The following is a 107667-nucleotide window of genomic DNA, read 5'->3' on the forward strand; positions in this document are numbered from 1 at the left end:
TGGAAAACACATTTGGGCTGCAGATAGAATAATATGTTTAATGTGAATAGTGACAGGTGGCACAGTATAACTTTGTCTGCAAGGCTGAGCCATACCATCCTCGTCAATCGCCCCCGAGTTCAACATTTTTGATCCTTCCTTAATGTTACATGGTGAATACAGATTTCAGTAATTACATGTTCATCTTCGAGAATCGTGTGGTTATGAACCAACATCTCTACAAACTCGTTTTGAGGCCGGTTGCGACTAAATGAATAGCGACCTCCATAACATCTCTTTATGGAAAATTATTTACTGGCTGACAACCATCTAAAAAGCAATTTAGCAGTGTGTTTCAAATGACTAGACAGTTCCACATATGAAGCTGATAAATAAAACCATTACGAGAGAAGCAAGCGATTTTTGCATATTATAAACACTCACAACATCAAATGTCAAGAAGATACAATAATCTGGCAGACTCAGTATTTTAATGAAAAAGTCAGATGAAACCAAAATTGCCATTGGGTAAAAATCTTTGATACCTAATGAAAATTGATAGCTAAATCAGTAAGAACGCCTGTAAGATTCAACGTTTGTGGAGCGGAAAGTCAGTACGAAATGCCATAGCTAGTTAAAGCCCTTTAGCATTTCCAGTGTAGAGACAAACAAATCCCCAGAATAAATCGTTCTATTAGTCTTCGACATTTGATGTTAACTGCACTAGTTTTCCTGGATAAACCTAACTTGAAGCGCTCGGTCATGCATCTACACCTGATCACTAGTGGGTACTCCGTGCTACGCATCTCCTACAACCGTTAGCCAGCTTAGATTAAACGCTTCTCAACCTATTGATAGCCTCTCGAATATATCTTCAAACCTCTTCACTTCCGACTTCTCATCCGACTGGGTTGCCATATTCGATTACGAAGATGTTACTGGTGAAGGTGTTGTCAAACTTCTAATACCTTTGGCGTCTTTACAAACATATACACAACTCCCGAACGAACATAACGTCAAGCTATCTGGGTTTTTCCGGGAATGAGGGGTGGGAAGAAATGTTAACGTCCAAGCCCAAAAACAAAATTCCGTCACAAAACGACACCAACTACAAAGGAAGGATAAATTACGATACGAAGTGTGAGTATTTTGTCTATATACGTCGCCAGTGAATAAAAGTATTCCCACGAACTCACTCACCTCAAGTAAACGATTGTAAACCTGCTTAAATAGTGAATAATATTTGTACCATGACTACAAGTACGAATAACAGAGGTATAGGCATTAATTCAACGATTGGCAATTAGTTTGTAGTCCCCATATCTAACGACGGGATCATAAGAAAGCCAGAAATGACACGAGATTAAGAGCCCCAGAGTAATTTGTACAACATCACATGCTTAGTAACGCCTAATATATTTCGTGAAGAGGCATTGGCTGCTTATCAGCATTCTCCATTGAACTCTGTCCTGAGCAATAATTTCCAGTTGTTCTTCATTCCTTTAACATCTGCTCTCTATTCGCGGCTCAGTGTGCAATTTGGCCTTCTTCTTTTCCGTTTCCCTTCAGGGTTCCAAGTTAATGCTTGCCTCATGATGCAGTCTGATGACTTCCGTAATATATGTCCTATCCACCTTCAGCATCTTTTCCTAATTTCCTCCTCAACTGGAAGTTGGTTTGTTCTCTCTCACGGTAGACTTTTGCTGATGGTATTCAACCAACGGACATTCAGTATCTTGCGTAGACAATTGTTTACAAATACCTGTGCTTCTTCGATGATGGTCGCGGTAGTTCTCCAAATTCCAGCTCCTTACAATAGAACTGTCTTGATGTTCATATTGAAGATTCTGACTCCGATGTTAGCTGATAGTTGTTTTGGGTTCCATAAGTTCTTCAATTGTAGAAATGATGTCCTTGCTTTGCCAATCCTCTCGTTTACGTCTGCATCGGGTTTTCCTTGTTTATAGATGGTGCTGTCCAAGTACATGAAAGTTTCCACCTCCTCCAGGGCTTCTCCATCAAGTGTGATTAGATTGGTGTTCTTTGTTTTGTATTTGAGGATCTTGTCTTTTCCCCTGTGTATATTGAGACTTACTGATGCAGAGCCTGATACTACACTGGCTGCCTTTTCCTGTATTTGTTGGTGTTTATGGGCTAGAAGACCTAGGTCATCTGTGAAGTTCAAATCGTCTAGCTACATGCAAGCTTTCTTTTGTATTCCATTCTTCCCTCTCCGATGTGTAGGTCTTCATAATCCAGTCAACCACCGGAAGAAAGAGGAAGCGTGAGGGTAACCAGTCTTGTCTGACTCCGGTCCTCACTTGGAATGCGTTTATCAGATGTTCTCCATGCACCACTTTAAAGTGTAGTCTGTCTTATGAATTCCGGATGATAGTGACTATTTTGTCAGGTACAACAGTGTCAAAGTTTCCATAAGGTCCTCCTGTCCACAGTGTCTAACGTCCTCTCATAGTCAATGAAGTTGGTGTATAGTGAGGAGTTCCATTCAACTGATTGTTCAACGATGATCCGTAGTACCGCAATTTGGTCTGTTCACCACCAGCCTCGACTATGAAATGTGGAATTTCAGACAATCAGGTGCCGACCTTACTGTATGCACTAGATGAAAACAATGGAAAAAGCAGTGAATAGGTGAAGGTCACGGTGATAAATTCATATGGGAATTCAAACATTAGCCTTAAGTTATCTCTCATTAACTGAGGACTGTTACGTCGTTGCAATTCGTCACACGTTTAATCAATCGTAACCTAACAGCTTACTGGCCAATGACCAGTGGTTTTGGATCTGTTGAACCCGAATAATAATCACGCGATTGAAATAGTAAAAATAGTTATCAATTACAAAAATGATGTGAGTTCATTATATCTATCTTTCATCAGTCTACTGCTTTTAAATGTATTCTATTAACTTACCATTAATTTCATCTTGTTATTCATTGCCTTATCTAGGACTTCGATATTCCCATACTTTTCTGTCTAATTCGATAAACACTGGTCCACCGTTCCACGTTCGTGAATGTTTATATTTTGCTTGAAAACCCATACTTCATACTACAGCAATTTACAGTACTGCATCGACGCTTAAATCACAGTTTACAAATTATAACTGTCCGCTGGAATTAAAACATAAAGCTTGTGGAATTGACGTCTTCCAATGAAATGTGAAACATGGAACTTTAAATGAAACGGTATATACTCACCCTTAATGAGAATAATAACACAATAGAGGGAGTTATGGTCATATACCATGAAACACTGATTGTAAGGATGATGACTTCAATCCGGCCACATTTGTTGGGTAGAACACCGTACTTATTTCAAGGTATTTTCACATTTCATTAAATCATTTTCAGCGCACCCACGGAACTTCTTATTGGGCCAGATATGGAAACCCCACGTACGAGTTAGCCAGGATAACAGTTCATGCTAACGGTTTTCCAATTGTCACTTCATAACAACCGAAACCTTACTAAACGGTTCAGTCACACACGAGTAAATCTTCATGAAACTTCATGTGAACCGCCATCCGTTTATCAATCCTTCCTTTATTAAATTGGCTGAGCATTTTCTCTATGAATAAACAATTATCATAAACCTGATTGTATCCTGTTGATTGTTGTCGTAATATAATATTCATACTACTATCAACACACCTGTATTCCCACTATCAACTTGTACTTTTATCTATTATGCTTGGTGACGTATTCTATTTCGTTGTGATTAATGACTCAAATAGCCTTGATTGGTCTAACATTTTCGTATAAATATTCATGTATATTAGAGTAAAGCCTGATAACGATCTAATTGAAAACAATTGTTCGCTTACATGTGCTTTAATTTTCACGATGGGTATCTTTAGTATTCTGAGATGACAAAACTAGTGAAAACTTTGGAAAACCAAAAACCAGGAAATGAGTTTACTTTCGACTCAAAACGGCACGTGCATAATTTTTCCAATATCAAACTAGATGCAATACGGCTAGAAGCTTTATCTCTGGGGCCTAAATTCTTTGATAGTGGACATAGAATTAACCAATTAGACACTGACGTACAGTTTGAGAAATTATTTTCTTGAACAACTGACTTGATTCCTACCTAATTAGAGGATCTCGCTAGGTTTAAGACCACTTTAGTTGATAGCTGCCAACAACACAAGAATAGTAAGGGCACCACTAATCACCTACCAACTAAGCAGCACCGTGAATCTTTGATGAGACTAAGAACGGAGGAAACCTTGACCAAAACCAAACCTGATAGGGGAAGAGGTATAGTTATGATGAACAAAAAGGATTACATTGAAAAAATGGAAGCAATGCTTAGTGATACTAGCAAATTTCAAAAAGCTACCAGTAATTATGATATCAATAAAAAAGTTGAAAAACAACTGGCAAATTCTCTTAAAGATCTGAAGAAAAAGGGAATTATTACGTCAGAGATTCATGATTTCATTAAGTCGACCGGATTTTATACACGACGACTGTACGGTTTGCTTAAAGTTCATAAACCAGGTCTTCTGGATATGTACATTTCTCCTTACTACAAAATTGCAAATTGGCTGGTGCGAATCCTAGAGCCTTTGCACAAATCAGTTGTTAGAATGAATGTAAAAGATGTTTTCGAATTCACTTCCAAAGTGGAAAATATGAATGTTAGTATGAAAAATATGTTATCACTGGATGTAGTATCGTTGTTTACCAACGTACCACTTATCGAAACTATTGAGTTTATATGCGAGCAAATATCAGAAAAGCAAATCAACATTGGCTTGCCTGAAGATTGTCTGAAGGAATTTCTCTTAAGATGTACGACGAATGTCCATTTTGTCTTCAACAATTCTTATTATAGACAAATAGACGGAATAGCCATGGGGTCACCTTTGGGCCCGATTCTAGCTGATCTCTTCCTAGCAAAGCTAGAAAATGGACCAATTAGTGAGGCCATTAAGAAGCTCGATCTATACTGCCGCTACATCGACGACACATTCATTGTCGTAGATCAGAACACCAGTAGGGATAAACTGATAGAACAGTTCAACAGTGTACATCCAGCGGTTAGTTTCACTGTTGAAGGCGAGTGTGACAGTAAGCTGAATTTCCTTGACGTCACAACAAGCAGGCGAAGTGATGGCTCGTTAAGTAGAAGTGTGTATAGAAAAAATCCCTCAGCCTGCCAATATACTCACTTCTATAGCTGTACACCTACTCAATATAAGAGAAATTTGGTTAGATGCCTCATTAGTAGAGATCTGTTCGGTAGATAATTTAAGTCAGGAATTGGAATTTATCAATAACTCACTGAAAGAGATCAGCTACCCTAGTGCGTTCATTAAGAAGTTCATGTATGATACAAGGAAGAAGTCTGAGATTCCAACTGTTCGAAAGAAATCTTTATACATGTAACTACAATTCAACTGGAGTGCGGCTAGTGATACTCTGAAAGATAGGTTAAAGAAAGTTATTAGTAGGACATTCTACGCAGCCTATCTTGCATTGACTTTCTCGAGTCGACCAGTGATGTCTACTCAAACGAAGGGTAAGTTACCTGAGTTGGCCTCCTCTATGTGCATTTATAAGTTCAGCTGCTCCTGTGGAGATAGCTATATCGGGCGTACTACTAGGCAACTTAACCAACGAATAAGTGAACATCTACCAGCATGGTTTGGGAAGGGCCAAATAAAAACAATAAACAGTTCTATCTTGGCACATCTAATTGATAGTGGTCATATTGTAGATAAATTGAAATCATTTCAAGTGATCTATCGTATACCTCCATCATTTCCCAACGGAGTTTGTTCCCGTCTCCTTCATATAGCAGAAGTCATAGGAATCTGTACATTCCACCCCAATTTGTGTACAGAAGAAATTCGTAACCCCCCTATCCCTTCCATGGCCAGACATAATTTAACAAATGACATTATTATTATTTGTAAATTCTATTTTTATTATCTTAATTTTGTTATCATTTGTTCGTAATTTTCTACCTCTTTCCGTTTTTATTCTTCACTATCTAATTACTTACATACTTCTTATTACGTAATGATTTTAATGTTTTGTGGTTACTATTCTAGTCTATTCACCCACGTTTGACCTCCTATTTCCTATGTTTAACTATTGATAAGACTTTTGTTATCGTAATTTAATATTCTTACCACTATCAATACACCTGTCTTCCCACTATCAACTTGTACTTTTATCTATTAAGCTCGGTGACGTATTCTATTTCACTGTGATTATGGACTCAAATAGACTTGATTGGTCTAACATTTTCGTATAAATATTCATGTATATTAGAGTAAAGCCTGATAACGATCTAATTGAAAACAATTGTTCGCTTACATGTGTTTTAATTTTCACAATGGGAATCTTTGATATTCTAAAATGATGTTTATCTGCAGCTAGAGATATATATTGTGTTGGTTGGTCGATTTCAAATAATATCGAATAAATTACTCGTTTAAACATGAAACTTTTTATAAAGTTTACTACAGTAACGTTTATTTTTGTTCGTATTTTGTCCATCGACTACTGTTTAGTCCTGGTGTTCTTTACGTCACCAGTCGACCATCAACCAAAACTGAGTAGCAGTTTCTCTTTACAGTTAACGTGTGACCGCAAGATGAGTCGTTTGAACACATCTAATATGAGGAATTAAAGAAGACAAATGCAGTGAAGCATACAGAAGTCTGAGTGAAATGGTTTCAGATTATAAAACTAAGAATTTCATTACATTCGTTAGCATAGGAATAATTAGTGAGGCTTTACTGAATTATTATGCTAACTGACGGAGCATATGGAAATGCTAAACATGTGAAGCTTCAGATGTGTTTAGCATGAAAAATAGTGCACATTCCCCCTATAGGGTATAGGGTACTATCTGAACACTATAACTTTACTGTTTTTTCATATGGCCACCATTGCTTTTCGGGATAGGAGTTGAGTTAAAAGATAACGTGTGGTGTGCGGTTTCTCGACAAAATATAGGTGTCTCAACACAGCTTTGACAGTAATAATCTAGTCCATTCATGTTACCACCTATATTCGAGCACCCAATAGCTTCTTAGACTTCAGAAAACTTGGGAGGTCTTCATTAGTAAAAAAAGTCAAGTTTGTCGTTTTCAAATCAGTGTACTTGTGAGAAGCTAAATTGTCAACACTACAGAAAGCTAAGAACAATAGTGTACAACTTGTCGTTTCTATTCGGCTGCTTCATAAATTTGTTCATTCTTAGCAACTTACCTACTCACTTACGCCTCTTACCCCTCTTGAAGGATCACAGGCCACCCACCAGCATTCTCTATCCAACTCTATATTGCGCAATCTTTTCCAGTTGATATTCATCTTAGCAAGAAAAATAATATAACGGGGAGCAAAGAGAAGGAGACCAAAAACTGCTGAGATAAGTCTTGTATAACGTTCCATACATACTTATTTTACACCCTTCCTTATACGAAATCCAAATTCGTTCCTTTGAACCGCATAGTTCTGTCGAATCTGTTTTCTTTGTAGTGTACTGTTTTATCATGTATGTATGTTCCTTTAAATACATCATCGCTTCAGTATTTAGAAACTAGTCAGCATGTGTCGATTATTATATCCAATGCAGGGTTTGTGCCATCATATACCATATTGTTTTTTTATGATAACTGTTTCTTGTATCTGTACTCCGTATCAAAATAGGTGAGGGTTCCGAAGCAATGAATGGCGTGCTTAGTTCTTTGAAATAAATCAGAAAACATCGCTGACGAATCATGATAATTGTGATATGTAACACATTCAATACTATCTAGCTACAAAAACACGGGATTATGAAGATTGTCTTGTTTAAAATAGTTTACTTTTTCAGTAGTGCAAAACTCATCAAGGTTATCCGTAGTCCCCTTCAAGGTCAACGTACTGGTATGATTTGTCGTTTCCCTCTTATCAGTTTTTAACTTACCACGGAGTGCCGTTTTTGACCGGGCATCTTATAACCAGTTGGTATTTAAATATCTCAATGACATTGCTTTTTATTTAGTGTTGTAGTTTAGAATCTCCTTGTCTCATGGCTGCAGCCATGAGAAAATAGTGGGACTTTGCCATTTTTGTCTACCTGACTTTTCAGTGTCTCTGAATTTTCGATGGAGTGTCTGCTTTTCACCTTAATATACGGCTAACCATTTGCCTCTATCCTACATTTACGTCAAATAGCCTTCTACTCACTTGAACTTTTGCGAAGTCCACTCACAATCATGTGCTCAGTTCAAATGTTTCCTATGTTTGCCTTCAATTTCCCATAGGACAAACGTTTAGTCACCAGGTTAAGTTTTTAAAATTTGTACCCGGGTGAAGACACCGATTTACAGAAAGTGAGATCATAGTTTACAAAGAGGTTAATAACAGTCCGACATTTGCCATACATCTTTTTTAAGTGCAAAGTGTGTTTGTATTTAACCAAGACCGTTGAACAACGTCAGAGTTACCAGTTGACATTACTTACCATGAATGTGTCTTAGTTTTCAACCCAATATGGAGTCAGTCTTCAGTAATAAGGATAGGAGGTCTATTGACCTATTTTAATCTTTGAAGTTTGTTACACTGTGGAGGTCCGACTTCGTCTTGAATATATCAACAGAAGGTGCTGATATTACGTGTTCTGGCAGAGAATTCCAGTAATTCACTACTCGGTGCGAGAAACGAAACTCCAGACGTAGACGATTTGATCTCGGTTTTTGGACTTTCTTCGAATGTCCTCTCAAATGGTCAGCCCTTAGATGGGAGGAAAAGATAGGTTAATGTTAGTACCAAGGTCATCGTTCAGGATACGATATGCTAATATTAGATCACCCCGTATTCGCCGGTAAGATAACGGAAATAAGTTGAGGTGTCTCAGTCTGTCTTCATAAGATAGGCCTTTTACCATTTTTGTCCCGCGGCGTTGGACTCGTTCCAACATATCCGCCTCATATTTGAAACAAGGACTCGCTGCTTGAATCCCATATTCCAAATGTGGCCGTACGAAAGTTGGGTATAATAATCTAAACATTTCCTCATCCAGTAACCGGAAAGATCTACGAATAGATCATAATATCCTATAGCTTTTTGTTGCAGCAGCCTTACAGTGACTGGCTGTTTTGAGATTATTACTTAGTATGACTCCTAAATCTTTATAGTTTCTTACTTTGGGCAACAATAGTCCACATATTGTGTAGTAATACGAATCATCGTAGTTATTTAATTGCATCACTACACTTTTGCTAGGATCTATTTCTGGTGACCACCCGTTCATCCATGCCACTAATGAGTTAAGATCTTCTTGTAATATTGTTCTGTCTGACATGCTGTATATATGGGTCTCCGAATCTTTATGTCATCGGCGAAGAGTAGGACGGATGACTTAGCTATAGTTGGTAATCCATTTACATAAAGTACAAAGAGAAGACCTAGGATTGTGTCTTGGGGGACTCTACTTTTTGCTGGTCCCCACGATGAGAGAGCTCCATTTACTCTTACCCTTTGTCTCCTGTCATGAAGAAAGTCACTTATCCAGTCTATGAATTCCAAAACTTTCCAGTTTTAATTTAAGACCAGAATGGGAAACCTTATCAAAGGCTTTACTTAGATCTATGAAAATCACATCTACAGGAATATTGCGATCTTTTGCCTCAGCCCAATCTTCTCTTGCAATGAGAAGATTTGTCAAACATGATAGGCCTTTCCGAAAACCATGTTGTTCTTTGGGCAAAAGATCATGTCCTTCCACGTAGTTTATAACAGCCATCCTAATAATTTTTTCCATCAGTTTTACAACTGCGCTAGTTAAGCTGACAGGTCGATAGTAACTAACTAAATTTCTACTCCCAGCCTTATACACCGGACTGACTATCGCGTCTTTCCAGTCTCTGGGCGATTTGGACTGCCACAGAGACATAACAAACAGTATCGCTGAAGGTTCAGCAATTTTATCTGATAGGGCTTTCATAATCCTAGGATGAATATCATCAGGACCACCGGACTTATCAGGTTTGAGATGCTGAAGTAGTCTTAAGACAGTATCTTTCTCAATAACTACAGGGTCCATCAACAAGACGCCACAATCACAATGAACAGGTGGTCGTTCCTCATTATGAGTAGAAAAAACTTTACTCCGATAAAGCTTCGGCTTTTTCGGTATCATTTCTTGCCAAAATTAACGGATTTTCTTGTACCAAAAGTAATGGGATTCCATACACACTATCACTACCCAATCTCCCTACTTTGGGGAAGCCCATTGAACTTTAGGGAAAACCTCTAAATTTCCCCCAAAATAGAGATATTGGGTACGTACGCTTATTCTTCCTCAACGTGTTTCATGGAAGTGAGAAAATAGATGGTGGTTTGTTGGAAAATTGATATTGAAATAAAAACATTTCTAAAAATACCGGTTAGGCTCCATTGCTACACCGATTTCAGTATTCAGAATCTTAGTAACCGTCTTGTGAATTCTGAAATTTAACAAAAACAAACTTTTATAATAATTTTACTTCCATTTTTTCGTAACCAACAACTAGCAGCATAAAGTGTTCGTTTACACTAAACAACGCCTATAGAGAAGCAATCAAGGGTTATTATCTAGTTGTAACATATATTATCTTTCTTCCCTTCATTACGCTTCTGGAGTTTGTCTCTCACGTCATAAAAACGACCTTACATTGCGATGTCGAGATTTTGCAGGGTATTTTTCTGTGGCACTTGACAATAAACATCATAATGCTAGTGCTCCGAATGATTAAAAATAAAAATGTACACTTTCCGTATGTCGCCATAAAACTTGCGCCTCCGAAACGCCCTTGTAGATGTAGCATCAAGTAGCGTACAGTGGCTAACAACTCCAAGTTTAATGACGTAGCTCATGGAGGTTTTTGAGTAACCATCCATTATTCGCATCACCATGACCATCTGAATTGTAAAGTAGTAATCTAATCAGTCAGTCACAACGTAGAACTTCGTACGTACATCAGTTCAAGTTGCCATAGCACATTAACAAAGAGATGCAGTTGTCGATTCAAATACCATAGTAGCAGAAGTAGTAAGAGTATAAACAGTAATCTGAAAGAGCCGCCAAATGCCCTGGTACGGTCAAGGATGTGGAGAGGCCGCTCTCCCTCTCGAAATGCTCTCATATGGCCACGCGTACATAACCACTGTCAGGAAAGTCCTACTCACTCCCTTCTCGTGGCGGGGGTGTTGTTTACGAAAGTGAGAGGACGAAAAGCGAATGTCCGGCGCTTTAACCGGGTTGGTGGACACAGAAAGTCTACATAGGGGAGTTGGAAAATCCTGATTCCAAACCAATGGTGCACATGGGCTCCAGTATCCTGAGGGAACAAATGGCGTATGAATCAATCGTTGGTCATCGGCTACCATGGGACTGCATCTCCTTACGATGATCCACTGCCTTTGTGGATCAGACCTTTAAGTCAAAGGTTCTGGGTGTGGCCCCCTAAGAAAACCATCTGTTTCAGTTTGGGCACCTGGGCAGTATCGCAGCCCTCACACAAATCAAATGAGAATTATACGGCGCATATGTATCTGGTGCTTCCTTGTACTTATGTGTGTGTTCAAATAAATAAATATAAACGGAATAATATATTGATCAACTTCAATAATTATCGACAAAGCAGTCACCATTTTATTGTTAAATAATATTGAGTTCATCAGTACGATGAAAGGCTTTCAAACTCAATCAACTAGCTTCATACGGAATACATCAATACAAATGGAGGTGCACTGAAATTTAACCAGAGGAATTCGCTATATATTAATGTATTAACCTTAAGGTTGTTTTCTTTCTAAATGCAGCAGCAACAGTCGGGTTCTGAATGCTGTACTTATGGATCCAATACCCACAACACCCCTTTCAAATAATATATCTCCCCTTGGTTCGCTCGAAACTGAACCATTCTTCACCGTTGTCGTCTTGACCATTTTGGACGTAGTCTCACTAGTCCTAAAGGTGTTATCTCTGTCCTTTCTAGTTTGTCGTTCGGGGGCTGTAGTTGACTGGGTGTGTCTATTAGTGTTTTTAGTATCCAGTTGCTTGTCGTGGTATGTTCTGGCCTACACATGTCTTCGTAATTGATTGGGTTTGGAGTCCGTTTGTCTTTTCCAACCTCCTTATACATTACCTGGTCAAGTCTTCTTGTCACACATCTCTATCCATGTGTCATGCCTCGATCTGTAATGTTGGGAAAACACAGGAGATCCTATTCCAAATTCTGACACTCTTAGTTTTGATGTGTTCGCATAGCTAATTCTTTTCAGCAGTATGTGATGCGTTTTCAATCTACGACCCGTGAGGATTCCTGCTGGCGATTTCTGATTCAGTAGTGCATCGTTTGGTGATGAGCGCCTTCCTTTGATTTTAACAACGTTGTTTTGAGGGTGTCCACAAGTCGCTCTGCCTTTTCATTTGACCGAGGATGGTATGGCGGTAAGCAGTTTCGTGTAATGGATTACCGTTGGTAAAATTACTGAAATGGAGGAGGTAAGCTGTTGTCCGTTATCTAACCCTTATTGTTCGGTACTGTTTCAGGAAAAATCCTTAGTGCCCAGAGAGTCCTTGTTATTGCTAGGGGTTGTTATTTGTTAAGTCTAATCATAATCGAAGCACGATACCTACTAATGATTGAAGTGGGGATTCACATGAGCCACACAATAATAATGAAGCCAGTAGTAGTTATCATTGATTTTTGTGAGGTATGGAATACTGCTCAGACGCCCAAACCTAAGCAGATGGTTATCTTGGGGGCTACACGCGAGCCATTGTCCTAAAAGGCTTATTCACAAGGTAGTGGAGCAACGTTGGGAAATGCAGTCCCATGGTAACCGGTAACCAAAAATAGGTTCGTACGTCATTTGTTCCCTCAGGATCCTGTAGCCCATATACACCATTGGTTTGGGATCAGGGTTTTCCAACTCTACTAGGTGGAACCTCCATATCCACCAGCCCAGTTAAGGTGCAGGACATTCGCTTTTCGTCCTCTCACTTTCGTAAACAACACCCCGCCGCTAGAAGGTAGTTAAAGTGGATGTAAATTCAACCTTCGTTGAAGCAAGTATTTACTGCAGCAACCAAGCGACTTGTGGGCGAACAAATTCTTATGTATCCTGCTAACTTTGTAGATATGTACGTGGAGAAGGGTGCTCAACTACATAACAATTGGTCGGCTATCAGGTATGAGGTTACTCACTACTATGGTGAGTTATATACACAGAAGTTCACTTCCTATAAACGGTGTACAAACTAAGACGGATCTGTTGGTTTCGTTCATTAAAGCGACCGGCTGTCATGCTAATATTTTGGCTGACGAAAACACAGTGCCATGAAATGCAGAAAAATTCAAGAGTTAAGCATAATAATCCTATAAATCTTTTGTACAGAAGCGTTGAAACAGAGACCGGGTCATCTGTATAATTCAGTTGACATGGATGTAACTGAAATGCAGGCTGAAAACAGTCACTTTCAAATCCGCAGTTCAGGTTGCTGGACATTCAAGTATGACTGACTAGAAAGTAGGTACGTTATATTTATAAATGCATATACATAAATTCGGCACAAGTAAAAACGTTGTCGTCGACTTACACGCCAACACGTATTAGCAATTGGTTTGCGGCTGAAGTAAGCAACTTAAGTTTATTTTTCAGATATACAGAACTATAAGCTGTTCCCGATTAAATGTCGTAAGTAATATTAAACTCGAGTGCTTATGTTATCCAGCTCATGTCATTCAAAGTCTGATGCGCGCAAAAACCCATGGAGAATTGATACTGGATCATCAAGTTTACATTCCCCTTTGTCATCTGAAGAGGAACTGAGAACATCGGACTCATGCCTTAAGCAAGAAGACATGGACGAATTCGAACTGGACGTGGTTGTATAGACCATATATTCACTGTACGTCAGGTCGTAGAACATAGACATACATTCAGACGACCCACAATAGTAGTATTTCTTGACCTTAAGGCGGCATTCGACTCCGTTGATCGTGAGGTTCTATGGCAGTGTTTGTCACTGAAAGGAGTACCAAAGAAGTACATTAACCTCATAAAGGCTCTACTCGAACACAACTGGCCGAGTTAGAGCCTATGGTAAACTGTCATCAGAATTGATTACGTCAAGTGGTGTTCGTCAGGGCTGTCCACTCTCTCCATTCTTGTTTAACTTTATCGTAGGTGTGCTTTTAGAGATAACACTTTCCTCATCTAAATCTCCAGGAGTTGAACTTCTACCAGGAGACTCACTTGTTGACTTAAGATTTGCCGATGACATAGTTCTATTCGGTGAAGACGCTGACAAGGTGCAGTCTTCTGACCACTATAAGCAACTATGCAAGCATGTTTGGGATGCGATTCTCCTCCTCTAAATGCAAAATGTTACTTCAGGATTGGGTTGCATCGACACCCGAACTAATGATTGGGAGTGAAGTAGTTCAGCGTGTCTACCACTTCACTTATCTTGGGAGTCTCATCAGCCCTTGTGGTCTGGTGTGTGACGAAATCTCAGCACGGATACAGAAGATTCGACTGGCTTTCGCCAACTTGCGTCATTTATGGCGTAGGCGAGATATCTATCTAGCAACCAAAGGACGGGTTTACTGTGCAGCAGTTCGTTCCGTCCGACTTTATGGCAGTGAAACATGGCTGGTAAGAGAAGAGAATATTCGTAGGCTACTAGTATTCGATCATAGGTGTCTTCGAAGCATTGCTCGTATATCCTGGGACCACCGAATAAGTAATGCAGTTGTTAGGAAACAGGTACTAGGTAAGGATGGTAAATCGATTGATGAAGTAGTGAAACTTCATCAGTTGAGATGGATGGGACACGTGTTACGTATGCCCAGCCACCGACGTGCGATGTTTCGTGGTGTAGGAGTAGGTTGGGAGAAAACTAGGGACGAATTTATTTATTTATTTATGTAAACACATAAATATTGGTACAAGGAGGCACCAGATACATATGCGCCGTATAATTCTCATTTGATTTGTGTGAGGGCTGCGATACTGCCCAGGTGCCCAAACTGAAACAGATGGTTTTCTTAGGGGGCCACACCCAGAACCTTTGACTTAAAGGTCTGATCCACAAAGGCAGTGGAGCATCGTAAGGAGATGCAGTCCCATGGTAGCCGATGACCAACGATTGATTCATACGCCATTTGTTCCCTCAGGATACTGGAGCCCATGTGCACCATTGGTTTGGAATCAGGATTTTCCAACTCCCCTATGTAGACTTTCTGTGTCCACCAACCCGGTTAAAGCGCCGGACATTCGCTTTTCGTCCTCTCACTTTCGTAAACAACACCCCCGCCACGAGAAGGGAGTGAGTAGGACTTTCCTGACAGTGGTTATGTACGCGTGGCCATATGAGAGCATTTCGAGAGGGAGAGCGGCCTCTCCACATCCTTGACCGTACCAGGACATTTGGGGCGTTAGGAGTACCACTGGGAGAATTTCCAGCCATTTCAAGAACTCATAAACCAGAATGAGATATTCAGTACCATTGATTGGGTCCACAGTATCTACCTAAACTTTAGATCATGGGCTCATTTTTTCTCTAATAATACTAGCTACTGGCCACCAGTCAGTTTTAACTTTTATTGAACCCATGTTACTCACTGTTCACTGTATAATATTACTAAAATTCTACAGTTTATAAAATTAAAGACTAACGAAATAGCATCTGAAGTATCCTATCATCATTCGTGCTTTATGAAGCTCACTAGAATTTTAATCCAAGCCATAAAATGTGATTATTTCGGTTTTTTCCTTATGCAAAGTATTAGTTTATGTATGTACTAGCTTTTGTGTCTTACTTGTTCCTGGAATAGATCTTAGTCAAAATTATTACTATCAGTACTTCACACGAAAAAGTTGCGATAGCCATCAGTATCTACTGTTTTATTCCGAAAGAATGTCATGGTATGAATCACTTGTATTTGAAGACTTCTGATTTTACCTGACCATAAAACGTGGTGTATGCTTAAAATAGTGATCCAGTTGTTACTCACTTTCGTGTACGTTTTAGAAATAATTGTTAACAGACACAATGTTTTGCATGAATTTTTCCATTTAAAATGTGTTTTCCAGTATTTCTGTGCCAATGCAGGTGACGAAAATTGTTTCAAAACATCGACCAAGGTATAGACAAGCACGCATTGTCTTTCCATTGCTTCTTCCAGTGTTATTTGGTATCGCATCACTACATCCAATCGCTACTGTGCTTACTCTTCTTTTATGTTTGGTCGCATGTTTCAATGTCGTTATTGTAGTCGCTCCACCCACTTGTCCTTTAGAAGATACCTTTTTTTTCTTCAAATCATCTGATAGCTGTGACGGGTTTCTTAGGTATGTGTTGTGACATAATTCCCTTGAGCTGATATGGTGTTTTAACGTGGTTGTATTGCCAGTAATATGTTTCTATGTACATACTATTAATATATTTCAGTAGTATATGACTTCTATCTAGTTATGTTCTGTGATCAAACGATTACCTTATTTGTATTATCCAGTACCTAGTAAATTTCACAAATTTATATGACCTGTTTTAGTGCGTTTAAAATGTCTTTATTTCCATTAACCTCAGTGAATATGTCCGTCATATCTGTTTCCTTGTGAAACACAATACAATAAGTATCTGTCCATAAATATCAGGTTTTATTTCGTGGGCAAGCAAGTGACCTTCAAAGTTGATATCCTCCGATCGTTTATGACATTGAATCATGTTCGTTTTTCTGCCGATAATTTGTATATGAGTACGTTCTTTTATCAGACAAAAAATACATATTATTCCGGCTAGAAGTTATCTCTTCAATGTCAGTTCATCCATTGTTTTGGAAAAAAATCTCGTTTTTGCATGTAGTCATCACCTGTCCATATCTCAACATTGTGTTCACCTATCTATCAGCATTCTACTTACCCATTTTAATAATGTAAAAATAGTTCACTATTCATCTTTAGTCTCAACCCACGAGCGTGGTGATCGTGAGTGGACCATCTAAATTAAGTAGTGCTTGTAAACGTTGGACGATAGGTGTAAATTTGAAGAATTGACCTTCAAATACTCATAATTGCAAAGTAGAAACATTAAACTACCGTATATATCTCCCTTCGGTTCATCTTTAGAATGCAGTGATAAGTAATATTACATAATTCTACCGAGATATCGAGGAAAAAATATTGAAAAAGTAGATATTATTGAGATTATCACGAAAAAGGACTGAACATTTATTAACAATCCAGCAAATTAGACAGATGAAGACCTCGACCGTAGCTGCTAACTTGACATAGTAGTCGGGAATGCCTATCGTGGTGACTCAACCGAGCCATATTGGTTGGAACACATATTCTCTTAGGTCCTACCATGCCAGGTAGGTCGGTTAGGGAACGGTAACAATAAAAGCAGCAACTTAAGGTCTGAGAGCGAAGGCAAACGTCTAACTGTATAGCGGTGTGTCAGCAGTTGTGTGTTTTTATTGGACAACCAGCGTTTTTAGTGGTGCTCTCCATTTACAACAAAAAAGTGGGGTTAAAAATGATCGACCCTAAGAATGTCACACCTTACCTTACCCCACAGATTCCCGTCTCCTACGGTAAGGCATTTTAAAGTGCGGAGCTAACTTATTAAAAACGTCTCATGTGTGACTGGCCTCAAGCAGTTGCCCTTTGGGCTCTGAGATCACACTCACGGATCGCTAAAATCACCACTGATTCGGATTCTTTCTCAGGTCCGTCAATAAGAAATATCCTCGCATGGTGTGGGCGGCCGAGAATTGACAACCGCCCTCATACCTTTAACAACACCCCAAATCATTTTGTTCATGATAAAATCATTCCCTCAATTCTTAATACCTCCCGTATCCCTACGACTAACCATTCTCGCATGTCCTTATCACCATACGCCACCAATGCTAATGATTTGAGTTTACAAAATGTTATGTTGGGTCTAATCTTTGGGCATTGTAATAATATCCTGAATACAAATTTATCTAGGCTTGGTACTAAAACATCCAGTCATAATCGTGCAACAGTAAAGTTGCCAAGCAAACTTTAATTTTTACAATAACCTCTCTGCTTAATAATTTGTTTTTTTGTGCTTTCAAAACCTGAGAAATATTTTTGCAGCGGAACATATTCCTTTGTTTCCTTGTTACAATCAAATATGACATGCATTGAGTGATTTCGCAGGATGATTGACGCAATAGATGTTGATAGCAAAACACCGTTTTCTGTATTATTTCATACAAATAGCATTGTCTAACTTTAGATTTCAGTGGTTTAAGAAACTTTACGATCAGTTGTTTACTCGGCTTTTGTGTGATATTCTTGTATTTAACAGTCAAAGTTGTATAATATGGTTGTTTCCATGCTTTGTTCACTAGCCTGTAGATAATTAAATAATAACCAACTTCTGAGAAATAGTATTGACTGAAGCCCCATGGCACCGTTAGCACAAACTGTTTGCCGACAAAATTTGGAGTAGTTGCATACATTTTTTGGAATTCTATAACAAATAGGAATGTGTAGCCAAGTTGCCCCGTAAAATGTAGAATTGTAAAGCCATTAATATATTTCAAATTATCACTATTTTCGACTGTTGCTGCTACCTTGACCTGGTGGTCGGGCTTGCCTATCATGATGAATCAATCGAACTATACTGGCTGGAACAATCGTTCCTCAAGGTCCTACCATGCCAGGCAGGTCGTTTGAAGAGCGGTGAGACTAAAAGCAGCAAACCCAAGGTCCGAAGGTGAAGTCGTACTGCTGACTGTACAGAGGTGTGACAGCAGTAAGGTGTTTCCTTCAGACAACCAGCATGACAGCGATGCTGCCTTCCCACAAGGAGGGGTGGGGTTAGAAAAGGTCGACCCTAAAAATGCACACTTCGCCTTATCCCACGGATATCCGTCTCCGGCGGTAAGGTCCTTTGAAGAACGGAGCTAACACGTCAAAAATCCCCCACAAAAACTTCGTGTGTGACCGACCTCAAGCAGTTGTCCCTTGGGCACTGCGGTCACGCTCTCAGGTCATTAAGACCACTTCTAACCCAATTTCCTTTTCAGGTACCCCTAGAAGAACCCTTCCACGGTGTGGGCAACCGGGAAGTGATAACTGCCCTCATACCTCTAACAGCACTCAAGACCACTGTATTCCTAATCAATCTCCTTCTTCAATTCCTACTATTCCTTCTACCTTGACTTTCAACACTAAACTTCCTGTTCCGGTTTCCTCCTCAAGTGTCACCATGGCCAACGATTCTAGTGCGCGAAACGCTGTCCCAGGTCTACTAAAACCTCGCTCCAAACTATACATTGGAGCCTTCAACGTACGTACCCTAAGTCAAATCGGTCAACAGGCCTCCTTAGCTAAAACCCTAGAATCTCGTACGATTGATGTATGCTGTGTCTCCGAAACATGCATGCAGGATCCTAGTGTGGTCATTCACTTGACCTCACCTCGCCAAAATGGACAGCCAACGAAGTACACTCTCCGTGTATCTGGCGACCCTATGGCTAGTTCTCGTGGACTTGCAGGTGTAGGCATAGCACTAAGTACAAGGACAGAACAGGCACTACTAGGATGGATCCCCGTTAACAGTCGCCTGTGTGCTGTCCGGCTAAATGGCTCCGTAAGAACTCGGAAGGATAGGGACACACGTCGTTGCCTTTTCGTCGTTTCTGCCTACGCTCCCACTGACTGCAGCCATGATGAAGTGAAAGATGACTTTTACAGAAAGCTCTCTGAGCTTCTTCAGAAAGCTAAGCGCTCAGACATAGTAGTCGTAGCGGGTGACTTTAATGCCCAGGTAGGCAGCTTAAATCAAACAGAAAGACATTTAGGTGGGTATTTTAGTATTCCGGCTCAACGAACCGATAATGGTGATCGTCTGTTGCAACTATGCTCAGACAATCGTTTATGTTTAGCAAGCACTAATTTTAAGCATAAGGAGAGACATCGTCTAACATGGCGACCACCTGCACCAAACCAACGATGGACTCAAATAGACCATATTGTCATCAGTCATCGTTGGAGAGGCTCAATAGAAGATTGTCGCTCGTATTGGAATACTTGTTTATACTCTGATCACACTTTAATACGAGCGCGCATTTGTCTGCGCCTCAATGGACGCAGGAAAAGTACACTAAGAAGACCCATTAGGATTGAACTGGCGGACGAGAAAGCCAAATGCGAATTCCAGAAACAACTGAGTTCACATCTAGGCAGTTCTGTAAACGAGACTGACCCAGATGCTGCTTGGAAAGACATACGAACAGCTGTGGAAACAGCAGTAACATCTATTAGTTATTTAAACCATAGGTTTCCAAAAAACCAGTGGATTTCTTCTAAGTCTATTTCACTGATGGATTCGCGTAAACTCATCCTATCAGGCTCCGAACACGACGAAGAGCGTAAACAAATTAGATCTAGGTTAACTAAAAGTCTAAGGAACGATCGTGAGCAGTGGTGGGCGACGAAAGCAAAAGAGATGGAAAAGGCAGCGACTGTAGGCAACACCAGGCAACTATTCAGATTAATAAAAGAAACCGGGATTAAGAAGTCAAGTGTAAGTGAGACAATCTCGGAAAAAGACGGAACCCCTATCTGCTCTCAACCGAAACGTTTAGAACGATGGGCGGAACACTTTAAGTAGCAGTTGAGCTGGCCTTCAGCTACTGCACAACTACCCACTATTCCCAGAAAACCTGAATGGAACATTGAAGTAGGCCCCCCGACCCTACTTGAAGTTCAAAAGGCTATAACTAATCTGAAACGAGGAAGAGCAGCTGGTCCAGATAGATTGGCTCCAGAGGTCTTTAAATATGGTGGTCCAATTTTAGCGACTAGGTTGACTAATATTCTGGCTAAAATCTGGGAGTTGGACGTAATCCCATCTGACTGGTCACAATCTCTGATTGCCCCAATATATAAAAAGGGGTCCAAATCATCCTGCGATAACCATAGAGGGATTAGTCTGACTAACATAGCATCTAAAATACTAGCCTCAATAATTATCGGGCGCCTAATTAAGACTCGTGAACTGCAAACACGAGAAAATCAGGCTGGCTTCAGACCTGGTCGTGGCTATATCAACCACATATTCACCATTCGTCAAGTTTTAGAGCACAGACATGTTTATTGGCGTCCGACAATGATAGTTTTTCTTGACTTGAAAGCAGCATTTGACTCTGTAGACCGAGAGGTTCTGTGGCAGTGTCTGTCACTAAAAGGTGTACCTGAGAAGTACATAAACCTTGTGAAGGCTCTTTACTCGAACACTACCAGTCGAGTGAGAGCTTATGGCGAACTGTCATATGATTTTACAACCTCAAGTGGTGTCCGTCAAGGCTGTCCACTATCCCCACTTTTGTTTAACTTCATTATAGACCTGTTGTTCGGAATAACACTCTCGTCGACTGAATTTTCAGGAATTGATCTTCTACTAGGAGGTTCACTTATCGACTTAGAATACGCAGATGACATAGTCCTGTTTGGTGAAGACGCTGACAAAATGCAGAGTCTTCTGTTAGAACTGAGTAATAATGCCAGGATGTTTGGGATGCGTTTCTCCCCATGCAAATGTAAATTGTTACTCCAGGACTGGCCTGCGTCAACACCTGAACTAAGGATAGGGAGTGAAGTAGTCGAACGCGTGGACAACTTCACTTATCTTGGAAGTCTGATCAGCCCTAATGGGTTGGTGTCTGACGAAATCTCAGCACGGATTCGAAAAGCTCGTTTGGCTTTTGCCAACTTACGTCACCTATGGCGAAGACGAGATATCCGTCTATCAATTAAGGGACGAGTATACTGCGCAGCAGTTCGCTCTGTCCTACTTTGCGGCTGCGAGACATGGCCATTAAGAGTAGAAGATACTCGTAGGTTACTAGTATTTGACCACAGATGCCTTAGAAATATTGCTCGCATCTTCTGGGATAACCGGGTAAGTAATAGTGAGGTTAGACGCAGGGTATTAAGGAATGGTTGTAAATCAGTTGATGAAATCATGAATCTTCATCAACTGAGATGGTTGGGCCACGTGTTACGTATGCCTGAACACCGATTACCACGACGCGCAATGTTGACTAGTGTAGGGGATAGTTGGAAGAGAGTTAGGGGCGGCCAAACCCAAACATGGCATCAGTGCTTGAAGTCACTAACTTCTAGTCTGAGCAATGTTGGTAGATGCAGACTACCTGGTTGGGGTCCGCGTGACTATCGTAACCAATGGTTGGAGACTCTGTGTGACATGGCTCAGAATCGATCACAATGGCGTAGGTGTATACACTCTTTATCTTCCCTTAAACCTTGAGATTAAAATTGCTTCATATCTGTCTTTCTTCCTATACTATATCCTTATATACAACCTTTCTTTATATACTACCACCACTAAATTAATTACTTCTATGAATCCGGTGTTCATCTTGTTGTGCTAACGAGGTATGGCAACTTGGACCGATGCATAAATGTGCCTGGTCCTACGTTGTAGCTGACTGACTATTTTCGTATTTGTAAGTAAAACATTTCTGCTTTTTTAATGTTATGGATAATAAATCACGTAAAGGCAAAAATTATTCCTTGAATTGCATGTGAGGGCTCGCAAAGACAATTTCATCTGTAGCAATGTGGCCCGCTGACTATCCATGATTTAGCTGCTAAGTCTTCATATTCTTAGGTTGTTTGGATTAAATAATCCCCAGTTGACCAATACTCCTTTCAATACTGATTCACTTTCACCTGTATAAGATGTCTTTCAACTGTTTCAAAATCAGAAGATCCCCAAATACTTTATCTTTTGCTATCTTACGGTCTCCATTATCACCTATCTCTACAAGTGTGAGGTTCCTTCCAAACCTGCAAACAATTCAAATTTAAGAAACGTCGTATTTTTCTTGAAATCTTTTTCACTAAGTGGAGACTAGACTTCTGTAGCAAACATTTAAAATAGCTGGTTATAAATTCGCATTGTATTCAAAAAACTGATATAATCTCGATGTGACCGCTAACTTGATCCAATAAAGCTGGCTTCATGTATTACTCCACATGTTATTGAAAAAGTAGCCGATTAATATTGTTGTCAACTTAATCCTTGTATTAAAAACATATGTTCATAACTTAGAAGCGTCGTAATATGGATCGTGTTTTTTCTCAGGTTCTCTCTACATCTATTGAGATTGCATTCAAGTTAAGAAAATAATCTGGCGTAGGTAAAATATCAAATAACATAAGGACTTTTAGATGATATTTTCTGTTGTATCTCGAACTTAGATTTCTTAGTCTATCGCACAATACTTGAGCACTCGAACGCTAGAACCCTCCCAAGTCACAAATCAAAAGACAGAAGACAAGTAGAAGGAATGTTATTCCAAACAGTGTCGATTATGGTACAAAATTGTCAGGTATTTATAGATTTTAGTAGAAACAAAATCATCATTAAAGTTATCCAATCCGCAGACAGGGAGTTATCAGCATTGTCCAATAGGGAAGCTTCACGTGGCAATTCTAGAATATTCTTCCAAAAGCTGATTGGATGGAACATGTCGGGCTCCTTCTGGGCTTCTTAGAGCCACCTCGACTTCACCTGTGGACCATCCTCACACTTCCCCCCTTTAAAGTCTGTTGTATAAGACCTTTTTCTCGGATCCACCTGGAATTGAGTTACCGCGATTCTCTTGCGACTCATTACTCTCGAAGGTTGTGTCGCTTTGCCCTTGCGTCTTTTATCTTTTCTACCTTCGCGCGCCTGAGGGCTTTTTGGAGATGAATCCATGAGCGAATGAAATGGGAGCCGGCTTTGTGGCATCAATGTTCTGCCATCCCTTCGAATTTGATTGATGTGTCTTATACAGGTTCCGACATTTCTTCGGATTAGATACAATACACTTCCGATTCGACGTTCTATAATACCTGGTTCCCACCTTCTTTCACCTTGATACGATTTAACGAGTACCCTTTATTATTATTATTATTACCTTATATAAGTTTTCTTGATTATTACTCAGATTATTATTATTATTATGACCTTTGTGTTTGTCACTTTTCTTCATATCTGTCAATTGAACTATTATCTGACCCATAAATTATTTTCTTCCTTACCCCTTGATTAGTACGTCACCTCATTTGTTATTTATTGTCGAATCAATTTATAATGCAAGCTTTCCTAGCCTCCTGTAGACATATATTTTCCATATAAACTATATATACGAATGTACAGCTTAAGTAAATGATTTCTTCGAAAAGAAAATTTTCTTCGCTGAATTCTCTTTTTCTTATTCAATGACATTATGAGTTATTTTAGTTATCTAAAGAGCTGCAAGGATCATGCGACAGTAAAGGAACTCAGTGGGTTTCTTAGTTATTCTGTCAAGCTTGCAATAGCGAATACTAGAATCAATTTTCTGAGAAGTTGTATAGACAAACGTAAATATCCACGACCATTTTTCAAATCATTACGCCGTAACCATATTCATCCAAATCATCGGTCTTTAAAACGTCTTACTTTGAATTATGTCGATGAAATTAAGTCTAGAATCCCAGGATTGGAACGGAATATCTCATTACGTTCACATACGTTATTTGATTTATCAGAAGATCAACGCTTCAAATTTAAGGATTACATTGATATTGTTAGCAAAAATCGTACCGAAGATGTGACTTTGAAATTAATGAAAAGTTTAAAACAGACGGAGACTCAAGCTTCTTTTCCCGAATCGCCAGAGAAATATGTTTTCAATTATTCAAGCATAACATTATCGACTATTCAGCTACAAGCATTATCCCTTGGTCCAAAATTTTGTAGTACGTCTACTAACATTAATGAATTGAACGCTAAAATCCAGTTTGAAAGTCTTATTCGTCAAACAAATGACCTTATTCCTGTATCTAATAAAGATTTTGAGCATTTCAAAACAACTCTTGTAGACTGCTGTAATCAATATGTAAATAAAATCCCTACAGTTAGTCGCTTACTCACAAAAACACATACATCTCAATTATCTGATCTTTGGAAAAATCATGACTTAGTGTTATGTCGCCCAGACAAGGGTGCAGGAATTGTACTTATGGATCGCCCTGACTATATTTCCAAAATGTCTTCGATTCTATCTGATCCGGTCAAATTCTCTAAAGAAACTGTCCAAAATGACATAACTGAGAAAACCGAACAGATGCTAATTAAAATCCTAAAGAAGATGAAAGATGAGTTCATTATCAATTGTGACCTCTTTGAACATCTCAAACCATCGGGTTCTGTCGTACCTAGACTATATGGACTCCCAAAAGTTCATAAGAATAATGTCCCTTTACGTCCAATACTTGATATGAACAACTCTCCATATCACTCTATTGCTAAATGGTTAGTTGACATTTTACAACCTGTTAAAAATCATATCAACAAATACAATGCTCTTGATTCCTTTGAATTTGTCGACTCAATCAGAAATATCAACGTAATGGGTAAGAAAATGCTCTCATTAGATGTCACGTCGTTGTTTACAAATGTTCCTCTCACAGAAACCATTTGTTTTTTATGTGACTATATTGAAAATAATAATCTGGAGATATGTATCCCAAAACACTATCTTAAAGAACTACTCCTACGATGCACGCTCAGTGTACAATTTAAATTTAATGATGGTTTCTATAGACAAACAGATGGAGTTGCAATGGGCTCTCCATTGGGTCCTCTTTTGGCTGATTGTTTCATGGCCAATCTAGAAAATTCAGCACTTCGTCCAATAATCGAGAAATTTCATTTATATAAGAGATATATGGATGATACCTTCATTATTTGTGATGATAACATGGACCACAATGAAATATTAAATATTTTCAATAACTGTCACCCTTCAATTCAATTTACCTTAGAGGCAGAATCGAACCACGAATTCCATTTTCTTGATGTCCATTTGAAAAGATTGCCTGATGGTTATTTACAAAGATCTATGTATAGAAAACCCACTTGGAATGGACAATACACGAATTTCCATAGTTGGGTTCCACTGAGTCGAAAGAGGAACTTAATTCACTCTTTATCACCTAGGATTAAGCGAATCTGTTCTAGTGACACAATAAATGAAGAATTACTTCATCTTCGACAGACCCTCATCAAAAATGGTTATCCACCGAGGTTCGTTGATAGCAACTTAACATCTAGACGTCAGCAACAAATAACTTTGACGGTGCAGAAGAAAACCTTGTTTATGAATATGGAATTCAAGGGAGACACGGCTGCTGAAATCCTGAATAAACGGATTTCAAAAACGTTGAATAAAACTTTCTACACAGCCAAGCTCCGAATCGTTTTCTCTAGCCGGCCTACCATTCGGGGGTGTGTTAAGGATAAGCTTTCGCTTTGGGCCACATCGATGTGTATTTATAAATTTACTTGCTCATGTGGAGCACGTTATATAGGCCGCACAAAGCGATCGCTTTCCAAACGTATCTCTGAACACTATCCAGCTTGGCTCCTAAAAGGTGAATGTAAGAAGATAACCAGTTCGATACAAGAGCACTTGATCAATTGCGGACACATTGCTCCAAAAGAGACGTCTTTTAAAATAATCTATAGAGTTAAAGGAACCGGTTCAAAGGGAGGTCGAATCAATATTTTATGCACTGCTGAGGCATTGGTAATCCATGAATTCAAGCCTGAACTTTGCGTGCAGAAACGATTTGTCCAACCTCTTACCCTTCCTTGGCCCTAATTCCCTCATTGGGTACGTTTTTTTTTGGTTTTTTGTTTTTGTACTTTTATCTGATTATTATCGGTTTTTGTTTTTTAAATTACTATTTTACATTTAAACTCTAATCAGTTATTATTATTATTATTACCTTATATAAGTTTTCTTGATTATTACTCAGATTATTATTATTATTATGACCTTTGTGTTTGTCACTTTTCTTCATATCTGTCAATTGAACTATTATCTGACCCATAAATTATTTTCTTCCTTACCCCTTGATTAGTACGTCACCTCATTTGTTATTTATTGTCGAATCAATTTATAATGCAAGCTTTCCTAGCCTCCTGTAGACATATATTTTCCATATAAACTATATATACGAATGTACAGCTTAAGTAAATGATTTCTTCGAAAAGAAAATTTTCTTCGCTGAATTCTCTTTTTCTTATTCAATGACATTATGAGTTATTTTAGTTATCTAAAGAGTACCCTTTCACCTACCTTGAAGCTACGAGTGACCATATGATTTTCATTCGTGGGTTTAATTGTCTTTCTAGGTGGCAACATACTGCTAAAGACTGTTCGGATTTTCCTTTCGCACATACACTCGGCTGGTGACTTACCTTCTGGTACTGCCGAATTAGGGGTAACTCTGTAAGACATAAGGAACTTGCTGATTACTTGTTCTGGGATGGCCTCTCCTCCCCCTTTGACTCGAGCTCGTTTTATAGTATCCACGAATCTTTCTGCTTGGCCATTCGACTGAGGATGGTACGGGGGAGACTGTAGATGTGATATGCCATTTTCAATGCAAAACCGTTTAAAGACAGATGACATGAACTGGCTGCCGTTGTCAGTCATTAGGATCTCGGGAACCCCAAAACAAGCGAACAAACCTGTCAATTTTCTTATAGTACTCTCTGACGTTATTTTCGGCATGTCGTATACTTCTGGCCATTTTGTGAAGGCGTCGACAACAACCAAGTAATTCCTGCCTTGTATTGGGCCGGCAAAATCAGCGTGTATTCTTTGCCAGGGACCGTCTGGTTTTGGCCATGGTTGCGGTTCAGCTTTATTTGGGTTCTTTGCGGCCTCTAAACAGGACGAACAACTGCGGCACTTTTGCTCTATATCATGGTCCATTGATGGCCAGTATGTGTAGCTTCGAGCTAACGACTTCATTTTATTTATCCCCGAGTGTCCGCTGTGGAACTGCTAAAGGACTTGGTTTCGAAGATAACGGTGTTCGTTAGTGCATAGTACTCACTTATAGTCAGTGAATGTAGATTTCACATTGAATGTCTCAGTACTGGACACAATTTAGTTCAACAACTATACTTTCGAATTAGAACTCTTGTACATATGAAGACATTCAGTGGCATTATACTTGATCTATCACAGCCAGGGATAAGTGTTAATGGTGTCATAAGTAGCACAAATAGTCATATTGTATCTAGTTGTGCTAAGATTAAATGAATTCAGTATTTTTTTGATTACATATGACATTTAACTCCATCAGTTGAAACGTTTTATGAGGGTTTCTAATTAATAAAATAATTCCAACTGAATATCTGCATGTTGATACGAGCTGTAAAAACTTGTCGATACCACAGAAGGCATTTTTAGAATTCACTGTGTTGTTGACCTACGCCGAATAAGCATTTTATTCGTTAATTTAGTCTCACTGTTCGGCTGGAATATTGCCACTACGTTCCGAATACAATATTTACTGTCATTATCTGCCCTCAGAACAATTCCCTTTCCTTGTGATTACTCATGTCAACTATTAAAATATCCCGGGTATATTCGATTTATCCTTACTTGTTATGACAATAGGCGCCAAGAAGTTGGAAAAAATGCACAGTTCAGATAAAAGGTGCTAGGAACTGGACACTTCCTATCTGTTGTACTTATGCCAATAAAGTAGTTCCTACCCGCATCACTTGCAAATTTTAGACAACTGGATAAGTAATTAACAAATCTCCCTACAATATTTAGTTTTTTTTTATGCCACATCCCCTGGAATCAATGCAGAGTTGTACCACATTCTTGAGTTAATAACCTCATCAAATTATGTCTTGATACTGGATTTTTTAGTTCAAGTTATTCATGTTTTGGTATATCTTTTTATTTATGTAATATACTTTGTGGGAAAGTTTAACTACAAATGAGGTAACTCTTATTATTTCTTGGTAGTTGTATTTTGTTCAACTTAAAACACATTACGTGCAACATACGTCTAAATAGAATAAGAGCTTCTGGATTGTAAGTATTTATTTATTTGTGAGCGATTTATGAGTGTTGGAAATCTATCAATTTAACTCAAGTCGTTCGTAAGTTTGCAAAACAGTGAAGCAAATATTGAAGTCTCTAATTCAAATTCACTGATCAAAAACATATCTCTGTTTTTTTCCACAAAGTGATACCAATGTGATCTACAAATGTTCAGTTACTACTCTTTTCTTATGGTATTTCACAATGCTTATACCTGTAAATTTGGAGAATAAGCTGCTCTATAAAGAAATAATAATGTACAATATTCTCGTTGTGGTTTGCGTACATCTTGTGCAAATTATACGAAATATACATGCACGCAGTCCTAATCATACAATCCTGTCAAGTTAGTTTGCTTTTATTTTAATTTGTTAGGTAGGTAGTTTTAGCTGGAGGAAGTTTTCTTTGGCATATATTTGTGACCGTCAAGGGATTTCAGTAGCACTAATGAAGTAGGTAATATGGAGTACAAATCTGTGACCATTCGGTTAAAATCTGGACATTAAAATCACCTCTAATATTTAGCTATAGTTGATGTCTGGGCAGAACATCTATGTAATCCGGTGGTCAACCAAAGCATTCTATCCAAACCTGTCCACCTTAAAGTAGAATATTAGTATGGGTCGAAAGTTCTACACTGGCTAAATAAAAACCTCTAGCTGCTGAAGTAAATATTGTGAATAGAGATAAACGGTGAGCATTATCTTTTTGCTCATGATACAGACGATAGATGTAATACTTAGACACACATTATCATCTGTTGCTACAAGTCATATAAATTTCGTGTATACGTGCGTGGCTTACAGTGAAAACAATACACGGGATTTCTTGACGACGAAAGACTACTTACCTGAATCGATCGCCTTCAAGGAAAGTATGAAATGCAACGTAGTCCTGGTAGGTGTAAAAGACTAAAGCAATCTAAAAACCTTAGTTGTAATGAGGCATCATTGGGAAGGCCCTCCTTCCAGCATCAAAATCCATTGTAGAACGAACCGACTTAAATAAATAGCTACGTCAACCCACGTATTTCGGGTTAATTCAGATGTTATTTACATTGATGGGTTTTAATGGAGTTACACCTTCATAATCTATGTACACACGTCGCTTATGGTTCAGTTGAATATCTTCAAAATTGTGGGATCATTACGTTGGCTGTGATTGTGTGAGATCCCTCATGGGTTGATATACTTTAAAATTCGATTTTTGTTCTGTAATTTTCATATGAAAAATTCCCTTATTTATTACAAAAGAATGTTTCTGTTGCGTCAAATATTTGTTATTAGATTCACGATATCTTGGAAATGAACTGGAGAAAAATGGAAGTAAGCTCACTGTATTTGGGTTATGGAAACACACTGTATGTATATTTCGTGATACCAATGTGAGTGACGTTTGCTTTTCTCTAGTGGCGTAGTTCAAAGGTTGTCAGTTAACTTTTTTAAAAGTGGAAATTGTAAAATTACCATTCTATGTTCTGGGTAGCAAATGTTAAAACTTTCAGTGCAACACATGAACGTATAAGAACCGCATATATATTATCATCTATACGTATACATTAAAAAGTAACGAAACGCTTAGAAAAATTATATGGCACAAGTTAAAAATCAAACCGTTAAGCGACCATCTCACTTCTTCAGTCACATTGCGGAACAATTTGCTTTGTTTAGCATACACATGTTTTTGCGCCGACAGGTGAAGTGATCAGGTCAAATTGGTTGGAATTAGTCGTCACTTAGGAAATAGAATTTTCAAGCTTTACCGAATCACTAATTTAACCTACAAAAGTTGTGTTAAAAAAGCCTCAATTACTTGATATTATGATAGAAACACACTGGTTCGCGTGACAGAAATCTGACTATTTGCTGAATTCCATGTTTAAAATTTCTGAGTGACGGTGTCGTTCAGTAGGTTAGGTTATCACACCTTAACTTACCTAGCGTGAGAACCCATACAGTGTGCATTATTTTTCACTCCAATCTCGCAGATTATTGCAAATGATATTTCTCCAGTTCGGATCTTGAACTGTATGTTCAAACATAATCGCTTGTGATATCGCTGATTGTTGCGTGAATAGCACTGCCGCTTTGGCATCACCTCGATATACAAATTGAATTGTTTCAATGGCTTCCACTTCATAACATACAGTTTTATCTGATGTGCTCACTCATCCATCAACCATATAAGAAGTATTTGCAAATATACACCCCACTTGTATTCCATGCCTATCAACCTAAATATGAGGCATTACCGTATAACGCAAACTGAGGTTATTCACATCGTACGTTAACCTAAGAAATAAATCTTGTGAAGTGTGTTTGCAACAATCAGATAGTAGTCTTCGTAGTTACTTTCGAGTTGGCCCAAAAAAATCTTAAGATTCAAATCCATTGTTAAGAAAGAAATGATATAATTTGGTATATTTCGCAGTTCATTCCAAATCTGTGTAATACTGACTATCGAAACCCGTAGACATTGTGCACTGCTAAAAATTATGTGAAGAGTTGCGCATTAAATTTATTTGATAAAGTCCTTTTGTTTTTATCGTTTATATATCTCAAGAAACAAAATTTTGAAGGAGATTGGTATTTTTCGTGGATGATATATTTGTCAGCAAGTCCAATCGAGCTTGGGTCATCGTTTTACTGACTATTGTGTTTACGCTTACTTTCTACTCTACTAATTAGCCCCTTACGTCTGTGTGCACACCAAAAATATACTTCGATTGGTTTTTACTTCCACATGATTGCACCTTCATTTATGATGCTTATAGGTAGGTTGTAAAACAAATAAACTGACACTGTTTTCTGTGTAAACAATTGTTTAGAGAGGTAGTTTGCTAATTGCTTTTTAATTTCGACTTTCTGTCGAAAACTAAGCTAAGATTCACTTTCTGTGGAAATGTGTGAACTCGTATATATTATCCGTATTGGGAATTCTTAAAGCGTTGGGACAACTAGTTTGTCAGCTAGTATACGATATATAACTTGAGGGACAAGATTTTTGGGCAGAAAAGGTGTGATCTTTAAGTTATAACACTCATTACACTGATTGTTTCTAACGGGCACGCAAGTCGAGTAAATTTTGTAATGCACCTCTCATGTTTATATATATTAAGTAATTTTCTTTTTTTTAATCATTTCAGCAGAGCCTGGGTATTTGTTACAGGATTATTTTGGTTAATGACTTCTGTTATACCTATAAGTTTTCTTTTTCATGAACTTGCTGTCTATATACGGCGCCGTTCGAAAAACTGGTAAAATTTATTAACCGTTTAGTTAATTTACGTAGTGTGTTCGCTTTGAATTATTACCCATAATTTTGTAAATGAAGTTCTGTGATACCATATTTCTTTTTTCCCCATAGTGAACACAAATTTTCACATAGTGGCATATATATATATACATATATTCGATACAAGAAATATACTTTTTGAGTTTCACATCCAGCGGCTAAAATGTTGAAAATGCTTAGTAGTCGTTTACAGAACTTGTGAGTTATTGTTCAGCAGTAGCTCAATAAACAGTATACTTAGGGAGTATGTGTTTACCTCTCAAGTCCTTAGATCCTCAGAATACTGTACATCCTACTTCCACGTTATCAGTGAAATTATTTCAACAAAACACTTTTTAGAGGGATATGAAATATTTAAAATTGATCCAGCATCTATTCTCCTTATAGATCTTGTGAGAAAATTTGTAGTTGTTGATTCGATTTCAAATCCTTTCAGTCTTTCTGCCTAGGATGTAGGAAGCAAACTTGAACAACTTGAAAATAAAAGCGCACGTTAACTTCATTGCCACTGGTGTGGCGTTACATCTATCAATAAACGTGGTACTTGACAAAAATGCAAATTGCATTGGAATAAATCCAGATTCTCTACATGCTAAGATTAGTAGTAAGTCAAAATACATTACACAAAAAATATATGGATGATTAACCTAAGTGCTTTGTTGAGTGGTTAACTGGACACCTCACTGTCTATATCTATTGCTTTCCCACCTCGCTGATGGATATTCTGTCCAGAACAATTAATTCTGTTCTGAATCACCAGATGCTTTTTGTCAGAAGTTTAAAAGTAATACTTGTTGAACAGCGCTGATGGTCTGTTGTTTAAAACCTTCCCAATGATGACCAGATGTTAGAGACAACTAGCCACTGAATAACTGCATAGCGTGGCATAATACTAACTCCATCATGAAATACTAGTGGTTTGATCTAACATTAAGGAAAACTAGCCAAGAATTTTGTACTACATATCATATGTAATCCGAACTTGAAAATCAAACGATAATTATAAAATAACGCCATTGAGAACACAAAAGATTTCTTGCAAGAATAAAAGTATAATCCTTCTAATAGTAAGTAATACAAAACTTGATTAATTTTGTGTATTGGGACTGGTCTGCTGACAATTTTACACTGGTGAACGTTAAGTAAGTAGAATTTCTTCCCAAAGGCGAACCATACTATTGATACAGCATCATTCGGATAGTGCTTTATTATGTACTTATTTTTTGCAGCTTGATTTAACTTCAGTAGTGGTACGGGTTAGCGCAACATAATATGCATTAGTTGGACCTTCCTGAGTATCATGGAAACCCAATGGCCCAAGTTCGCAATCAGCACACGTTAGGTAACGAAATGTGCTTACGGTGTTTGTAAATCCGACATTTTCAAATGCGTACATATCGTTAACACACCAGAATTCTTCAGTTAGTTCCGTAGGGAATTCTTTGGAGGGATTGGATAGTTCCGATTTTCTAGCAAACACGGGCAAGTTGTGCTAAAAAGAACAGGAGAATACTTTGTTCAGACTTCCAAGAATAGACGCAGTGTTTCGCTGTTGAATGTGGACTGAATATTAAGCAGTAATTTTAAAATTTATTGACTTCGAAATGTCATTCTATTTATTGTACAGAATGGTGTGTTAGGAATTAACTTCTTTAGTGACGTTGAATACCAACAATAGGACAGCAATTATCCCTACGTGATGTAAGCTAGAAATCTTATAAAGCGGTTAAGGAGACATCTAGGAAGCTTGTTAGGTAAGTCTGGTTGCTAACTGTCGATACCTGTGATCAAGAGGATCATTATTTTTATGTCTTGTAACAAACGCAAATGGTGGAATTTTTACACTACAAAGTAGTACAGTGACAACATTATTAAATAAGGTTGGACAAACTGAATACACCATTTAAGCAGTTGATATGACAACCAAGATTGTCTGTTGATACTGCGACCTGCAACTAACCTAAGTTGACAACTACTGAAGCACTTTGACAAATTATGTACGACCTTATACATTTATTTTGTACCAGTGCAAGTTAGTGTTAAATTGGATGAGGGAATCAACAAACAGCATATTTTACGCAAAATATTTGAATCACTCAGCGACTATACACGTGAGCAGTTCGTGTAGACCCAAATATCACCGCTACAATAGAATAAGTGTTCAATTCCTCCTTCTGCTTTAAAGTATTGGACAGTGGTAGAGCGATAGACCCTAGGCCCGAAGGCGAAGTCGTACTGCTGACTGTACAGAGGTGTGACGGCAGTAAAGTGTTCCCCTTGGACAACCAGCATCTGCAGCGATGTTGCTTTCTCACAAGGAGGGGTGGGGTTAGAAAAGGTCGACCCTAAAAATGCACACTTCGCCTTATCCCACGGATTTCCGTCTCCGGCGGTAAGGTCCTTTGAAGAACGGAGCTAACACGTCGAAAACCCCCCACAAAAAAGCCATGCGTGACCGGCCTCAAGCAGTTGTCCTTTGGGCACTGCGGTCACGCTCCCAGGTCGTTAAGACCAACAATAATCCAACTTCTTTTTCAGGTCCCTCAAGAAATACCCTTTCACGGTGTGGGCAGCCGGGAAGTGATATTAGCCCTCATACCCGTAACAGCACACGAGACCAAGTTGGTCACTTTCAAATCCTTCCTACACTTGCTAATAACTCTCTTATCTCCACGACTAACCCTTCTTACGTCCTTTTATCACCTCGCACCGCTAGGGCAAACGATTCAAGTACATGGAACGTTATTTATGGTCTCCTGGAACCACGCTCTAAACTACATATAGGAACTTTTAATGTCCGAACACTGTGTCAAATAGGACAACACGCTTCCTTAGCTAGGACTTTAGAATCTTACACCACCGATGTGTGCTGCGTCTCCGAAACGCGCATACAAGATCCGAGTAGCGTCATTCATTTGATTTCACCTAATCAAAATAAAAAACCATCTCGATACACGCTTCGTGTATCTGGAAGCCCCGATGCTGCTTCCCGTGGCCTCGTTGGAGTAGGTATAGCATTGAATCCTAGAGCAGAACTAGCTCTTTTAGACTGGATCACAGTAGACAGTCGTCTACGCGCTGTTCGACTAGTCAGTCAGTCAGTCAGCTACAACGTAGGACCAGGCACATATATGCATCGGTCCAAGTTGCCATACCTCTTTAGCACAACAAGATGAACACCGGATTCATAGAAGTAATTAATTTAGTGGTGGTAGTATATAAGGAAAGGTTGTATATAAGGATATAGTAGGAAGGAAGAGAGATATGAAGCAATTTTAATATCAAGGTTTAAGGGAAGATAAAGAGTGTATACACCTACGCCATTGTGATCGATTCTGAGCCATGTCACCTAGAGTCTCCAACCATTTATTACGATAGTCACGCGGACCCCAACCAGGTAGTCTGCATCTGCCAACATGGCTCAGGCTAGAAGTTAGTGACTTCAAGCACTGATGCCATGTTTTGGTTTGGCCGCCCCTAACTCTCTTCCAACCGTCCCCAATACTAGTCATCATAGCGCGTCGTGGTAATCGGTGTTCAGGCATACGTAACACATGGCCCAACCATCTCAGTCGATGAAGATTTATCACCTCATCAACTGATTTACCATCGTTCCCTAATACCCTGCGTCTAACCTCACTATTACTTACTCGGTGATCCCAGCAGATGCGAGCAATATTTCTAAGGCATCTGTGGTCAAATACTAGTAACCTACGAGTATCTTCTACTCTTAATGGCCATGTTTCACAGCCATAAAGTAGAACAGAGCGAACTGCTGCGCAGTATACTCGTCCCTTAATTGATAGACGGATATCTCGTCTTCGCCATAGGTGACGTAAGTTGGCAAAAGCCAAACGAGCTTTTTGAATCCGTGCTGAGATTTCGTCAGACACCAACCCATTAGGGCTGATCAGACTTCCAAGATAAGTGAAGTTGTCGACGCGTTCGACTACTTCACTCCCTATCCTTAGTTCAGGTGTTGACGTAGGCCAGTCCTGGAGTAACAATTTACATTTGGATGGGGAGAAACGCATCCCAAACATCCTGGCATTATTACTCAGTTCCAACAGAAGACTCTGCATTTTGTCAGTGTCTTCACCAAACAGGACTATGTCATCTGCGTATTCTAAGTCGCTTAGTGGTCCCCCTGGTAGGAGATCAATTCCTGTAAACTCAGTCGACGAGAGTGTCATTTGCAGCAACAGGTCTATAATGAAGTTAAACAAAAAGGGGGATAGTGGACAGCCTTGACGGACACCACTTGAGGTTGTAAAATCATATGACAGTTCGCCATAAGCTCTCACCCGACTGATAGTGTTCGAGTAAAGAGCCTTCACAAGGTTTATGTACTTCTCAGGTACACCTTTCAATGACAGACACTGCCACAGAACCTCTCGGTCTACAGAGTCAAATGCTGCTTTCAAGTCAAGAAAAACTATCATTGTCGGACGCCGATAAGCATGTCTGTGCTCTAAAACTTGACGAACGGTGAATATGTGGTCGATACAGCCACGACCAGGTCTGAAGCCAGCCTGATTTTCTCGTGTTTGCAGTTCACGAGTTTTAGTTAGGCGCCTGATAATTATTGAGGCTAGTATTTTAGATACTATGTTAGTCAGACTAATCCCTCTATGGTTATCGCAGGATGATTTTGACCCCTTTTTATATATTGGGACAATCAGTGATTGTGACCAGTCGGATGGGATTACATCCGTCTCCCAGATTTTAGCCAGAATATTAGTCAACCTAATCGCTAAAATTGGACCACCATATTTAAAGACCTCTGGAGCCAATCCATCAGGACCAGCTGCTCTTCCTCGTTTCAGATTACCTATAGCCTTTTGAACTTCAAGTAGGGTCGGGGGGCCTACTTCAATGTTCCATTCAGGTTTTCTAGGAATAGTGGGTAGTTGTGCAGTAGCTGAAGGCCAGCTAAACTGCTCCTTAAAGTGTTCCGCCCATCGTTCTAAACGTTTGGGTAGAGAGCAGATAAGGGTTCCATCTTTTTCCGAGATCGTCTCACTTACACTTGACTTCTTAATTCCAGTTTCTTTTATTAGTCTGAATAGTTGCCTGGTGTTGCCTACAGCCGCTGCCTTTTCCATCTCTTTTGCTTTCGTTGCCCACCACTGCTCACGATCGTTCCTTAGACTTTTAGTTAACCTAGATCTAATTTGTTTACGCTCTTCGTCATGTTCAGAGCCTGATGGTATGAGTTTACGCGAATCCATCAGTGAAATAGACTTAGAAGAAATCCACTGGTTTTTTGGAGCCCTATGGTTTAAATGACTAATAGATGTTACTGCCGTTTCCACAGCTGTTCGTGTGTCTTTCCAAGCAGCATCTGGGTCAGTCTCGTTTACAGAACTGCCTAGATGTGAACTCAGTTGTCTCTGGAATTCGCATTTGGCTTTCTCGTCCTCCAGTTCAATCCTAACGGGTCTTCTTAGTTTACTTTTCCTGCGTCCATTGAGGCGCAGACAAATGCGTGCTCGTATTAAAGCGTGATCAGAATCTAAACAAGTATTCCAATACGAGCGACAATCTTCTATTGAGCCTCTCCAACGATGACTGATGACAATATGGTCTATTTGAGTCCATCGTTGGTTTGGTGCAGGTGGTCGCCATGTTAGACGATGTCTCTCCTTATGTTTAAAATTAGTGCTTGCCAAAAATAAACGATTGTCTGAGCATAGTTGCATCAGACGATCACCATTATCGGTTCGTTGAGCCGGAATACTAAAACACCCACCTAGATGTCTTTCTGTTTGATTTAAGCTGCCTACCTGGGCATTAAAGTCACCCGCTACGACTACTATGTCTGAGCGCTTAGCTTTCTGAAGAAGCTCAGAGAGCTTTCTGTAAAAGTCATCTTTCACCTCATCATGGCTGCAGTCAGTGGGAGCGTAGGCAGAAACGACGAAAAGGCAACGACGTGTGTCCCTATCCTTCCGAGTTCTTACGGAGCCATTTAGCCGGACAGCACACAGGCGACTGTTAACGGGGATCCATTCTAATAGTGCCTGTTCTGCCCTTGTACTTAGTGCTATACCTACACCTGCAAGTCCACGAGAACTAGCCATCGGGTCGCCAGATACACGGAGGGTGTATTTCGTTGGCTGTCCATTTTGGCGAGGTGAGGTCAAGTGAATGACCACACTAGGATCCTGTATGCGTGTTTCGGAGACACAGCATACATCAATGGTACGCGACTCTAAGGTTTTAGCTAAGGAGGCCTGTTGACCGATTTGATTTAAAGTACGTACGTTGAAGGCTCCAATGTGTAGTTTGGAGCGAGGTTTTAGTAGACCTGGGATAGCGTTTCGCGCACTAGAATCGTTGGCCATGGTGACACTTGAGGAGGAAACCGAGAGAGGAAGTTTTGTGTTGAAAGTCAAGGTAGTAGGAATTGAAGAAGGAGATTGATTATGAATACAGTGGTCTTGAGTGTTGTTAGAGGTATGAGGGCAGTTATCACTTCCCGGTTGCCCACACCGTGGAAGGATTCTTCTAGAGGTACCTGAAAAGGAAATTGGGTTAGAAGTGGTCTTAATGACCTGAGAGCGTGACCGCAGTGCCCAAGGGACAACTGCTTGAGGTCGGTCACACACGACCTTTTTGTGGGTAGTTTTTGTGTTAGCTCCGTTCTTCAAAAAAAACCTTACCGCCGGAGACGGATATCCGTGGGATAAGGCGAGGTGTGCATTTTTAGGGTCGACCTTTTCTAACCCCACCCCTCCTTGTGGGAAGGCAGCATCGCTGTCATGCTGGTTGTCTGAAGGAAACACCTTACTGCTTTCACACCTCTGTACAGTCAGCAGTACGACTTCGCCTTCGGACCTTTGGTTTGCTGCTTTTAGTCTCACCGCTCTTCAACCGACCTGTCTGGCATGGTAGGACCTCGAGGAACGATTGTTCCAGCCAGCATAGCTCGATTGGATCATCACGATAGGCAAGCCCGACCACCACGTCAAGGTAGCAGCAACGGTCGGGGTTCGGCTAAACGGATCAGTAAGGACTCGGAAAGATAGGGAAACTCGTCGTTGCCTCTTCGTGGTCTCTGCCTACTCTCCCACTGACTGCGGCTCAGACGATATAAAAGATGAATTCTACAGGAAACTTTCTGACCTTCTCCGAAAAGCTAGGCGTTCTGATGTAGTAATAGTGGCAGGTGACGTTGATGCTCAAGTAGGTAAACTAAGTGAAAGGGAAAGACACCTGGGTGGATCTTATGGTGTCGTGGCTAAAAGGACAGATAATGGCGACCGTCTGTTGCAGCTGTGCTCAGATAACCGCCTATTTCTTGCAAATACTAACTTTAAGCATAAAGAAAAACATCTTTTGACATGGCGACCCCCGAATTCGTCCCAACGTTGGACCCAATTAGATCACATCGCTATCAGCCACCGATGGAGGGGCTCGATAGAAGAGTGTCGCTCATTCTGGAGCACATGTTTAGATTCAGATCATGCTCTAGTACGAGCACGTATCTGTCTGCGTCTTACTGGACGTAGGAAAGACACTGCAGGGAAGCCTCTAAGGGTTCTACTTAATGATAAGCAAGCTAAGAATATATTTCAGGAACAACTAGAAAAACAGGTAGGCAGATATGTAAGTTGTGCTCACCCCGAAGCAGCGTGGAATGACATCCGAAAAGCTGTGAAAACATCAGTGATATCTGCCAGTACGGTAAACCATAAGTTTAGGGAGACACAATGGATTTCAGCAGCTTCTACCGCACTGATAGTTGCTCGAAAACACATCCCACCTGGCTCTGAACATAACGAAGAGCGGAGTCAGCTCAAGCGCAGGTTAATAAGAAGCCTACGCAATGATCGTGAACAGTGGTGGGTAGCGAAAACAAGAGAGATAGAAAAGGCAGCGGCAATAGGCAACAGGAGACAGCTGTTCAGACTTGTTAAAGAAACCGGTATTAGGAACCCAACTGTTAGCGCAACTATCTCGGAAAAAAGTGGATATATTATTCATTCTCAATCTAAGAGATTGGATCGGTGGGCAGAACACTTTAGGGATCAGTTCAACTGACCTTCAGCCACACTTCAGTTACCCACGATACCCAGTCATCCTGAATGGCAAATTGAGGTAAGTCCTCCAACTCTCTACGAGGTTGAAAAAGCTGTAGGAATTCTAAAGTGAGGGAAAGCAGCAGGCCCTGACAGGTTTACTCCTGAGATTTTTAAGGATGGTGGTCCAGTACTAGAAGCGAGATTGACTGAGGTCTAAGGTAGAATCTGGTAACTGGGTGTAATTCCATCTGACTGGTCCCAATCACTGATTGTGCCAGTCTATAAGAAAGGACAAAAGTCCTCCTGTGACAATCACAGAGGAATCAGTTTGACTAATATAGTGTCTAAAATATTAGCTTCAATAGTACTTGGACGCCTAACGAAAGCTCGTGAAGAGCAGACTAGAGAAAACCAGGCTGGTTTTTGACCTGGACGTGGTTGTATATATCAGATATTCACTCTACGTCAGGTCCTGGAACATAGACACACATTCAGACGCTTATGGCTAACTGTCATCAGAATTGATTACGTCAAGTGGTGTTCGTCAGGGCTGTCCACTCTCTCCATTCTTGTTTAACTTTATCGTAGGTGTGCTTTTAGAGATAACACTTTCCTCATCTAAATCTCCAGGAGTTGAACTTCTACCAGGAGACTCACTTGTTGACTTAAGATTTGCCGATGACATAGTTCTATTCGGTGAAGACGCTGACAAGGTGCAGTCTTCTGACCACTATAAGCAACTATGCAGGCATGTTTGGGATGCGATTCTCCTCCTCTAAATGCAAAATGTTACTTCAGGATTGGGTTGCATCGACACCCGAACTAATGATTGGGAGTGAAGTAGTTCAGCGTGTCTACCACTTCACTTATCTTGGGAGTCTCATCAGCCCTTGTGGTCTGGTGTGTGACGAAATCTCAGCACGGATACAGAAGATTCGACTGGCTTTCGCCAACTTGCGTCATTTATGGCGTAGGCGAGATATCTATCTAGCAACCAAAGGACGGGTTTACTGTGCAGCAGTTCGTTCCGTCCGACTTTATGGCAGTGAAACATGGCTGGTAAGAGAAGAGAATATTCGTAGGCTACTAGTATTCGATCATAGGTGTCTTCGAAGCATTGCTCGTATATCCTGGGACCACCGAATAAGTAATGCAGTTGTTAGGAAACAGGTACTAGGTAAGGATGGTAAATCGATTGATGAAGTAGTGAAACTTCATCAGTTGAGATGGATGGGACACGTGTTACGTATGCCCAGCCACCGACGTGCGATGTTTCGTGGTGTAGGAGTAGGTTGGAAGAAAGCTAGGGGCGGCCAGACCAATACGTGACACAAATCCATGAAGTCACTGACAAGTGGACTGAGCCATGCTGGTAGGTGTAGACTACATGGTTGGGATCCGCGAGATGATAGCAATCGATGGTTAGAGACCTTGAATGACATGGCTCAATATCGTTTGCAATGGCGAAGGTGCATCCACTCTTTGTGTCCTCTCAAATTCTAATGTTCTAAATTGTTCATGTCCCTCTCTTTTTTTTCTCTTCTCAAATTTATTTCACTGGATTATACTCCTTGAATAACATCTTCAAACCCTAATCTTTCACATAATGCTTATACTCTTACTACTTCTATCACTATGGGATTTGAATCGACAACTGCATCTCTGCGCTAATGTGGTATGGCAACTGGAACTGATGTACGTACGTACGAAGTTCTACGTTGTGACTGACTGACTGAAAGCAATAGACAAAAACAGTTAACCAAAAGCGCGCACATTGGGCAATTACTAAATTACGGAAACCTTTTCTAAATGAAAGTCCTGATCATGTGAATAATAGGAGGTGGAGATTTCAGGAAATTACTCATCACGTAGTGGACTTCTTAAATATTTTATCCGGGACCAGTGCAGTGCACATCTGCAAAAAAAACCCCATTTATTTATGTAGTGATAAAGGAATATCCATTAAGAAAGTAAAAGATAGTAGATTGACATGTAAGGGCTTTTTCGTGCAGAAGTACCTGTTCCATTCGGCCAAAATCTCATGATTACCAACATATGTCACATTCAGCTCCAATAAAAGATCCACTTGTGCCTGGGAAGACAGATTTGCTAGAAGGGCAGAGGGATAGGTAATTATCCTGTTCGACAGATAAACAACAGAGAATACCATTGTAAAGGTAAATCAGTTACTCAGCGCAATAGCTCATGGTTTATACTAATGGGGATAAAAAACGCCTATTTCTATATTTCTAACACGATGAGTACACAAAATTTTTACTGTCTATGTCAGATAACTTTTCTGACCTATATAGTTTGAGAGAACTAGTCACTGGTCTTGCGCCGTTTTAGCTGTTATTTTTTACTAAAATACATTACTAATTATTTCTTCATGATCTAACTGCCTCTACGCTTTTCCAATCAGTCCCAGAGTCAGTGAATAATGAACAATGTGGAAGCCGCTAGTATAACATTCGTAAAATACATACATGCCATCAATTTAGCTACTGTCACTGTCCGAACACACATTGCTAAACCTCAGCATTATTAAAGGCGTCATTCCTGGATGTCAATAGTCCTTTGGAGACAATGATGATCGAATACAGAGAGTTGCCTAATATCCTCGATCTGGAGAGATTGGGTTTCAAGCATAGAGCGAAACTGCTCCCGTTGCAAACTAGCCATCTGCTGCGAGACTAACATCACGACGTCGTTAAAGATTACCAGGATTGTAATAAGCTCCTCTGGCTTTCGTTATAAGTAAATTGATCTCACCACTCACGCCACAACCGGCACCCACATAACTACCCAGATACACGAACTTTATATCCCTAACGGGCAACCACCGAGTACAGGCACGAGCTCATGCTGGTCTTGTAGAAGCACTTTGGACTTAGGTGTGAAAAGCATACAATACCTACAGATACTGATTGCCTGAGTATCATTGCAGAGTAAGACAAGGTCATTCACATACTCAACGTCGAAGTCTTTCTCCAGGTAGAAAGAAAATCCGCACGACCACTACCTACATCGATTAGGACTGTTCCTAGAATGTCATCAGTAACAAAGCTGGAGAAGAATGGTGACATTGGGCAACCCTACCTAACCCCGCCGCTCGAATGGAACAGAGGAAGTAGGTGGTTGTATCCTCTCACTCAACATGATGTTTGAGTACACGGCCTTTCAAGGTGTTATCAAACCTCTCAGACATGCCTTTCTTTAACAGACTATCCTATAAAACAGTCCTGTCCAACGAATAGAAGGAGACCCTGTCATCAAGAAACAACGATTGTTAGCCTGAAATAAGTATGGCAGAGAATTAAGCTATGTTCAATGAATACACAACCGGAACGAAAATAGAACTGCTTCTCGCCAATCTTTATCTTTCACGGCTCCTAAACAGTCTGAGAAGTGCGATGGAAGTTAATAATTTGGAAGCAAAAGGAAGAAAATTTATACTCGATATCCGTTGTATAGAATGCGTAAGCTCTCTTTAAGATAGGGAAAACGACTGCTTGGTTTCACGGTGTCGGGATACTGTTTCTAAAACCTTTCCGAACAATCTAGTCAGTTCCTTAACCAGTTCACCACCATCCTTAAGAAAGGGCTGTGGGTAAGTCATCTAGACCTTGTGATCTACGACGCTTTAAGAGTTGGAGGAGAGAACAGTCTGATAGATGTCGCCGGGGCAAATACCATGCAGAAGCATAAAGACGGGCAGTGTCTAACTCAGTGACCAACAACGATGGAGATAAACAAGGCATATCGTCATCAGACATCGTTGGAAAAGTTCGGTAGAAAACTTGTGTTCCTTTTGCAGTACACGTTTAGATTTTGATCACGTTTTATTACTAAACAAACATTTCTATATTTCTCATTGGTAGCGGATGTTACAACAGGAAGATCTCTTAAAGTTCATTCATTTCGAGAATGAGTTTAAGAATTAGCTAAGCACGTAACTGACCACGAAGGAAACGGTTTTCTCAAATAGGATTTTATTGATATTCAAATAGCTGTATATGCAGCAGTGATAAGTCCTAGGAGCATGAATCGAAAGGTTCAGAAAGACCAGTGGATTTTAAAACTTCCACTAAACTGATGAATGGTGGAAGGCTCATCCCAGCGGGCTAGGAGAACGAGGAAAACCAGAGTGGACTGACAAAAAAGCCTACGTAATGAGCGTAATAAGTGGGTGGCAACGAAGCTAAAAGGGATGAGAAAGGCAGCAGCGATAGATAGTACCAGGTGGCTGTTCAGATTTATTAAGTAAAGCCAGAATTCAATGAAAGTATTTTCGAAGATGGAATGGTGATCTACTCTCGGTTCATGGGGATGAGACGATGACCAGAACACTTTAATGATCTTCAGCTACTCCCTAGTAATTCATTGTTTCTAAACAACGTGGATGGGAATTTGACCCGAATCTAAGCGAAGTTGGAAAGGCCATATCTAAATCTCAGCAATGAGAAACAGCCATGTCTAATAGATTAACTCTTCAGATATTTATGGATGGTAGTTCAGTCTAAACATTTTAATTGACTGATGTACCAGCTGGTTTGAGGGCTGGACATAATCCCATCTAGATGATCTCAATCACTGACCACCCTATAAAGAACTAAAATTTTCCCATGATAACCACAGAGGAGCCTCTGACTGACTTAGTATCTAGAAGATTGCGCCCAATACTCACCTGCAATTTTGTTAGTACTCATGAAGAGTGACCCTAGGAAAATCAGAATGACACATGTAAGCGAACAGTTGTTTTCAATTAGATCGTCATCAGGCTTTACTGTAGTATACATGAATATTTATACGAAAATGTTAGACCAATCAAGGCTATTTGAGTCAATAATCAAGGAAGAAGTCGGAGATTCCAACTGTTCGAAAGAAACCTTTATACATGAAATTAAAATTTAACGGGGATGTAGCTAGTGATACTCTGAAAGATAGGTTAAAGAAAGTTATTAGTAGGACATTCTACGCAGCCTATCTTGCATTGACTTTCTCGAGTCGACCAGTGATGTCTACTCAAACGAAGGGTAAGTTACCTGAGTTGGCCTCCTCTATGTGCATTTATAAGTTCAGCTGCTCCTGTGGAGATAGCTATATCGGGCGTACTACTAGGCAACTTAACCAACGAATAAGTGAACATCTACCAGCATGGTTTGGGAAGGGCCAAATAAAAACAATAAACAGTTCTATCTTGGCACATCTAATTGATAGTGGTCATATTGTAGATAAATTGAAATCATTTCAAGTGATCTATCGTATACCTCCATCATTTCCCAACGGAGTTTGTTCCCGTCTCCTTCATATAGCAGAAGTCATAGGAATCTGTACATTCCACCCCAATTTGTGTACAGAAGGAATTCGTAACCCCCCTATCCCTTCCATGGCCAGACATAATTTAACAAATGACATTATTATTATATGTAAATTCTATTTTTATTATCTTAATTTTGTTATCATTTGTTCGTAATTTTCTACCTCTTTCCGTTTTTATTCTTCACTATCTAATTACTTACATACTTCTTATTACGTAATGATTTTAATGTTTTGTGGTTACTATTCTAGTCTATTCACCCACGTTTGACCTCCTATTTCCTATGTTTAACTATTGATAAGACTTTTGTTATCGTAATTTAATATTCTTACCACTATCAATACACCTGTCTTCCCACTATCAACTTGTACTTTTATCTATTAAGCTCGGTGACGTATTCTATTTCACTGTGATTATGGACTCAAATAGACTTGATTGGTCTAACATTTTCGTATAAATATTCATGTATATTAGAGTAAAGCCTGATAACGATCTAATTGAAAACAATTGTTCGCTTACATGTGTTTTAATTTTCACAATGGGAATCTTTATTATTCTAAAATCAGAATGGTTTCAGAACTGTATGTGGATGTACCAATCAAATGTTCAACCTTCGTCGGGTTTCGTAACACGGATATGCTTGCCGACCGTCTAACATAGTGGCATTTCTTAACTTGAAGGTAGTGTTCGACTTGGTCAAAAAATAGTTCAATATTAACTGATGTTATTGAAGGCTACCTAATCCCTCTATCTTTATTTGAATGATTCGTTTAGTTCTTCAAAGGTAGATTACCTACCACATTTACCTATTGAGTTAGAATACGCAAATGACAGTTTTATTTACTGAATTTAAAAAAAACTCAGAGCCTTGAGTAACTATCTAAGCACGTTTTAGATGCACTTCTTACTCTCTAAATGTGAAATATCGTCACAGGACTGAAGACTTAACACCAAGACTAATTATATCAAGTTAGTAGTTCAGCACGTTGACTACCGTGACTATCTAGAAAGTCCTTACACCTCTGATGGACGGTTTTTAATGAAATGTCAACAACTAAAAGGGACAGTATTTTCATCTCGAGCGATTTGCCGGTAGTTGAGGAATGCAGAACGAGATTAACAATGAGAAAATACGAATAATAAAATAAATCAGCATACAATCAGGGGATCGCAAATGTCATTTATACAAATACTGAGGCTGAGCGAAATTTTTATGTTTGTTTATAAACTACATAATTGTTTGGGCTAGGATACTGCCCGGGGGTAATTATTGAGGCAAGTATTTTAGACGCCATATTAGTAGAACTAATCCCTCTATGGTTATTGCAGGACAATTTTGATCCTTTCTTATATGTTGGGACGATCGATGATTGCGACCAATCAGATGGGATTAAGTGCCGTTCCCAGATTTTAGCTAAAATATTAATCAACCTAATCGCTAAACCTGGACCAACATCCTTAAAAACCTCTGGGGTTAATCGATTTGGACCAGCTGCCATTCCTCGTTTTAGGTTAGCCATAGCTTTTCTAACTCCAATTACAATCGGGAGGGGGCCTATTTCAATGTTCCATTCAGGCTGTTTGGGAATGGTGGATAGCTGAAGGCCAGTTGGACTGCTCCTTAAAGTGTTCTGCCCGTCGTCCTCAACGTCTGGACTGAGAGCACATAAGAGTAGCTTCTTTTTCCGAAATTTTCTCACTTACACTTGACTTCTTAATTGCGGTTTCTCTTATTAGTCTGAGAAGTTGTTTCGTGTTACCTACAGCCGCTGTCTTTTTCGTCTCCTTTGCTTTCATTGCTCACCACTACTCACGGTCATTCCTTATACTTTTGGTTAACCTAGATCTGATTTGTTTTCGCTCTCCGTCGTGTTCGGAGCCTGATAGGATGAGTTTACGAGTCTATCAGTGCAATAGATGTTGCAGAAATCCACTGGTTTTTCTCTATATCATTGTGCTATGTCCCAACTTGAGTTTATGTGTTATTGTCAGGCATTCCACACTGGTATGTTGAATTAGTCATCTGGTGTATAAGTACTGAACAGAGACATTACAGTGGGCGGTAACATATGTGAAATTCCTTGTATGAAATTTTCAAAATCTTACTGGTTTGTTGGCTAGCTTTGCTGTATTCTTGCGAAGGACAATACTGGAACACCGTGGACAAAGAATATTGAATTGATTGTATCCATCCTGAGTTCTTTGAACATTAGCGTCAGTTGAGTCACAAAATCTGACAAATCTCAGTGTAAGTAAAATATCTAACTTACTCTACAGACGACATTCAGCGAACTTTATTCAGGTAGACAAAACTTCTTAGTATACTGTAATAAAATTTCATAAAAGATGGGAAGGTTATTGGTTTGTTGAGTAATTGCAGATTTATACATTGCCGTGACTTAGATTTATCAAGCAAAGTAAAAAGATTTAACTCAACGTCGTTAAGACATGAGATTTCACATTTTCAAGTTGAGTATTTAATGAAGTCACTTAACCATTACGTTGTGTTTTTCATACAGCAGACTATAGTACAGTGGTTGATGCTTGCACGAAAGGTAAAGTTCACATCTTGTACACAGTCACTTGGTTGAATTCATTTTAATTCACCAGTTTTCCTCTTATGCTGCTCAATATGGTGTATCTTTACACGGAGTGTGCAAACACGAAGTGATGACCGCCACCACATACCGAAAAGGAAAATAATGCTGATTCTTCACATTGACAACGTGACGTCAAACGGGTGACTGTATTTGGACCGTGTATGGGTGTTTCGCAGACACAGCACATATCGATGGCGAAAGATTCTGAAGTCCCAGATAAAAATACCGTGCAGTCAGCTACAAAGTAGGATCAGGAACATATATGCATCGGTCCAAGTTGTCATATCTCATTAGCACAACAAGATGAACACCTAAGTCATAGAAGCAGTTACTTCAATGGTAGTAAGAATGGTTTGGTCAAACCTGGTAAGATGTACTATATATATGAGGAAGTCGGTAAACTCAACTACCTTAATTTATATCATTAGTTTAGGCACAGACGCAAAGCAGTCTTGAAGCAACAATATGGAGTTGGGGCGAGAAAAGTTCATCCTAAACAGGCCAGATTTCTGCCCGAGGCGATCAAGAAACGTTGGATTTCGTCAGTCTTCAGCAAACAGAACTACGTTGTCCTCGTATTTTCAGTCAACAGGTGAATATCCTGATAGATCAAGTTAGGAAGGATCTTATTTGTAGAATGATATCTATGACAAAACTAACAAACGTAGAGGCAATATGAAGCCCTAAAAATACCTATACCATTGTGATTGATTCTGAGCGATGTCACCCAGGGTCGCGCGGACATCAACCAAGTAGGCTGCATTCACCAACATGGCTCAGACCAGAAGTTAGGGACTTTAAGGACTGATGCCACGTTTATGTTCGGCCGATCCCAAACTTCCTCCATCCGTCTCAAACACCAGTCAGAAGCGCGTGCCCCTACCGTTGATGCTACCTTGACATGGTGGTCGGGCTTGCACATTGTGATGAACCGATTGGGCTATACTGACTGAAACAACCATTCCTCAAGGTCCTACCTTTTCAGACAGGTCGGCTACAGAGTGGTAAGACTAAAAACAACAAACCCAAGGCCTGAAGGCGAAGTCGTACTCTGACTGCACAGAAGTGTGATAGCAGTAAGGTGTTTCCGTCAGACAACCAGTATAACAGCGATGCTGCCTTGCTATTGCTGAACATGGTTCTCCACTACCTGTTTTTGCCTGGGTAACTGGCATTAATTGGTTTTGGAACTATCTAGGCATTTGTTCTATAAACCCTAATAAGATTACTCAGCTACTCCTTCATATTTTCGTGACCATACAAACATGTAAATCGGCATATGAAGTAGGACATGACGTAGCCGTCCGTTTTAAGTCTATATGAAGTCATGAGCTTAACTTTCTCAGTTACAAACAATTTAGAAGTGTAACGTTTCATTAATGACAGGTTTTAGCCATTGTCTTAAATTATACTGCTTGTCCTTCATTTCCTTCTTCACATAATTAAAGCATACAGAAGGCAAACAGTACCAAATCATTCTAACACTCAGTTACACCTCACTTCCAGGACGTGTACTCACAAAATCAGTAAGCTTTTTAGAGTTAAGTAACAAGAATTGGAATACAGTCGCACATAACACGAACACTTGTGTTGGCAATAATCCCAGACAATCCCCCCATTCCAAGTTTAAGGCACACAAACTCCTTAATTGCCAACAGCAGGACTAGAATGCCCTATACCACGTACGAAATCTCTTATGTTGGCCTACGACACTAGACAACACATGAGCTGAGCCAACCCTACAACTCTTGGACACTCAATAACTTGAAATATCACCTCGTCATCTTTAGCTCCTTTCTCATCAGTAGCGCTTCTATGCATTCTTTAACTGTTAAGAGATATCCCCACTCTTTCAATGTTATTCTCTATATACTCCGATCAAAAAGTGAGTGACAATTCCCTCTTTAATAACAACTGCCCCCAGCCCCAAAAATTGACCGACCGTTATGACTATTCCCCAAGTTCGCTAATTGCTCATTCAACGGACCCCACTTTACCCATTACTCCCCACCTTGTCTCCAATATCATGTCACTTTCTCATGTTGACCATACATTAAACGATCAACACGAATATAAAGTTGACTGCTTAAATAGGTATCGAAAAAACTCCTTACTTATTGAACTAGTCGCTGGTTTAGCCAGTTTCATTATAGTCACAGTTTACCGTTGTTCAATTTAATTACCGCTCTATCTCCAGTAACACGCCCCGCCCAATATACCCAACTTATCTGGTAGGTACTCGTTCAGTATCATTGTTTCGGTCAGTAGTTTCACATCTTCTAACTCATCTACATAGCGTACTCGTTGAGTTCAGTCTAAAGGTGCTTTACTAGGCTTCACATTCACTGTGGCGGGCAGAATCTGTGAAGATTTAAATATTAACTAGTCTATATTGGCTTCCAATTAACTGACGCTTTACAATCCTATCTCCGCTTTAGCCCAAAACCATGTATCAAAATGGTAAATGGATATTATTTACTACTTTACAGGTACGGTAATATGTACGCTGTTGAGGTCCACTACACCAGCCACATTCATTGTAACTTATGGCCAATGAAGAAAAATAGGGACGATCAATAGAATTGAAATCAGGGTTGTTAACAGGTAACATGAATCAACCGCTCGATAAATACGCATTAAAAATATACAAAAAATGATTTATATAAGAACGGCTTTTTGAGCACCACTTGTTCTTTTCCTCGCCTCTTACTAACATTTTACCATACTCTGCGTAAACAGCCAGACAGGGTTGGTGATGTCTACTCTCACGTCTGTCAACTACTTTGAAGCACAGAAAATAAACATCTTAAGGATATAAACAGGTATACAAGCCAACTTATAATTCCTGAGCAGACAAATCAGTAGTATTTAAGAGTAGGTGATTCGTTATCATGAGAACAAACAATGACGAACTGGGTCAGTAAACAGTTTCAAAACCTTTATTACCAAGAGATAAGGGAGTCATGTTAGGTCATCTGCATAATATTATAACACTCCAATGTATAAGCTCCTGAGGGCTATCGGACTTTATGGCCACCTAGTTGGGTCATGAAATATGTAAAAGTAAATTTGGGCTTTTAAATTACTGTGAAATGTATATATAAATATAAGCCACCTGGCACTATAATCCTAGAAATACTCCACACTTACCCTACAAACTATGCAACACAACTCGAAAATAAGGACAAGTGTTCAAACTCCAAACGTCATTGGACAGATGTGGTTCGAAAGCTTCCAATGGTTGTGAACTGGATATAAGAAGCTTTCACCTAATGATCTTTCGTGCCTATTGGTTGTTGATCGTCGACGCCTTCAGGAAGGGGTCTAAGTATATGAAACAAACAGAAGTAATAGAAATACTGGTAAATCAGTAGTAAATGCTGTTGCTATTCCCTGGGAATACGTGAATTTGCCTTTTAAATGGCTGCACAGAAGTTGTTTAAACTATTTCGGTCGGCGACAGACACCATGGATTGACTTCTTGTAAGGAGTAGAATGTGTTGTAGCTGTAAAAAAAATCCCCCAAATCAATAGCTCTGTAAGTGTTCCACATTGGATGCTAGCCACATTAGTTTTAGTAGACTCATTTAGCTGTAGGCGATCGGTCATGCATCCGTACCAGATCATGTTCCAGAACGGCGTGGGAAACATCTCCTACGATCATTAGTCAGATTAGATCAGTCACTTCTCGATAAATTGATAACCCATCAAATATATCTTCCAACCTCTTCGCTTCTGACTCTTGATTTAACTGTGTGGGTGCGATTCGATTATAGTAGGTGTTACTGGTAAAGAGTTGCCAAACTACAATACCTGTGGTATCTTCAGTGGTGAGACCGACGTGATCTGGTACACCAAACTATTAACTATTAGTCTGTTCCTTTTTGGAATTTCATAAGTCATTACTTCATTTTGACTTTTATATATTGTGATATATTTTTTTCGAGTTTTCGGATATATTTTAATTATTTATTTTTCATTCTTTATAATACTTGATTTTTCACTATGACGGAACAGACACCCAAAGTATTTAAGTTAAAGACTATGCCCCCACCCTCGATTCAGCTACTGCCTTTTTGGCCGGACAATATGGAGGCCTGGTTCTGCTACGCAGAAGCCGACTTTTACGAGCACGGTATTACGGACTCGCGCACACAGTTCCTCGCGGTTGTAGAGGCACTAATGCGCGAATTCAACAGGTACATTACACCTAGTATGTTTACTAGTGATGTTTTAGAACCTTACGAAACTCTGAAACAGTCTATTCTTAAACGCGGAGATCTAACCGACCGACAAAGGTTAGACCAACTCCTTAATAGTATCGACCTGCAACATGGCTCCGCGACAGATATGTTGCTAAGGATGAGAGAGGTGATAGGCCAAAGAACTTTCGACGAAGGCCTATTCAAACAGCTTTTCTTGTCCAAACTTCCGCAACAGGTGCAACAGTCCTCGTCTTGTTTCAAAACAACGTCGTAGATGAGCTGGCTCCATCTGCCGACCGCATCCTAGAAATCACGATATCTTCTAATTCCGAGGTTTTTCAGTCAAAGAAAAACCTCAAACGCCCCAGAATGACATCACGGAACTATGTCATATGCTTACACGTTATCCTTGATTTCGTAATGACCGTAAACGGTCACAAACCCCGCGAAGAAGCATTTCACGTAGGCGATCTGTCTCTAGACCACGAGAGACGGATAACCCCAATTGGTGCTGGTATCATAACCAGTATGGGAAGTCTTCCAGAAATTGCAGGAAACCCTGCAATTACCCGAACCCAAAATCGACCGACACGAAAAACAATTCGGGAAACTTCCCAGCCGGCACGTAGTAATGTTAACCGTAGCCGGCGAACATAGCCGTCTGTTGTACGTCAAGGATGTGATTATGAAAGTTCGCTACCTCGTCGACACTGGCGCAGAAGTTAGCGTTCTTCCCAAGAATTCTAACTACAGGCTTCACGAGTCTGTTTAAAGTTTACAGGCGGCGAACGGAAAACCGATTGCCACGTATGGCAAAAGGTACGTTCACCTTAACGTGGGTTTACGCAAACCCATCCACTGGATTTTCGTGGTCGCAGATGTGTCTATGCCGATCATTGGTATAGACCTGCTACAATACCACAATCTACTCATCGACACACGCAAACGAAGATTAGTGGACGGAAACACTAAGTTATCTGTTTGCGTAACTACTTTTTATGGTTGCAGATTATCCCCAGTCACAATTAAGCACGCCATAGACCCCTTATATCAACCATTACTCGATAGATACTCTGGGATTTATCAACCACAACAGAAATCGCCGTGTGTAACCAGCAATTTTACACACCACATCGCGACTACATGACCACATGTATTCTCGAAAGCACGTCGACTGGCTCCCGAAAAGCTTAGGTTAGCTGAAGACGAATTTCATCACATGATAGAATTAGGAATCATTCGGCCGTCAAATAGCCCATGGGCATTTCCCTTGCACATGGTCCCTAAAAAGACAGCAACGATTGGCGTCCAACTGGTGACTATCGGCGTCTGAATGCTAAAACCATTCCCGATCGTTACCCGTTGTCTCACATTCACGATTTGACAGCAACCTTGAAAGGTGCAACTGTTAAAGACTATAGCCAAATCCCTTTGACTGATGACGGTATTCCAAAGACCACTATCATAACTCCCTTCGGACTCTACGAATTTTCGCGAGTGCCTTTTGGCCTAAGAAATGCTGTCCAGACTTTCCAAAGGTTCATAGATGACGTTTTTCGAGGTCTCAACTTCGTACATGCGTACGTTGATAACTGTCTGATAGCATGTCCGGACAGAAAATCCCATCTCCAGCATCTAGACATTGTTCTCGAACGACTTCGAAGGCGTGGCACTACTGTCAACATTCAGAAATGCCTAATCGGAACCAACTCCTTAGACTTCTTAGGACACACTATTGATGCTCAAAGCATCCGACCCCTTAGGAGCAAAGTGGCGGCCATTCTGGATTACCCAGAACCGACCACGATCAAGCAGTTGCGAACTTTTAACGGACTTGTAAGTTTCTACAGACGGTTCATACCCAAATGCGCATCCCTTATGAAACCGTTAACCGACCAACTTCGTGGAAACGTAGAATCAATTAGTTTAGACGACACCGCTCGAAAAGCATTCTCCACAGTTAAGGAACATATTGCTAAGGCAACCCTGCTTGTGCATCAGGACACTCAAGCGCCCATTAATATCGCCGTAGACGCATCCGACTCAGCAATCGGAGGAGTCTTACAACAATGGGTTAACCACTCTTGCCAACTTTTAGGATTTTTCTCTAGACGGTTACTAGACACTGAATCTAGGTGCAGAACTTTCGGTAGGGAACTCCTAGCTATGTATTATGCTGTATGGCATTTTCAGCACTCTATCGAAGGAAGAGAATTCACACTTTTTACTGATCATAAACCTCTTACCTTCTCTTTAAGCTCATCCTCAGACAAGTACTCACTTCGAGAGTCTCGACATCTCGACTACTTTTCGCAGTTTACTTCAGATATACAACACATTTCTGGAGCAAACAATGTAGTTGCAGACGCCTTCTCTCGTATAACTCCCTTGAACTCGCCCAGCTTCGAAAAGAGGACATTGATCTTCATCACGAGTTTTTCTCAACAACTCTGAAACTGCGTATTAAACAGATGGGAAGGTAAGGAAACCTTACTATGTGACACATCTACATGTAGGGATTGCCCAATCGTGCCGAAACATTATCGACGCAACGTCTTCAATACGTTGCACAAACTCTCTCATCCAGGTGTCCATGCATCCATCAAGCTCATAGCAGAACGGTTTTGCAGGCCTGGTATGAATAAAGACGTGAGGGAGTGGGCACGCCCCCGTGCAAGCTGCCAGAAATCTAAGGTCATTAGACACAACAAATGTCCCTTAGGCTCTTTCAAAACTCCTGATGCTCGTTTCAACCACGTCTATCTGGATTTAGTACGACCCTTACTGGATTCAAATGGATACTCTTGTCTTTAAACCTGCGTAGACCGTTTTACATGATGGCCAGAAGCAGTACCTATCAAGGACATTACTGCCGAAACAGTGGTCCGCACCTTCGTCGTTCAGTTAAACCTGTTCACACTCGACCTCAATCAACTGATGTTTTCGTTCAACCGGACTTACGACATCGTACACATGTCTTCGTTCGTCGAGACTCACATCGACGCCCCCTGGAATCAGCATACGAAAAACTCGTGAAAGTTCTTCAGCTTGAAACTAAGTACTATATAGTCAATAAAATCGGCACTAAGGATAGCATCAGTGTCGATCGCCTCAAGGCAGCGTATTTAAAATGAAATCCTATTCACATCGATTTTCCTTCTGTACAATCAAACGACGCGGCTCCTACACATTTAATACCGCATCCAACAGCCGACACGCACGTTGAAACCTCGTCAGTGTCTGAAAATAAACTTAAGACAACGTGTTCTGGAAGAAGAGTAAGATTTCCAGAACACTTAAACGACTATTGCACGTAGTAAGTTTATTGCATTATATATAATATATTATATACATATTATATCATATAGAAGTTGAATATGCTCATACTTATATATTTATTCCGTAAAAAACTTTTTTACTGATAAGCGTATATTTTTTCATAGAAAAAACAAAACGAACAATTTTCGCATCGCTTTTACGCTGTTGCAAGCGTATTAGTTTATTTACTTTCTTTCGCTCACCTTGTGTCTTTAAGCAAGTACGAGTGTATTTCAACATGCACCCACATGTTCTATTTTTTTCTTTTCCAGGACGGCTGGAAAAGGACGATGAAGAATCAAGATCTCGATTGTACTTTGTTTTACGATTACTATACTGTATTTCATGGCCCGTATAGTAAAGAAAGACGATTAGACGCCGCTAAACATAGCAAGCTATCATAAGAGTGTTTACCGACGACAAACTCGTTGGGTTGAAACTCCTGGCTGGCTACTTCGTAGGGGCATCACTACCTCACTAGCGGGGGGTGATCTGTAGCTGTAAATAAATCCCCCAAATCAATAGCTCCCTAAGTGTTCCACATTGGATGCTGACCACATTAGTTTTAGTGGACTCATCTAGTTGAAGGCGCTCGGTCATGCATCCGTACGAGATCACGAGTGGGAACGTTATGCTCAACGTCTCCTGCGATCAGTAGCCAGATTAGATCAGTCACTTCGCGATATGTTGATAACCCATCAAATATGTCTTCCAACCTCCTAGCTTCTTACTTTTAATTTCACTAGGTGGGCACGATTCAATCATAGGTGTTGCTGGTTAAAGTGTTGTCAAAATGCAATACTTTTGACATCTTCAATATGTTCCGCAGGGTGTTCAGGAAAGTTTAGAATGTTACCGGCCAATAACATATCACTTCTAATTCTCTTATACCCTAATGAGTAGAGACTCGCCGAGTAGTATCGTTCTTCATATGGTTTGGATATGAGTCCCTAAAACGATTTGATGTCTCGCATTGAGACAAATTTCAGAATATTCTTATCCTTGTGATGTAAAAGAAGAAGTACTATGTTTTCGTATTGCGAACAGGGCCTGATGAAATCTTGGTATACTGGGTGAAACGTTCAATCCAAATGGCCAAACATCCGTTTCAAAGTTATCGGTGCAAAGATTGCTATAAAGGGAATTGGTTGCAGTTAGTGTATGACTTCAGATCGTAGAGTACAGAGACACATAATTCTTGAGGGGGGATAGTGTTAGTTGTATTCGTAGTTCGGAACATGTTGAAGATGAAGTACTTTACACTCCAAAGTGTTGAAAGTGTGTCCATTATTAAAAACTAGATTTTTAAGTTGAATCACACCCTTCTAAGGTAACAACCTATCGTCCCAGTTGTGAACTTTCCTCCAACTCTTAGTACCATCGACAGAAAACAATTCTTCACTGGATACTTGCTGAGGAGAGTCATTGATATAAATTGAAAATAGCGACGACCCTGGTACTAAGACTTATGGGACCACAATAAAACTCTGTAGCCCGAGGAAATTAGTAGTTTACCTGATTTTAAACATCCAATTATTTAAATATGGTTCAGGTCAGTCTACTAGTGGGGACTGAGAACGTATCAGCTTGAGCTCGCCGGTAAGACATTCGTGATCGACCCTATCAAAAGCTTTAAAAAATCGGTGAATATTATGTCTGCCTTGCCCTTTGAGTTACGGACTGTGGTTCATCTCTCTGTCTCGGTCAACGGATAGTTATTGAGGAGTGAACCTTTCAAAAACCAAGCGTTGGGGTAAGGAAAAGTTACTGGAATTTTGGTGGTTGTACGTGTCGTCACAATTTGTAGGTTCCATTACCTTTGAAGATATTGGAGAGAATCGCTGGCCGTTAGCCTGAGGAATCATCGACTGAGCATCCCTTGACCATTAAGGTGGAGTGTGTCATTATGTGTGCAGTAAAAATCCCCGTGGGGATCCCGTCAGACCGATTGTATGCTTCTTGTTACTTCTGCTTCAAATTGTTCCTTGTGGCTGACATGTCCAACCATTAAAACTTCCAGTCCTTGTTGTTCACTAGACATTTAAGTTCGGTCAGATCACTTTTTCCAGGGTAATCAGGATTGAGTGATTGTCAACTGAAAATTCTCTACTTTGAAAGGTGCAGTTTAAGCATGACGGTGTCTGACTGTTTTTGTACCGGATTGCTGACTTCACATTTTCCGGTAACCTTGGTCCCGTAATTATGTCAGGAAAGAGAGTCCAGATAAAGTTATCACCCCCAGTATATGAAAGTCTAGCTAAGTCAGCTTTAGGAAAGTTAGGATGCTTGTTCTAGACGAATAGGGTGGGCTGATTCTTCTAATATCCGATCGTTGTGATGAGAGCTAATATTAAGCTTCCAATAGATAACTTTAACCAGACAACTTGGGGGGTTAAACCATCTCAATAAACACCATAAAAGTAAGCTCTCGGGTGCATACACGATGTGCAACCAAGTAGGAGCGTACGTAGGTGGGAATCCACTTACCATTTGGATTTTCCATCCCATGCTAAACAAGGACATATTGAGTATTCCTAGCTCTCGATCCGTAACTTGAGGCTCATATTTCCTAGATATTTTTATCAGAAGAGCGTTATCTGGATTATTTATTTCAAACAACTCATTCACATGAACATTAATCAGCAGACCAACAGAATAATCTACACGATAAGTAGAAATCTATCGATTAAGTTAAATTAACTTTGAGAACTAATAACAAACTTCGTTTCTTTAGCAGGTCACATCATTGCCGAATTATGATCTAATTCAATATTCCGACATTTATTTTCGCTACTGTAATAATCGGAACAATCCCGGGATTTGTAATGATGTAACTACCCAATCTATAAGACCTTACGTGGAAGTCACATCACTGTCAACACTTACTCGTCCTGCTATGATAATCAGCACCATGACCTCTAGAACTTCTGAAGAACACATTTGAGCTGGGAAGAGAGTAATATATTTAACACAATAGGTGAAGGGTTGTGTGATAACGCCTACATGACCGATCCATGTCATTCCGTTTAATTGTTCCTGCGTTCACCACTTTTTGCCCTTTGCTCCGTTTTAAATGTTGAATGTGAATTTTCCCAGTTCTCTTATGTTCAGCTTGCAAGATCGAGTGTCTAGGAACCGACCCCACTACATACTCACCTGTTTCTTTACTTTTGAAGCTCAGTGATTGGTTTTACTTGTTTATTCCCGGCTGGTGTTGCCGGATTGCCATACTTCACTACCAGCGTTTTAGTTGCTTCATATAGTTTTTTTGTGTTTATTTCTCTTGAGGACTTTCTTGTTGTTGCTGGTATAACCATAAATATGACCATTTCTCTTAGTGAGTAATAATACTAGCTTACAAGCATAAATTCATCTTTTTTTCCATGAGATCAATATTTATCCAGAAATCATCACTCGGTTTAGAAGTCCGAATTTAAAGATCTGATGTTGGTTCGCATCTCAAACGGAAAGCACGGATTTTAACATAACCGAACCAAAATTCAACAAGCAGGATAGTCTAGTTACTAAGATCTGATGTTTCAGGGCATGCATAATTTTTAAATGACTGCTCCTGATTTAAGTTAGGGTAGATAAAACTTGCTTTCTCAACTACATCTGGAGGTTTAACGACAAAAACCATAACATTTAGTCTGGACGTAAAGAATGGTACAACAAACCAAAGTTTATTCAATTGGATGAAACCAATTTATTCTCCACAGTGTACGAATCCCATTTAGGTCACCCATATTCCGTTACGTCAAAACACAAGATTTGTGCTTAATTTAGTTGGTCCCAGTTTCACATCAAAAGTACAGTATCTTCAAATGGTAGAAATAAAAAAACGTATTATCATTGGGTCCCAAATTCTGTAATAGCACCTCCAAAACCAACAGACTTTATACACAAATTCATTCGAAAATCTATCAAACCAAACTCATGATCTTGTGCCGACATTCCCTCAAAATCTTCATCATTTTAAATCCACATTGCTGGACTGCAGTCATGGATATGTTAATACGCATTGTGGTAAGAATAACTTATTAACTAGGAACCATCTGGATCAGCTAATGCTCCTAAAAAGAAATAACGATTTTATACTAAGTAAACCTGACAAAGGAGCTGGGGTAGTACTGCTTGACCACCGAGAATATTTGGAAAAAATGAGAATAATCTTAGACAATGTCACTAAATTCTCTAAACCTAAACGAGAAGGTGACAAAACACTGCAAATTGAAAAACAGCTAACGAATGTTGTTAAAAACCTTAAAAATAAAGAGATAATAACCCAGGATTTATATGATCACATTCGCCCAATGGGTTCAATCATCCCACGCTTATACGCACTACCGAAAGTACATAAAGCAAGCTTACCATTACGACCTATTTTGGATATGTCAAGCTCACCATACCACCGAATAGACCAATGGTTAGCTGAAAAATTGGAACCAGTTAAAAGGCAAGTATCTAAATATTCTATTCATGATACTTTTCAATTTATTGATCGTATTAAGGATGTTAATACTTCCGGAAAATGCGTGTTCTCGCTTGACGTTAATTCTTTATTCACTAGTGTACCGTTAACGGAAACTATATGTTATACTTGTGAGTATATTGACTCTAACAACATAGATCTAGGTATTCCAACTGAACACTTAAAAGAATTATTGTTACGTTGTACCTTTAATGTCCAGTTCAGTTTCAACGATGAAATATATGGGCAAAGAGATGGGATTGCAATGGGGTCTCCATTAGCTCCAATTTTAGCAGACTGCTTCATAGCAAAACTAGAAAACGACCAACTCAATTCAATGATAAATCGATTCCACCTATACGTAAGATACATGGACGACACATTTGTCGTGTGACGATAATATTGATTTAGATGATATCTTAAACTCCTTTAATTCATGCCACCCTTCCATAGACTTCACATTAGAAAGGGAGCGAGAACAATCAGTCCCTTTTCTCGATGTACGTCTAGTAAGAAGAAATAGTGGTCCTTTAAAAAGATCCATCTTTAGAAAGCAAACATGGAATGGTCAACTAACCAACTTCTATAGCTGGGTTCCGTTAAACAAAAAGAGAAACGTGATTCATACTTGATGTTATCGTATACATCGGATATGTAGTACGGACTGTATTAACGAAGAACTCGCGTTCCTTAAGAAAACCTTGATGAAAAACGGCTACCCAGACCGGTTCATAGAGAAGAACATGAATAGAAGCAGCGTCGACAGGAAACCTAGTTATTCCGCCCCGAAGAAAAGCCTTTATATAAGTCTGGAATTTAAAGGTTATCGAACATCAGACGTTATTAAAAATCGTTTAACAATAATGATCAAAAGGACATTTGATGCTGCCAAACTACGAATAACCTTCACGAGTAAGGACTTATTTTCTGTATCCATTAAAGATAAGCTTCCGCGTTTGGTCGCCTCTATGTGCATCTACCCGTTCACCTGCTCTTGTGGAGCAAGGTATATCAGCCGTAGCCAACGCTCGCTTTCAACCCGGATACGAGAACATACCTCAGTTTGGTTCTACGAGGGTGAAAAGAAAGCAGTTAAGAGCTCTATACTTGAACACCTAATCGACTGTAATCATTCTACGGATCCACAGTCTGATTTTAAGGTTGTTTATATGATTCATTCAAATCTACCCAGATTTCTCCGTATCAAACTCTTAAAAATAGCCGAAGCTCTTACCATCCATAAGCTCAAACCAGAACTATGCTTGCAAAAGAAGTACGTCTTATCATTATTGTTACCATGGCCTTAATATTATTATCATTATTATCATTCTTTTATTATTATTACTCCATTTCCCCTTTACTTATATCTTATATTCTCATTATTTTATTCATAAATACTCATCATATCATCTTATTTATTTTTACACCTCTATGACCTTCAATGACCTTTAGTTATTGTAACCAAAACATTTTATTCATTTTAATCATCTTATTATAATCTTGGTTATCAGTGTTCACATTTCCTCACGTAATTAGTGCTTTAATAAAACATTTTCATATATATACGATTGTACAGCTTGATAATAAATTCGTTGAAAAGAGATCCCTTCGCTGAACTTCGTGCTTTAAAACATATTGTGTCATAATATGAAACATCCTAACTATGAAGTCAGGTGCTCCCCAATAAAAAATGGAGTGGTATACCGCAAGAGCGGTTAAAAATCTGCTGTTAGATTTCTATGAATTAATGAACATATTCCGAACAAAAAATGTTCAAACCTATGATTTTAGGGAACCACATGTTCATTCAAAAGTTATCAACACGCAGTCCAAAAAAAATTTAGCAACCACTTCGAGAAGCAACCCTGACTTCCGCCAAACTGAACCTCATTCCCAGTGGTCCGGCACTAGTTAATAACAAACTAAGTGATAAAGGTGGACTTCAACCAAAGTCCAATAGTAAGGCTTTTTCGAACAAGACTAAAAGATTTAAAGATTTGTTTTCGCTGCCTTCAAGTAGAATTAAAACTGAGGACAATGAATAATGACCAAAAAATAGTACTGCTGAAAGAAACACTCCGGAGATTCGTTTGAAATATTCCCTCTTTCATATAATAGGAAATTGAGTTTTCTGAACCATATGATCGAGCCATTCTACAATTCAACAAACACACTACTCAAGTGGAGTAGTTACCTATTCCCTTATTGAAAGGTTGTACTACGGTGCACTGAACAATCCAATAAGCTCTCATTATTCTTAATTTCAGTGCTATCAACGTAATCAGACAAATCATAAGGCAACTTAGGGAAACAGCACCACTTCTGAGACATCTATATTTTTCAGTGCTTTCGAGTGTATGATAGTTAACAGCCTACTTTCAGTAAATATGTTCTTTAGTCAACTGAGTTCACGGACGATAGACCTTAATCTCTATTCTATCGTCGTGGTTTTTCTCGCTTCGCATTCCAATCCATCCCATAAGCAACAGCGGTTAGGCCTTTAGTTGACTGACCAACCACACTACACACAATACTCATCTACAAGCATTTTTCTCATCATTAGCATGGCTCCTTGTGGTTGTAAACAATTTTGTCTTGAAAACACCATCCTCGAAAACAAATTCAGTTTTAGTCCATGACTCCCATTTGCAATCGCTTCAGCTTTTGCGTCATAAATCCAAATAACAGAGACTCCTAAGCAGCCGGAACCAAAAGATTCAGATTTAGTTAGTGATGTGAGGTGGAATCCAAGGTGAAATCAGATTCTGCAAAAGACGATTATCACTTCCGACATTTGTATATTGCCAGTAATTTCGTTTCATTCCCTCACTTAGCTCATTTATTATATATCTTGGGTGATTGACCCATTACCTTCCTCAGAGTATAAAAACATTATAACCAGTAACGTTTCCTATTGAGGTCACTGATGTTATCTCGGATAACTCTAGTTTATTTATACTTCAACCATACAAATTACAAGAGAGCTGTTGTTAACTCCGAGATATTTTCGATAGGATTCAGTAACTGAGATTAATATTACAAACTTAGAGCATACAAGCCAGATCATTCCGACGCAGATGAAAGATATTCATATATATGATTTCAGAAGTATGTAAGAATTCACTAGAGAAGGTCATGTCACGGATTATTTTGCCACAGAAACTCTAAATTTAGTGACCAGTGATGGGCCATCATTCTGAGTTTTAATCCAGTTCATCATGCGATCTGTTTCACCCGAATTTTAGGGTGCATTTTTAATCATGCAGCTCAAATTGACGTATATGATCGAAATCAATTTGCAACGATCTCCTATGCTATCAGATAAACATAAAGGTTGACTGTTCTCACTTATAGGTCATGATTTATGTTGCGCAAATCATTGACCAGTCAATATAGCGCTCTGAGTTCAGCCTGAGGGAACGCTTGGTATAGAGAGGGTATTCAGATTAGGGTGTGTGAAGAAAACCGGAAAGGAAGGCAAAAAAGAAGGTCAGTCGGTAGCCCAAAAGTGAAAATGATGCATTTACTTTTATTATGGGAACAAACTGACAGTAGCTAATAATAACACAAGTATGGAGTTGAGATAATCTGATAATCGAAAGAAGTTGATATAACAATTTTTGAACCCGTTGATGTAACAAACCAGTTTTAAAATAAGTACTTCAACTCTCTCGTTGTGCATGCGGCTATACAGTCAGTCAACTTCAGTGGATGAAGCGAAAATACCCTTACTAGCACAGTTGTTACTAAATAACTTCCTTGAATTCGTTTTACGTGGCCTAAAGTTCGTAGCAACCCTCCGACCAACCAGATTGCATTATTCACACAGTTAGCACGAGGTTCAGATCCATAGAACATTTGACTCACCACAGCCTCGTTTAAAAAATCCGATCCCTTCAGAACTTATTTCTATCTGCTAAAACTAACGTCTACACCGATGTCCCAGATAAAATCTATGTATTCCCTTATTTTAATTTTATGCTGTATCGTTACTGAGTAACTGATGGACCACCTTCACGGGAGTCCTGGAGAGAAACCTAACAACGAAAAACTGAATATTACACGCGCTTGTAAAGTAAAAGGTAAATGTGGTAATTGAAAGGATTTTACCATGTCCAAACAACGTACTTTTATCCGAGTTAGAGATCAGCATCAACCCGACATTATTTCCTTCTTTCAATCCTTCTTATTTGTTCTATTCTATATCCTAGTCCTACACTTTTATAGTCTGTTCCACAATTGATCTAGATACAATGCATCAGCCTAGCTAATAAAATAAATGTTAAATCCATAATATATTCGTGTGTGGGTTCGCATGAGTAAAAATTCCTCCTACATGGATGTCTTGGGACAACAGCATTTTTTCTTTTTGACCGATAAGTATTCATTCCAATGCATCTTTATGTTGTACATAATGCTCAATCTTTAATTCAGGTAAATTTAGTGCTGATACTCAAAGTTATGTGCCTTCCACTGTGTTATTTCTCCTTTTGGTAGTCCCGGGCAGGTGGAGATTTTGTTTCGCTTGACCTTTGATTACGGAGGCTGTCATCTTGGTCCATAGACTTTCAATTAGACTAGCTAAAAGTAACTGAAACGAATTGTTCTTTTTTGAGTTGAAGCGTCTTTCCAGCTCGTCCACTACGTTTGAAAAGCAGTTAGTCCTTGCGATACCTAACGCTTACTTTACCTATTTTAAGTCTGATTATTCAGTTTTAAATGGATTAAATTAATCTTTCCAGTGGCGTAAACACATTTTCTCTGCCTTATATAAATATAGTCCTTCTCCGATAAGCAATTACTTTGATATTTCCCAGTATTTTTGTGATAAATTTTTTATAGTTCCGTTCTATTCAGTTTCGGAAGTGTTGGTCGACTTTACAGCCCATTTTTCAAAACTGCCCAGGTGTTCTGTGAGTTGTGCACTTATAGTTATTTGTATGAAATTAATGAGTTTTTTTCCGAGTTACTGATTTTCGGCCATATGCACCATTATGCATCGCTAAATAAGAAATTTAGTGGTATAGATTGCGAATTAGGAAGTCGAAGGTTTCTGGACACCACGGTCTATACCTCTTTTCAAGTGATGGGTTCAGAAATTTGTGGGAACATAAGACTACTAGAAAAAGACTGGAATGGGCCTTTGGCTCCCGGCCTATAGGTCAAGCTTCCTGAAGTCATAAATGTCTCGTAGCAGCCGGAACTAAAGAGTTTCAGAGGTGATTTGTTCAGGTGTTACCTAGGAATTACCACTTTCATCATCGATCACTATTTCCGTTCACTAGGTTCAGAAGGGATAAAACAAGAATCATATCTCTTTTAAACTCAGAATATTACTCTGCTTCCCAGGTGAATATTCTAGGGAACAATAGGTTTGTTTTTTTATGTTCAGCGATGTTCGAAGTTTTAGTCTCAACGAACCTTGCCGTCTGTATTTATAAGCGTGGTTAGCTTTATTGCCGTTCAGAGATCGTGACCGAGCCATTCTTTTTCTTCTGTGAAGAGTCTCATCGTAGCTGTTACTTTTAATAATTTAAATTTTCAAAAGATGAATCATGTATAGATGTCATGGATATTCAGGGATCGAAAACACTTATGTCCATAACACCTTCATAATCGGGGATCCAAACGGAAGTTTGAGGACGTATTTAGAAAATAGTTGATGTATCGAGAAGTATATGAGCCTAGCTGGGTAGCTGCTGCGATGGATGTGTCGTGAGGAGTACCCGGTGGTGATCAGATACGAATGCGTGGTTGAATATTTTCAGTTATAATGTTTCCAGTAAAACCAACGAAGTCAGCATTAATGTAGAAGACTTATGGAATCATTTTATTTTGAAGATTTATTTACAGCTACATATATCCAGTGTGAGCAAATCCATGCATCCATAACTTAAGACTTTGTTAACAGTAGTTGATGATGTCAATATGGTGGCATGAAAATCCGTTGACAGTATGTTTTTGGAACCTCCCAATGATAGCAACGCTTACATATCCCTAGGGGATTCGTATAAAAGTATGACACCATTTACGTGGTATTATTTGCTAGTATCTTCCCATTGTTGTCTAGGTCTGCAACTGATCAGTCTCTTGTTGGAATATGTGTATCCTGTGTGGACTACCTCGATCTTGCTTTAAGTCAGGCTTTATGAGCAAAGATGGATAGTGGCTAGCAGTGGAGTCCAAGGCTCTTGTTTCGTCCCACCTCGGACTCGTCAGCTAGATTTACCTGCACCCCAGGGTTGATAGGATCGAGTCCCGGAGTGAATATCAACTGTGGGATGCGGTACACATGTCTGAGGAGTCCAAAGTAGAACGAAATGCGCTTCCTGGATTCTACTGTTAGCCACTACCTATTTTCGCCTATAAAGCTTGTGACGCCATTATTCTAATAACTCAAAACACAAATTGCTGAGAGCAAGTGACGATATAAACCTAAAACAAATCAGATTATTCATTTGTTAGACGCCTCTAAGATGATAACTATGGGTTTGAACGCAAACTGATATTTCCTGAGCTCAATAAACTTCAGTGTTGAAGTGTGAGAAGTGAAAAACTCCAAACAACTAGTTGGTTTCTCGTATTCATTTTCTCAAAGAATCATCAAACTATGTGTTGTATGCTCACTGAAAAATGAAAAAATATGAAGGTAGGCAGTAAACATAGTTTATCCATGCCAGTTTTTTTGCGATCAGCTAATATTCGCCTTCTATAGCCTTTCTCGGCCCTGAGGTCATCAGATTCAAATGGTTTTGGACGGAATAGAAGAACTTTTCGCTTAACGGGCTTCCATGTCTATTAGCATTGGATCACCAATACCTTCAGCAGGAACCTAGGTATACTATCGATAAAAGGAGAACAGGAAATTGGTAAATCATAGTAAGATACTATCCTTAGTCCTTAAGAATGTGTCAAGTTTTCTCTTAAAGGACTCCTGAGAAGTCGCTTGGACTAGCTCAGCCAGTAGCAAATTCCAGCATGTGACTACTCTTAAGGAGTAGAAGTTGTGTCTACAGTCCGTTCTGCTGTGTTGTGTCTCTAGTGGCTGGGCGTTACTCCTTAGGTATGTGTCGGAGTTAAACTTAAGTAGGTGTTTAAGGGGATGCCCAGAAGTATTTAGGGTACCGTAAGCCATTGGAAGATCACCTCTAAAACTCCTGTACTCCAGTGCGTAAAGGTTCAATGATTGGAGGAGCTGAAGGAGAACATGGAGCTATTATAACATAGGAAGCACCACAAAGCGATAAAAAGAAGGGCCTTTATTCCAAGAAAACAATATAAACCTTTAAAGTATTTATACTTATTCAGCCAACACTGAATATATCATTGACAGTTGAGGCCGATTTTGTTTTGCTGCGTGAGTTGGCAGTGGGCAGACTGAGATCACAGGACATGGTTTCGGAAATTCCCAGAAGAGTACGTACATCCTATTTTCACATTCATGTTCAAAATTATCATTGCAGTCTATATTCCACAGAATTGCTGATTCAATTACAGGGTTTGTTCCATCGTCGATTTTACCGACAATTGATGTAAGTATCGGGTTTCCCAATACAACTATTCAGGTTCCTCCTGCGAAATCGGATGATCCACTTAAAGGAGTTTTGAGAACTAACCTTAAAAGAACCAATGATGTTCTTGATCATTGTAGTGAATCAGGACTTAAGAATAAAGCATGGGGCCATACAGATCACACTTTGAGATATGCGAATGTTGACCTTGATGCCGCAGATAAGTCGGAAAGTGAATGCAGCCTACATTCTTTTTCTACAAGTGGAGTTTCGTCGTTAATGCCCAAGTCGTGGGTATTGGGATGCAAAAACGGCCAAAGTAGATCTACGGCTCTACGTAAGGAACTGTGTTCAGATAGCTATATGAACACATATAAAGTATGCGACTCGGTAGAAGTAACCTGTTGTAAACCATCACCTTCATGGCAGACCTCCCGGAATGACTTTAAAACATGCCCTTATCCCTTGCCAAAACGCCAGCGCTTGTCCACCACAACGAACCTTAGTCCTTCATTTACTTGTCGTTCTCGTTTGGGAACTATATACGGAGGAGCTGCCAGTTGTCGTAATGCTCGAGAGCTGTTCGAAGTAAGTTTACTTGTAATCACAGTTGGATTATTGTCGTTAATATATATGTATATATCGACGATATGACTACTACTTTAGCATTCATCTTAAGATCATCTCGTGTTTATGTATTGCACTGTCGATTGTTGACCACGTGCTAGGTTCTATGTTGCTTAAGACTGAATAATGTCTGGTTGGATGTGTGTGATCTGATGAGCATACAATCAAGCCTAGCGTTATAGGCCCGATACCTTGCCAACTTCTAATATCCTCATATAGTTTGTGACATCGAGTAATGCTGACCTATCTTGGCAGTGTTTCCTCGTAATATCAGTTTACCCGGTATTTTAATTCAGTATTCCAGTTACGTGGACAGCCATCACTCGTTTGCATATCTTTAAATTCGATTGTTGATGAGTGGTACGATCATTTTAACGGTTGGTGATGCCTATCGAAACAAGTTTTTTTCATAATTACTCATGTTGCGAACTCCCAGTAAAATAAAACGTTTCTATGACCGTCTTTGTTGGGCCGGTTGTATGTAAAAATCAACTCAGTAGTATAGATTTTATTGCCTTGCCTCCAATTGAATTCTAATCTAATGATTAGATTCGTACTACTTCATATACATAAAACTACCTTTCTTAAATTTCAGTTCACTACGCCGTTGAAATTTGATTTATATTCAGATCGAAATTTTCAACTCGGAAGTAATCCAACTGCTAATTTGAGTTCTACTGCTCGGAGAATTCTCGAGACATTAGAGAATCTTTCGGCTCCACTCACTTCGGGTTTTTTACAGTCCACCGTTCATAAACATGTTAAACAGGTAGGTTTTTTATAGGCATAGTCTCGTCTGAATTTGCAGTTTATTTTCGTAGGTTTAGATCTAATTTGTCAGTACTTTGAGTTAAGTGAGGGAGGACTTTCCGTAGTGCGTGCAATTGATGTCCGTAGATATAAGTAGTGTATCATCAATCGGTGGTGAAGTGCCTGGGTGCAGAAGGGTAGAAAAGATCAAAGAGAAGAACGAAAACAAATAATCAGTGGTTCGAAAACGAAAGAAAAATGAAGTCTGAAACGATTGATTGCAGAAGGAACAGTCAAGTTTAAGGCGATCGATCGAAATCTTGCAGATTAAGTATTTACTGTTTGGTTCTCAGGTTTTACTAAGACGTTTTGTAATTTTGTGTTCAAATACATTCAATTGTCCCCACTTGTTTTTCGTTCACTACACTTTCATTAAGACGAAATATCCCACAATTCGGAATCTAAACTGTGTACAATTTCCTTTTGATTTTTAACGTCTCAAAACCTAGTGTCTAGGTGATAAAACGTTATCCTTTCTAAAGATGTATAAGTATTCAATCCTGCTTTCGTAAGCCCTGTTTGGTCGGTCTTCATAAGCTCACAGTTATAGCATCCTGATTGCAAAAAAAACAGCAGTGAGCGCGAGTCATCATGAGTAGACGAAAAGCCAATTATTTTTAGTTTGTTGCCCTCTTCAGATCGTGATCAGTTAGTTTTACAAGACGTAAAGTGTTATCACAATTCGCTGAACAAGATTAGTAGCCATAACTTTTTGTAGTTGTCTAGGGGCATTGATGTTTAACTGAACAAATGATATAAATTTTTCAAAGACCTTATTATTACTGCCTAACAAGTACTAAAATTTTCAAGTAAAATTTCTTAGGTTTATTATGTTACTGAAGATTAAGTATTCAAAGTAAGTTATACCGAGTACTTCGTGGTGATTGTTATCAAACCATTCATTGTTACCATTTTCTGTCTTATAAGGTCAAGACTCGTGAGAAATCTCATCGCTTTCCACCGTTCTCAAAAGGTTATGAAAAAGTTGATTCCTTTCGTAAAAATTGCAATTTGCATTCATTTTGTGAAAACGGAGCTCAAAATCATTTACGGTCTCATGTCTCATCGAAGCCAGCAGTATTTCTTGAAAGAGTGCAAAAGCAGGGACATGTCACTGTCGAATGTCCCAAAGTCACTGTTAAGCCAATCTCAGATATGTGTAAACCAGAAGATAATTTACTACCTGTATACACATTCGCAGATCCAATTCACAAGTTTTCTGTGCATGATCACAAAACTGCCGTGTCACCCACAGCTCACCATGAATATCTTTTCAGCTGTCCAAGTCGTTTGTGTTCTAAATGCTCGACAGGGCTAATTGGTTCGGAATTTAGTTTACGACAAATCACTACGGAAAGTAATTCAATCAAATCAAAAAGTAAGTATTTCTTGATACTTTCGAGCATCATAAGTTCTTTTACTGATTTTACCCTGTTATTGATTGTACTGTAATAGTTTAACTGCATAACCTAGTTACAAACAGGGTAAATATATGCTAGGTTAATCATTTCTAGCCGCCGAAATTGTCTGGTTTCGCAGGTAACATCTGAAATCCCTGGTTTTGCCTTTCAAGTTTCTGTGCACTTTCTCATTCATATGTGCTGGTCAGACTTGTCTTACGTTAAAGACATTGGTTATAGAACAAAGCTACAAATCAGTGGTAGCTTACACTGGTCATCGATTACTCATGATTTGTGATAACATGCTACTGAACTCTACAAAGTTAGTCTGTATACTCCGGAGTGTTTTCAGATGACTAATTGACAGCGTTTTCCAAAGTCCAAAACGATTCCCTATTCAGAAAGTAGTTTCACACTACCATTAGATGTGCTGGGAGTTTACGACGAAAAACAAGTAGAATTCCTGTGAAAGTGCATTGAGTAGGGTGACTTTAAAGGTAGATTATTCTTGGATTACTAGTATTCAGTCATATGTACTTCGCCCAGTCATAGCTTTTACCTTAACGTGATGGTCGGGCTTGCTGAAATCTGAGATTTGAAAGTAATCCAGTGTGCTGGTCTCGGTTGCCAATCACCTCAGTTTATAAGGAAAGACAGCAGCAGGGCCTGATGGATTAGCTCCTGAGATTTTTAGGAATGGTGGTCCAGTTTTAGCATTTTTATTAACTGAACTTTTAGCTAAAATCTAAGAACTGGATGTTATTCCATCTTGTTGGTCTCGATCACTGATTGTCCCAGTTCATAAGAAAAGACAATATCCCTCCTTTGACGGTCACACAGGAATCAGTTTAAGTAATATGCTTATAGCAGTTATATTCTTTGACTTTAGGGTGCGTTTGACTCTGTCCTGAGGTTCTGTCCCAGTGTTTGTCATCAAAAGGTCTAGCGAAGTAAACTAACCTTGTACATGCTCTCTACTCGAACACTACCGGCTGAGTTGGAGGTTGTGGCGAACTATCATCGGAGTTGATTACTTCAAGTGGTGTTCGTAAGGGTTGTCCTCTTTTCCCAGTTCCACTTAACTTTGTCATAGGCGTGCTTTCAGAGATAACGTCTCGTCTGACTTTTGAGGGGTTGATCTTGTACCAGGAGGTAGTCTTGTTAACATCGAATACCTAAGTGGTTTAGCGCTATCTGGTGAAGACATTAGCAAAATGCAATCTAACTTTCTTGAGCAACAACACAAGCATGTTTGAGATGAGTTTCTCTTCCTCCAAATATAAAATGTTACTCCAGGATGTACTTGTCAGCCTCTGAATTAATGATAAGAAGTGAAGTAGTTGAGCGTATTGACCGATTTACTTATCTTAGGATTCTCATCAGTGCTGATGTCCTGGTGTCTGACGAAATCTCGGCACAGATTAAAAAAGTCTGATCAGCTTTTGCTAACTTTCGTCACTTGTGGTTTAGGCGAGATATCCGTCTTCCCGGATGTGAAACATGACCATTATAAGTAGAGGATATTCGTAGGTTACTTATATTAGCTCATAGGTGTTTACGAAGTATTGCTGGTGTACTTTAGGACCACGGAGTAAGCAATGCCCGGGTTAGGAATAGAGCACTAGGTGAAAATGAGAAATCGATCGATGAGGTAGTAAATCTTCATCTGAAATGATCGGGATGTGTTATGTATGCTCAACCACCTCCTACCTCAATAGGTGGTTATCTGGTGTAGGTGTGGGCTGGAAAAAAGCTAGTGGTGGCCGAACCAAAACATGGCATTTCACGAACTGAGTTGTGTTGGTAGGTGCCAGCTTCCTGGTTGAGGTCTTAGCGGTCATAGTGACCAGTGGTCCGGGACGACAGGTGACATGACTTAGAATCGGCCACAAAAACGCGAACACACTCACTTCTGTTTTACATTAAATTTTACTTTTTTCATTCATTAAGTTTTTGTATCCCACGAATCCATGTTTTGGGAATTGGCATATCCATGTGTATGTTGCATCGTACTGACCATTAAAATCTCAAAAAGTGAAGTTACGGAAAGCTACATGTGTTTTGGATTTACTCCTATACATCCACACTGGATGCAATAATTAATAATGAGTCCGCTTTACGTCAGCAAAGGTAATGTCCACTATATCGGTATAGCACTTATTTTCTTAACTAGTCCTCGTAAATTTTGATACTACAGAGCACCGGAAATAGTGCCACACAAACAATGGGATTAGCTATCACCTCAACACAATCCTTTATAAGAAATTAAAGACGACCACGATATTGTTGGCCTGCAATATCAATGAGTGTCCTAACAGTTGGCGTAGGGTGATGCGGTTAGCACATTCACGACCTGATTAGAAACCAACCCTATCCTTGCTAATCAGTCTTTTACGGATCCTGGACCATCTTCGAAGCACTTATGAAGTCCATACTTTAGACATAATCTGTAGCAAGCTTGACTCCTGAGAGTTGCTGCATAGATTACGTAGACACTTGCTGAGAATGTTGGCGACTAACATTTCATTCCAGGATGTTAGAACACTTTCTCAAACCTTTCAGACCGACCAAGTAAATTCCCTAACTGCAAGTTTATCATTCGTAAATGTTGTTTAATAGGTCACCTGAGTTTGATGTTGAGAATTTATAAATAGAAGTAAAAGAATACTCATTATTAGATCATTTCGCACATGAACAGGTACTTCCGAACATCAGGTCAGTCCCCAAATGTCCTGGTACGACCTAGAGTGGGGAGTTCACTCTCCCTCTTGAAACGTTCTCACATGGTCACGCGTATACAGTCACTATCAGGGAGGTCCTACTCACTGCCTTCATGTGGCGAGGGTATTGTTTCCGAAATCGAGAGAACGAGAACTGAATGTCCGGCTCTTTAATGGGCTAGTGGGTGCGGAGGACTCACCTAGGGGAGTTGGATAGCCATGATCCCAAAACCAATGGTGTATATTAGCCTCAGGATCCTGAATGTGGCGCATGCATATCTGGTGCCCCCTTGTACCAATATTTATATGTTCAAATAAATAAATCTTGAGGGGACGAATGGCGTATGAATCTATTTTTGGTGACCGGCTACCATGGGATTGCATTTCCCAACGTTGCTCTACTATCTTGTGGATAGGCTCTTTAGGACAAGGACCCAGGTGTCACCCCCCAAAAAAACCGCCTGAGCAGTATTCCAGCCCTCACACAAATGGAATGACGATTCATCGCGCATATATATTTAGTGTATATGTTTAAATTAGTAAACGGTATTTTCCTTCTCAGAGTCTAAGTGCATCATAGGTTAGGAATCAAGATTTTCCTCCTCCCTCAGGTGGACCTTGTCCACCAACCCTCTCTAAGTGCTGGGCGTCTACTTCTCGTTCTCTCACTTTCGTAAATAATTCCTTGGTTGTGTGAAGGCAGGTATCAGGATTTATTCTAAAGAGGCTTTAAACGCTTAACCATATTAGGGAATGGAGAGGGGGAAGCAAGCTCATTATCGTTGGTATCAGGATTTGTGGATATCTGACATTGATCAATCTATGCCAATTTTCCATCCCCAATCTCTAGTCAAGAAATGAGAACCATAAGCTAGCTCAATACGACTCAAAACAATACATACATCAATTAGTTAACCACAACTCATCATACATAAGAAATTGCAATCTGTACATAATTGTTGCAGGCACATAAATAAAATTCACGGACTCCTAGAAACATCATTAACATAAATGCAGGTCTACAATCAGGACAATACATTTGTACCGTGGACCAAGTATTCGATGGATATACAAAAAAGATCCACCAGAAATAGTCCTCAAAGACTCCTCCTTTGCCTTTTTTCGCTCAATATAACAACCCTTGAAATAAGGATTCTGGGCCAAGTACGTCTGAATTTTCCATTTGTTAACTAGTTCGTCGACCATCATGAAGACGCTACCAAAGTATATTAGTGTATAAACTCCCTAATCCGTGCTGAATATTTTTTGACTGTAGTACCGTCCCAATCTTTGAACTGAAATAGGTACTTTACGGCTGAATAAGATTTTATGACAGGACTTTGCTATAACGATGTCCTTGTGAAACCAGTGAACTTTCGCAAAAATTAGGTTGACATGGACACGGTGGTGTGCATTGATAGTATTACAACTAAGCGCTTTATTTTTATGATAATGAAAGCCAGTTATTTTCATTAGTTTTCACTCAAATGAATCATCGACGATGTGTAGTACCAAATAACAAACTTCAGTTAAAATCTTATAATAAATATATTTTATTGTTATATCCCAAGGAGTAGAAAAATTGTATTTTGACGTTTCGTGACTTTGATGTAAGCCACTTCAGAATAAATAAATAACTGAGTTAACACAAGTTTAAATAGTATAAAGGAAACAAAGCAGAATATTTTTATTACAAGCAAGATCATAATAGGTCTGAACATGTCAATGTCAAGTTATACTTGGTCAAGGTAAATTTTTATGACCTATCACCGTATTAATTTGTGGGTCAGAATGTGGGTATAAAATATGCATTTGTAATATAAAGTAGTAGGGTTAGGTTTGCGTGTCTGTATGGATTGTGTGGGAAATAAATAAGGTCAGATGTGGTTGTTTGGATAAACAACCCAGGTTAGATGAATATTCAGACCTTCCTTCCTATTGAGGACACAGGGATCTAGCATTATGTCAAACGCTATGGCTACTCGCCTCTTTGTAGTTTTTTTTGAATTATTTTCATATTTTTAATATCAATTTATGTGATTATTGAAAATAGTATGTACTTGTATTGCTAATTTAAACTGTAAAATTTCCCATTCTACTAGATTATTAACATGTCTTTTTGTATTGCGCAAATACACATAATTCTGATAACCTTCGTCTTATTAGATAATCGAAATTTATCAAAAGGGCTAATTGTTTTAAACTTTTTATGTAACTTACGTGTACCTTAGTAGGAGTCATGATCTCACGGCAAGACCCCAACCTAATCTGTAAACAGTTGGAATCGTTCATAACTGCTCAAAAAGTTCACTTTTGATCATGAATTTTAATATTTCTTCGTATCTGCATTTACACCCTATCTTTTCAAATTATATTCTCAACGCTTAGTATTTTTAATTACCGTTGCTTCTACATTATTGCGATCTTTTTTGTCATACATCTTGTTAATTTCATCTTATTGTGCTAATGTGGTATGATAACTTATATCTGTCTCAGGCTCTATGTAGATGGTGATTGATTGACACAGTCCAAGTTACCACCATTTCAGAACAGTAAGATGAAATTATCGAAACAAATGCCAGATCATTAGAAGTAGTAACAGTATCAATACTATAAAGAAGCACTAAATACGGGCAATACGATTAATGAATTTTTAAAACAAAAATGTATGGTCTTCCAAACTGAAAAACTAGGCATTGAATGCATCGGCGCCTTTGTAAACGGTTTTTGGTCATGCCACTTTTATCGTCTCGAGTCGCCCGTTGCAATTAACATGTGGAACTGTATAATAAGTGTATAAGTGTGCTTTGCGTGTGGTTTTAGTTTTCAGGAGTCTTCATTTTTCACTAAACTTTCATTAATAAAGGGTTACTATTTGTTAAACCTGAAATGGTAAGCTATATGTGATTAAGTGGAGTTATACTAGCTTCTCTGGGTTTTATCGATTTAAAAAACTGATTTTTTTTATTAGAACAGTCATTGTTGATTATGGAAATGCGTTAATTACCAGCTACGAATTTAAATATATAACCCACTAGATAACTTTAAAGATTGTTGTAGTAATGACACCTCAGTAAAGCCAACGTGAATGAGGTTTCTAATTCTCACTGATCCTAATTAAAATTCGTTAAATATTTAGAGAGCTACTCTAAACTGATTACTCAATCGAGATATCTGAGCGTAAATGTTCCCCCTTGATTTTGCGAATCGCCACCAAGGTTGAATATAAAGTGCCGTTTGATTTTCAGTCAACATAAACGGGAGTTGGTACCACCAGTGTTACAACCAAATAGCTTGGTAATTATCATAGTAACTTTAACACTTAGTACTGTGTATGGTATTGTTACTATAAAATAGTTCTTTTTTTCTCAGTTACAGAAACTAATACATGGCGTTGCGAAACTTGTTTGTTGGAGAATTCAGACAAAAGGGTTGCATGTCAAGGCTGTTCTCTTCCAAATCGAAACCTCAGCATGCAGAAGAGTTATATTTTGTATCGTCTGCCCCAACGTCTGTACATACAGTGGAAACGTCAGTATCAAGCTTATCAGCAATCAACAAAGAAGCTTCGCAATGGGAGTGTCCTACGTGCATGGTATTTAATGAACAAAATGCTACCAAATGCATATGCTGTCAAACTTTGAGGCCTACAAATATCTCAACAAGTGTGTGGTACTGTCCCACTTGTTTGGTAGAAAATAATAAATCGGATAAATGCTGCTGTTGCTCTACAGTAAAACCTAATGGAAAACCGTATAGTCACACAATTACAAATAACTCAAGCTTATCTAAATTAGCTAGTCAACCGCTTGGCCATTTCCAGTTCGGGTTTGGTGTACGAGGTCCTAATAATTCGGAAAAGTTGGAAGCTTTTGCATCGAATAACGTTCATGATTCTGAGCAAGACGATAAGGTTCATCCCAATAAAGAAACGGAGTCTTCTGATACATTCAGTAAATCACCTCAAAAAAAACAATCAGAATCACTTGCTTGTGGTGATTTTATTCTACAGACAAATCATATGCCTCAACTCAAGTGGCCATCTCAGTTAGATAGTACTAACAGCAACATTGACTTCAAGGGCATCGAACCAAGTACTACAACTAGTGTACGTTCGTCCTTGGAGCAAACTCAATTACTGAATAGCACCGGTTTTAAATTCACATTCACCACCACTAATAATCTCGTGTCAGTTAACCCTACGAATTCAAGTGTTCAGAAAAATGATGCGTTATTAAGCACATCAAATCCAAGCAATTCGGCAGCAGTAAACGTATATACGTGTTTTGCTCCTTCGGCGTTCCCCAATCACCAGCAGACACCTGTATTTAATGTCGATCCAGACTTTGGAATGAACGGCGGCGCAATTTCATTCACCAATTCGCCTCAACCTTCAAATTTTGTAGATTCAAACAAAGGGTAAGTTGAAAATTTACCAGGTAAATCAAGTAAGGCGATATTTATATGATCACGAGGAATATTGTGTGATGAATAGTTTAATTACCTCTGTGATTCAATATTTTGTGCGACCTAAATATATGCATCAGTAACAAAATAATGTGCATATAGTCGCTACTTTGTATTGTTTTTGTTCAACTGTGCTTAGCCAATTGTTAATTTTAGGAAGCGCTAATTTTAAGCATAAGAAGAGACATCGCTTAACACTGTAACACTGCACCAAACCAACGATGAACTTGTTGAAGAGGCTCGATAGAAGACTGTCGCTCGTTCTATAATACATGTCTAGACTGTGACCAGAAGATTAGAAACTCACTAATTGACTGCTTCGGTTTGGGCACCTGGGCAGTATCACAGCCCTCGCACAAATCAAATGAGATTTGTGTGGCACATATGTATCTAGTTCCCCTTTGGACCAATATTTATGTGCATGAATAAATAAATAAAATAAATTGACTGGTTCACGAGAATGAGTAACTGAAATGTCCAACTATCCTACGAACCTACAACTACATTGAAATATACCATAAAAAGTCCTATGTACGAAGTAAAACTATGTTTAATGGAGTTTGGAACACAATCCAGATTATCGGTTCTGTTTAGCTTAAAAATACTGTTAATGAGCATTATTTTCATATCTGCAATTGAATGACTAAGGTCGTATTAGTGAAATGGTTGGGTCCATACATCGTTTTTATCTAATGAATCATGACTCAAAATCCGATAGCACGCTTGACTTCCGTCACCATGTATCACTTAGTTTAAATCTTCATAATTTTGGTGTTTAATAGGTGTTAGTTTGTGTAACATGAAATGTTTATTCACTGATCTTTATTTTCTAATGTATGCTGTAAATTTAGTCCCACTGATTCATTGTACGACGTCTATTGCCACCGCATGTTCTTCTCATAATCATTACTGGTACAGAATGACTTTCGTTTCGCTTATGAACTGAAGCAATCTGAGTTGATACAAACAGATGTGTACTAAGTTTTACGTTACAAATTTAAAGCTGTAACAGGTTATTTGATATACATCTGATTATGTCACTCAAGAATTTTAAAGCTCATGAATATAAATTCTTATCCTTTTGTGAACTAGAGCTCAAGGAAATGAAATACGCAAGAAAGCTCATGCAGTACGCCGCTTACGTAGATGAGATGGTCGAAACGCTATTGAGTGTCTACTGGTGAAGAAACCGAGCATAACATCGTATCACATGTTTGTACATAAGGACTTACTGAAACGTACTATTTGTAAAAACATTCATTTCATTACACGTTATTATTAAATCATCAATTCCTTGTGTTATTAATGTTAACCTGTTATCATGAGATACGAAATCCTCATGATATTAACTAAAACTGAATTAAGTAACTTTTGGTGAAACATTTAGTGACCACTATAATAACCTGATTAATGTATCACTCTCATACAAAACGAGATGCAATAAGATACGAATCGCAGTAACATACATTGCTGTGCAATCTTGCTTGATGACCAATTATTGCGATTGAAGAACAGCGAAATACATGACCAAGTAGGTTACATAATGTATAATCAGATCAGTTGATCACACCATTTAAGTGTTTATCCGTTGACAGATCATCTATCAAGTGAACAATCTTATTAAGGAGCACCTAAAATGTTGCTTGATGAGAACTTGTTTTGATTGAGGAACAACGAAATCCTTTAAGTACAACGAAGTGAGAATAAATCGCATCAGGTGACGTGTCAAATCTCCTCCTCACTAGTTTACAGATAAGTGATAATTGATTAGACAACGAGTGTATGCATACATGGTGTGAGCACCGGTTGAATACTAGTATATACACCCGTGACTGACTAGCTCTGTGAGGAAGTGATAGTTCCTGGGATATAGTTAACCGAATTCACAAGTCTGAGTGATTGATTAAAGGTGATATTGTCTCAGGTGTTATTCGTATGTCAGGTGTAAGGACACTGTTCTCATGTAAATAATCCAACTTGCACACATAGAACCCTTTACGACGAGTTTGTGGCACCAGTTTGACTAGGATGTGATTATTTGCTGCCTACCACGGGATCGATTCACCAGAACACTGAAATATACGTTTGAATCTGGTGTCAGTGTTCGCTCAATACAGTGTGTTTTAATAAACCGTGAGAATTCGGAGATTAACTTCTCTTATCTGTTGTTTGCATCAGAATTGTCATCGGAAGATTAATAACGGTAATTCACTAGTGTGAACAGATCAGAAAGGAGAGACAAATGGTTCGAAGACCTGTTGGTATTAAATTAAATTATCAAGTAGAATGGAAAGAATATGTGTATGCACGAAAATAATTAGATAATGAATTAGGAGTGATGCACTGGATGAGTCATTCAATAGTCAGTCTGAATTGTGTTGCAAGACATGTTGCAGGGAGGAGATATCAATTGATAATCACCTCTTGTTAGTGGGACATAGATTGGATTAAAGCATGTTTCATGCATGATGGTGTTGCTACGCGCTGATTGGCTAATTTTAAACCAATCAGCCCTGGCAAATTATTGGAGAAAAATCTAGAAGCTTCTTATGTATATACTATAAATATATGAACGTTATTCAAATCAGTGATTGCTGTTCACTTACTATTGTTATTTTGAATGCAATTTCATTCCTGTTCAAAGTGTTCTGATTTTGGGGTCTTGTCGAGTGTCATTGTATAAGAATACTAAGCAATAGGAATAGCTGGGTCGTTTATTAGCAAAATACAATTATAACAGTGGCGACGAGGAAAAAGGAAAATTCATTCAAAATGCCTATATCAGATGACCAGCTCAGCCGAATACTACAACAACAGCAAGCACAACTTGATGCACAAATGCGGTTGTTGGAGACTGATGCAACAGTTTAGCATCCAAAACTCGAGTTCACATGCTGTTTCAAGTATTTCTTGTGATGCAGTTGCTAACAGCGTCCGAGAATTCATCTATGATCCCGAAAGTGGAAATACTTTTCTCACGTGGTTCAAGCGTTGGGAAGATACATTTAGAATAGAATTCTGTCAACAAGATGACGCATGGAAGACTCGGTTGTTGATGCGTAAGTTGGGAAGCAATGAACATGTACGTTATGCTGATCATATATTGCCAAAGTTACCTCGAGAGCTCAGTTTCGAGGAGACAGTAACGCAATTGTCAGAGATATTCGGTGAATCTTCCTCATTGTTTAGTATTCGATATCAGTGTCTGAATTTGGTGAAACGTGAAGCCGATGAATATGGTGCTCTAGCAGACGTCGTCAACAGAGAGTGTGAATGGTTCAAGTTACGCTCGTTGACAGAAGATCAATTTAAATGCCTTATATTCATCAAAGCTCTGCAGTCACCACAAGATGCTGAAATTAGAACCAGACTTCTAACTCGTTTGGATCAAGACGCAAACGTCACACTCAGGACATTGACAGATGAGTGTAAACGACTACAAAACATCAGACACGACAATCAGTTAATTGAACAGGTAAATTCTAATTTAACCTGCAGTAGTGTAAATGCTATGACTAGGTTAAAAAGTCAGAAGCCGAATAAAACTCATAACAAACCAACGGATGCCTGTTGGTTATGCGGCGATTGGCATTATGTACGGTTCTGTCCATTTAAGAAGCATAAATGTCAGGTGTGCAACAGACGTGGACATAAAGAAGGCCATTGTCCGCCGAATCGTACGTCCCAGCCCAAGAAGAAGTACAAACGTCCTCCACGTGTGGTGAAATCAGCCGAGTCTAAATCTCTTTCTCTGGTAGCAGCTTTTCAAACAGACTATGACATTCGGAGAAAGTACGTTACTATCCAGATAAACGGCATTTTAGCTCGTCTTCAAATTGGCACGGCATCAGATATCACCCTAGTATCCAGAGAAACGTATAACTTGTTGGGAAAGCCGCCAATGAAGCCATCCAAGAAAACGGCTAAAAACGCATCTGGAGGTGTACTAAAACTAGTTGGTGAATTACAGTGTGAATTTTCCTTCAATAGAAATAGCTGTAAAGGAGTATGCTATCTAACAGAACGACCAAACCTTGATCTTCTTGGTCTAGATATGTTAGAAAAACTTGAAATAATGGATATACCCTTCAACAGCGTTTGCAACGTGTCGTGTCCATCATCAGACACCACTTCACATGCAAGAAAGACAGGTGAAAAGGTTCCAGAAATACGGAGTGTAGTAGCAGCGGCAATTCGAAACACTCCAGTGTCGTCAGATGAAGTCAGAAAAGAGACTCTTCGAGACCCTGTTCTACAAGAAGCTAGAAAGTTCCACCTAGAAGGGTGGCCCTCGAAGATCAGTTCAACAGAGCTTCAGCAGTTTTATCAGCGTAGTCTATCTCTTTCAATCATCGACGATTGTCTCATGTTTGCTGAACGTGTCGTAATTCCGAAGAAGTTGCAACCAGCAGTCCTCGAACAGCTGCATGCAGGACATCCCGGAATAAACCGCATGAAAGCGCTAGCACGAAGTTATGTATACTGGCCACAATTAGATAACCAACTCGAGCAGCTATCCCGTTCGTGTACAAAATGTGCATTGGCAGCAAAAGCACCACGAAAAGCAGAGTTGCAATCATGGCCGATACCACAGTCACCGTGGCAGCGTTTACATTTAGACTTCACTGGTCCATTCCATGGACAAACTTACCTTCTGGTAGTGGACGCATACAGCAAGTGGCCGGAAATTTTCATCATGGAACATCCAACAGCAAGCTGCACAGTTAGAAAACTGCGGCAATTATTCAGTCGTTTCGGGGTTCCAGAACAAGTAGTCAGCGACAACGGCACACAATTTACACCATCTATCTTTTCAGAATTTTGTCAGCAGAACGGAATCAGGCACATCCGAACACCTCCATTCCATCCGCAATCGAATGGCCAGGTAGAACGTTTTGTTGGTACGTTCAAAAATGCTCTGAAAAAATCAAGAGGAGAGGGTACCACCGATGAGATCTTAGAGAGGTTCCTGTTTATCTACCGTTCTACACCAAACCCTCAAACAACAAATGGGGTCTCTCCAGCGGAAACGTTACTTGGCAGAAAAATAAGGACACATTTCGATGTCATCCATCCGACGCCAGCTCGTGAACCCCAACGAAACTTATCGATGGAGAAGCAGTCCAATCGACACCATGGGGCACAAAGACGATTGTTCACGGTGGGTCAAAAAGTACTTGCTATGAACTATCGTGGTAAACATCCTACGTGGACAGCTGGTCGGATCGTGAGAAAGAAAGGGAAAGTGGTTTATGAGGTGTCAGTTGGCTCAGAAGTTTGGATACGTCATGCTAACCGACTGAAAGCAACTTCGATAGCCAGCAGCGAGAATCGACATCGAATACCTCTTGACGTTCTGCTAGACACCTTTGAAATCAAACGCCCGGAACAGACAGGTCAGTTTCTGTGCAAGCAAAGAGTGATACAACTTCCTTATTGCCTAGACGATGGACAGATCGAAAGCGCAGGCCAGTCACTCGGTTGCAGTTGGACCCTAGCACCAGATCCTACGAATCTGCTCAAGGGGGAGGTGTTAGTGGGACATAGATTGGATTAAAGCATGTTTCACACATGTTGCTGGATGACTCTGTGTCTAACTTAATAATGAGTTCTAACTCACGAACAGATGGTTTCGATCTTATTAAGAGCGAATTAGCCGCTGTCTATAAGCAATTAAGTGATATACGTTCTAAAGTGGAGTCACTTGCGGGCTCTTTATTAAAGCATGATGATCTTAAATTAGAAGTAAAGACACTGTCACCCCTTCGACTGCTGTTTTCAAAGGATATAGTTCCTTCTGAACTTGAAGACAGGATCAAAGTAGAATCCGTTATTGACTCGATAGCTAGCGAAGTCACCAAGCGAATAATCTCACGAAATAACGTGATTATATATAATATACCTGACAAAGTTGCCATTAAAACTGTAAGAAACTCGATACTAAAGGCAGCTAACCTCCAGGACAGTCCATGCCAATGTATCCGACTTAACAAAAAGCATCAAAAATACTCGTGCCCTATCCTGTTTAGATTCGATTCCCATTTATTAGCGGAACGTTTGATAGAATCTGAACAGCTAGTCTGTGCGCATACGAAGTTTAAAAACGCTCGTATAGTCTCAGACAAAACCACCAATCAAAGATTAACACACTTCTGCTTTTGATTCTATTCCAAGACACCTCTTACTTAACAAGCTGATCAGCGTCGATACTGACAGCTGGATAGCCAATTGGCTATGTTCCTACCTTTCTGGAAGAGAACAGTACACTGTCTTTGAAGGAAAGTGTTCAACATCTCTACTGTCTACTGTAGGTGTGCCACAAGGAGCTGTTCTTTCACCTCTACTCTTCTCTTTCTTTTTGCATGATCTGCCATCTTCCACAGAAAACACTTTTGTAAAATATGCGGACGACCTCACCGTATGTATGCCAATTTCTACCTCCTTACATCCTATAGAAATGAATGAGTTTTTATCTCGTATTGAAAGGTGGTCTGTTGGAAATGGTCTCTTACTCAATCCATCTAAATGTCAAGCTGTTAATTTTAGCTTGAGACATGGACAGAACCTACGCTCTATTTTGGGATCCCATAATGCTTGTGCCATTGGAGACTCCTTAATAAACACAGTGTCGAAGGTCAAATATCTTGGTGTCCTTTTTTCCTCTGATCTTTCTTGGTCCTCTCATGTTTTGCTGTTATCGAAAAAAGTTTACCGTTTGACATACTACATAAAGAGGCTGCATGCTTTTGGGATTACTCGCCGTTTACTCTTACAATTTGTAAATTCCTGCATATTACCTATTATTTTATATTGTTCTCCATTATTCTTTCCTGGGCTTTTGAGAAAAGACTTTGCTATTTTGCGTAGAGTGCTGAAGGCAGTTTGCAAGGTATGTGGTGAATCTTTTGAAGTCATTGTTAATATGCTTGTGGATAGACATCTTAAATCTTGCAAACTCTTTGCAGGTGTTATCTTATCAGATACTAACCATCCGCTTCATTCATATCTTTCTCCTTGTATATCTTCTGGTAGAACGAGACGTAAATACATTAAAATTCATGCACGCAAGCAAATCTATAAAAGTTCTGTAATACCTTACTTAGCTAATTTACTTTGTGACGAACAGGCTGTTAGAGTTGACCTAGTAAATAACCTGTCTTCTTAAACATGTCTCATATTCGATAATTCGTATAAACTCAGATTTTCTTAAACCTTTTTTTTTTTTTTTTATATTTTATTTCTGTTTTCTGTTGTTTTATTTTTTGGGAAAAAACTTGTTGAAATAACTCGTGCTGAGAATTCTATATTGTACCAGATTATAATATAGAATAAAGCCATTAATAATAATAATAATAATAAAGCGTACCATAAACGAAAATAACATTGTTGAGGTCCCAACAAATGTGATCGCGCCAGCAGCTGAACCCACTGGTTCAGCTAATTTATCTCATGTTAGTCAGTGTACTGATATACCAATGCAGTGTGTTAGTTTGCCTCTCATACCCCTAGTGGCCCTAGATAACCAGGACATATCTGATGGAGACTCTAATGTCATTCTTTCCAGTGTAATATCGGAAGTCAAGGATCGTTCACCTGATTCTATTGTGAAGGCTCATAAAAACACTGCTAAACCTAAAAAGGATATACCGATTAAGAAGAAAGTAAATAAAAAACCCTCTAGTTCTAAACCGATTACCAAAAATATTTCAACGGCTTTACCAAACAAAAGTATAATTTCTGAAACTATGCTTTACCCTACTCATCGTAAGGGAGGTTATAAAGACACGTTTCGTTCAAACGTTACACAAGACGGCCACTACAACCATCATGCAAGCAGGCCTACTATTAGACAGACGGCAATAAACCAACGTGCCCCATGGTTTCCCCCATATGTAATAAATAATAAACCTGCAAGATGTAACTCTTATCATCACTCTCGCAGTGGAGAAGATGGTATACTAGGTTATGCACCATCAACGCAACCCCAACATGCAGGCACCTGTCTTAATTGTCCACCAAAACAAGTACAACAAATTATTCAACCTTACCAAAATAAGGATTTTTTCTTCGGCCTCCAGAGATCCCTTGTTCCACTAGCGCTACAGTTCGCTCATGCTATAGCCCATGCGATCCGGCAAACACATTAAACCATAGTCCAGGCATAGCTAGAACTCATACCCTCGATAAGGATGCTCTCGGTTTTTTTACACTACACACTCCTTTTTTAAACTTATTACTCATTAACGCACGTTCACTTCTGAACAAAATCTCAGCCTTGAGAACCTTAGCCTTTCTAGCCAAGCCTTCTTTTATACTTATCACTGAAACGTGGTGTTATCCAGCAGTGGCCGATTCCGAATTAAATATCCAAAACTATCGACTCTATCGCTGTGACAGAGAAACTAAGCGAGGAGGCGGTTGTCTTATATTTGCTTTGGATACCTTAACAACTAATAAAGTTGAAGATAGTATCTTGAATAGTTTACCAGAATCGATCTGGATATCAATCAATACCCTAAACCATAGTCTACTCCTAGGTTGTATATATAGAGCTCCTGATAGTACTGATAATTTGAATGATCGTATTATCAATGCATTTATACACGCATCTACTCTAAACTTCAGTGCTAAGATTATCACTGGTGATTTCAATTATCCTGGGATTAACTGGAGTACCGGTAGTTGTCAGTCTAGCAATGATGAATTTTTATCAATCCTTAATTTGTATTGCTGGTCACAGTGGGTTCGTACCCCAACAAGGGGTGATAATACACTTGATCTAATATTTGGTAGAGATATCATTCCCCTCTCTGTACAAGTATACAACGAGTTTGAAAGCAGTGATCATAGGATAGTAGCTTGTGCTCTCCCTATCTATCCCTCCTACAACCGACCAATTCAAAGAACCTGCAATTATAGAGACTATAAGCATGCAGACTGGGACCTCTTGCGTTCACTGATCAAACTGTCAGACTGGGATGAATTCTTCTCATGTAATAGTCTGACAGATGCCATCAACATATTCTATTTGATTGTTAACTCTTGTCTAGACTCCTGTGCGCCAATTAAGACTTACAGGATTAGTAAACATCACGAATTATATATACCAGCTAAATATCGTAATAAACTAAGACGCCTAAAGAAACGTTATTTTAAATCTAACGACTTCACGGCAGTCACACAAATAACAATAATTTTTAACCAAATTAAAGAGAAACATAGGTTAAAAGCCATCAATGAAGAGCTATTAGCACTACGTACTAGCTCAAAAGTGCAAAACCTTATCCACGTTTACAATAAACGTGCTAAATCAACTCAAAATGTTGATATACCATGCATCCTGCATAATAATAGTTTTATATATGACCCAAAAACTATAGCAGACCTTTTCAGTGGTAATTTTGCAAATGGCAAAGAATCCATAAATGGCTCTGTTTCTAGAGTTATATGCTTGACTGGTAACTCAATTAAATCTATCTCCTTCACATGTCTGAAAATTAGTAAGGTCATAAATAACCTCAAAGTTTCGAAAGGTCACGGTGCAGACGGGATTTCATCATTTCTCTACAAATATGGTGGTCCAGATATCCAACTTCTTCTCCTTAAACTGTTTACCCTCTCTATGGAATCAGGCTCTTATCCTGACCGTTGGAAAACCGCGTACATCATACCACGTTACAAATCCGGAGATAAGACTGACATGAACAACTATCGGCCAATAAATATTACTCCAGTTATCTCTAGGATTATGGAAAAAATTATTAGTGACAAACTATCCAACTATTTATTGACTGAACAATTTATTGATGATTCGCAACATGGATTTCTTAAAAATCGATCCTGTATGACATGTCATTTTGACTTCTTTAATTTAGTCTATTCGCTTCGTAGCCAAGGATATCTAGTATTAGTGCTATACCTGGACATTTCTAAGGCCTTCGACATGGTCAACCACCAACTTCTCATAGGTAAACTCGCATCTTATGGGGTCCAAAACCCGTTACTAGCCTGGTTTGATTCCTTCCTCAGCTATCGACATCAAATAGTTAAAATCAACTCTTCATTGTCGAACGCAGTCCCTGTTAGAAGTGGGGTAATTCAGGGTAGTGTCTTAGGTCCTTTGCTCTTTTTAGTTTTCATTAATGATATTTGTGAGTGTTTTAGTGAGGGTAAGTCCCTTTTGTTTGCAGACGATCTTAAGGTGGTGTACTCATTTTCTCCACATGAGCTGAGCAATATTCAAAATTGTATCAGCACGGAGCTTAACAATGTAGCACAGTGGTGCTCGAAATGGCAACTGGAGCTCAATACAGCTAAATGTGGTTGGCTATGCTTCGGTGATACATCACTCAACCTCGATCTTACCATAAATGGTGAAATGTTATCTAGGTTACACACAGTAGTAGATCTAGGACTTAGGTACTCCGACGACTTGTCGTTTACTGAACACATAATGAAACAAACGTCCAAGTCTCAACGCCTTATAGGTTTCATAACTCAAAACCTTCATAACAGCGAATCTCGTATTCTAATGTACAAAGTCTGTGTTCGACCACTCCTCGAATACTGCGCGTTTCTCCTTAGTAGCACGCGCATAAAGGATAAATTAAGACTGGAATCAGTACAGAGACGATTTACATTTCGTACTCTTGGACCTGATAGTGTCTTGACATATAATTCGAGGTGTAGTAAACTAGGGCTTGACCCTTTATGGAAGAGGAGACTCAAACTTAACCTTATCTTCTTTTTCAAAATACTTAACAAACTCTCCTTCACATCCAGTCAGGCGATTCAATATGCTAAGGCCTCACATTACGACATTCGTAACTCCTTGTCTTTGGCGAAACAAACATATTCTAGATCTTCTCTCTATATGAATTACTTTACCTGTAAGTTTTCTAGACTCTGGAATAATTTACCCCAAACTATCCGTATGTTAGACTCTCTCCCATTGTTTGTTCGCTCAATTAATGCTTTTTGCTCCTCTGAAAATGCATTAAATGCTCTAGCGCCTGCAAGTGTATCTTACTCCACAAGTGAGATTATAGGAACTTTAAATGTTTAACCTCTTACTTTCTATCATTGTTTTGGTGTTCCGTGCTCTTTGCTTTAATCTTACTTTCTCTAGTTGTAGATAATTAATAATAACTCGCTCTGGCACTGGTAATAACCTTACAGAACAATGTTGATCAATCATCAGGCTATCCACTTAATAAAAAAAATGACAAGTTCCCTGGTGTTGTATTGGCTTGCCGTGACATATGCCATATTTAAACTATTTATCAATTACTAAACCAGCAAACATAAAACTTTCTTATATTTCATGTTTGTTCTCTACATTAAATGTTGATTTTTATAACAATCTGATCATGCCTGTAAACTGGTGTGAATTCTGTAAATATTATTTTCAGAATATATTATTATTATTATTCATGCATGATGGTGTTGCTACGCGCTGATTGGCTAATTTTAAACCAATCAGCCCTGGCAAATTATTGGAGAAAAATCTAGAAGCTTCTTATGTATATACTATAAATATATGAACGTTATTCAAATCAGTGATTGCTGTTCACTTACTATTGTTATTTTGAATACAATTTCATTCCTGTTCAAAGTGTTCTGATTTTGGGGTCTTGTCGAGTGTCATTGTATAAGAATACTAAGCAATAGGAATAGCTGGGTCGTTTATTAGCAAAATACAATTATAACAGTGGCGACGAGGAAAAAGGAAAATTCATTCAAAATGCCTATATCAGATGACCAGCTCAGCCGAATACTACAACAACAGCAAGCACAACTTGATGCACAAATGCGGTTGTTGGAGACTGATGCAACAGTTTAGCATCCAAAACTCGAGTTCACATGCTGTTTCAAGTATTTCTTGTGATGCAGTTGCTAACAGCGTCCGAGAATTCATCTATGATCCCGAAAGTGGAAATACTTTTCTCACGTGGTTCAAGCGTTGGGAAGATACATTTAGAATAGAATTCTGTCAACAAGATGACGCATGGAAGACTCGGTTGTTGATGCGTAAGTTGGGAAGCAATGAACATGTACGTTATGCTGATCATATATTGCCAAAGTTACCTCGAGAGCTCAGTTTCGAGGAGACAGTAACGCAATTGTCAGAGATATTCGGTGAATCTTCCTCATTGTTTAGTATTCGATATCAGTGTCTGAATTTGGTGAAACGTGAAGCCGATGAATATGGTGCTCTAGCAGACGTCGTCAACAGAGAGTGTGAATGGTTCAAGTTACGCTCGTTGACAGAAGATCAATTTAAATGCCTTATATTCATCAAAGCTCTGCAGTCACCACAAGATGCTGAAATTAGAACCAGACTTCTAACTCGTTTGGATCAAGACGCAAACGTCACACTCAGGACATTGACAGATGAGTGTAAACGACTACAAAACATCAGACACGACAATCAGTTAATTGAACAGGTAAATTCTAATTTAACCTGCAGTAGTGTAAATGCTATGACTAGGTTAAAAAGTCAGAAGCCGAATAAAACTCATAACAAACCAACGGATGCCTGTTGGTTATGCGGCGATTGGCATTATGTACGGTTCTGTCCATTTAAGAAGCATAAATGTCAGGTGTGCAACAGACGTGGACATAAAGAAGGCCATTGTCCGCCGAATCGTACGTCCCAGCCCAAGAAGAAGTATAAACGTCCTCCACGTGTGGTGAAATCAGCCGAGTCTAAATCTCTTTCTCTGGTAGCAGCTTTTCAAACAGACTATGACATTCGGAGAAAGTACGTTACTATCCAGATAAACGGCATTTTAGCTCGTCTTCAAATTGGCACGGCATCAGATATCACCCTAGTATCCAGAGAAACGTATAACTTGTTGGGAAAGCCGCCAATGAAGCCATCCAAGAAAACGGCTAAAAACGCATCTGGAGGTGTACTAAGACTAGTTGGTGAATTACAGTGTGAATTTTCCTTCAATAGAAATAGCTGTAAAGGAGTATGCTATCTAACAGAACGACCAAACCTTGATCTTCTTGGTCTAGATATGTTAGAAAAACTTGAAATAATGGATATACCCTTCAACAGCGTTTGCAACGTGTCGTGTCCATCATCAGACACCACTTCACATGCAAGAAAGACAGGTGAAAAGGTTCCAGAAATACGGAGTGTAGTAGCAGCGGCAATTCGAAACACTCCAGTGTCGTCAGATGAAGTCAGAAAAGAGACTCTTCGAGACCCTGTTCTACAAGAAGCTAGAAAGTTCCACCTAGAAGGGTGGCCCTCGAAGATCAGTTCAACAGAGCTTCAGCAGTTTTATCAGCGTAGTCTATCTCTTTCAATCATCGACGATTGTCTCATGTTTGCTGAACGTGTCGTAATTCCGAAGAAGTTGCAACCAGCAGTCCTCGAACAGCTGCATGCAGGACATCCCGGAATAAACCGCATGAAAGCGCTAGCACGAAGTTATGTATACTGGCCACAATTAGATAACCAACTCGAGCAGCTATCCCGTTCGTGTACAAAATGTGCATTGGCAGCAAAAGCACCACGAAAAGCAGAGTTGCAATCATGGCCGATACCACAGTCACCGTGGCAGCGTTTACATTTAGACTTCACTGGTCCATTCCATGGACAAACTTACCTTCTGGTAGTGGACGCATACAGCAAGTGGCCGGAAATTTTCATCATGGAACATCCAACAGCAAGCTGCACAGTTAGAAAACTGCGGCAATTATTCAGTCGTTTCGGGGTTCCAGAACAAGTAGTCAGCGACAACGGCACACAATTTACACCATCTATCTTTTCAGAATTTTGTCAGCAGAACGGAATCAGGCACATCCGAACACCTCCATTCCATCCGCAATCGAATGGCCAGGTAGAACGTTTTGTTGGTACGTTCAAAAATGCTCTGAAAAAATCAAGAGGAGAGGGTACCACCGATGAGATCTTAGAGAGGTTCCTGTTTATCTACCGTTCTACACCAAACCCTCAAACAACAAATGGGGTCTCTCCAGCGGAAACGTTACTTGGCAGAAAAATAAGGACACATTTCGATGTCATCCATCCGACGCCAGCTCGTGAACCCCAACGAAACTTATCGATGGAGAAGCAGTCCAATCGACACCATGGGGCACAAAGACGATTGTTCACGGTGGGTCAAAAAGTACTTGCTATGAACTATCGTGGTAAACATCCTACGTGGACAGCTGGTCGGATCGTGAGAAAGAAAGGGAAAGTGGTTTATGAGGTGTCAGTTGGCTCAGAAGTTTGGATACGTCATGCTAACCGACTGAAAGCAACTTCGATAGCCAGCAGCGAGAATCGACATCGAATACCTCTTGACGTTCTGCTAGACACCTTTGAAATCAAACGCCCGGAACAGACAGGTCAGTTTCTGTGCAAGCAAAGAGTGATACAACTTCCTTATTGCCTAGACGATGGACAGATCGAAAGCGCAGGCCAGTCACTCGGTTGCAGTTGGACCCTAGCACCAGATCCTACGAATCTGCTCAAGGGGGAGGTGTTAGTGGGACATAGATTGGATTAAAGCATGTTTCATGCATGATGGTGTTGCTACGCGCTGATTGGCTAATTTTAAACCAATCAGCCCTGGCAAATTATTGGAGAAAAATCTAGAAGCTTCTTATGTATATACTATAAATATATGAACGTTATTCAAATCAGTGATTGCTGTTCACTTACTATTGTTATTTTGAATGCAATTTCATTCCTGTTCAAAGTGTTCTGATTTTGGGGTCTTGTCGAGTGTCATTGTATAAGAATACTAAGCAATAGGAATAGCTGGGTCGTTTATTAGCAAAATACAATTATAACAGTGGCGACGAGGAAAAAGGAAAATTCATTCAAAATGCCTATATCAGATGACCAGCTCAGCCGAATACTACAACAACAGCAAGCACAACTTGATGCACAAATGCGGTTGTTGGAGACTGATGCAACAGTTTAGCATCCAAAACTCGAGTTCACATGCTGTTTCAAGTATTTCTTGTGATGCAGTTGCTAACAGCGTCCGAGAATTCATCTATGATCCCGAAAGTGGAAATACTTTTCTCACGTGGTTCAAGAGTTGGGAAGATACATTTAGAATAGAATTCTGTCGACAAGATGACGCATGGAAGACTCGGTTGTTGATGCGTAAGTTGGGAAGCAATGAACATGTACGTTATGCTGATCATATATTGCCAAAGTTACCTCGAGAGCTCAGTTTCGAGGAGACAGTAACGCAATTGTCAGAGATATTCGGTGAATCTTCCTCATTGTTTAGTATTCGATATCAGTGTCTGAATTTGGTGAAACGTGAAGCCGATGAATATGGTGCTCTAGCAGACGTCGTCAACAGAGAGTGTGAATGGTTCAAGTTACGCTCGTTGACAGAAGATCAATTTAAATGCCTTATATTCATCAAAGCTCTGCAGTCACCACAAGATGCTGAAATTAGAACCAGACTTCTAACTCGTTTGGATCAAGACGCAAACGTCACACTCAGGACATTGACAGATGAGTGTAAACGACTACAAAACATCAGACACGACAATCAGTTAATTGAACAGGTAAATTCTAATTTAACCTGCAGTAGTGTAAATGCTATGACTAGGTTAAAAAGTCAGAAGCCGAATAAAACTCATAACAAACCAACGGATGCCTGTTGGTTATGCGGCGATTGGCATTATGTACGGTTCTGTCCATTTAAGAAGCATAAATGTCAGGTGTGCAACAGACGTGGACATAAAGAAGGCCATTGTCCGCCGAATCGTACGTCCCAGCCCAAGAAGAAGTACAAACGTCCTCCACGTGTGGTGAAATCAGCCGAGTCTAAATCTCTTTCTCTGGTAGCAGCTTTTCAAACAGACTATGACATTCGGAGAAAGTACGTTACTATCCAGATAAACGGCATTTTAGCTCGTCTTCAAATTGGCACGGCATCAGATATCACCCTAGTATCCAGAGAAACGTATAACTTGTTGGGAAAGCCGCCAATGAAGCCATCCAAGAAAACGGCTAAAAACGCATCTGGAGGTGTACTAAAACTAGTTGGTGAATTACAGTGTGAATTTTCCTTCAATAGAAATAGCTGTAAAGGAGTATGCTATCTAACAGAACGACCAAACCTTGATCTTCTTGGTCTAGATATGTTAGAAAAACTTGAAATAATGGATATACCCTTCAACAGCGTTTGCAACGTGTCGTGTCCATCATCAGACACCACTTCACATGCAAGAAAGACAGGTGAAAAGGTTCCAGAAATACGGAGTGTAGTAGCAGCGGCAATTCGAAACACTCCAGTGTCGTCAGATGAAGTCAGAAAAGAGACTCTTCGAGACCCTGTTCTACAAGAAGCTAGAAAGTTCCACCTAGAAGGGTGGCCCTCGAAGATCAGTTCAACAGAGCTTCAGCAGTTTTATCAGCGTAGTCTATCTCTTTCAATCATCGACGATTGTCTCATGTTTGCTGAACGTGTCGTAATTCCGAAGAAGTTGCAACCAGCAGTCCTCGAACAGCTGCATGCAGGACATCCCGGAATAAACCGCATGAAAGCGCTAGCACGAAGTTGTGTATACTGGCCACAATTAGATAACCAACTCGAGCAGCTATCCCGTTCGTGTACAAAATGTGCATTGGCAGCAAAAGCACCACGAAAAGCAGAGTTGCAATCATGGCCGATACCACAGTCACCGTGGCAGCGTTTACATTTAGACTTCACTGGTCCATTCCATGGACAAACTTACCTTCTGGTAGTGGACGCATACAGCAAGTGGCCGGAAATTTTCATCATGGAACATCCAACAGCAAGCTGCACAGTTAGAAAACTGCGGCAATTATTCAGTCGTTTCGGGGTTCCAGAACAAGTAGTCAGCGACAACGGCACACAATTTGCACCATCTATCTTTTCAGAATTTTGTCAGCAGAACGGAATCAGGCACATCCGAACACCTCCATTCCATCCGCAATCGAATGGCCAGGTAGAACGTTTTGTTGGTACGTTCAAAAATGCTCTGAAAAAATCAAGAGGAGAGGGTACCACCGATGAGATCTTAGAGAGGTTCCTGTTTATCTACCGTTCTACACCAAACCCTCAAACAACAAATGGGGTCTCTCCAGCGGAAACGTTACTTGGCAGAAAAATAAGGACACATTTCGATGTCATCCATCCGACGCCAGCTCGTGAACCCCAACGAAACTTATCGATGGAGAAGCAGTCCAATCGACACCATGGGGCACAAAGACGATTGTTCACGGTGGGTCAAAAAGTACTTGCTATGAACTATCGTGGTAAACATCCTACGTGGACAGCTGGTCGGATCGTGAGAAAGAAAGGGAAAGTGGTTTATGAGGTGTCAGTTGGCTCAGAAGTTTGGATACGTCATGCTAACCGACTGAAAGCAACTTCGATAGCCAGCAGCGAGAATCGACATCGAATACCTCTTGACGTTCTGCTAGACACCTTTGAAATCAAACGCCCGGAACAGACAGGTCAGTTTCTGTGCAAGCAAAGAGTGATACAACTTCCTTATTGCCTAGACGATGGACAGATCGAAAGCGCAGGCCAGTCACTCGGTTGCAGTTGGACCCTAGCACCAGATCCTACGAATCTGCTCAAGGGGGAGGTGTTAGTGGGACATAGATTGGATTAAAGCATGTTTCATGCATGATGGTGTTGCTACGCGCTGATTGGCTAATTTTAAACCAATCAGCCCTGGCAAATTATTGGAGAAAAATCTAGAAGCTTCTTATGTATATACTATAAATATATGAACGTTATTCAAATCAGTGATTGCTGTTCACTTACTATTGTTATTTTGAATACAATTTCATTCCTGTTCAAAGTGTTCTGATTTTGGGGTCTTGTCGAGTGTCATTGTATAAGAATACTAAGCAATAGGAATAGCTGGGTCGTTTATTAGCAAAATACAATTATAACAGTGGCGACGAGGAAAAAGGAAAATTCATTCAAAATGCCTATATCAGATGACCAGCTCAGCCGAATACTACAACAACAGCAAGCACAACTTGATGCACAAATGCGGTTGTTGGAGACTGATGCAACAGTTTAGCATCCAAAACTCGAGTTCACATGCTGTTTCAAGTATTTCTTGTGATGCAGTTGCTAACAGCGTCCGAGAATTCATCTATGATCCCGAAAGTGGAAATACTTTTCTCACGTGGTTCAAGCGTTGGGAAGATACATTTAGAATAGAATTCTGTCAACAAGATGACGCATGGAAGACTCGGTTGTTGATGCGTAAGTTGGGAAGCAATGAACATGTACGTTATGCTGATCATATATTGCCAAAGTTACCTCGAGAGCTCAGTTTCGAGGAGACAGTAACGCAATTGTCAGAGATATTCGGTGAATCTTCCTCATTGTTTAGTATTCGATATCAGTGTCTGAATTTGGTGAAACGTGAAGCCGATGAATATGGTGCTCTAGCAGACGTCGTCAACAGAGAGTGTGAATGGTTCAAGTTACGCTCGTTGACAGAAGATCAATTTAAATGCCTTATATTCATCAAAGCTCTGCAGTCACCACAAGATGCTGAAATTAGAACCAGACTTCTAACTCGTTTGGATCAAGACGCAAACGTCACACTCAGGACATTGACAGATGAGTGTAAACGACTACAAAACATCAGACACGACAATCAGTTAATTGAACAGGTAAATTCTAATTTAACCTGCAGTAGTGTAAATGCTATGACTAGGTTAAAAAGTCAGAAGCCGAATAAAACTCATAACAAACCAACGGATGCCTGTTGGTTATGCGGCGATTGGCATTATGTACGGTTCTGTCCATTTAAGAAGCATAAATGTCAGGTGTGCAACAGACGTGGACATAAAGAAGGCCATTGTCCGCCGAATCGTACGTCCCAGCCCAAGAAGAAGTATAAACGTCCTCCACGTGTGGTGAAATCAGCCGAGTCTAAATCTCTTTCTCTGGTAGCAGCTTTTCAAACAGACTATGACATTCGGAGAAAGTACGTTACTATCCAGATAAACGGCATTTTAGCTCGTCTTCAAATTGGCACGGCATCAGATATCACCCTAGTATCCAGAGAAACGTATAACTTGTTGGGAAAGCCGCCAATGAAGCCATCCAAGAAAACGGCTAAAAACGCATCTGGAGGTGTACTAAAACTAGTTGGTGAATTACAGTGTGAATTTTCCTTCAATAGAAATAGCTGTAAAGGAGTATGCTATCTAACAGAACGACCAAACCTTGATCTTCTTGGTCTAGATATGTTAGAAAAACTTGAAATAATGGATATACCCTTCAACAGCGTTTGCAACGTGTCGTGTCCATCATCAGACACCACTTCACATGCAAGAAAGACAGGTGAAAAGGTTCCAGAAATACGGAGTGTAGTAGCAGCGGCAATTCGAAACACTCCAGTGTCGTCAGATGAAGTCAGAAAAGAGACTCTTCGAGACCCTGTTCTACAAGAAGCTAGAAAGTTCCACCTAGAAGGGTGGCCCTCGAAGATCAGTTCAACAGAGCTTCAGCAGTTTTATCAGCGTAGTCTATCTCTTTCAATCATCGACGATTGTCTCATGTTTGCTGAACGTGTCGTAATTCCGAAGAAGTTGCAACCAGCAGTCCTCGAACAGCTGCATGCAGGACATCCCGGAATAAACCGCATGAAAGCGCTAGCACGAAGTTATGTATACTGGCCACAATTAGATAACCAACTCGAGCAGCTATCCCGTTCGTGTACAAAATGTGCATTGGCAGCAAAAGCACCACGAAAAGCAGAGTTGCAATCATGGCCGATACCACAGTCACCGTGGCAGCGTTTACATTTAGACTTCACTGGTCCATTCCATGGACAAACTTACCTTCTGGTAGTGGACGCATACAGCAAGTGGCCGGAAATTTTCATCATGGAACATCCAACAGCAAGCTGCACAGTTAGAAAACTGCGGCAATTATTCAGTCGTTTCGGGGTTCCAGAACAAGTAGTCAGCGACAACGGCACACAATTTACACCATCTATCTTTTCAGAATTTTGTCAGCAGAACGGAATCAGGCACATCCGAACACCTCCATTCCATCCGCAATCGAATGGCCAGGTAGAACGTTTTGTTGGTACGTTCAAAAATGCTCTGAAAAAATCAAGAGGAGAGGGTACCACCGATGAGATCTTAGAGAGGTTCCTGTTTATCTACCGTTCTACACCAAACCCTCAAACAACAAATGGGGTCTCTCCAGCGGAAACGTTACTTGGCAGAAAAATAAGGACACATTTCGATGTCATCCATCCGACGCCAGCTCGTGAACCCCAACGAAACTTATCGATGGAGAAGCAGTCCAATCGACACCATGGGGCACAAAGACGATTGTTCACGGTGGGTCAAAAAGTACTTGCTATGAACTATCGTGGTAAACATCCTACGTGGACAGCTGGTCGGATCGTGAGAAAGAAAGGGAAAGTGGTTTATGAGGTGTCAGTTGGCTCAGAAGTTTGGATACGTCATGCTAACCGACTGAAAGCAACTTCGATAGCCAGCAGCGAGAATCGACATCGAATACCTCTTGACGTTCTGCTAGACACCTTTGAAATCAAACGCCCGGAACAGACAGGTCAGTTTCTGTGCAAGCAAAGAGTGATACAACTTCCTTATTGCCTAGACGATGGACAGATCGAAAGCGCAGGCCAGTCACTCGGTTGCAGTTGGACCCTAGCACCAGATCCTACGAATCTGCTCAAGGGGGAGGTGTTAGTGGGACATAGATTGGATTAAAGCATGTTTCATGCATGATGGTGTTGCTACGCGCTGATTGGCTAATTTTAAACCAATCAGCCCTGGCAAATTATTGGAGAAAAATCTAGAAGCTTCTTATGTATATACTATAAATATATGAACGTTATTCAAATCAGTGATTGCTGTTCACTTACTATTGTTATTTTGAATACAATTTCATTCCTGTTCAAAGTGTTCTGATTTTGGGGTCTTGTCGAGTGTCATTGTATAAGAATACTAAGCAATAGGAATAGCTGGGTCGTTTATTAGCAAAATACAATTATAACAGTGGCGACGAGGAAAAAGGAAAATTCATTCAAAATGCCTATATCAGATGACCAGCTCAGCCGAATACTACAACAACAGCAAGCACAACTTGATGCACAAATGCGGTTGTTGGAGACTGATGCAACAGTTTAGCATCCAAAACTCGAGTTCACATGCTGTTTCAAGTATTTCTTGTGATGCAGTTGCTAACAGCGTCCGAGAATTCATCTATGATCCCGAAAGTGGAAATACTTTTCTCACGTGGTTCAAGCGTTGGGAAGATACATTTAGAATAGAATTCTGTCAACAAGATGACGCATGGAAGACTCGGTTGTTGATGCGTAAGTTGGGAAGCAATGAACATGTACGTTATGCTGATCATATATTGCCAAAGTTACCTCGAGAGCTCAGTTTCGAGGAGACAGTAACGCAATTGTCAGAGATATTCGGTGAATCTTCCTCATTGTTTAGTATTCGATATCAGTGTCTGAATTTGGTGAAACGTGAAGCCGATGAATATGGTGCTCTAGCAGACGTCGTCAACAGAGAGTGTGAATGGTTCAAGTTACGCTCGTTGACAGAAGATCAATTTAAATGCCTTATATTCATCAAAGCTCTGCAGTCACCACAAGATGCTGAAATTAGAACCAGACTTCTAACTCGTTTGGATCAAGACGCAAACGTCACACTCAGGACATTGACAGATGAGTGTAAACGACTACAAAACATCAGACACGACAATCAGTTAATTGAACAGGTAAATTCTAATTTAACCTGCAGTAGTGTAAATGCTATGACTAGGTTAAAAAGTCAGAAGCCGAATAAAACTCATAACAAACCAACGGATGCCTGTTGGTTATGCGGCGATTGGCATTATGTACGGTTCTGTCCATTTAAGAAGCATAAATGTCAGGTGTGCAACAGACGTGGACATAAAGAAGGCCATTGTCCGCCGAATCGTACGTCCCAGCCCAAGAAGAAGTATAAACGTCCTCCACGTGTGGTGAAATCAGCCGAGTCTAAATCTCTTTCTCTGGTAGCAGCTTTTCAAACAGACTATGACATTCGGAGAAAGTACGTTACTATCCAGATAAACGGCATTTTAGCTCGTCTTCAAATTGGCACGGCATCAGATATCACCCTAGTATCCAGAGAAACGTATAACTTGTTGGGAAAGCCGCCAATGAAGCCATCCAAGAAAACGGCTAAAAACGCATCTGGAGGTGTACTAAGACTAGTTGGTGAATTACAGTGTGAATTTTCCTTCAATAGAAATAGCTGTAAAGGAGTATGCTATCTAACAGAACGACCAAACCTTGATCTTCTTGGTCTAGATATGTTAGAAAAACTTGAAATAATGGATATACCCTTCAACAGCGTTTGCAACGTGTCGTGTCCATCATCAGACACCACTTCACATGCAAGAAAGACAGGTGAAAAGGTTCCAGAAATACGGAGTGTAGTAGCAGCGGCAATTCGAAACACTCCAGTGTCGTCAGATGAAGTCAGAAAAGAGACTCTTCGAGACCCTGTTCTACAAGAAGCTAGAAAGTTCCACCTAGAAGGGTGGCCCTCGAAGATCAGTTCAACAGAGCTTCAGCAGTTTTATCAGCGTAGTCTATCTCTTTCAATCATCGACGATTGTCTCATGTTTGCTGAACGTGTCGTAATTCCGAAGAAGTTGCAACCAGCAGTCCTCGAACAGCTGCATGCAGGACATCCCGGAATAAACCGCATGAAAGCGCTAGCACGAAGTTATGTATACTGGCCACAATTAGATAACCAACTCGAGCAGCTATCCCGTTCGTGTACAAAATGTGCATTGGCAGCAAAAGCACCACGAAAAGCAGAGTTGCAATCATGGCCGATACCACAGTCACCGTGGCAGCGTTTACATTTAGACTTCACTGGTCCGTTCCATGGACAAACTTACCTTCTGGTAGTGGACGCATACAGCAAGTGGCCGGAAATTTTCATCATGGAACATCCAACAGCAAGCTGCACAGTTAGAAAACTGCGGCAATTATTCAGTCGTTTCGGGGTTCCAGAACAAGTAGTCAGCGACAACGGCACACAATTTACACCATCTATCTTTTCAGAATTTTGTCAGCAGAACGGAATCAGGCACATCCGAACACCTCCATTCCATCCGCAATCGAATGGCCAGGTAGAACGTTTTGTTGGTACGTTCAAAAATGCTCTGAAAAAATCAAGAGGAGAGGGTACCACCGATGAGATCTTAGAGAGGTTCCTGTTTATCTACCGTTCTACACCAAACCCTCAAACAACAAATGGGGTCTCTCCAGCGGAAACGTTACTTGGCAGAAAAATAAGGACACATTTCGATGTCATCCATCCGACGCCAGCTCGTGAACCCCAACGAAACTTATCGATGGAGAAGCAGTCCAATCGACACCATGGGGCACAAAGACGATTGTTCACGGTGGGTCAAAAAGTACTTGCTATGAACTATCGTGGTAAACATCCTACGTGGACAGCTGGTCGGATCGTGAGAAAGAAAGGGAAAGTGGTTTATGAGGTGTCAGTTGGCTCAGAAGTTTGGATACGTCATGCTAACCGACTGAAAGCAACTTCGATAGCCAGCAGCGAGAATCGACATCGAATACCTCTTGACGTTCTGCTAGACACCTTTGAAATCAAACGCCCGGAACAGACAGGTCAGTTTCTGTGCAAGCAAAGAGTGATACAACTTCCTTATTGCCTAGACGATGGACAGATCGAAAGCGCAGGCCAGTCACTCGGTTGCAGTTGGACCCTAGCACCAGATCCTACGAATCTGCTCAAGGGGGAGGTGTTAGTGGGACATAGATTGGATTAAAGCATGTTTCATGCATGATGGTGTTGCTACGCGCTGATTGGCTAATTTTAAACCAATCAGCCCTGGCAAATTATTGGAGAAAAATCTAGAAGCTTCTTATGTATATACTATAAATATATGAACGTTATTCAAATCAGTGATTGCTGTTCACTTACTATTGTTATTTTGAATACAATTTCATTCCTGTTCAAAGTGTTCTGATTTTGGGGTCTTGTCGAGTGTCATTGTATAAGAATACTAAGCAATAGGAATAGCTGGGTCGTTTATTATCAAAATACAAATATAACACCTCTCTTGATATCTTGGTCAGTAAAGTGTCAGAGCACGTGTTGTTATTCTGTCTGGTGTTGTGATGATTTAACTCTACTCTTATTATTTTCTCTGGTTGGTTCGGAGGTGTGGTTGTTGTGAATATGGTTCCTGTGGATATTGATAGTATCCGACTCATTCGGTTCGTCGATTGATTGTGGCTAGCTTATTGCTGCTAAGTGACGATGTAGTGTGTTTAATTGGTAGATGGAAACCGATTGTATTTCTCATTCTCTCCGATGTACCAATGGGTTGGTAGTATACTCACCCACATTCGCAGACATCCAAGTTTCCTGGATTCAACCAACCACCTTATTCATGCTAATGACAGTTAGATGAGAAATTTGCGAACTGTGTAGTGCTTCAGTTCGACCACATCACATTTTACCAAGCTATAACAAGGGATAGTTGATGTGACTATATGTTTCATGACACAGAAGCAGGAGAAGCTGTATTGGAGACGAGACAAAGAGTAGAACAACTAGGTTCACAATTCAAGATTTAGACAGTATTATGGCTAGTAGGTGATCAAATGAACTGACTTGATTGGATTATTCTCACGCTGTGAACAAGTGTTCTTCTCAGAACTGTCATGGTGATTTTATTGACCAAGTTTGTGGAATGCATCACCAAGTTGATTACACGATGTAGTATAATCTGACCGGTTGATCACACCATTTAAGTGTTTATCCGTTGACAGATCATCTATCAAGTGAACAATCTTATTAAGGAGCATCTAAAATGTTGCTTGATGAGAACTTGTTTTGATTGAGGAACAACGAAATCCTTTAAGTACAACGAAGTGAGAATAAATCGCATCAGGTGACGTGTCAAATCTCCTCCTCACTAGTTTACAGATAAGTGATAATTGATTAGACAACGAGTGTATGCATACATGGTGTGAGCACCGGTTGAATACTAGTATATACACCCGTGACTGACTAGCTCTGTGAGGAAGTGATAGTTCCTGGGATATAGTTAACCGAATTCACAAGTCTGAGTGATTGATTAAAGGTGATATTGTCTCAGGTGTTATTCGTATGTCAGGTGTAAGGACACTGTTCTCATGTAAATAATCCAACTTGCACACATAGAACCCTTTACGACGAGTTTGTGGCACCAGTTTGACTAGGATGTGATTATTTGCTGCCTACCACGGGATCGATTCACCAGAACACTGAAATATACGTTTGAATCTGGTGTCAGTGTTCGCTCAATACAGTGTGTTTTAATAAACCGTGAGAATTCGGAGATTAACTTCTCTTATCTGTTGTTTGCATCAGAATTGTCATCGGAAGATTAATAACGGTAATTCACTAGTGTGAACAGATCAGAAAGGAGAGACAAATGGTTCGAAGACCTGTTGGTATTAAATTAAATTATCAAGTAGAATGGAAAGAATATGTGTATGCACGAAAATAATTAGATAATGAATTAGGAGTGATGCACTGGATGAGTCATTCAATAGTCAGTCTGAATTGTGTTGCAAGACATGTTGCAGGGAGGAGACATCAAGTGACAATCACCTCTCTTGATGTCTTGGTCAGTGAAGTGTTAGACCACGTGTAGTTATTCTGTCTGCTGTGATAGTGGTTATGTACTGTTCTGTTTTCTCATTTTATGTTTTCTGCGGTTTCCTTTTTGAAGAAATTTCTCTTTTTTGAGTATTTTTTGTTTTGTTTAAATTCTTTGTTTGGTTACTTTTTCTTGCGTTTTTTCATCTAGTTTTTCCAATAGCGCGTTGATTCCTATTTTGTCTTTTTTTTCAGTTGTTGTGTTCACCATATGGCCACAAACGGCAGTGTTTTTGTTCGCACTTATTTCTTGTTCAGGGTTTATTTTGAATGCCTCTTGATTGCTTTAATTGATTGTTTTTTTCGATAGGTTATCCTTTTTTTGTAACCATACTTTCTATGATGTTTATTCTCTATTCGTGTTTTCTTCTGTAATTTAAGTAGCTCACAACAAGTGGTATTTCAAGAGTTTTCTCTCGGTTTGCATTCTGGTTAAATTTACATGGAAAACAACTTCAGCTTTTGCGTCTTTTTTGGTTGATTGTTTCGGGTTATATTTATTCATTTTACGTCATCGGTATCGTTCAGTGATATCATATTCTGGTGAAAACGTGCAAGAAAAATTTATTGATGACTGTCCAGTACAATCAGTTTGTCCTTACGGGAGGTCCTGGAATATTTTTCCGCCTTCTCTTAAAGTACCAGACTTTCCTTTATTTTCATTTGTAGATGGAGAGGAGGTGTTTTGAAACTGATTTCGCTTGATCTCATTATATTTGCTTCTATTTATATATTGATTAGCTGCTTGTATCGGTTTGTAATTACTGAGAACGCACAAAGGTAAGCAATTTGTTTTGATAGATAACTGACATCTTAGAAATTTCGAACGTCTGATTCTATTTACTTCCAAATTCCAAGCCATGATTCCGGTTGCATTTATCCTTGGCTTTTATGTTGCCTTAGTTTTCGCACGCTTTTGGAACTATTTCACGACGATTCCGTGGGTAATGAGCTTTGCACTCACTCTTGTTACCCACCTTCCCGGTAGCGCGGAACGCAATCGCTTGATACGTCGGACATGCATGAGATATATTATGGCAAATCTAATAATTACAACTGCACATCTTAATGTCGTAGTCAAGAAGCGGTTTCCAACTTTTGAGCTTTTTGTTGCTTCAGGTAATTTATTTTGATTGTTATATGTTGTAACAATGGCTGTAATCAACTAATGTGGACCAACATATTAGTTTTCAGTGTTGCTAGCTTTTGTTTTATCTAAGACTGAATGCTTCTGAAGTAGTGTCGGTTTCGTGACACAATCTACAGAAGTTTGATATCCAGATATCGGTCTACTGTCTGGTTGCACTTTTCAGTAAATATATTTGACTTTACCTAAAGCATAAAGGCCACTAAGTTTGCTCTTACGATGATGCTAAAATAAGACTGCACTAATTAAGGGCACATTTTCTTCTTGTATCTACGTACTATAGATGAGAGGCAAATCCTGAAGTCAGACAACTCTATACTAATTTTTGAGGGCTTAGTATTAGGCACGGGGATGAAACATATTACAGTAAAGTATCAATTAATGATTCTTAACCATGAAATAATGAAGTCTCCAGGCAACACGGCAACTTTTGAACCATACTTCTGCTACTGTTGCACACTGATACAACCAAGTCATCAACAATTCTAACTGTACGAGCTTATCTCTAACTACATTGAAGTCGATAAGTGAGTGTAATGATTGAGATAGTCTTCAGACTGTAAAACTCATAAAATATGTATATTCGCAAAGCAATCATAAATACAGCCGTCTGGAATATGTTAAATATTTCGAACTTAGTTTTTGTCATGATATGCCTACTACTAGAATAGCACAACCCATACCACCAACCTAGATGTCATACCTCTGAACGATTAGCTAAATATGGATTTAAAATAATATTACGATTTACTGTTAATCCCAAGTGAGCCGGGATTTCAACAAAGTAGAACTAAGAGTTTCAATCTAAAATAGGTAAGATGGAATTTTGTTGTGTCGTTAAAACACAACATAAAATATTTAACTGTACGATAGCTAAACCGGTTATTCACTACACTCTTCTTACGTTCGCTGTATTTTCAAGTGTCGATAATTTAATCTGGCAAATCTTCACTTAACTGGGATTCAGAATTTTCTAAATCCATTAACGATCAGAGAATAACCAGAATTAAGAGTGAAATCATCTGCCTGATGTCTAGAATTATTGACAGAATGACGATTAGTTGAACGATGATCAGAATTAAAACTAAGATCACATATTTCATGAATCTTTATTTAATCCACATATATGTGAAGATCATCTAGCACTACAAATCTAAGTATTGAGGATAATTGTTCCGTCAATAAAGGACAAAATGGACCCCAGTATGTAGTGATATATCTTCTCTTATTTTGTTAAGCTCATCATAACCCACATCAGATTGCGAATCCTTTACATTTGATATGGCCTGCGAAGTTGATAGAATTAAGTTGAAATGGGGACTTGGATAAGTTTGTGACAATATTTATATCACAAAACCGTCTGTATAACCTTAAAGAACGTTCATTATGCAACTCAATATCTGCAGTATGAACTTAAAGATCATCTTGATACGATTCAGCACTATAAAGATCGGTAATATTATGAGTTAAGAAGTTCTGGAATATCGCGCAGAAAACATTTATTCTGAACGGCAGGAATTTGTTTCTGAATAGCCCAAACGGTGTAAAAATAGTAGTTAGTTCGCCAGAGATTCCATCAAGTGGAGTTTGTAGATATTCATTTTTTAGGTCTATCTTAGAAAGACATTTTGACCTTTTTAATTATGATTTTAAGTCTCTTCAACTGTGAATGTTTATTGCAACAGCCTTTTATTAAGTGTCAAGTCATTTTCACTACAAGTTCCGGATGTTTTTCCTCGACCTTCAATGAAGTTACAATTGTAATAGCCCAACTGAATTGCTCAACAGGGATCACTATCTCTTCTTCAACCGTTGCATTTATTTCTCCTTTCATACTATTTATTAAACCATATAGAGTCAATGAACGCTTTGAGAGAATGGACTCGGTTTTTACTTCAAAGTTCACGGGTTAGATTTTCATAACTTCTGCGGGCTGTGAGCAGACTACTTGGTTGGGGTCCGCGTGACTATCGTAACTAATGATTGGAGACTCTAGGTGACATGGCTCAGAATCGGTCACAATGGTGTAGGTGTATACACTCTTTATCTTCCCTTAAACCTTGAGAATAAAATTGCTTCATAACTTTCTTCATTCCTATACTATATCCTTATATAAAACCTTTCTTTTATATACTACCACCACTAAATTAATTACTTCTATGAATCTGGTGTTCATCTTGTTGTGCTAACGAGGTGTGGCAACTTGGACCGATGCATAAATGTGCCTGGTCCTACGTTGTAGCTGACTGACTGCCTGATGAGCTGTGAGCATTATGTGGTCAGATCCTCGATTACGGTGCTATCGGAGAAATTATTGGCTAAAGAAATACAGGTTTTCAGTAACCTAGGGCCTTTTAACCTAATTACAGATAGGCTGTATTCAATAACAGGAAAAGAAACATTGGCACAGCTACCGTTTTCTCTCCCTAACGGTATGTCAACTTTCCTAATAATCGGTAACTAATGACTAGTTGTACAAGCGGTTACATTACTTTTAGGCTTTAAATAAACGTCGTTATGAAGAAACAACAAATTATTTCAGAAACAATTAACTCTGTATCATCAGTATCAAGGGCAAATGAATGGGATTGGCCTGTACTAATAATTAAAACCGGGATCATGTGTAAGATACCTAAACAGTTGGTAGTAAGTGATAAATAATCCATTCCTACGTAAAAATCAGCTGATTCCGCTCAATTATTATCCACTTTTTTAGAAACAAAGGACTTGGGATTAACTTGGTGTTGTGTTCTTGTATCTTCCTATTGTTATTTCGGACTGAAATTGATCAGTCACTTGTTGGTATATGTGCATCGTGTGCGGTCTGTCTTGATATTGCCTCAAGGCACAAGTTTTATAAGCAAAGACGGATAGTGTCTAGCAGTGGAATCCAGGATACGCGTTTCGTGCTATTTGGGACTCGTCAGCTGGATGTACCTGCATCTCAGAAATGATGTTCACTCTAGAACTCGAACCCAGTATCGTTCGCTTCAAACGCCATCGCGTCATACATTTAGCTACTGAGTCCTGATAGCCACCTGCTTGTGCGATGGAGC

The 107667-nt window shown here is 39.5% G+C and overlaps 5 protein-coding genes across 7 annotated transcripts; 4 read left to right on the forward strand and 1 right to left on the reverse strand.

The window, feature by feature from the left end:
- Positions 1-7859: 7859 nt before the first annotated feature.
- On the forward strand, positions 7860-31984 carry Smp_091790.1 (hypothetical protein; the record flags this gene model as incomplete). Of its 3 annotated transcripts, XM_018791893.1 has the most annotated exons (5): positions 7860-7894; positions 16100-16357; positions 29112-29311; positions 30252-30349; positions 31653-31742. In XM_018791893.1, 4 exons carry the CDS (start codon positions 16113-16115, stop codon positions 31740-31742), a joined length of 633 nt encoding a protein of 210 aa, XP_018644999.1. The 3 variants fall into 3 exon arrangements, with proteins under 3 accessions (XP_018644999.1, XP_018644998.1, XP_018645000.1); XM_018791894.1 differs by lacking the exon at positions 7860-7894 and having other exon boundaries at positions 16113-16357; positions 31584-31984; XM_018791895.1 differs by lacking the exons at positions 7860-7894; positions 16100-16357; positions 31653-31742 and adding exons at positions 26645-26724; positions 31584-31652.
- Positions 31985-33291: 1307 nt separating this feature from the next.
- Positions 33292-47912, reverse strand: Smp_091800 (guanine nucleotide exchange factor mss4,putative). The gene is made up of 3 exons (XM_018791896.1): positions 47877-47912; positions 47713-47839; positions 33292-33751 (listed from the first exon to the last, which is right to left on the reverse strand). The coding sequence occupies exons 1-3, from the start codon at positions 47888-47890 to the stop codon at positions 33476-33478; spliced, it is 417 nt and encodes a 138-aa protein (XP_018645001.1). The 5' UTR covers positions 47891-47912; the 3' UTR covers positions 33292-33475.
- An 18921-nt stretch (positions 47913-66833) lies between these two features.
- On the forward strand, positions 66834-79023 carry Smp_091810 (hypothetical protein; the record flags this gene model as incomplete). Its single annotated transcript, XM_018791897.1, has 5 exons — positions 66834-66849; positions 68968-69107; positions 70076-70526; positions 76685-77687; positions 78828-79023. 5 exons carry the CDS (start codon positions 66834-66836, stop codon positions 78883-78885), a joined length of 1668 nt encoding a protein of 555 aa, XP_018645002.1. The 3' UTR covers positions 78886-79023.
- Smp_189960 (hypothetical protein) lies at positions 67559-68365 on the forward strand (the record flags this gene model as incomplete). The annotated part of the gene is made up of 3 exons (XM_018791899.1): positions 67559-67616; positions 67664-67732; positions 67766-68365. The coding sequence occupies exons 1-3, from the start codon at positions 67593-67595 to the stop codon at positions 68363-68365; spliced, it is 693 nt and encodes a 230-aa protein (XP_018645003.1). The 5' UTR covers positions 67559-67592.
- A 24952-nt stretch (positions 79024-103975) lies between the features above and the next one.
- Positions 103976-104597, forward strand: Smp_188670 (bestrophin-related; the record flags this gene model as incomplete). The annotated part of the gene is made up of 3 exons (XM_018791900.1): positions 103976-104102; positions 104134-104244; positions 104282-104597. Exons 1-3 carry the CDS (start codon positions 104035-104037, stop codon positions 104595-104597), a joined length of 495 nt encoding a protein of 164 aa, XP_018645004.1. The 5' UTR covers positions 103976-104034.
- Positions 104598-107667: the final 3070 nt, after the last annotated feature.

Source organism: Schistosoma mansoni (assembly GCF_000237925.1).
Source record: "Schistosoma mansoni, WGS project CABG00000000 data, chromosome 1 unplaced supercontig 0034, strain Puerto Rico, whole genome shotgun sequence".
Lineage (NCBI taxonomy): Eukaryota > Metazoa > Platyhelminthes > Trematoda > Strigeidida > Schistosomatidae > Schistosoma > Schistosoma mansoni.

Bases quoted from the DNA above. Each gene is read 5' to 3' on its own strand.
- Smp_091800 (XM_018791896.1), bottom strand. The intron at 33,752-47,712 runs GTAAGATTTTGA...TGTTCTTTTTAG, and splicing joins CAAAGCTAGCCAACAAACCA to CACAACTTGCCCGTGTTTGC.